The sequence below is a fragment of the Phacochoerus africanus genome, chromosome 10 (genome assembly GCF_016906955.1).
Source record: "Phacochoerus africanus isolate WHEZ1 chromosome 10, ROS_Pafr_v1, whole genome shotgun sequence".
In the NCBI taxonomy this organism is placed as follows: Eukaryota; Metazoa; Chordata; class Mammalia; order Artiodactyla; family Suidae; genus Phacochoerus; species Phacochoerus africanus.
The window spans coordinates 90864737-91008915 of NC_062553.1; positions in this window are offsets into that span (position 1 = coordinate 90864737).

A 144179-nucleotide genomic window follows, 5' to 3' on the forward strand; every position below is an offset into this window, starting at 1 on the left:
TAATGATGGCCACTCTAACTCCTGTGAGATGGTACCTCAATGTGGTTTTGATTTGCATTTCTCTAATAATTAGTGATGTTGACCATTTTTTCATGTGCCTATTGGCCATCTGTTTATCTTTGGACAAATGTCTGTTTAGTTCTTCTGTCCATTTTTCATTTTTTTTTGATGAGTTGTATGAGTTGTTTGTATGTTTTTGAGATTAAACCTTCATTGGTTGGTTCATTTGCGAAAATTTTCTCCCATTCTGTGGGTTGTCTTTTCATTTTTTTTTTATGATTTCTATTTTTTTCCATTATACCTGGTTTACAGTGTTCTGTCAGTTTTCTACTGTACAGCATAGTGACCCAGTTACACATACATGTATACCTTCTTTTTCTCACATTACATGTTCCATCATAAGTGATTAGACATAGTTTCCAGTGATAAACAGTAGGATCTCATTGCTAATCCATTCCAAAGGAAATAGTCTGCATCTGTTAACCCCAAGCACCCATCCATCCCACTCCCTCCCCCTCCCCATTGGCAATCACAAGTCTATTCTCCAAGTCTATGATTTTCTTTTCTGTGGAAAGGCTCACTTGTGCCGTATATTAGATTCCAGGTATAAGTGATATCATATGGTATTTGTCTTTCTCTTTGTGACTTACTTTCCTCAGGATGAGAGTGTGAAGTTCCATTCATGTTGCTGCAAATGGCACTATTTTGTTACTTTTTATGGCTGAGTAGTATTCCATTGTGTGTGTGTGTGTGTGTGTGTGTGTGTGTGTGTGTGTGTGTATGACAATTTCTCATTCAATCATTTGTCCATGGACATCTGGGTTGTTTCCATGTCTCGGCTATTGTGAATAGTGTTGCAATGAACATGCGGGTGCATGTGTCTTTTTTAAGGCAAGTTTTGTCTGGATATATGCCCAAGAGTGGGATTGCTGGGTCATATGGTAGTTCTATGTATAGATTTCTAAGGTACTTCCATACTGTTCTCCACAGTGGTTGTACCAGCTCACATTCCCACCAATAGTGCATGAGGGTTCCCTTTTCTCCACACCCCCTCCAGCACTTGTTATTTGTGGACTTATTAATGATGGCCATTCTGACTGGTGTGAGGTGGTATCTCATGGTAGTTTTGACTTCCATTTCTCTAATAATCAGTGATGTTGAGCATTTTTCATGTGCTTGTGGGCCATCTGAGTATCTTCCTTGGAGAAATGTCTATTCAGGTCTTTTGTCCAATTTTCCATTGGATTGTTGGTTTTTTTTACTGTTGAGTTATATATGTTGTTTGCATATTTTAGAGATTAAGCCCTTGTCAGTTGCATCATTTGAAAATATTTTCTCCCATTCCTTAAGTTGTCTTTTTGTTTTCTTGTTGGTGTCCTTTGCTATGCAAAAGCTTGTCAGTTTTATGAGGTCCCATTGGTTTATTTTTGCTTTTATTTCTGTTGCTTTAGGAGACTGACCTGAGAAAATATTTTTAAGGTTGATGTCAGAGAATGTTCTGCCTATGTTCTCTTCCAGGAGTTTGATGATGTCTTGTCTTATATTTAAGTCTTTTAGCCATTTTGAGTTTATTTTTGTGTATGGTGTGAGGGTGTGTTCTGGTTTCACTAATTTATGTGCAGCTGTCCAGTTTTCCCAGCAATTCCTGCTATAAATAGACTTTCTTTTTCCTATTTTATGCTCTTTCCTCCTTTGTCAAAGATTAATTGACCATAGGTGTCTGGGTTTATTTCTAGATTTTCTACTCTGTTCCATTGGTCTGTCTATCTGTTTTGGTACCAGTACACACTGTCTTGATGGCTTTGTAATATTGCCTGAAGTCTGAGAGAGAGAGATGCCTCCTGCTTGGTTTTTGTTCGTCAGGATTGCTTTGGCAATTCTGGGTCTTTTGTGGTTCCATGTCAATTTTTGGATTGTTTTTTCTAGTTCTGTGAAAAATGTGGTGGGTAATTTGATAGGGAGTCATTGAATCTGAAGATTTCTTTGGGTAGTATGGCCATTTTTGCAATATTAATTTTTCCAACCCAGGAGCATAGAATAGCTTTCCATTTATTTATATCCTCTTTAACGTCCTTGATGAATGTTTCATAATACTCAGCATATAAGTCTTTTACCTCCTTGGTCAGGTTCATTCACAGGTATTTGATTTTTTGGGGGTGCGATTTTAAAAGGTATGTTTGTATTCCTTCTCTAATATTTCATTGTTAGTATACAGAAATGTGACTGATTTCTGAATGTTAATCTTATATCCTGCTACTTTGCTGAATTTGTTGATTAGTTCAAGTAGTTTTTGGGTTGACTCCTTAGGGTTTTCTATATATAGGATCATGTCATCAGTATCCAGTGACAGTTTTACCTCTTCTCTTCCTGTTTGAATGCCTTTTATTTCTTTTGTTTGTCTGATTGCTGTGGCTAGGACTTCCAACACTACGTTGAATAACAATGTTGAACCTGGTCATTCTTGGCTTGTTCCAGATTTTAATGGGAAGGCTTTCAGCTTTTCTCCATTGAGTATTTTATTTGCTGTGGATTTGTCATAAATGGCTTTGATTATATTAAGGTATGTTCCCTCTATACCCACTTTGGTATGAATTTTTATAATGAATATATGTTGGACTTTGTCAAATACTTTTTATGCATCTATTGAGATGATCATGTGGTTTTTGACTTTTGTTAATGTGGTGTATGACATTGATTGATTTGCATATGTTGAACCATCCTTGTGCACCTGGGATGAATCCCACCTGGTCGTGGTGTATGATCTTTTTTATATGTTGTTGGATTCGGTTGGCTAAAATTTTGTTAAGAATTTTTCCGTCTATATTCATCAAAGATACTGGCTTATAGTTTTGTTTTTTGGTGGTATATTTGTCTGGCTTTGGAATTAGGGTGATGGTGGCATCCTAGAATGTCTTTGGGAGTGTTTCTTATTCAAACTTTTGAAAAAATTTAAGGAGAATGGGTATAAATTCCTCTTTGTATGTTTGGTGGAATTCACCTGTGAAGACATCTGGTCCCAGACTTTTATTTGTAGGGAGTGTTTTTATGACATATTCAATCTCATTGCTAGTGATTGGTCTGTTCCATTGATTTATTTCTTCTTGATTCAGTTTTGGCAGGTTGTAAGTCTCTAGAAGGTTGTCCATTTCTTCTAGGCTGTCAAATTTGTTAGCAAACAATTTTTCACAGTATTCTATCATGGTTTTTTGTATTTCTGTAGTACCTGTTGTGACTTTTCCTTTTTCATTTCTTATTTTGTTTATTTGGGGTTTTTTTTCTCCTCTTCTTAGTGAGTCTAGCCAGAGGTTTGTCAATTTTGTTTAGCTTTTCAAAGAATAAGCTCTTGGTTTTATTGATTTTTCCTGTTTTTTTTTTTTTTTAAATCTCTATTTCATTGATTTCCTCTCTGATTTTTTGTCTTTTTGCCTTTTCTAGGGCTGCACCATAGCATATGGAGTTCCCGGGCTAGGGGTCTAATCAGAGCTGTAGCTGCTGGTCTATACCAGAGTCACAGTAGTGCAGGATCCGAGCCACATCTGTGACATACACCACAGCTCACAGAAATGCTGGATCCTGAACCCACTGAGCAAGGCCAGGGATTGAACCTGCAACCTCATGGTTCCTAGTCGGATTTGTTAATCACTGAGCCATAATGGGAACTCCTCTCTGTGATCTTTATGATTTCTTTCCTTCTGTTGACTTTGGGTTTTGTTTTTTCTTCTTTTTCTAATTCATTTAGGTAGTGGGTTAAGTTGTCAATTTGAGATTTTTCTTCTTTTTTAAGGAAGGCCTGTATTGCTATGAATTTCCCTCTGAGCACTGCTTTGCAGCATCCCATAAATGGTTGTGTCTTCATTATCATTCGTTTCAAAGTATTTTTTAATTTCCTTCTTGATTTCCTCATTGACCCATTATTTTTTTAGTAGCGTGTGTTTAGTCTCCATGTAGTCCAGAAGGGAGCGGCAAGATACATTTAAAGTGCTAAAAGGAAAGAATTTGCAATGTAGAATACTCTATCCAGAAAGAATATCATTTAAAATAGAAGGGGAAATAAAGAATTTCTCCAACAATCAAAAGCTAAAAGAGTACAACAATACTAAACCCATTCTAAAAGAAATACTGAAAGGGCTTCTCTAAATTAAAAAAAAAAAAAAAAAGAATTAAATGGAGGAAACCATAATTGGAAAGCAATCAGTTAAATAAGCCAGAATACAGATCTAAACATGAAGATGTTCAACAACAACAACAATAAAAGACATCAAAATCATACAATGTGGGGAAGGAAATTAAGAAAATATGGATTTTTTTTTAAATTTTAATGATGTGTTTGAGCCTATATGGCTCTCAGGCTAAAGCAAGCAGGTATAGGAAGGGGTTAACATACTTAAAAAACAGGGCAACCACAATTTAAAACCAAACATTACATTCACAAAAACTGAAAAGTACTCAAGCATACATCCAACCCAAAAAGGAAAAGAAGAATAGAGAAACAAAGAATCAACTGGAATCAAGGTTTAAAGTGGCAATAAATACATATCTATCAGTAATCACCTTAAATGTCAATGGACTGAATGCTCCAATCAAAAGACACAGAGTGGCAGATTGGATAAAAAATCAAAAACCTTCAATCTTCTGTCTACATGAAACTCACTTTAGGGCAAAGAACACATATAGATTGTCTTTTCATTTTTTGAATGGTTTCCTTTGCTGTGCAGTAGCTTTTATGTTTAATTAGCTCACATTGGTTTGTGCCTTTATTGTCTTAATTCTAGGAGATGGATCAAACAAGATGGTGTTGTGATTCACTTCAAGGACCATTTTGCCTATGCTTTCTTCTAGGAGTTTTATAGTATCTGGCTTTACGTTTAGGTCTTTGATCCACTTTGAGCTTATTTTTTGTATGGTGTTAGAAAATGTTCTAATTTCATTCTCTTACATGCAATTGTCAGTTTTTCCAGCACCATTTATTAAAGAGACATTTTTCCTCCCCTGTAGGTTCTTGTCTCCCTTGCTGTAGATTAATTGGCCATAGGTGTTTGGGTTTATTTCTGCCCTTTCTATCCTGTTCCATTGATCCATATTTCTATTTTTGTGCCAGTACTATACTGTTTTGATGATATAGCTTTATAGTAGAGTCTGAAGTCAGGGAGCTTGATTCATCCAGTTCCATTTTTGTTTTCAATATTGCTTTGGCTACTTAAGGTCTTTTGTGTTTCCATATAAATTTTAAAACATTTGTTCTAGTTCTGGAAAGAATGCCGTTGGTAATTTGATAGGGATTGCATTAAATCTTTAGATTGCCTTGGGTAGTATTGTCACTTTGACTATATAGATTCTTCCAATACAAGAGCATGCTATATTCTTCCATCAAGTTGTGTCTTCTTTGATTTCTTTCATCAGTGTCTTACAGTTTTCAGAGTACAGTCTTTGTCTCTTTAGTTAGGTTTTGTCCTATGTATTTTATTCTTTTTGATGCAATGGTAAATGGGATGGTTTCCCTAATATCTCTTTCTGATCTTTAATTTTTAGTATATTGAAATGCAGTTGATTTCTGTGCATTAATTTTCTATCCTGAGACTTTACTAAATTCATTAATGAGCTCTGATAGTTTTCTGGTAGTGTCTTTAGGATTTTCTAGGTATAGAATCAAGTGATAGTTTTACTTCTTTTTTCATTTTGGATAGTTTTACTTCATTTTCCAATTTGGATTCCGTTTACTTCTTTTTCTGCTCAATTCTCATGGCTAGGACTTCCAAGTCTATGTTGAATAATATTGGTGAATGAGGACATCCTTGTCTTTTTCCTGATCTTAGTGGAAATGCCTTCAGTTTTCCACCATTGAAAATAATGTTAGCTGTGGGTTTTTCATAAATGGATTTTATTACATTGAGGTAGTTCTCTTCTGTGCCCACTATCTGGAGAATTTTTATCAGGAATGGGTGTTGAATATTGTCAAAAGCTTTTCTGCATCTATTGAGATGATTATATGGTTTTTATTTTTCAGTCTATTGATGTGTTGTATCATATTGACAGATTTGCGGATATTGAAGAATTCTTGCTTTCTTGGGATAAATCCCACTTGATCATGGCATATGATCTTAATACATATTTGTATGTGGTTTGCTAATATTTTGTTGAGGATTTTTGCATCTATATTCATCAGTGATATTGGCCTGTAATTTTCTTCTTTTAATTTTTTTTGGTAATTTTCTTTTTTTGTGGTATCTTTGCCTGGTTTTGGTATCAGGGTTATGGTGGCATTATAGAATGAGCTTGGGAGTATTCCTTCCTCTGCAATTTTCTGGAAAAGTTTCAGAATAAGTGGTGTTATCTCTTCTCTGAATGTTTGGTAGAACTTAGCTCTGGAGACATTATGTCCTGGACTTTTGTTTTTTGGAAGTTTTTAAACCACATTTTCAATTTCAGCACTTGTGATTGGTCAATTCATCTTTTCTATTTCTTCCTGGTTCAGTCTTGGTAGGTTGTGCCTTTCTGAGAATCTGTCCATTTCTTCTAGGTTGTCCAATTTATTGGCATACTTTGCTCAGAGCAGTCTCTCATGATCCTTTGTATCTGCAGTGTCAGTTGTAACTTCTCTTTTTCCATTCCTAATTTTATTAATTTAAACCCTCTCCCTTTTTTCTTGGTGAGTTTGGCTAATGGTTGTATTTATTTATTTATTTAATCTTTTCAAAGGACCAACTTTTGGTTTCATTGATCTTCTAGGTTGTTTTCTTTGTTATTAACTTCTGCTCTAATCTTTATTATTTCTTTCCTTCTGTTAATTTTTGTCGTTGTCCTTCCTTCTCTACATTTTTCAGGTGTAAGGTTAGGTTATTTATTTGACTTTTTTCTTCTTTCCCGAGATAAGATTGTATTGCTGTAAACTTCCTTCCCTCTCAGAACTGCTTTTGCTATGTCCCATAGATTTTGGATTGTTTTATCTTCATTGTCATTTGTCTCTATGTATCTTTTAATTTCCTCTTTGATTTCTTCAATGATCCATTGGTTGTTTAGTAGCATATTGTTTACTGTCCATGAATTTATGTTTCTTATAGTTAATTTCTAGTCTCATAGGATTGTGATCAGAGAAAATGCTTGAATTAATTTCAAATTAAAAAAAATTATAAAGTCTTGATCTGTGGCCCAAAATGTGATGTATCCTGGAGAATATTCCGTGTGCACTTGGGAAAAACATATATTATGCTTGTTTGGGGTGAAAAATTGTGTAGATATCAGTTAAGTCTATTTGGTCTAGTGTATCATTTAAGGCATGTATTTCCTTATTGATTTTCTGTCTAGATGATCTGTTCATTGCTATAAGTGGCGTGTTAAAGTCCCCCACTATTACTGTGTTCCTGTCAATTTTTATGGCTATTGGTAGTTGCCTTATATATTGTGCTACTCCTATGTTGGGTGCATATATGTTTAAAATTGTTATTTCTACTTCTTGTATTGATCCTTTGATTATTATGTAATGTTTTTCTTTGTCTCTTGTGACCTTTATTTTAAAATCTATTTTGTCTGATATGAGTATTGCTACTCCTGTTTTTCTATAATTTTCATTTGCATGTAATATTTTCTCCATCCCCTCACTTTAAGTCTGTATTTGTCCTTAAATCTGAAGTGGGTCACCTGTAGGCAGCATATATATGGGTCTTGCTTTTTAATCCATTCAGCTAGTCTTTTTCTTTTAGTTGGAACATTTAATCCATTTGCATTCAATGTAATTGTGGGTAAGTATGTACTTATTGTCATTTACTTAATTTTTTTTTTGGATTGCTATTTTGTATCTTTTTTTTCTTCCTTTCCTCTTTTTGTTGTCTTTTCTTGTGATTTACTGATTATGTTTAGTGTTACATTTCGCTTGGCTTTTCTCTTTTCTTTTTTTTTTTTTGTCTTTTTGCCATTTCTTGGGCCGATCCTGCGGCATATGGAGTTTCCCAGGCTAGGGGTCCAATCGGAGCTGTAGCTGCCAGCCTATGCCAGAGCCACAGCAACTCGGGATCCGAGCCACATCTGCAACCCACACCACAGCTCACGGCAACGCCAGATCGTTAACCCACTAAGCAAGGGCAGGGATCGAACCCGCAACCTCATGGTTCCTAGTCGGATTCGTTAACCACTGCGCCACGACAGGAACTCCTCTCATGGCTTTTCTTTTTCATGTGTGTGACAGTTATAGTTATTTGACTAGTGGTTCCCCTTATATTTTGTTATGTCCATCTACATGGGTACAGAATTATTTCTGCTTGCTGGTCTCTTAATTTCAAGTGCATTTTCAGCGTTCTACATTTGTCCTCTCTTCTCATTCTTGCTAGTTTATATATAATTGTCAATGGGTGATTTCCTACTTTTAAATCATCTTTGCCTTTACCAGAGAGCATTTTCATTTGTAATATTCTTGTTTGGAATTACAGCTTTCCTTTTTCTACTTAGAGAAATTTCCGTAATAGTTGATGTAGAGCTGGTTTGAAGGTGCTGAATCCTCTTAGCTTTTGCTTGTCTGTGAAGCTATTGATCTCTCCATTAAATTTGACTGAGAGCTTTGCTTTGTTGAGTATTCTTGGTTCTAGGTTGATCCTCCTCATCACACCAAATATATTTTACCACTTCCTCTGGCTTGTAGAGTTTCTGCTGAGAGATCTGTTGTTATCCTTTTGAGAATTCCCTTATATGTGATTTGTTGCTTTTCCCTTGTGGCTATTAGTATTTTTTCTTTGAACTTAATTTTTGTCATTTTGATTAGTGTGTGTATTTCTGTATTTATTCTGGGGTTTATTGTGTATGGAATTCCCTGTGCTTCCTCCACTTGAGGGAGTGTTTTCTTTCCCTTATTTGGGAAATTTTCAATTATACTCTCTTCAAATATTTTCTCTGGCCCTTTCCCTCTCTCTTCTCCTTCTGGAATCCCTATTATGTGAATGTTGGTACATTTAATGTTATCTCAGAGATCTCTTAGACTCTCCTCAGCCTTTTTCTTATTCTTTTTTTTCTTTATTCTTTTCTGTAGCAGTGATTTCCACCACTCTTCCACCTCACTTATTCATTCTTCTGTTTCCATTAACCTATTTGTTCCTTCTAGATCACATTTCATTTCATCTATTGAACTATTCATTTTTCTCTATAAATCCTCTAGCTCTTTGTTAAACATTTCTTTTAAGTTCTTGATCTGTGTTTCCATTATTTTTCTATGATCTTGGATTGTCTTTGCTATCATCACTCTTCATTCTTTTCCAGGTAGACTCCTTATCATTTAGAGGGTTTTGTGTGTGTGTGTGTGTGTGTGTGTGTGTGTGTGTGTGTGTGTGTGTGTGTGTGTTTGTCTTGTTCCTTTGTGTGAAAGCTGCTGCTTCTTTGTTGGTTTAACTGCTTCAGACCATATGTTTAGCATTCTTCCTCTGTTTTTGGCTTATCTCTTTGCTGGTTGAGTAACTTCTCGGGGAGCAGGAATTATTCTTCTTTCCTTCTGCCTCTAGGGAGAGCAGATCCCATCCCATTTCCTTTCACTTGTTTTTCCTTGTTCTTCTTTTTCTTATGCTTTATCTGTTTTTGTAATATTTTCCTTGTTCTGTCATAACCTTGAGGTCTTTTGGCAGTTTTTCACAAATTTTCTGTGAGAATAGTCCCACATATAGTTTTATTTTCAATTTATATGTGGTAATAGATGAGCATTACATCCTGCCACTCTGCCATCTTAGACCTCCTCTGCCTAAAGTAAATAAATTGAGGTAAAACACAGATACTCGTAGATACAGGTCAAAGCTATGGTTTGATGCTGAGATGCTGAATGTTGTTCTCAGGCAAAAAGTTTTGTAGTGTCACTCTCACAACACAGGGTGCCAACTGACTCTATAATGACTTGTGTACAACAGGTGTGTCATTAGATGGTGGGCTGAGTTGGGCCTTTTGGGATATGAGGCAAGGGGTAGCTCAGGTGGTCCTATGGCAGCTGGCCAGCTGTTAGTTGTGGCTATGTCCTTGCCCACCTAGTTGTCTGTCCTTGGGCATTCCAGGACTGATATAGACTAGTGTATGGGGCTGAATCCTGACAATAAGAAGCTAGAGGGAGAATATCAAATTGATTCTTACAAGCACCAGTGTCCCAATGGTGGCGTGATCTCCCCAAAATGGTTGCTGCCAAAATCCAAGTCCCCAGAGTGATTTTCAGTTTCTCCTACCTCTCTGTGAGACTCCTCAAGGTCAGCAAGTGGTCCTGATCTAGGCTCCTTTATTTCTATTTTTTCCTCTAATTTTATTTTTATCAAAGTATAGTTGATTTTCAATGTTGTGCCAATTTCTGCTGTACAGCAAAGTGACTTTGTTATAAATTATTTTTTAATATTTTTTCCATTATGGTCTATACCAGGAGATTGGGTCTCTAGTTCCCTGTCTTATACAGTAAGATCTTGTTGTTTATCCATTCTAAATGTAATTACTTGGCTCCTTTCAAATCACTGCTTCTGTCCTTGGTATCAGAGCATGTTCAATGGCATCTGTGCCTTTGAAGGATGGAGCTCTGTATCCCAAAGCCCTCTGGCTCTCTTGAAGTAAGCCCCATTGGCTTTCAAAGCCAAATGTTGTGGGGGCTTGTTTTTCTACTGAATCCTGGACTGGGGAGCACAATATGGTTCTTGGATCCCTTGCTCCTTGGGGAGGATCCTGCAATTGTGATTATTCTCTTTTTTTTTGTGGGTTGTGTACTCACATATATGGGTCTTGACTGTTCTGGGTCTCTGTTCCTCCTCTCTGTCTCATATTGACTCCTTATTTATATCTTTAGATTTAGAAGATTTTTTTGTGTTTTTCTTCAGGGAAATTTCATGGATAGTTGCTCTGTGAATAGTTGCAATTTTGGTATGCCCGTGGGAGGAGGTGAGCTCAGGGTCTTCCTACTCTCCATCTTGGCCGCTCCACATATTTCATTGTCCTTACATAAAGATCATCAATAAGTATGATTGCTGCTAATGAACATCTCAGATTGTAACAAGAACATCAGAGTACATTTAGTGTTAATGCCATATAAGGGTGAAAATAAATTTTGTGAATTTCTATATTTTTAATGTATAATTCGAGAATAGGATATTTAGGGTATTTTTCTGAAATGGAGGGGGAAAAGAAACAGTGGGATCATTGGATCCCACACAGTAAAATACACAATTTATTTTGACTTTCTTCTTAAAAATAATACAACTGTGATGGGATATTTGTGAATTATTTAGATTGTCCTACAAAAATAACAAAATAATCCTTCAAATTTTTACTGACCAAAAAGGATCTTACTAGGTATCATATAAATTAATTGATAAAGAAAATTTGATATGTGAAAATCTGGACCCATTATAATTATTCTTTATTTATGCTTTTTTCCATATGCATTTCTTAAACATAAATAAATTGATATTTATCTTCTATTTTAAAAAAGATAAATATAAGTACCTCTCGGGGCAGTGGAAATAAGAGATTTATATTTTTGCTAAACATATATAATAATTTGACCAAATCCAGCTATTCCTCTTTGTGTCTTATTTTGAATCTTAGTAAATTAAGTAAAAATATATACTAGGAAGTTGTTTACAATTACATAATAAAAATATATTATAACTGTAGACCTAATATATATTCAAATGTTTTGTTTACAGTCTAAACTAATATTACTAATTAACAATTTTTTGGGACACATTTTTCCATATTGCTATATTTTTCCAGAGGAAGTTTTGTATCTCTTTTCTGGAAGTGAGGGTGTGATCAGTCTCTCTTTTGTTGTTGTTATTGCTGATAGGAGAAGAGGCATATGTAGTCTTTAATACATTATTCTGTGTTTGTAGTAATAGCCTTGCATTGTGACATCTACCACCTTACAGTACAAAGAAGGTAATATCATTGTGGGCACAGGAGTAAAAAAAGGTACAAAAAATATCTCTCAATTACCGTCTTCAGAAGGAAAAACAAGGATGAGGCAAATATGATCTTGAAAAGTAAACAGTTCAAAAGGTTTTATTTCTAGTGTGGGGATTAAATGCAAGGACTCTGGAACCAGACTGCCTGAGTTTGTGTTAAGTCCAACTCTTATTTAATGTGTGATCATAGTAAGTCACCATGTCTTTGTCCCTTTCTTTAAATGTAAATAATAATAATAATGCCAGCAGTAATTTAAGCATCTGTTTGTTTGTGGTGCCATGTAGAACCACTTTGAATTTGAAGCCAAAAAAAAAAAAATCTGTGATACTGATTTTTGCCTGTATTTTAAATGCTGATATTTTATTTATCTTGAATTTTGGATTTTTTTTTTGTCTTTTTTTGTCTCTTTGTCTTTTTGTCTTTTTTAGGGCCGCACCTGCGGCATATAGAGGTTCCCAGGCTAGGGATCAAGTCACAGCTGCAGCAACGCAGAATCCATACCATGTCTGTGACCTACACCACAGCTCATGGCAATGCCGGATCCTTTACCTGCTGAGCAAGGCCAGGGATTGAACCTGCCTCCTCATGGATGCCAGATTCTTTTCCACTGAGCCAAGATCGGAACTCCCAAATATTGCTATTTTAAATAATTCATCAGTAAACAAGTTTTTGTTATTTCCCTAGATTTCACACCTATTTGTAGAATTACTTTGATAAATGATTTGGAAGTTTTAAGATCTTTAATATGTATTGGTTTATTGCCCAGCAGAAAATGTAGGTCCCACCAAAAGTTTATAAAGTGTGTTTTTCCTTGGTTCTTTGCAAAATAGTTCTTATATAAAATGTCTTAATTTGTTGGAAAAATATCAATTTCAATTTATGTGTTTACTGTATTTTTCTTTAAGTTTCTTTTCTATTTAATAGATTGGCTTATTTCTATTTTTTTCCTCCCTGTGCTCTTTCATATTTAAACACTTTTAAAAGTCTTAGACCTGTAAAATGCCTTAGTTCAACAAGATAATATTTATTTATTTATTGTGAAATTTTATTTTTTATTGTTTTTACAAAATAAAATACATATATTTAAACACAATTACATTCACACAGATTATTATATCATGGATCTTAAGAAATAGATCAAGTGACTCCTTCTGGAGAAGTGGAATGGAAAATATTCTGAGACAAATAGGAAGTTTATTCTATACTCCATCCCATACTGTATGGCTTTCATCCTTACTATTTAGTATTATCTATTACATTTCAATTTTTCCTTAAAAATTAGCATTATATTAAAATTGTGTATATTATGCAACTAAAATTTATAAAGAAGAAAGCCTTATATATCATTAAATATTTTATATAGCATAATGAAAAGAATAACTTAACTGGTAAGAATAACAAAAATAATACACCCTCTGAAAATAAGTAAAATATAAAATGCATAAATTGGTTAAAAAACAGTGTAACTATATAAATATGTCCTCACAATTTGTTACATCTTATTGATTCTTCAATATAGGCATTACACCATTCTAGGTGATGTGATAAACAAGACATTATAGACCTTACATTGTACCATGGAGAGAAATGGTTATTAATAATACAATTGTAGAACTGTATTATTTAATTGTACAGTTGCATTCTTTAATTATAATTATCATAACTTCTTTGATGGGGAGGAAATAAGAATCAGTTCTAAGAAGACTTCAGCATTCCAAGAATGATGTCAAATGACCCCCTTCATGGTGGATTATGTGCTTATTTACTATGGGATATATTTCTTCTCCAGAGACTCCTTGTTTGTGTATCAATTGTAGATTTTTTAGTTTGCAGTTACTCTGAAGTTTTTATATAAGAGTCTATATGTATATGAGATTGTTTTAAGTTGTTGTTCTCTTAATTGTAAGTTCATCTCCAGGGTCCTGCATTTGTACCCACCTCTTCTCATGATTTCTGAATTTGGTGGTATAATTGTGCATGGATGATTTTGTATCTTTACTGTATATATACCTTTACTGGTGAGCCTTGTCATTTGTGGAATTTTTGTTTCCTGTTGCTGTCTTTTCTTTTCTGCTTAGAGAAGTTCCTTTTGTATTTGTTGTAAGGCTGGTTTAGTGTTGCTGAATTCTCTTAGCTTTTGCTTATCTGAGAAGGTTTTGATTTCTCCTTCAAATCTGAATGAGAGCCCTGCTGGGTAAAGTAATCTTGGTTGGAGGTTTTTTCCTTTCATCATGTTAAGTATATCATGCCACTCCCTACTGGCCTGCAGAGTTTCTGCTGAAAAATCTGTGGATAACCTTATTGGGGTTCTCTTGTATGTTACTTGTTTCTTTTCCCTAGCTACTTTCAAGATTTTCTCTTTGTCTTTAATTTTGGTTAATTTGATTAATATGTGTCTCAGCGTATTTTATATGCTACTGTTGTGATTCCTGGATTTGAATGAGTGGTTCCTTTCCCATGTGAGGGAAGTTTTCAGCTATTATCTATTGGAATATTTTTTCTGTCCCCTTCTCTCTCTCTTCTCCTTCTGGCACCCCTATAATACGGATGTTTGTGCATTTAACATTGTCCCAGAGTTCTCTGAGACTCTCTTCATTTGTTTTCAATCTTTTTTCTCTTTTCTGTTCTGCATCTATAATTTCCACTAATCTGTCCTCCACCACCTCGCTTATTCATTCTTCTGCCTCCTGTATTCTGTTGTTAGCTGCTTCTAAGAATTTTTTATTTCAGTTATTGTATTTTGCATCACTTCTTGTTTAAGTTTTATATCTTGTACCTCTTTGGTCAGTGCTTCCTATAAGTTATCCATCTTTGCCTCCAGTTTATTTCCAATGACTTGCATCATCTTCAGCATCAACAATCTAAAGGCTTTTTCCTGGAGGCTAAGAATCTCTTCCTTGTTTAGCTGATTTTATGGGGTTTTTCCTTTCTCCCTCATCTGAGTTATAGTCCTCTGTCTTTTCATTTTTATAGGTTTTTGGTGTGGTGACCTTTTTACAGATAAGAGAGTTGTAGCCTCTCTTACTTCTGGTGTCTGCCCCTCTTGTGGCTGAAGTCTGTATGGGGGCTTGCTGTAGGCTTCCTGATGGGAGGGGCTGATGCCTGCCCACTGGTAGGTGCAGCTTATTCTAATCCCTCTGGTGGGTGGGGCTTAGTCTCTGGATGGGATTAGGGGCAGCTGTTCACCTGAGGTTCTTTAGGTAGCCTGTTTACTGAGGGGCAGGGCTGTGATCCCACCTGGATTGTTGTTTGCCCTGAGGCTTCTCAGCACTGACTGACCAGATTTTCCCAAAATGGCCACCTCCAGAGAAAGGCAGCTGCTGAATATTCCCAAGAGCTTTGCCTTCAGTGTCCTTCCCTCACAACAAGCCACATTCATCCCTGTTTTCCAAGGATGTTCTCCAAGAACTGCAGTCAGGTTTGACCCAGATTCCTATGGAGACCTCACTCTGCCCTGGAATCCAGTGCATGTGAAAGTCCCTGTGTGCCTTTTAAGAATGGGGTCTCAGTTTCCCCCAGTCCTGTGGAGCTTCTGCGCAAAAGCCCCACTGGCCTTCAATGCCAGATGCTCCAGGGGCTCTTTCTCCTAGTGCCAGATGCCCGCACATGAGGGTTTGATGTGGGGCTCAGAACTTGCACTCCTGTAGGTGAATCTCGGTGAACCAGTTAGTTTTCAGTCTGTGGAGCTTCCCACCCAGGAGGTATGGGGTTGTTTATATTGTGAAATCGCCCCTCCTACCTCTTGATGTGGCCTCCTCTTTTTCTTCTGATGTAGGGTATATTTTTTAAGGTTTCCAGTCCATCTGGGTGGAGATTTCTCAGCTTTTAGTTGTGAATTTTATTGTTTTTAGGAGAGAAGTTGAGCTCCAGTCCTTCTAGTCCGCCATCTTCAAGATAATATTTATTAAGTGCAAAAGCATCAACCTAATAACAAACATCTTTTGAAGCCCCTGAGAATACCTATCCATCAGTCATATGAAGGTGGCAGAGCAGGGGAAGTGCTTTAAGCAGCAGTTGACAGATTATGAGCACATTGACACTATAACCCAAAGAAGTAAAAAATACTGACTCTGTTTTTCAGTATTTCTCAAATTGTGTTGCCAAACTATCAGCCTTAGAATTTACAGACTCATCTGGTACTCATGACCCAAATCAAAAATCAAGGAACTCATCCTAGACTTTGTGAATCAAACATTTGTAAGCACAGCACACATATATTTTAATTTTACAAAATCTCTCAGAAAATCAGATGTGTGTTAAGTTTTAAAAACTACTTTAATAGTAGATACATTTGTAGGCTGAGATGCATCATTAAATAAGTAACTAATGGTAATAGCTAAGTAGTATTTTTGGAATAATTTCAATAGATTCAATATATTAGACCACAATCAAATATGTGATATGGTTTCCTTTTGAATGCGTTTGTAGAAAGAGGCCTTTGATGGTAATGCAACTCAAAAAATTACACAGTGGGAAATTATGTGATTAAAGGAATATTAATTATGCAATCAAATAAGCACCATAAAATGTATCTATATTAAAATGCATAAGGGGATTATTTATGTACAATTATCTTGGTATAATTATACTATTTTTCTATGTGAAATTATCTGCAACGGTTGAGAATCACAGATTTCCTATGATATAAAGAGGCATTATTAGGAGTTCTTATCATGGCCCAATAGAAATGAATTTGACTAGTATCTATGAGGATGCTGATTCGATCCCTGGCCTCGTTCAGTGGTTTAAATATCCTGCGTTGTCATGAGCTGTGATGTAGGTCTCAGATGCAGCTCGGATCTGGAGTTGCTGTGATTGTGGTATAGGCCAGCGGCTGCATCTCTGATTCAGCCCCTATCCTGGGAACTTCCATATGCCACAGGTGTGGCCCTAAAAAAGAGAGAGGAAAAAAAAGAGGAAATATTAGAAAATTCAAAGCAGAAGCATTTAGGAAAGGACTTAGAAAAGTAGGAAAAGACATGGAAATTTTTTTAAAAACAGGAAATATCATGTGAGTAATATCAATATTTTATTCTATATTTTTAGAGCCTCTTAGAGAATTACTATGGACAGTTTGCAGTGATGAGCTTAATTCCCATATGCAAAGGTAGAATGATTATGGTCAGGTTAGCTTTTTATTATAAAGTCAGTAACTACACAAAACTAGAAAATCTTGTTGATCATTTTGTATAAGCAGGTTTTTATAAGACTGTATTTTGACCCCTTGTTTTATGAACGTAGTTTACTGGCTTAGGTCTATTACAAACTATAATAATAGTCATAATGGCATATTGAAATCATCTAAGACAATTTTTTGATAACAGTATTTATGAAAAAGATTAAGAATTAATAAAAATGCTAAAATTATAATTTCAGAGCAAATAAACATTTTACTAAAGTACTAGATTATATTTTGACTCTATTTTATCTTCATTGTCTTAAAATACAATCTGCTACTTTGAGTTCTGATGCCTTGTAGTCTTACTTAGCATTTTGGCATTGTATTTAAGATACAAGTTTTTAAAATTATTACTGTATTGCTCTATGATCCCCAAGTTACAAAATCTCAAATAATTACCACATATGAATGATTTTTTTATCTGAAGTTTAAAAAAATACACTTTTTGCAACTTTCATACTTATTAGTCAATTATTTTATATAGAAAAAATAAAAACAATGACATAGGTATTAATGCTCTGTGCTCTGTGAGTAAAAACTAGGAATATCAATAGAAAGTTGCATTATTAAACATTAAAATATCCATGGCAAAGAAATGTTATCTAAAAAATTTTTTTAATCAGTGAAATAAAATTTTTAATATTTTCTTACACCAGTTCTTACCCAGTGATTCCCTCATATACTAGCATGACCATAGAATCCCCTATGACAAACATACTTATGCTCAGATGGATTTTAAGCACATGTCTTGAGTTGACCAAGAAAGGAGCTTGCCACACTTGTCCAACTATAAACTTCCTCTATTACCATAATTTTAAGAAAACAGTTTTTTTTTGCAGTGATTATGTTAAGAAGGATGGGAATGTCCTAAATTATTATACTCATTTTTTTCTGTATTGTATCTCTATTTGCGACCTCTAAATTAGCCCATATGTTGTTTTTATTTTGTTCTACATCAACAGCAGTTTCTACAGCATTACCATGTTTCTCATTCTATTGTTATCTTCATCATCCTAACATGAAGGGTTTTTAAAAATCTGTTTTCCATCTGCGCCATAAAATCTTTAAAATTTTTCTCATTCTCTGCCCTCCCTGTCCAACTCTGTCTCTCTCTCCCTGTTCCCCCTCTCTCAATTAAACCATCAGTAGCTAGGTTTGGGACATATTGTTTGCTTATCCAGCAAATATTTATTGACTGCTTACCACTGTTTTAGGTGCTAGAAATACATCTATAGAAATATAGACCCATATATTCATGGATTTTATAATGTATAAGGGAGATAAGCAAAAGCATTAAGAAAAATATGTTGCATGTGCTTCAAAGATAAATTCTAAAAGGGAAGAAAAAAAGGGATACTATAGAGGGAAGGGCAGTTTTGGTTTAACTTAGGGAAGGCCTCTTTTATAGGGAGGTAGCTATAATATAAACACAAGTGTTGCAGCATCACACAACTCTAGAGAGCATCATTCACACTGTAATCTACATGAATAATGCCTTCTGAATTGTGCTGGCCACAAGCTCTGCAGCCCTCAGTAGTGCTGGTAAAGACCTAAAGGAGGAGTTCCCGTCGTGGCGCAGTGGTTAACGAATCCGACTAGGAACCATGAGGTTGCGGGTTCGGTCCCTGCCCTTGCTCAGTGGGTTAACGATCCGGCGTTGCCGTGAGCTGTGGTGTAGGTTGCAGACGCGGCTCGGATCCTGCGTTGCTGTGGCTCTGGTGTAGGCCGGTGGCTACAGCTCCGATTCGACCCCTAGCCTGGGAACCTCCATATGCCGTGGGAGCGGCCCAAGAAATAGCTAAAAAAAAAAAAAAAGACCTAAAGGAGTTAAGAGGGGGAAAGACATGCTGGTATCTGGGGAAGAGAATTCTAGGCAGAAGATACACATACCTTTAAGACAGAAGCATGTTTAGGTATTTGCATATCATCAAAGAGATCAGTATGCCTGAGAAGTTTTCAATGAATATTTAGATACAATTTAAATATTATCCACAGTCAATTATGTTGGTTATATATTGTTCCAATTTGACATGTCTAAGGTCCTAAAACACTAAAAAGGAAATTATTCTTAGTTTACCTTTTTTGTATTATATAACTCAAAATTTTTCACAGTTGAATATTTACTGTCACAAAGTTTCATTTTTGAAATAAAATATAACTAGACAAAATAAATACTGATGGTGAACAAATACCATGTATAGATTGGCATTTATATAGTATTCCTTTTGGTACATGAGAACCAAATTCTGCAGATTAATATTTATTGTGTGATCTGTGTGAAGAAGTTGCACAACACATGGTGAATTAGTTTAGGCATGCTGAAATAATAAGAACACACATTTTGTTAATATTAGTGACTTTGGATTTCTTTCTAGATATTTACATTGAGAAGAAACTTATTAAAAATTTTTCCATGTTGTGAAAGAATGCCCATACTCAGAAAAAATCCAAAAGCATCTGCATAGTGATTGAAAAATAGAGCAGTAGTTACTTTTGAGTTGATGCCATGCTTCTTCCCATCTGGGACTCTTAGCTCAATCAAAACAAAAGGGATGTTTTGGAGAGAGAATAAAAGAAGTCATCTGAGCTTTTGCAGATACAGTGTCTGTTTTAACCCTTTTCAAGTTTTTCAAGTTTTAGATCTCTCCTCCCCCAACCTAAGAATGTTCTAGGGAAATTGGAATTCTTTGTTCCAGTCTCAGAATTTTCTGTTTTCCAAAGAATGCTTTAAATGTTAACAACACAAACTAAGCCAGCAATTTTAAAGCAAAAATAACAGCCAGCCTCTCTAGCCTACACTTTGGGATATTAAATTCTAAGTGTATTGTGAGCAACTCATTTCAGCAACCAATTACTGCTTCAAAGACACAAGGAAGACTAAGTAAGAAAGTATCATCCACCTCACATTTCTGAAGTATATGCGCTCTGTGTGAGCCAAGCCCCATGAAGCGTTGAACCAAACAACCCCAGCAGGTTTCTATCCTCTTGGTTATTCAGCATTAATTTCTTAATGCCTGGTTGGGCTTGCTGATGAGTGGCCTCTATCTCTCAGGTATTCTGCAACATTGATTTCCAGCCTTGGAGTGAATTATTTGTTCGTTTTCTCTTTGCATGATTTAACACAGTTGGATTGCTATGAAGAGAAGGGGAGGGAAAGAAAGCTCTTGAATAGATGTGCCCTACTTGAGTCTTCTGTTTAGTAATACTGATGTGAATGTACATGTTTTTTAAAAGACTGCAAACATTTCTTCTCGCTACAGAGTTCTAATATTTTGCATTTACCTACCAAATGCTTATAATTAAACATCTTCATTCCCCCCATATGCAATTTATAGTTAAAATCACTCTAATAAAGTATTTTCAGTGGATATAATAGATCTGTCCAAACAAATACTGTTTTTTAAATTTACTAGCTGAAATGTCTTATTAATGTATTTTTCCAAAATATTTCTGAAGCCAGTTCAAATGTTCTTTTGCATGTTTGCTATTTTATAATTAGTGGAATTGCTTTGAGTGAAATTGTCATCTTTTCAATTTCTTTTGTATTCCTTTTACTAATATAACACTAAGTGAATGCTGTAAATTTTTGGTTACTATATCTGAACAGCATTTATGCATCAATAAGTGTTTTAATATCTGAAAAATTGCCATATATACAATTTTTTAGAAGTGAAAACAGCACACACAAAAAACAGCATCTGTTTGAGTCATTGCCCCTTGTATTATGAATGTTCATATTTTCATCATCCAGTCATCTTATCTTTACCAATGTTACAAAATTTTGCAGCTAAAAATAAAGTTATTCAGAATTTCCCACCATGGTATAGTGCATTAAAAGTCCTACTGGACCCACTGAGATCACTGTGGAGGTGCACTTTCAATCCCATGCCTGATGCACTGGGTTAAAGGATCAGGTCACTGAGGCTAGGGTTCAATCCCTGGCCCAGGACGTCAATATGCTGCAGATACAGCCATTTAATAAATAAATAAATAAATAAATATTCATTATACACTTTAAAAATGATCTGTGCTCAATATTGTACGTAAATTACTGTCTATACTAACATATACAAACATACAAATATATATCTAAAAATCTTAAAGAGATATAGAAAAAAGATTAGTTCTGAAAGAAACTCTTTACTGGAGGATACATGAATTTTTATATCAATATTCAACTAGTTACTTTCCCAACGTCTCTCCAAATATAATTCTACTTTCAAATATGTCAAAAAAAATCATTAAATGGAAAAGTATACTTCTGAGCACCAGAAAGAGTATAGTGAGACTTAGCTTATATTTTAGAGTCAGAGAATATAGAGTCTACAGGTTCAGATAATAAGAGCTTCTAGTTAAACAAAAATTAAATTTTCATAAAGGCTTCAGACATATGTCCCCATATTGGAATATTCATCAAAAAGTACTAATATTTCTTTCAAAAGTCAGTGTCAAAATATTTTTAACTGAATGAGTTTCAAAATATTCCTGATATACCAATTGAAAAAATCCACATGTTGTCATGAAGAGATAGAAATTGAATATAATTGGATATTATGCTGAGAATATCAAATCCATCACATAGTCAATTGGTCAGTGAATTCTTTTGAATTTTCATGCAGTATTGTAGTAGTCAAAAGATGGAAGAAAGACTTTGTCTTCTGGTGAACAGTCTAAAATTAATTCTTAGTCTTAAAGCAGAGAAAAATATTGTGAACTATTAAAAAGACCAACACATATAAGATTAAGATGTCAAAAGCCTCTGCATATTTGACCATTTTAATTAATTTTGCATATTTTATATCACTTAAATGGCATGTATGCAAACATGTTTAAACTAGTATGAATTTTAAATGGCCAATTGACATATTTAGGCAGAGTTCCTTTTTCCTCCAAAATATTGGTCAGTACACTTCTGAATTCATATCACAACACAGGTTTTCTCATAATGATTAGATCATTGACATTAACAACAGCAACAACATTATCAAGAATAAGAAGCCACTAAAACTAGAAGCACCTTTGTGCTTTTCTGTCTGTGAAGGACATGTTTGCATGGGTGCAGAGACGAAAGAGAACGAAGCTCATAAACAAATCCATCATAGCATAGTATCATAATTATAAACTTATTAAAATGAATTTTGTCTTTAATGGTCAGTCAATATGCCAAAGAGTAATTCTAATTATCCTGTAAATTGTTTGCATCTGTGACTAATCCTACTGTAATACATCTTTGCCAGTCAACTCACACCATTTCTAAATACTGCTTATTTATATCTTTGGAATTTTTCAGTGTGATTTTACACTGTGTATATACATATTTCTTCTTTATAATTTTTTAACCTTCCTTACATACATATCTATTGTTTTTCTATTGAGAAATCATACAGGATTTTAAGCATATTTTTATAACCAGTGAAATAAAGTCATGTTCTGCTTTGTTTACTCTTGTTTATAGCTTTGGAAGCATAAGTAGAGACCACTTATACATATCCAAAAATATAATTAAAACATCTATTAAAATGGTAGATATTTGAACATTGTTAAATCAGCATGTCAAGGAACATGCTGATCAACTCATGCTTTGAACAACTCAAAGTTCTGAAATTTATCATCCTCTACAATACTTGGCAATGCTTTTTTGGAAGAGAAAGGCATATTTTAGATTAGCTCTCTAAGGTCCATTGCAAACCTGAAATTCAAAAAAAGGAAAAGCAAATTTCATTATTAATAAAGAAACAAAAACTTCCTGCGGGTACTTCTGCTTTCAAAAGAGGAACAGAAGGATAGTTTTGTACTAGGCAAGACAAATCTCTAAGTGTTCTCCTAGGCCTATAAAGAATAACAGGAAAAGAAGCCACACTCTTCAAACTTGCTATTTGCTAAGATAAAGATACATATTTTAAAATTTCTGCCATTTTTTGGTATTACTAATGTAAAAGTAGAGAAATCATAGTTAAGCTTCCTAATAATTTAATGTTTGGGTTATGTGAAGAAAGGTCCAGAATTATGTGTGACTGAAAGGAAAGAGAGACTAGAATAAATTAGTAAAGCTAGGAAGAACTTTCTACTTCTGACACAACCAAAGTGAAACAGTTGAAAAGAACAAACAAAAGAAATTCCAAGTCAGACATATCCAGTTGGTAGGGCCATGAGACTTTTAAGAACAAGCACATATATAATTCAATTTTACTTTATTTTTTTAAAGTTTATTTATTTATTTTTTAATTTATGGCCATACCTGCAGCATATGGAAGTTCCCAGGCAAGGGATCATATCCAAGCTACAGCAGCCACCTATGCCACAGCTGTGGCAATGCTGTGTATCCTTAATCCACTGCACCAAGCCAGGGACTGAACACGCACCTCCACAGCAACCCAAGTCATTGCAGTTGGATTCATAACCCACTGCACCACAGTGGGAACTCCCATTCAATTTTATACTTTTAAAATCAGTTGTTTATGATAATATAACCCTTTCATTCAGCCAGGGCAAGTCATTAGCAAGGGTTTCTACAGAGAATAAGCATTGGAAGTTATTTTGGAAGAACAGGAAGCTTTCCAATGGCACAAAGGGTGGTTTCCAATGGCACAAAGACATTACAAGATTTAGTACATCTGGAAGTAATCTACAGTAAGCTTGGAATATTTGCTAAAAGTAGAAAATTAAAGTAGCAGTCACTCTGTGAAATAAAATTACTCTGACCATCCTTGAGAAATGAAATATGGACTTTCATTAAAAAAGTAAAGGAAGCAGTCTCAGGACAATGGCAAAAATGAGGGGAGTGATATTGTTTTATAATTTTTAGTTTGCCTTGAGAACAAATAAACATTTTTTGTTTCTATCATGAATAATTTGTGTAAAGATTCACCAAGAAGCTGCTCACAAGCTTTCAAACTTGGGTGTGCTGGTATTTCCCAGTTATATATTCATTGTTACAATATTATGGACTAAGGCTGTAGAATGGCTGTAAAAGAAATTTCAACCCTAGAGAACATTTATAGTTAAGACAGTTGTAACTAGCAATGATCTCAAATAGTAAAGAGTTGTCTTTGAGATCTAATTCTATAACCTCTTCTCTAGCCATGGTCTCCAATGCTACTCTGCTTTTGCCAAACTGACTCTTTTCTTAAATCACAAGAATATGCACACTGCCACTTATGACTGCATGTTGTTGATCAAAGCAAATCACAAGGTCAAGCCAGATAACAATGATGTGAGAAAGAATATCCCTTCTACAGTTGTGCAAATGCATCCTTGGTGAACAACTATTTAATCTACCTTCCAACAGAATATGGGTTTGGGGGTTTCCTTTTAACAGTGTATAGCATATACATCTTATTGGTATATTTGATTCTGTGTATCCCTGAAAGTTGAAATTTCAGGAGGAACTCTCATACCATTAACTTACTCTCAAGACCTATTCAGACTGACCAGGGCTATTTATTTAACTGCTTTTAGGGAGAAAATTTTTGCTTAATTGTTGTATGATAATTTGTATTGTCTATGCTAACAATACAAAATACTTCTAACTACAAATTTTCATGTGAGTATACTTAATATCTATCTCTCTAAATGGTTACTATGACTTTGTTTCCCCTTTTCCTAAAAGAAAGATCCTGTTCATGTTTTTGTAAGAAAATTTTCACTCATAGGCTAATGTTTGCATTCATCTTACTATAAATTAGGGTGATTACAAAGAGCTTTCAGAAATATCTTATTCAGGAGTTCCCATCATGGCTCAGCTGTTAATGAATCTGACTAACATCCATAAGGATGCAGCTTTGATCCCTGGCCTTGCTCAGTGGGTTAAGGATCCGGCATTGCCATGAGCTGTGGTGTAGGTTACAGATGTGGCTCAGATCCTGCATTGCTATGGCTGTGGTGTAGGCCAGAAGCTACAGCTCCAATTCAACCCCTAGCCTGGGAATCTCCATATGCCATGGATGTGGCCCTAAAAAAAAAGAAAAAAAAAAGAAAAAGAAATACCTTATTCAAATAAAAATATACAAATTTAATTGATACCATTAAAGCAAGTTATTACTACAAAAAAATATATATTGTTATATATATATATGCTTAGGATGATAGGGGTTGCCACGGTCAGCAAATCACATGTCTGGATTTACTTCTGTTCCCCAAACTAAATTTTTGACTTTATGTAAGGCAACATAAAATTCTCAACAGTTAGTTGTCTTCATTTACATAATTGTAGCAAAAATACCAATTTTATGTTATTGATATAAAATAGAAAAAAAGATGTAAAGTTCTTAGCGCAGTGCCTGACACAGGTCAATGTTGCTGATGGCTTGCCTGGTCATGGTAATTATAACAATTAGCATTTATTGATTCCTTAATTTTTAGGTACTCTGCTATGCAACTTATGTTAGTTTTATTTATACATCACATCACCTCTCTTTTCAATAAAACAAACAAAAATGCTTTGGTAAGTATTAGTATTATCCCCATATAAAGAAATAGGCACAACAGAGTTAACTGACCAAGTTTACACAGTCATATAGTATTTTAAGTGGGTTCCCTGATAGACCTCATTAGAATTTCTCCAAGGCATAGTGTATGAATATTTAGCTCAGGAACAGCCAGTATGATACTTTGTGTCCTTGCATATATCAGTAAATTAGCCAAGGAGTGCTTATTCATTTAGCCTACAAGTGAAAGTTTTCTCAACCTACACCTCTAGGCAGCCACTACCAATTAATCAGAGTTTGCATTTAATTTGAAGTATGTTTATCATCTGGCTCTAAAGGGTATAATTCTGTTAATTAACACAATTGTATAATGAGTAACTAGCCCACTAGCTCCAGCCAAACCCACTTGCACCCTGCATTTAGTCTAGTTCCAGGTGGGATTTTACAATTAAATTTTGTTTAGAGTGGTAAAAGAAGGAACCAACTTGGTCATGAATAAGTGCAATGGGGATCAGTGCTTTCATATTTTAAAATAATGCTCTCTAGTCATTGATTTTAGGTGGAGCTGATAGACCTCATGATCACCTTTGAATTAGGAAGATTTCTGATGAAAAAAAAAGTTCAAACTTTTTTTTAAAAGTAGATTATTTATGGAATTATTCTGTACTAATTAAAAGGACTAGAAGTAAAAAGTAAGTTAATAATGTCTGTTTCCAAAAAATAAGATTTTTTTTTTGCAGACAATCAGATAATTCTGGGTGGAAAGCGTGACTTGCCAAAGGTTGCAGAGGAAATGAGTCTATGTTATCTATCAAGGCAACTCTGACAACAGCATCCTTTTGGGCAATTTTTTTCCTATTTGTTCCACTTTAGCCCCACTTCTTCGGTTCATTTACCGAATAAGCTACTTACATCTAAACTAGCTGCTCTTTTAGGAGAACGCAAACTAAATCAAAGGGTTGTATATATACTTGAGTAACCAGTGAGTCTTTTCTTTTTTTCATTTTCTGCTCAAGAACAAAATGAAAATGTTTATACCTTATTATCACAATTTTGTTTTCTAGTTTCTATATCAAATTTGTATACCAATAAATACATGTAAATTATTTTTTCTACTAAATATCTTCATTTAAATACATGATATGCTAAAAATGGAACATATTGGGATGCATTTATATATAATCTCATTTCTCCACCTTTTGCCAGCCCTCCATACGCTTACTTGATCTATTGAAGCATCAATAGCTACATGGCCTGTATTTGAACCTTCTTCTGTGCCCTAAAGCACAGAATAATTTCATACAACAGCAAACATGTTTGTGGTGTTCTAAAGATGTTTTTTTCAATAGACATTACAACTTTTCAGAGAAAACACATGTTTGGCTTCCATATGTCTTAGAAGGGAATTGCCATCGGTTGGTCAATTTCCACCATTGGTCATGTATAGTAACAACAAACATGTGCAGAGAACATAGTACATTATTCTATGTCAGTAGTTGCCTGGCTATGGTCCATGGACTATAATCTGGCCCAGGACTATTTTTGGAATAAGTTTTATCGGTATACAGCCCCAGCCATTTGATTATATATTGTCAGTGGCCACTTTCTCATTGCAAGGCCAGAAATGGGTAGCTATGCCAGACAGCGTGGCATGAAAACTAAACATTTATTATCCAGGCTTTTAAAGAAAAAGTTAGCTGACTGCTGTTCTACACTATAACTCTGAAATCTCTTCTGTTACTCATTTTGCTCCTACCAGTCAATTTTTATGTTTTCTTGCAGGGAGTTATGTTTTATCTAGTTGTAAAACATAACATCACCTTATATTTAATAATAACTTTCCAGGATGGAGATGTTTGAAACATGTATGAAACAGAGGATATTCCAAGACAGGTGTAAACTGTGGCTGCTTAAGTATCCTTGCAAGTTTCACTATCCTTGTTTCAGCAGTTCTGTGTGTGTTCTGCGTGTGTTCTGCTGAGATCTCAAAAGAGAACTTGCTTTTCAGAGTATCTAGCTGACCTGCTATATATGCTACATTTTTGGGATCCCACACAGCATGCAAGCCAAGTCTATGTTCTCTTGCGCTTGTTCCCCGTCAGTGACGGAAATCATTTGGGCACTAGAATGGGCTTCCTCTATTGATAATCTTTGCTCTGGGACTCCTCTTCAGGTTGGATGGGTATTCCTAAGAATCTCACTGCAATCTGAGTCTCTTCCTGTCGAGCCCTCTTTACCTCCCTCCACTCTTTTACAGGAGCCAAATGGGCATTGTTTTCTGAAAGCTCTCTGGCCAACTCTGCTCTTTTCCTCCTTTACCTATAAAAGCCTTATCTCCCAGCAAATATCTTGCATGTGTAATTCTATCTTGGCATCTATTTTTGGAGAACCCAGTTTTATATACCTGCTCTGTTCTTGGTTCCATTTGTTATATGTTCTTATTCTACTTGAAACAAACAAATGAAAACAAAAGGAAAGTTAAAAATGATATCAAAGTAAAGTGTATCTGGAGAGTGACAGTTTCTGAAAATTATCAGAGTATAACTTGGAAAATCTGTTGGGAGAGAATTTTTATTAGTGTCTTGTGTTTCTACACGTCTTGTAAGCAGAGATTTAACTCTGCTGTGTTTTTCTGAACTACTTTGCAAGGTTGAAAATATGGATAGTTTCTTCATGTAGGGCAGATAGCAGATTTGATTGCTCTTCAGGGTAGTACAGATAATCTGTCTCTCCCCTCTGGGGCAAACATTAGGCAGATTTTTAGTAGATTCTATAAAAGATTGGGGTTTCCTTAGTTTATATTGCTCAGTTGTAATCCAAACCACTGGTATGGGCAGAATCCACCTGGGTCACTCCTCATTGCCCCACAGGACAGAGAGAACAAGGGGAACTGATCCAGACATGCTGCGCATGTCGTATGCTGTGCCATGCATAATAAAATCTTTTGTCTCTGACCTAGGAGCCTCTTCTGCCTCCCTGAAACTATGACAGACTAACTTGTTAGCACACAAATGGCAAAATCTCAAAACCTTGCCATTTCTTGAAAAAGTCTGATCAAGAAATTTAGTTAAGAGGTTAAAAAAATATTTTGGAAAATTAATGAATGTGAAATAAATAATCATCAGGTCCTTTTGCCAAATAAAAGTTTTGCTAGCTTACTTCTGTGATAAGGTAAATACTATTTTTTTTTTTTTTTGCAAATTAGAATTTAAAGTTGAGTATACTTGTGAAAACCACTTTGGGTCACTACTTGAGAATTCAGGAAGGAAAGAAAAAGCATTTGCCAGCAAACCAATAAAGACATCATTTAGTTGGGATTGCAAAATATTTTTATCAAGCATTATGCCCAGTGATTTAGATAAATAGATCACTTCAGTATTTTTATTCCTTCAAAATCCACACCATTACTTTAGATGGAAGCAGATTTCTGGTCTAAATTATAGCTCCATCAGGCATGGGAGAAATGAATGACAGGACTAAACATCTCCTGCAGAAGTCTCCTCAATTACCCTTCAGCAGTCTAGTTGTCTGTATGTTCAGCTCATGTTCAGCTATGATGATTATTTTATGCTAATAAAGTAATATTATGTAGTTTTTACCAAGACAGGAATAAGCAAAATGAGCCTGGAGAGGACTCTGCAGCTGTGTGGATTGACTGTATATGGTCCTTGGGGGATGTGATTATCAGACAACTGAATCATCATTAGGATAATTAGTGTACTTGGCAACTGCATTAGTGGAATTATTATCATTGCTCACAGTTTGTCAGTGCAGCATTTTTTGATTTGGTCAGATTCATTTTTACAAGTGCAACTGACCACATGAATGAAATCAAGAGAAGAAAATACTTTTTGTTATTACTATTCAGTCAGTTACAGAACTATAAATAAAAAGTGAATATATTTAAGCCTAAAGGATTATATTTTTCTGAAATTAAATGGTTAGTTTGTAGCTGTCCTAGATGTAAACAGATAATTAAAACAAAATATATTACTGTTTAGGAACAGATTATTTAAGTTAATTTTCAGTACTCATTGTGGGTCAGTTCTTAAAATATAAATGCTGAGGCCATTCTTACATATCTGTCTTGGTTGTCATTTTCTCTGATGCTCTTTGGGCCTGCCATGACTATTCACAAGTGGCTTCCACTCTGTAGATTCCATTTGGGAAGAAATCATACTTTGAAAAAGCACAAAAGAAGTATTCACATGTAGTTAGTGCTCGGTGATGCCATATTTATTTGTTTGTTAGATAAGCTGAATTTCTGATTAAGATTAACTGATCTCTGATAATTCTGATGACCCAACCACAAGGGAGCACTGACTGTTCAGGTTTGGCAAAGTTATCTATTCTACCCTAGAGAATGACAGCTTTGGTCCCCATGATGTTTATGATTCTTTTCATTGGAGTGAATCTTGGTCCTATTTATGGAAGTCAGTCTTTTCAAGTTCTCTTTTCACCAAGTTTATCTAACTTTGCTTGATAGGAAAGTGAAGACCCAAGTGTTTAACTTACTTCCAGAGTATGAAACATTGCTGGAAGTCTTACTATTTTTATTGTGTATATTTATTATTATTTTTGTTGTGTACATTTGGGTCTGACGTTGTTTTAGGGACCCCCTTTTCCTCCATTTCATTCATTTCTTTTGTCTCCATAAGAGTAGTCACTCTTGGCAAAAGTCAGAGTTGGAGTTCCCATCAAGGTGCAGCGGAAATGAATCCAACTAGGAACCATGATGTTGCAGGTTCGATCCCTGGCCTTGCTCAGTGGGTTAAGGATCTGGCATACTGTGAGCTGTGGTGTAGGTCATAGATGCAGCTCAGATCTGATATTGTTGTGGCTGTGGCATAGATCAGAAGCTTTAGCTCTGATTCAACCCCTAGCCTAGGAACCTCCATATGCTGTGGGTGTGGCCATAAAAAAAAAAACAACCAAAAGTCATAGAGCTGATTTCTGTTCAAGAATAGAGGAAATGGGAGAGTTCTCCATTGTGGCTCTGTGGTACTGGAACCAACTAGTATCGATGAGGACATGGGCTCAGTCCCTGGCCTTGCTCCGTGAATTAAGGATCTGATGTTACTGTGAGCTGTAGTGTAGGGTGCAAATCCATATCAGATCCTGTGTTGTGCCTGTGGCTTAGGCCATCAGCTGCACCTCTAATTTGACCCCTAGCCTGGGATCTTCCATATGCCCTGGGTGCTACCCTAAAAAGACATAAGTAAGTAAGTAAGTAAATAAATAAATAAAATACAGGGAATGGAAAGAAGCTCCTTGATATTGGTCTTGGCAGTGATTTCTTTGCATATGACACCAAAAGCAAAAGCACTGAAAGCAAAAATCAACAAATGGGACTATATCAAACTTGAAAGTTTCTGCATAGCAAAAGAAACAACGAACAGAATTAGAAAGCAGCCTACAAGATGGGAGAAAGCTTTTGAAAACCATATTTCAGCTAAGGGATTAATAACCAAAATATATAAAACACTATACAATTTAATAACAACAAAAATGCAATTAAAACATGAGCAAAACAACTAAAAAGATATTTCCAAAGAAGACATCCAAATGGCCAACAGTTACATGAAAAAATACTCATCACTAATCATCAAGGAAATGCATTACAAAAACAACAAGATATCACCTTTTACCTGTGAGAATGGCTATCAAGAAGACAAGATATTAAGAATAGGTAAGATGTGGAAAAAAATAATACTTATACGCTGTTGGTATGAATGTAAACTGGTGCAGCCACTGTGGAAAACAGTATAAACAGTATGATGTTTCCTCAAGAATTAAAATAGAACCATCATATGGTCCAGCAATTTCACTTCTGGGTATGCACTCAAAAAAAAAAAAAAAAAAGGAAAATCACATATCTAAGAGATAATGGCATTCCCTTCCCATGTTTATTGCAGTATTTTTTTTACAATACTCAAGATATGGTAACAACTAAATGCCCATCAATAAAGAGATCAAAGGATAAAGATGTGGGTGTGTATATATTTGACCTTTAAACAAAGTGGAGTTAAAGACACCAACCCTCCCAACAGTGGAAAAACAGAATATAACTAACTTTACAGTTCTCTGTTTCCATAGTTCCATATCCTCAGATTCAACCAAACTTGGATTATGTAATATGTACATATTTAGTGAAAGAAGACAGCTTATAAGTTGACCCAGGCAATTAACCCCCTGTATATATATACACATACACATTGGAATATTATTCAGCCATAAGAAAGAAAGACATCCTGCCTTTGCAAATAATATGGATGGACCTTGAATATATAAGTGAGCTAAGTCAGACGGAGAAACAAACGTACTGTATGATATCACTTATATGTATAATCTACAAATGTCAAATTCATAAAAACAGAAAATTGTGGTTACCAGGAGATGGGGGTAAATGCATAGGACAGATGTGGTTTAAGTGTGCAGACTTGGCAATGAGTGATAAATCCTAAATGCACGGTATCATGAATATAGAGAACAATATTGTATTATAATCACCAAACTTGCTAATACTCTAGAACAACGATTTCAACCACTAAAAAGGAATTTAATTATATAATTTAATACAGGTTCTAATGATCACTACAATGGTAATCACATTGCAATATATTAATATATCAAATTAACATGCTGTACATCTTATGTTTATATAATGTTGCATATCAAATATATTTTAAAAAATGAATTAGGGGAATCTTACAATGGGACACAGGAATATCAGAACTCACTCCTCAAACTTGCTGCCCTTTTTATGAAAGAGAAAAAATAATTTATTGGATTTTCTTCTTTAAAAGGCAAGCCAGGATGTGTACTTTGAAAAATACTTAAATTTTATCCACCAAATAAGAATCACAACCCACCAATGTATAAAAGGTAAATATTTGGAGAACAAATTCAGACATGTATAAAAGCTTGTACTAAGAAATTACATTTTTACTTATATTTATTTATTTTTAGAATTTAAATTTCTATTATTTATTATTAAAAGGGAATTTATGTTACTATATATCAATGCAAAATTTCCCTGCTCCATCTTAGCCTGCAACAGACAAACTAAATAACAGGCATAACATATCAATTTTCTATTGTTGCTGTTTCAAATTATCACAAATTTGGTGGCTTGAACAGTACAAATCTGTAGGTTAGAGGTCCAACAAAGTCTACCTGGGTTCAAATCAAGGCTTCTCTGGGCTCCCTTTTGGGTTCTGAAGGAAAGTCATCTTCCTTGCCTTTTCCAGCTTCTAGAAGTATTCATGTTCTTTGGCTCATGATCCTCTTGCTCCATCATCTTTATGCAGCCTTCTCTTTGTCTTCTGGAGTAGGATATCTTTTTGATAGTTTGCAGTCTATTTGGTCGAAAGTTATTCAGCATTTGGTCATACTATTATTGCTTTTGTGAGAGAAGGTGAGCTCCAGTCCTTCTCTTCTGCCATCTTAATGAGAAATTATATTTTTAGATGTAAGAAAAGTTAAAAGCAAATGAAACATTGAAAAAAATATTTAAAATATAATCCACAGATGACAAGTGTCGCAACTCATAATAGAATGGATTTGAAAGTGAACATATAATTCTGTGCTCCCACACACAGCAAAAGTGTACATTCCTAAAGAAGACTTTCCCTGTTTCTTCAGGCATTATTGAAATACAGCACATTTTTACCTTCTCTTTTTAACTTCATCTCCTTAATTATGTCATTCTTTATAAATATCTCTGTGCTAACAGCTTTCATAATACTCAATTTATTGCACACAATAAGAGCTTACTAAAGTGAAAAGAAATTAAAGAGCATTTAATAAACAACTACACAAGTATAAATAACTCTGATTGATTCAGTTCTACATAAATTAATACTAGCTTTGAAAATCTAACTGTAGCTAAAGCCCAGATATTTTCTCAGCACAAACTATTTTAGTAGGCATATCAATATTAAAGGGTAAATGATTTGAAAATTATACTGACCAAGTCACTGCAGGATACTAAATATTCTACTCAGAATATCTACATGTTTCATTCTAAACCTTTCATACTTGTTATCATTAAGAGTCTGCTATTCAAGAAAAGTGTCTTTTCATTAGAGGAATTATTCCTCTTGATAAATTCCTCTTGTACTTCAGATTCTTGGGCACTGTAATTTTTATTTTACCTAATCTTTTCTTTACTGTAACTGTTATGTGTGATGGATGAGGTTAGACTTTTTTCTTTGCCTTTAAGTCCAAATGGATCTAGACACGAGTAGCTTAAATGTACAAGATATATTTCCCTATGTTATATTATATACTGCATTAGAATGCAAGTACAATGAATTTCACAAACTCATTGTTTAATTGTAAAATATAATTTAGGGATAACACATCTATACATTCTATTAGTTTATCTTAATTCAGATCTCATTGATAAATATGCTTGAATTTGTTGCACATTTTTTTTCCATTTTGTTCTTCTAAGAATTCTTTAATATCTGAAAAGGCTCAAAATGCCTTGACATTTCTGCTAATTCCCTTGTCTGTCCTTGAGTGATTGAGCTCTTCATAGTATAGCTCTCCCAAAAGGCAAAACTCTGTCATCACTGAATTCTTCCCACCCATAGACAAAGACAACAATATGCATCTGTATCTGAAACCTAGACTCCTAATTATAGAAACCAAAGCCCTTATTTTTTTTTAAAAAATGCATGTTATTTCTAAAGTGCCATTTTGTTAAATATTTGAACCACATTCAGGTTCACAATTGATATAATTTTAGGCTTACTTTGCAGATAGAGAAAATCTTAGAGTTAATATCATGTAGCATTTATGTTGCTTATCTACTCAGAGCCAGATAGTATATACATTATTTATTTATTCCTCATGTAGTAAAGTGTTATTATATCCCCTTATTCAGCTCAGAGATATAAATTATATAATTTATGGTAATGCCACTAAAATTGATAGAAGTGGAATTTAATCTTATTTCTGAAATCATAGTCTGTTTTGTGTAGATATTTTGATATTAAACACCTACATGCTAATATTTTACAATATGTTTGATATCCAGAAGAATGTACCTGGCAGACCTCAATTACAGGGAGTGTTATTGATCAAGGGTCCCAACCACTGGACCCTGAAACCCACTGAGACATTGTCACCAAGGCATCCCAGTCTAAGAATAAGCATGCCAGGGATACCAAGGGGAATCCATTCCTAGGAGACACAAGTTTTTCTGATGGCTGATCTTGGCTTGAATACTCCTCAGTGCCTTATTTGACCTTTCTTAGACTGCATAGCAACCTAGGACACATTCACCTCATTTTCTCTTCCTTTTCTTTTCACTGAGTGTGTTTGCTTTGCAATCTTGAGGTGGCTCTCACAGGCCTTTTCCCTAGTAAAATTCTTGCACATTAAAAAAAAAAAAAAAAGTAGGAATCCATTTCCATGAAACTTTAAATGTTCTAGTGATCAGGAAAATATGCTAAATCTTGCATACCCCATCATAGAGATTGCCTGGTGGGCCTTTTTATGGTTCTAAAACTCCCAAGTCAAAACTTAAAACTGTTTGACAGTCTAGGAGGATTCTTCCTAAATGTATTCCTCTCTTCCACTTGGTATCATGCTGAGACCAGCTCAGCAGGATGGGGCTGAAGAACGGGTGCTATGGAACTTAAGGAAAAAAAAGTTAACATAAAACAAGACACAGAGACATTAATCTTAAGTGAAAGTGGGGACCCGGGGACTCAAGGTCTCAGGGACCATGAGCCCTGCCTCAAGAAACCACACTGCTTTTATTGTGCTCTTGAGGATTACCTCAAGAGAAAAAGGGGCTGTAGGTGCAGGATAAAGGTATTTTTTTTATTATTTTATAAGTTCTTTTATTATTTTAAAAGTCACTTAGCTGGTAGATGGTTCAACTTTTACTCTAAACTTTCGGCATTTAAGAATCATTAGCATTTGAGTTAGCTATCTATGCATAGCATTTCAGAGAATCCTCACTGTGCCTCTGCAAAGGGCATGCCTATTTTCGGCAACCCTGTGTGCCTAGGTTTGCACCTTGGTTCTCTTTGCTAATGCATATTCTGTTAACGACCACTCATAAACCACTTGGCCATGAGGTTCCTCTTTCTCTTATTCTTTAGAGGACATATCATGCTTGTGCAAATGGCATGCCAATCTGCACAGGTCCCGTGTGCCTAGACCATTGTATTATGTCCTCATTCAGCTGATCCTGTGAATAACCCATGCCTTTAGGTCTTTGTTCTTAAGCTTAAGTCATTTACCATCACTGTGACTGTTTCTCAAGCAGGAAGACAGGACAAAGTAAGGAAGGACAAGATGGTGTTATCAGCAAAGAGGCTAAGAAAATATTATAAAAACATGTCTCGCAACAGTATCACAACTGTGTCTGAGGCTCTCTTAGATTTACCTCTTTCGTAATATGCCTCACATAGGCATTTCTCCAGTTTGAAACCTGTGCATTTTAATCCTGTCTTGGCATCTGCTTCTTAGAAGACCCTGACGTACATATATGTTAATTAAAAACTATTTAAACTGTATGACTTTTACTGATGAAATGACTAGACTAGGCAGTATAGGATTAATTTTACTAATAAAAGCAATTTCCTATTTCATAATGCTGATTACAATTTGTTATGAATTAGTTAAGCCAGATCACTAAATCTTGAAAATGACAGATTAATGGAAATTCTGTTTGCTACAAATATAACTACCAATTAAAAACATTGTTACTAAGTAATCTATATAAAATTAAAATTATGAGAACTATAAACTGTAAAATTTCTAAGTGGAAAAGTAAAGGAAATAGAATTTTTTTTAAATATGGAGGCCAAGTCAACTCACTAGAAATAATTAGAGAATTAATAAAAAGGTCAAGAGACAATTTGTTGGCTAAAAGTTCAATTATTAACTTTCATTCCTGGCTAGTATGCATTGAGATGGACATTCTCATAATATTTATCAGATTGTACTTTCTTGTTAATAACTTTAAAGTATTTATTAAAAACTATAAAGGTTCATATCATTTATCTCACCTGCTTTTTTTCTTTGAAAACCCTTCAAAATTAATTTAAAATGCTTATCTGAGTTTATATACGTAGGTATGTAGCACTAAGTATAATCAAAATATTAAAAACAAAATAGATGTTTCTCAGGTAAATGTATTGTTTGCAACAAATTGTCAAGTGTAAATTCCGTCTGGGCTTCTGGGTATGAGGATCTTATCTATATTTATTTACAATAGAACTAGATTGAGAACTTTGTCTAGATAACTCATGTTGCAACAGAAGAAAGGCTGGGGGAAAAATGTAATTGTAATGTATACATGTAAGGATAACCTGACCCCCTTTCTGTACAGTGGGAAAATAAAAAAAAATAAAAACATAAAAAAAAAGAACTACATAAACTGGCACAGTGCCTGAATTTTTATAAGCATTCAATAAATACTTACAGAATAAATTTACAAATTTATAAATTACAAATTATTAATGACCAATTAATGCACATGTGATAATATAAATGGAAATAAGTAATAGGAAGTGGTATAAACTATGACTGCTTTATATTTAAGCATATATATATATAAATTAAGGAGATAATTTAGGTTCAATTTATATTTAAGCATATATATATACACATACACACACATATATATATACACACACACACATATATATATGTGACATGCAGTAACCAAAAGTCATTACTGCTAAGTTAATAACCTTAGTTTCTAATATATGGATTATTTCTTATAATTTCCTTTGCACTAGTCAGAATTTCTTTTTTTTAAAGCAAAATTGTGTTATCTTAAGTTGGAAAATAAAGTATTAGAAAGGGATAAGTTAAAGAAAAGCTTTGAGACACAACTTTTGGCAGACAATAAGGAACAAAGAAACAGTCTGCTTAGAATACCAACATTGGTTCCTTTGTCAATGACAGAAATTCCTTAACCTAAGCTCCTACAAAAAAACCTTTAATCTTGCCAGAGCCCCAAACATAAATGTCCTAATACCAAGGGCTGTTCACAATATGACTTAAAATCCACTAATTCACTGTATTGATATTCCTTCTGTACTGGTCTTCAAGGTTTGTCATAATAATATATCAGAAGATTGGGTGGCTTAAACAACTGAAATTTATTTTTTTCACAGTTCTGGAGGCTAGAGGTCTAAGATCAACATTACAGAAGATTTTGTTTCTCCAGAGGCCTCTCTCCTTGGCTTGTAAGTAGTCATCATCTCACTGTGTCTTTACATGGCTTTTTATCTCTTCACATGGCTTTTTATCTCTTCACATGGCTTTTTATCTCTGCATCCTCTCTCTTTTATAATGATATCAGTTCTATACACATGACCTCATTGAACCTAAATTATCTCCTTAAAATCTGTATCTCCAAATACAGCAACACTGGGTGTTAGGACTTCAACATAAGAATTTAGAGGGGGACACGAGTCACCCCACGATACTTTCCAACTTCTCTTTTGTGTGATTCTCTATATAATCAAAGTTATTAATTCTTTGATAATGGAGCTTAACAATTATGTGTGAAAGTAGACCTCTTAAAAGTTTTAACCCAAATTTCCTTTCCTAACTTCAGTTCAAACATTACAAAAAGATTTTATCTGTCTATCCATACTTCCAAACTTCAACTTGAGATCTTTGCATATATGACTCACTTTGTTTCTCAGCAATGACTTAATTTTGTATGTAAATTTTGGAGGCCCTGATGGTTTATTTGACCCTAATGTGGTATTTTAGGGCACTGTATCATTTTGTATTTAAAAAAATTTGAGGAGATGTTGGAAAAAACAAACATTATTTCACTTCTAAGAAATTGTTGCCCTTGAGGATGAGAAATTTGAATGAGGGAAAAGCTAAGGAGTTGATCATAGTCTAATACTGTCTGCAAATTCATGTTGGTCTGTATATTCTATTAAAATTCAGAACTTTAGGCTATATCTTACTATAAGGGCAAAACGACCTTCTCAGAGTAATTTAATATTCTGAATTCTAGCATAATGAGCACATATTAATATGCTACTGTGCTATTGATTTCTTCATGTTTTTAGGTCATCTAACAGGATACATCATAAAGAAATAGTCATCAAAATTGCTATGTACATATATATGTATATATAAAGCAAAATAGGTGGGTGATAGAGAAATGGGAAAATTTTTTTTTTAAGCAGGAATTTTGAAAATTAAGAACTCATATGCAAATCATATGTTACCACTAAACAGAAGAACACTCTAGCTGTCATTCTACTCAGTTTAATAGCATGATTCCCCATCCCCACCCCCCACACTGGCCCTTTTATAACCTGTGAGAATAATCAAAAGAACCATTGAATAAATATTTCAAAGTAATATATATATTTGCCTCCTCTATATTATCTCCTGTTCATCCTTACCCAATAAACTAATGAAAACCAAATCCAAGTTAGAAAGCAGCCTAAGTGTATGTTTCAAAAAGAAAGCACATGTATATCCAAAATACTTCAAGTGTGTGCAAAAAGATAATTTTTATATGGCTCTTCAAAATAAGTTAAATATAAAGTATAAAAATTACAGAGTAGCAAGTCCAGCAATGTTATTTCCTCTTTATACAAGAGAAAACTAATAGAATAAAAGGAGAGTATCTCAGAGTTCTCCTCTGGTACAGCAGTTTAAGTCTTCAGCATTTTCACTACAGAGGCTTGGGTTACAGCTGTGGCACAGGTTCAATCCCAGGCTGGGAACTTTCACATGCCACAGGCATGGCAGAAAGAAAAGAAAGGAAGGAAGGAAGGAAAGAAGGAAGGAAAGAAGGAAAAAAAGGAAAGAAGGAAAGAAAAGAAGTAGAAAATTTCTCTAAAGTAATCAAACTCTTAAATACAAGGTAGAAATTTTGGTAGAGATGTTCAGGGAAAATGAACCAAAATGAAAAATGAGAAAAAAGAATGTATACATATATGTTTAACTGGGTCACCATGTTGTACAAGAAAATGTATTGGGGAAATAAAAAAAATAAAAATATAAAAAAAGAGAAAAATAATATTGATTAGAGTAGAATTTTTTTTCAAGGAAAATCTGGAAGTTAAAAGTAGATCAGTTGGACATGTCAAGTGAAACATAATTACTATATAACCAGCTATTTATCTTATAAAAGTAAAAACATGTTCACATAAAAATTGGGCATGAATATAGCTTCATAATCACTGTAAAACTACTCACAAATCTTTTAACTAATGAGTGAGTAGACAAACAAATGATAGCATATCTATACAATGGAATAATAACCAGCAAGAAAAAGGAATAAATTATTGATAAACCCAGTATCAGAGGGGGGTGGGAAGGAATATTGTTGCATGCTAACTTGACAAAAAGTAGAAATACTTCTCTAGTTATTCTAATAACTTCTAAGAGGCACTGGTTTGCTTCATTTACAACATCCAGTGGTTAAAATAATCCAGTCTTCTAAATAAAATAATGACAAAATCTCTGTTTTTACAGTTTATATTTGGTGAGAACTAAGGTATGTTAGCAATTAATCACAATATAAAAATTATGTCTTATTTTATAAAAATAATTTGAAACTGAGACTGATACTCATATAAGCATGATAACAAATAACTTTTTAAAATTACAATCTTTTAATAATTTCCCTGTTTTTATATTATAATCCATATCGTTATAATACTCTTAACATTCTTTTAGTAATTCTCATAAAATATCATCATACTTTTGAAGAGTTAGTTATTTGAATTTCATAATTCAATGTGACACCATTGTATTGAGTATTGATATAAAGTAGTTATTGAGGAGTTACCATTGCGGTGCAGCAGAAATGAATCCGACTAGAAACCATGATGTTGCAGGTTCGATCCCTGGCCTTGCTCAGTGGTTTAAGGATCTGGCATTGTGAGCTGTGGTGTAGGTCACAGACGTGGCTCAGATTTGGGGTTGCTGTGACTGTGGTGTAGGCCGGCAGCTACAGCTCCAATTAGACCCCTAGCCTTGGAACCTACATATGCCATGGGTGCAGTCCTCAAAAGACAAAAGACAAAAAAATAAATAAATAAAATAAAATAGTTACTGAGATTTTAGGCTCAGGAAACAAAAACCCTGATGTGAAACCTGCCTTTGGCTTTACAATATAGTATGATGCCCTAAAAATATAAATTCCTAGAGCTTAGTTCCCTTATAAAACATGAGTTACATATTTTAGAAAAGGAAAAACTATAGGAACAGAGATCATTATGCATTACAGTCATGTGAATTGATCAGGTTGTGAAGTTAAATAGCTCCTATGTGTAAAACAGCACATTTCTTGGCAGATAATAAATTCTCAGTTATTATGATTGTTCACAAACACAGCTATTTTCAATAAATTAAAATATGAATAAATTCCCTAAAATTATTAAAATCTTATTATTTCATCAATAATAATATATCACCTACAATTAAAAACATTCAATAACCTTTTAACTTATACTTAAGTATGCAACTTATGTATGTGACAATTGAATGTGTTTTACCATGTATTTATTTGCATCAATGAGCTGAGAGTAATTATTTCAAATATTACAGTGCTCCATGGAGAAAACATACATGAACTTCATAAGTTTTATTTATTATTAAAAACATTTTTATTATTGTTTTGAAAATGTAAGGATTGGTATTTTGTTCTGTACCACTAGAGGCCATCATACCCTTTCTTAAACAAATAAGTACATATGCAAATCAAAAACCTAATTTGAGAGTGAGTCATTTATAAATAGTCTAGAAGAATTCATATATTATGTAACAGAATGGACCCCCTGCAGATTCATGGTGGATCGCTCTAGTCTACTCCACTACTCAACATAACTTGATTTGATTGATAGGTCTAACTGAAGGCAACTTGATTTTCTAGTAGAAAGACTAACTCTTGTTATTGCAAATTCAAATAAATAAAGTAAAAATAGCATGAGAGTATTTCACAATTAACCAAAATTTTGTAATGTAAATTATTTTTGTTTGCTTTCTCTGTAATTTAACTTTGAAGGATAATATTCTAATCAAATGAATGAAAAACATTAGAATTCTTGAAATATATTACCTAGCATTTGAAGTGATGATAACATATTATGGCATTTATTTCTCTTAGGGAAAAAATGTGTGAGATATTTTTAAAGAAATACATAATAATATCATGCATATGAGAAGGGAAAAAAAGTATGAAAATACTGAAATAATTCCAAAAGTTAGCATGTGGCTTTATCATAAAATTTTCATCTTATTTTTAATTTTAGTGAACTTAGATTTTACGGTTTGCATAATCTCTCAAGCTGTTTTTCTGAATGTAGGATGCAAAATCAAAAAGTTTATTGCTATTATACTTTTATCATTAGGTGATCTTCGAGAGCTAATCTAGAGTTATGTAAATAAATTATTTTCTATTTTTTTTCCTGTGTTTTTGTCTTTTTAGGGCCACACCCACAGCATATGGAGGTTCCCAGGCTAGGGGTCTAATAGGAGCTGTAGTCACCCAGCCTATGCCAGGGCCACAGCAATGCATGATCCAAATCGCCTTAACCCACTGAGCAAGGCCAGGGATCGAACCCGCAATCTCGTGGTTCCTACTCGGATTTGTTAACCACTGAGCCACGACAGGAACTCCTTATTCTCATGACATATTATTTTTTTGTATTATGCAATTAACTCTTCCCAAAAATACTAATGGGAAAATAATACTAAAAGCAATATTCGTATTAACAGAATATGTATAGAGCATGTTTTGAAGATCAGGTTTAAGAATTAAACTATAAAATAACTTTCATAACAATTACAGCTATCTTCTGAGCATTATCTATATTATTCCCAAAATATAAAAATCATTTGGAATCATGCTATTATTTTTAGCAATTAAAGAGTAGTGTTATACCTCAATGACCCCAATAAAGTGATACAGAAAAATTAGTTATCTCCACTGTAATTTTACATCTAATTTTTTGTAGAACCACAGCTGTACAATAGCATTGCAGCACTCTTAGATTATTAAAAAAGAGGTAAGAGATTTTCATAGGCAAAAGGACTTGGTCTTTAATTCAGGAAAATATACCAAACCAATTAAAAACAGAAGCTGAGTCACATGTTTTGGGATACATGACATATCGAAAAAGCCGTATCTGTGCTGATGGGGAAAGCTCAATTATAAGTCATTTTACAGCCCAGATTAACAAGACTAATGTGTTATTTTAGTAGCTTGTAGATAAAACTTTTCTAAATGAAATCAATGATTGTCTATAATGGTGCATCTGTTCATTAAAACTGAAGAAATGTAATTTCTTATGATTTCACTGAGTTTGACAATAAGTCTAAACCCTAGATGTTAGGAAGCACTGTGGTACGTCATGTTGGTTGATTCGCAGATGCTGAACCATGCTTGCATTCCTGAAATAAATCCCACTTTATTATGTTGTTTCATTCTTTTATTATAGTTGAGTTTGGTTTACTAGTATTTTGTTGAGGATTTTTGTATCTATATTTATAAGATTTATTGGACTGTAATTTTCTCTTCTTTTAGTGTCCTATCTTAGTTTTTTCATCAGAATAATACTAACCTCATAAAATAAGCTTGGAAGTCTTCCCTCCTCTTCTATCTTTAGAAGAGTTTGAGAGATTTGGTGTTAAATGTTCTCTTAACATATTGTGGAATTCACGAGTGAAGCCATATAATTCTGAACTTTTCATTTGGGGGAGTCTTCTGTCTTGCTTGCTTGCTTGCTTGCTTTTTAGGGCCACACCTGTGTCATATGGAAGTTCCCAGACTAGGGGGTCAAATTAGAGCTGCAGCTGCTGGCCTATGTTGCACCCATAGCAATGCAAGATCCCAGCTTCATCTATGACCTAGGCTTCTGCTTGTGGCAATGACAGATCACCAACCCACTGAGCAAGGCCAGGGATCAAGCCCGCATCCTCACAAAAACTGGTTAGTAACCTTCTGAGACACAACAGGAACTCTTTTTTTATGGGAGAGAGGTTTCTGATTACTAATTCAATCTTTTTTCTGGTAATTGGTGTTCAGAATTTCTAATTCTTAATGATGAAGTTTGGTAGGTCATTTGTTTCTAGGAATTAATCCATTTCTTCTAGGTTATCTAACTTGTTGGTGTATAATTATTCATGATAGTCAATGTTCTTTTGCATTTCTGTGGTATCAGTTGTAATGTCTCCCTTTTCATTTCTAATATTATTTACCTGAGTTCTCTCCTTTGTTTTCTTAATAAGTCTAGCTAAAGATTTGCCTATTTTGTTTATTTTGTTTAAAAAAAACCCAGGGCTTTGAGTTCCCTCGTGGCTCAGTGGGTTAAGGGTCTGGTATTGTCACTGCTATGGCTCTGGGTAGAGCTGCAGTGCAGATTTGATCCCTAGTGTGGGAACTTCTGCATGATGCAGGCATGGCAAAAGAAACAAACAACAACAATAAAAAACAGGTCTTAGTTACACTGATCTTTTCTATTGGTTTTCTATTTTCTATTTCATTTATTTCTGCTCAGATTTTATTATTTTCATTTTTCTACTAAATTTATTCTTATATTTTTCTTTTTCTAGTTCCTTGAGGGGTAAACTTGGATTTGAGCTCCTTCTTTTTTCTTAATCTAGGCATATATAGCTGGAAATTTCCCTGCCAGAATTTTTTTTGCTGCATTCCATAAGTTCTGGTAGGCTGTATTTCCATTTTCTTTTGTCTCAATATATTTTCTTGATTTCTTTTGATTTCTTCTTTAAATCATTGGTTGTTTAGTAGCATGCTGTTTAGTCCCCATATTTTGTGAATTTTCTAGTTTTCTTCTTGTAATTGATTTCTAGTTTGATACCATTATGCTTACAAAAGAACTTGATATTTCAATTATCTTAACTTTATCAAGACTTACTTTGTAGCTTAACACGTGATCTGTCCTTGAGAATGTTCGATATGTGCTTCAGAAGAATCTATATTCTCATGCTGTTAGGTAGAACGTGCTGTAAATGTGTGTTTTCTTGTTAATTTTCTATCTGAATGATTTATCCATTATTGAAAGTCCCCTACTAATACTGCTGTATTAGTATTGAAGTCCCCTACTAATACTGCTGTGTATTTCTCCCTTCAGATCTGTTAATATTTGCTTTACATATTTCTGTGCTTCTATGTTGAATGCATACATTTTTGCAACTGTTATATCTTGTTGGATTAACATCTTTTTGTACTGACCTCTTTATCATTATATAATTATTATTCCTTCTTTTAATTAAACTTTTATATCAATGATGGCTCCAAATAACAAAATCAACTCCGTGATAGCTCTGAATAGTAAAATCACATTGCATATCTTATAGAATTTGTATGGCTCAAATAAACATCACTTTTTCCTACTCTAATACAATAGTCTTTATTATACAGTACTATATTTTATGTAGCTGTAATGAATTAATTCAATATGTAAGATACTTTGAAGTTATTTAAACTTAAATTATGCTTTAAACATTGTATTTGTAGTACTGAGCCAATCAATTGTAACTATAATGTACTAATTAAATATGTGCAGTAAAGATACCAAGGAATAATTTTAATTTGGAAATTTGTTGAAAATTAGATAAAAAGTAAAATTAAACAAAGCTAATAGTTTTAACACAAAAAAGACCCTTACATATATTAAAAAGCAAACTTTATACCACTAAAACTAGCCCTTGACATAGATATAAACAGGTCGACCATTTCCTCAAATGCTTTTTAAAAACTATCTTCAAGTGTATGCACATATGTTTCTGGTTTGTATCCTGGTGATTTTTTTCTAAAATGATCAATGTAGTACTTCAAAATTGTATTATTTCTTATATACAATCTAATTTAAATCTCTGTGCTTTGAAGTAAGAACTTAAAGTTAGGCATTCCTGTTGTGGCTCAGTGGGTTAAGAACCCACCTAGTATCCATGAGGATGCAGGTTCAATCCCTGGCCTTTCTCAGTGGGTTAAGTACCTAGTGTTGCTGCAAGCTGTGGCTTAGATCTGGTGTTGCTGTGCACCTTTGATTGGACCTCTGTCCTGGGAACTTCCACATGCCACAGGGGTGCCCCTAAAAAAAAAAAAAAATTAACATAACGTTTTTAAATTTTGCTATATATAAATACTCCTTGTTATTACTAAATAAGTACTTATAACTTAGCATAGGGTCTGTGTCAGTACATTTATAATCTAATAACAAAGATATATATCTTAGGAAGTTTTTTTACAACTCTTTTACATGACTAATGAATAGATTTTCACAAATCTAAAGATTTGTGTAGATAGCATTTCGTCATACTTTTAAGCAAATTTTGATCACCACAATTGAACTTTTTTTTTGATTCTGAAGTGAATCTGAGATATCCAAATGGAGAGAGAGAGAGAGAGAAAGTATGAAAAAAACTCATATGTAAACGTGTTTACCTTTACTCATATGTAAATGTGCTTTTTCTATTGAGGTCTATTTATTTTTTCATTGTTCTCTATATTTTACAACACTGTAATTTTTGATACTGTTGTTAAAGTGAAAACACAATTTAGAAAATTTCATGTGATAACATGATGTATTGATGCTTAAGTAATTGCTATTTGCCTTGAATTTTAATTTCAATTGCAAAATATTTCTCATATTTTTAAATGTTATAACACAAAATAGTCTTGTTGGCTAATAAAAATCTAAGATATGTTTATCTTAAAATATTAATACTGTGTAGTGTGCTATAAAGTAAATGCTGTCTTCCTTATTTAGCACCTTTGATTTAGCAAGTAGTTTCCTTATACATTCATATATTCAAGATTATTTTAAAATGCCATTCATGAGGTCACTTTCCTAGCCCTATATTTTCATTATGATAACTTGAAAAAGAGATATAACTCTTGAGGATTTATATGTGATCAGTAGTGTGTACATTTTGGAGTTCCCATTGTGGCACAGTGGAAACAAATCCGACTAGTTACCATGAGGTTGTGGGTTCGATCCCTCATCTCACTCAGTGGGTCAAGGATCTGGAATTGCCCTGAGCTATGGTGTAGGTTGCAGACACGGCTGGGCTGGGATCCTGTTCTCCTGTGGCTATTGCATAGGCAGGCAGCTGTAGCTCTGATTCAACCCCTAGCCTGGGAACCTCTATGTGCTGCAAGTGCAGCCTAAAAAAAAAAAAAAAAAAAATAGTGTGTACATTTTAAGAATAAGGAGATTTTAATTCTTGGAAAATGGGTTATTTCACTTTACATGTCAGTATGATCTTCTTCACATTTTTTTACACACTGATATTTCATTTTCTTGCTAGATAATCTAAATTAGCTTAAAGGGGATTCTACTTGGAAAACTACTAGCTGAAACTTTTAAGATCCAGATCCAACCAGACCAAACAAAGTAACTACAGCAAGAAAGGCAAACAATAAGGCAAGTACTGAAAGATAAAGAGAAGAAAATATACATATATTTAAGCAGTTAAATGAAAAAAAATCAAAGTAAAAGCAAGTTAAATTTTAATTTTAACTATAATTAACATTTTTTAAAACCAGAAAAAAAGAAGCAGAAAGTTGATTCATGAATGCTGTCTATAAAAATTACCAATTAATAACACATATAAACCAACCCATTCAGTCAGCAAATTATTTACTGCATGCTACATTTAAGTCAATAATATTTCAATGATTTTGCATCATAAAATTTGCCTTCAATTACTACATGGAGTATGAATTGTATCCATTTTTCCCTTCACTTTTCCCTTTATTTTAGTGGAAAATGGATATACATAAACACTTTGCTCTGCTGAATTTTTCTGTTCGAATAAATAGTTTAGACTGTTGATCTAGATGATCATGATGTTTACAGAACTCTCACATTTATTCTGTGAGTCAGTTTGCCAATTATCTGTTAAAAATGTCTGAAAGTCTCTTCCCTTCCCACTCTTACACTTTATTTCTCTTCAGAGAACTGGAATAATTGTTCATTTTTGACCTAACTTGATATAAGGCTTCAGGAGATTTTTCTCAATATTAGGAAATAAATCTGATTTCATCAATTGGCCCAACTGAAATATGGTTAAAGTCAATGGTATCTTCCAAAGAAGTAATTAAAAATGTTCAATAGCAATTGTTTGATTTCTGCCAGCATCTTTAGCCATGTATATGACTTTGTGTAGTCATTTCAACATATTTCTCTGAGTTAGGTAGCCCCAAGTATAAAGAATAGATAATATTTTTTAGTAATATTACAGAATTTTCTAATCTAGTCAGGTATGATTCCAGATGGAAAAAGAAATGACCTAGTCACCATCTGTTGCAAGCCTTGTCATTCATTATCTCGGGGGTGGAGTGGTCTATGCTCTTTTATGGATTTGTCTACATGACAGCAAACTAACACTTAGGAAATTAATTAACATGAACATATGGAAGTGGGTGTTAGTTTCATAACATACAAACTGGTTCAGTTTTACAAAGTGTTTCACCCAAATATTTCTTCCAGTGAGGATAAAACAGGCTCCTGGAATCATTTGGAAACTTGAAGGAAAATATGCATTAGTGCTTCAGACTCATTGATTTTGATGGAAAATTATACATCTACTTGGAAATCTTTTCTATTTTAGAGGTTATCTATAATTTTCTATTATAGAGGTTATCTATAATTAGAGGATATCTATAGCTTTCTATTATAGAGGTTATCTATAATTACTCAGATTTACTTTTATAGACCAACTCTCAATTCTTATATTAATACATTTTTTGTGGCAAATAATCTAGTTTAAATTTTGCTTCTATTTATTTTAGAGTCAAAGCTGTTAAACTGTATTAAATAAAACATTTTAAATTAGTGACATAACTATGAGATATGTTTACAGCTGCATGGTGAGATCGATAAATGTGGATATGATAGCATTAAAGTTATAAAACTATTACAGAATATTATTTAACTGGACACTAGTTATGCCTATACAACAGTTCAATTTATTCACAAACCTTCCTTTAAACATATTTGTGGGAGCCAATCAGTACTTTACCTCTGCATGAATATAAGCTATATTCAACCACAATGATCTATGGTCTGTTCACAGCAAGTTTCATGACAAGAACTGCACTAGCATGGTATTATTTTCAGAGAGATTTCAGAGATTTGTATGTAAAATATAACATTTTAAAATAGGATGTAAATTGATAGAGATAAATGCATTTTTTAAAATTTTTTACTATCTTCAAATATCCGTGTATTAGTTCAAATGTACTCTTTTTAATGTATTTTCATTTGAAGATAGAAAAGAGTTTTTCTTAAGTGGCTACTTTGTCTCAGAAATAATATATTTTAACTTCACCATTAGAAAAAATGTTTTATTAAATTCTAAAATCTTTACTTTTTAATGCATTTAAGGAAAGACATAAACAAGCTTTAAAAAAACTTTTTGACACTTGCTTATTTTTATAGAGGCCAGAATCTATGTAATATACAAGAATAGTTTGTTTGCTAGAACTACCAAAAATGTGATTAGTTTAAAATTATTTAACCTGAGTTGTTTTGTAGGGCATGCTGTGTTGTATGTATAACAATACTGTAATTATGCTTACATAATATTTAGTATATCATACAAAATTAATGTTAACTATTTATGCATGACTAGCATAATTATAGCAAATTGCTACCCCAAAAGAATTTTTCAGAAACAAATTCACTCTTGACATAACCAGTGACACAAGGAGCCTTTAACAAAGGTTCAACTCCATAATCATCTTCTGTGAGAAAGAAGATATACATATATATGTAACAAAATGGAAATGGAGGTTCCACTATAAAATTCAAATATCATTTGTATGTTTACCAAGGAAAGAATAAATAAAGTTGTTGAGGAAGCACTTATTGCATATAGAAACCCTCGTGATTATATAGCTATAATGTGATGGACTACAGGGTGCCAAACCCCGGGGCTTCCGCTTGTCCTAGACTGAGCATGTCTGAAGAGACTTGGGGAATCTGCAACTTCAGTCTGCAGTCAGACAGCGTGTACATCAATTTACATTAGAGCTACATGCGTATCTTCTATCTCACTCTCTTCTACCCTCACCTTGTTATATACATATATGGGCATGTATATACCATACTTTATTATTAAGCATATATTTCTGCTGCACTTTTAAAGTCATTTTGTTTGAAATAAATTTTTATTATTTAGCTCCATTTTAGATTTACAGACAAATTGAAAAGATAGTATGGAAAGTTTCCATCTACTTCACAGTTTCCCCTATTGTTAATATCTTATATCAGTATAGCATATTTATTATAATTATGAGCCAATATTGCTATATTATTATTAACTAAAGCCCATACTTTATTCAGATTTCCTTTATTTTTGCCTAATAGCTTTTTTCTTTTCCAAGTTTCCATTCAGGATACCTCATTACTTATAGTTATTCACATCTCTTTGTGTCAGCTATACTTGGCTGTGACAGTTACTCAAATTTCCCTTCCTTTTGATAATGTTGACAGTATTGAGAAATACTAATCTAATATTTTGTAGGATAGCCCTATAGTAGAAATGGCTTGCTATTTTTCTCATATTTAGCCTAGGATTATAGGTCTTTAGGAGAAAAAAATCACAAAAAAATCCCATTTTTTTGCCAATATTTTTTTTATTTTTTTATTTCCCCAATACATTATTTTTTTTTCTACTGTACAGTATGGTGACCCAGTTACACATACATGTATACATTTTTTTCCTCACATTATCATCCTCCGTCATAAGTGACTAGACATAGTTTCCAGTGCTATACAGCAGGATCTCATTATTAATCCATTCCAAAGGCAATTTTTATCACATCATATTAGGAGTAAATACTATCAACATGATTTTCACTACTTATGTTAACTTTGATCACCTGTCTGAGGTAATTTTTGACAGATTTCTCCACTGTGAAGTCAATTTACTCCACATCTTCCACTGGAAAGTTAAATATTCCCTTTCTAAAGAATAATTTTTAGAAGGAAATTACTATGTGTAGCCCACATTTATGAAATGAGAAGTTATGTTCTACTTCCTTAAAGGTAGGTTATCTAGATAAATTATTTAGAATCCTTCCACATGGGAGATTTTGTCTCTTCGCTCTGATTATTTATTCAATCATTTATTTATATCAATGGGAATTCATGGGTATTCATTTTATCTTTGGGTTATAAATGAATACTAATTTATGTCTTTGGTTGGTCAGATCATTCTGGCTGCAGACATCAACAGTTCTATTCAGTTGTCTGTTTTATGACCTTTTGACTTGATCCTGTCTATGTAGAATAATCATGAGTCCATAGTGATATAAGGAAATCAAATTGATAGATGCAAACTATTGCACTAATCACTTTGGATGATTATAATCTGTCAATGATAGTTTATTTATATAAAAAGTGTACCATTTTTTACCATTTTTGTGGATGAGGTTGTTAATGGGAGAGGTTATACATGTGTGGGGGCAGGAAGTGTGCAGAAATTCTTTGTACCTTATACTCAATTTTATTGTAAACCTAAAATTTTTCTTTAAAAGTAAAATCTATATAAAACAATGATGAAATGACTGGAAAGCACACTTTGCTGAGAAAAATCATTTTATTAGAAAGTGCTAAAACTTTCTAGCAATTTTAAAAGTGCAATTTTAGGGACCTTTACCTCCCAAACATAATAGGAAATGCCGGTATTAATTATGTTACTAATGCTCCAGATATTCAATGTCTGACTGAGGTCCTTTGATAAGCAGTAATGATAATAATAGGTGAATGATCTTTTCAATTTTAGAGTCATTAGTGACAGATAAAATGTGAAAAATTAATGATCTATTTCAGTGAGTACCTAATTTATCATGATTATTTAAATTCGTGTTTGATAATGTAATTAGGATATAATAAAAAGTTTATTTTTGTTACGTTTTTAAATTGGTAGTAAGTAGGAATTATAGGAACGAAAGATTATTATTATTTTATCTTTGTTAACTTTACCTTAAAATAGCTGATGCTTTGACTATTTAGATACAATATATACTTATATATTATACATAATATCAACCTATATTATATATTTTTTATTTCCAAAGCCAATGCTAAGAAACACTATCATTTATGAATCGTTTAAAAGTACGTTTGTATTTTCCCAATATCTTAACACCAATGATCGATTGAATTGCTTACCTGAAAGTCATTTTAATAATTTTATTTTCTCAAAAAATTGACACTCCAATATAATGTTATTGAGAATATGAGTACCATGATGAGATAAGTTGTATTGTAAAAGGCTACTACTGATACTGATAAAATATAAAGGTAATCAACCTTACTTTAGCTACCATAGCTCTTCGGAAATTATTCTATCTTTAAAGAAAGATGGCTAAAGCAAAATTTAAAAATATATTTTTCGAGTTTTAGATTATTATAATTTTGTATTTTTTTTCTTTTTACTGATCTTTTAGGCTTAAATTCTTCCTTTAAAATTCATGATGAAAAAAGTAGAAATTAATTTGAAAGAACTTTGATGTCATTTTTAGCTAAAATAATAATTTCCTTGAGCTTAATAAAATTGTTTAAAATGCTCAAAATATTACTAGGCATATCATTTAAAGAACTCAGATGAATCTTTAAAGCGCTAATCTTATGAGATTTGCAAAATTAACTTCGTCACAAAACACAGTGCTGACAGGCATTTTCCAACTGAATGAAGCTCACTTTAAAGCAATGAAAGCTATGCACAGCAGAACATCAGTAAATAATTTTGACATCACCAAAACTTGCTTGTATGAATGCATCAGAAAATAAACATTCAAAATTTCATATAAACTCCATAAAATGTATGTATTTCCTGACTCAGATATTCCACTGAAATATCTATAGTAATTAAATCAAGTTTATTATATGTGCTTTGAATAAAAAAAAATTTCATGTCCTTTTTGAAATTTATTTTATTTGTATTTGAATTATGACATTAAAACTGTCATTAGATACATTTTGTTTATATTGATTAGTGTATTACTTTTTATTTATTAAGCAGATGACACAAATAAGCAATTATAGTTCAGTGAGACTTTGCTTATTACTCTAATAAACTTGAAGCAAGCAAAAGATTATAAGTTGAAAAATGTATACTACATTTTATGATATTAATGTTTTTATTGTTTACTACAAAAGTACCCACTTTTCCTATATCATTTTACAGTACTACTTATCTTAAAAATGTCATAACAGAATAACTATTTTCCTACTTATAATCCTGATTTCAATCTTATATATTAAAATAGGGAATCTAATATCATGACATGAAAATAACATAAATTTTAAAAACTAGTCATGAAATGGGGTTCAGATTGGGTTATTGAAGTGAAATCAAGTGATTCAACATTATTCTGCAGACTCAACTTATTTTACCCTGTTGGATTTTTGATGTTTTGAAATAAACTATAATTCTGCCACATAATTTTTTCACTGTCCATTTCATTCCTAATCAACAAGTTTGACTTTACATTTTAGTAATGGTTATTAGCATATATAATATCTTTAAAATAACCTTTAGTTAAAGTTCTGATATGAGCTCTGTAGATGCTTTATGTGATCCTGAAAAGTATGATTAATATCAGGGGATTCAAATAAGACTCTGATGGGTAATTACCATGAGAACACCTTAAATAAGTTATTCTATCCTGACTCACATCAGAAAAATCCAAGTATACCCCATCTTTCACTAAACGCTCAGGACATTTGTGGAATGTGCCTGTTGAATTTAAAATGACTTAAAATATTTTGAATAAAACTTAAATTCCTCAGACTTTTCCATTACTCTTTGGAATTTACAGACCTAAACTTTCATAATTGGTATAACAATGATTAGAGGTATGTGGTTGAAAACTGAGGCAGCACAGGGTTAGTGTGGGCACATAATATGATCTTTCACGAATTAAAAAATAATTATAATTTCTTATGTAAAAATGATTGCTAAAACATCATGTTGTTCTTAAGTCCAGAACCTGCAAATTCAAAAAAAGCATGTGGGAACAGTTATATTTTTAAAGGGAGGGGAAAAGCCAGATGAACATTGTTTTTTTTAACGTTGTGATCATATATGCATCCTCTCAGTGTGTGGTTCTCCCTACATTTTATAAAATGAAGTTCATTTTGACATATGCCTTCCGCTAGGCAATAATTACCTCTAGGCATGTTTTGTTTAGAAGAAACAGCTACACAATGAATAGAATGAACTCTAGAATTAACTAATTTTAAAATATTCTTCTGTTGTAATTCTTCTCTTTTCTAAAATCCTTCTATTTTTTGAATAAGTGCTAACAGATGCAAAGTTGCAAAGAAATGTTCTTCAAATAGATTTATGCAAAATTTCTGCGACAGAAACAGTAATTCATCTACTTAGAGAAACTTTTTTATTAGTTAGGATTTAAAATGTGTTGTTTGGAGTGAGCCCTTTCAGGAACGAGAAAGGGAGCAAGAAATCAGGAAGACTTCTACAAAGTCAGAAAACATGACTTAAGGAATAGGACTTAATGAGATAGGAGAAAAATTGCAGGTGCCGAATCAGTAGACAAAAAAAATCATGTAGTTTCTCCATCTCCACAACATCCGATGAAGTGATGTGCTGGGGCCACAGTCTCAGCTGCTCTTGGCTGTGGAGGAACTCCATGTGAGTCTGTGGGTGTCTTTTTTTTTTTTTTTCTTTTTTCTTTTTTTTAGGAGTGCACTTGTGGCATTTGGAAGTTTCCAGGCTAGGGGTTGAATGGGAGCTGCAGCTACCAGCCTCCACCACAGCCAAAGCAAAGTGGGATCCAAGCCTTGTCTGCAAGGCTACACCACAGCTCCTATAGTACTGGATCCCCAGTCCACTGTGTGAGGCCAGGGATCAAACCCACATCCTCATGGATACTAGTTGGATTTGTTTCTGCTACACCACAATGGGAACTCCCTGTGGGTCTCTTTCTTGGTGAAAAGTGGCCTGCATGACAGCTTTGTGCCTTGTGTAAGTGTTGTGAGCTACATCTGGGAAGATGGGGAAGATACATTGACTCTTCAGGCACTACCTGGGCTGCAGGGGAGCTGATGCACACCAAAGCAAATTAGGCAGCCTTTAGGTCTAGTCATATTAATCCATGCTAGAGCTACCTGGAATCAACCTTCTCAGAAGTCTCCCACCAGAGACCCAAGTTAGGAGTGGGCCAGGAACTTCTTTGCAGAATCTCCTCTTTGCTTTTGCTGAGAAATACACTAAGCACTATGTCTTTTTAGCTTTCCCAAATCTCTCTCTGTGCCTTTCATGTCCCCCTGTCTTGAAAAGTCTTTTTTTTTCCAAAAATTTTGACAAAATGCTAACATTTCACATGTACTTAATAGAAAAAGAAAAAAAAAGGAAGCAAATCCCAAAGTTGAATTATTTTTCCTCTGATAGAATAAGTCAATATACTTGCTATGTTAGAGAAGTAAGAGAAGTCAGAGAAAATCTAGTCTGGTCTAATGACTAAGTTAAAAAGAAATGAAGACCTCATGCATCACCTTCCTCAGAAAAGTAAGAGATAGTCCTGAAATCCATATCGTTTTTATTACAGGCCCAGTATTTCCCCCTGACTCTCAAAAAGTTCTAGGATAACATTATAAAGAACTATTAGCAGTTTCCAATGGGGAGTGCCAGGAAGGGAGAAGGAAAAATAGAGGGATAGGGAATAAGAGGTACAAATTATTTAGTATAAAATAAGTTATAAGGATACATTGTGCAACACAGGAAATACCTAATATTTTTTAATAACTAAAAGTGGAGGATAAACTTTAAAAATTCTGGATCACTATATTAATACTTATAGTATAAAATACTTTATATCAACTATACATCCATAAGAAATGTTTGACAGAGTATGCTAATAAAATATTTTTATATATATATTTTTAATTTAAGTATAGTTTATTTGCAGTGTTTCAGGTGTACAACAAAGTGATTTAGTTTTATATATATATGTATTTATAAATGTATGTATGTATATATATATACTTTTCCAGACTCTTTTCCGTTATACATATTATAAGATATTGAATACAGTTCCCTGTGCTATACAGTAGAACCTTGTTGTTTATATATATAGTAGTTTGTATCTGTTTATTCCAAATTCCTAATTTATCCCTTCTCTCTTTCCCCTTTGGTAACCATGTGTTTATTTTCTATTTCTGTGGGTCTGTTTGTTTTATAAATAAGTTCTTTTGAGTCTTTTTTTTTTTTTTGCTTTTTTAGGGCTGCACCTGTAGCATAGGGAAGCTTCCAAGCTTGGGGTTAAATTGGACATGCGACGAACAGCCTACACCACAGCCACAGCAGTGTCAGATCCAAGCTGCGTCTATGGCCTACACCATAGCTCATGGCAACTCCAGATCTTTAACCCACTGAGCAAGTTCGGGAATTGAACCCACAACCTCATGGATGCTAGTCAGGTTCATTACCACTGAGCCACAATGGGGACTCCTCAGTCATTTTTAGATTTGACATATATCATATGATATTTGTCTTTATCTGACACACTTCACTTAGTATGTAACCTCTAGGTCCCTCTATGTTGTTGCAAATGGCATCATTTCATTCTTTTTATGGTTGGGTAGTATTCCACTATGTATATGTACCACATCTTCTTTAGCCAGTCATCTATCAGTGGACATTTATGTTGCTTCCATGTCTTGGCTATTGTAAATAGTGTTGTGGTGAATATTGATTGGGGTGCATGTATCTTTTTGCCTTTTCTGGATATGTGCTCATGAGTGGGATCACAGGATCATACGGTAACTCAATTTTTAGTTTTTAAAGGAACCATCATATTCTTATCCATAATGGCTGCACAAATTTACATTCCTACCAATAGCATGAGAGGGTTCCCTTTTCTCCACATGTTCTCCAGCATTTGTTATTTGTAGACTTAAATTTTTAAAAAAGTTCTAGGGTCCTATAGACTATACAGATCCTCAGGTTGTAAATCTTTGAAAACATTTACATATGAATTTTCAGCTAAATATATTCCACAGGTGAGTATACTTAAAAAACACTTGAGGAATGCAATTCAAAGTTATGTATAGCATTCTGCAGTTAATCTCAGAAAATGGCAACAGAATCCTATGCAACATGACCAAAACAATGGAAAAAATGGAAAAATCATAGTCATCAAGGGAAATACTTTTTCCTCTTTTGAGAAATCAAAAGTCTAAAGCATCCATTGGCATGGGAGTCTTGAATGTGTTCACCCTGTTATTAATAGTAAATAATGAAAAATCCATTCTTACCTATAAAATCACAAATGTATGAACCTTAGCATTAAGTACAAAATACTAAAATTACAAAGAGAACAAGATTAACTCACAATACATGTTTTCTCACACTATCTTTAAAATCTCATGATATATTTGATTTTCCATATTTGAGAAATGACCTATCAAATATTTTTTTATTTTAATAAAATAAAAACTAAAATATATAAATATATTAGCAGTAAAATACACACTTCACATTTTCACTCCTTGGAAATACTTTTTGGTTTCACTGTTCAACATATTCATAATTTTCTTATTACTACTAAAATCCACTTAAATCCATAATTGTCTCATTTGAACTCAGCATGGTTACCATTTAAGGGCTTTTTAAAGGTGTCCATACTGCTCTAGTGCATAATAAGCTGTTTGCAATTTTGTGATAACATGATGAGACACTCACTTGAGCCTAGAATGATTAAATCTTAGCTCAGTATGAATGTTGTATTGGTGCTTTGTATTTCACGCTTTGAAAAGAAGAAACAATAAATTAAAATAGCACTTGAAACCTAATATATCATTTCAGATTTCAAAGCACAGGTGCTCTGTGTGCCTTAAATATGAAGCGCTAACTGAAAGTTTATTTCATCTCAAGAAAGTCATGTGATTAAAACATGTCATTCATTAGGACATTATAACTGTTACTTGGTTTAATCTTAAATAATTTATTGGTTATTCAGTTAAGTATATTTGAAATGTTAGGTGTAGTACCAGAGTACTTTAAATTAGTTTTTTCATGGAGTTTCAAAGGAAATATATTATTAAAACATAATGTAGTTAATGAAATGTAATAGTAAATAAAGCAAGAATTTTGAGTTAACATATCTGACTAACTATAGCTACATATTGGCATCATTTTATTATTCTACATTTTAAAGTAATTTTAATTTTTCACTACAATGTGATTTTCAAGTCAAATTTTAAAATCGATTTTATTTAATCAATGACTAAAATAAATTCTTTCTTCATACAATAACTATTTAGAGGATAGAAAAGATGGGGAATGGGAAAAAACATATTCCACTACCACTACTTGTTTGACAACTTTTAGTTTGTAGTTGGCTTATGCTTCTTGAGTAAATACTTTTACGGAATGTCAATATCTAAAAAAAACCCAAATAACATTATTTTAGTACTGTGTAAAGTTGTCATACAAAGGAAAAATTGGAGTTCATTATTTAATATTTTTCTTTTAGATCATTAAAATGGAAAGTAAATGGAAAAATCTATTTAGGCTACTTCCTTTATCTGGACCTTGTTCATGGTGTGACTCAGTGTATAACTTAAAAAAGATAAAAATCACCTCAGGAGGCTTACTTAACCCAAAAGATTGTTTTAGAAGCACTGAATATGAAAAGACACTTTCAAGATAATAAATTTTATGCAATATACATGTAAAAAATTTCAGCCTGTCAAAACAAAAGTGTAATCTTCTGTTTTAAGATAGTCAGCATATCAGTTATTTGGCATAATTTTATTCTGCATAATACATCTTTTTTCTCCTTTAATTGCCTTATGTTTATATTTTCATAACTCATAATTTGCTCCTCCTCCCCTTATCAGTTTTTAGTACATATAACTGTACATTTCTTACTTATGAGACATATAAAGTGGTAAAATTAGTCAGCAGGGGAATCTTACTATATAGATAGTTAATACTTGTGCTTCTAAACTATACGTAATCAAGTGATATTTTATGATACACGTACAAATAGTATAGGGATATGATTTAAAGTAATCTATAATCTAAAATTTCTGAAGGTTAAGGATGTTTAAATAGAAGGAATACCCATATATTTTAATGGAAAAAATTTAGATATTGGAGTTCCTGTTGTGGCACAGTGGAAACAAATCCAACTAGGAACCATGAGGTTGCAGGTTTGAACCCTGGCCTTGCTCAGTAGTTTAAGGATCCGGCATTGCCGTGAGCTGTGGTGTAGGTCACAGATGTGGCTCAGGTCTGGGGTTGCTGTGGCTCTGGCATAGGCTGGCAGCAACAGCTCAGATTAGACCCCTAGCCTGGGAACCTCCATATGCAGGGGGTGTGGCCCTAAAAGGACAAAAGACAAAAAAAAAATTAAGATAAATAGCGGTAACTAACTCATTCTTCCTTTTCCTTCTGTTAAATGCAACATTAAAATACTTTTGAAAATTATTGAATGAGACTATGTACATTTCATTCAATGTGTGAATAAAAGATGCTTCACTTAAATTTCCTTTGCAGTTTCAAAAATGTTTATAATGGTCTTCATTCTAAACTAGAGATCATATTTATTAAGTAGCTGTTTGATATTAATACTAGAACTATAAAAGTTTTAATCTTTAAAATACATAATTTGTACCATAACTTAAAAGCCAAAAGGAAAAGAAAGTTTAGCTAACATTCTTTCAAAATAGATTAGTAGCAAAAATGAGATGTTTTATTATGGAATTGATTATATTTTATCAGGGTGTTTTGCAATCTTGCTTTCATTAAAATCTGTTGACAGTATGAAACAAACAAACATGTCATTATTTCTGAAAACACTAACCCCAACAAATCCATCAATATGTTCCAAGCACAAAGAGCCTTTGCAGGTATCACTTAAAAATTTTTTTAAAGGAAAGTAAAATTAAAAACAAAACCAACATTTCAGGTGCCCTAACACATTTCTTGTTTAAGTATATTGTATGTAGAATGATTGTTATTTTCATGAGAGAACACTTCTTATGGTATATGAATAATATTTAAAGTGAAATATATTATGAAATTACTTCAGACTCATAAAAAGTTAAAGCTTTTTTCATATGTTTGAAAACGATTTATATTTGTAAAAGATTTATATACAGCAATTTAGATCTGATATGTTCCAGTGACATCACAAATAAAGTAAGATCATTTTTAACTACATGCCTCATTATTCTGTTTAATTTTAATTCATGGTTAGTATGAGTTTCTTAATGTGTAGCATAAAGAATTAAACCTTATACAACATATCAGATGTAAAACAGTATTTTTCCTCATTACATTATAGTTTATATGCACATTTTATTTCCTGATTAATAGAGTACCAAAATTCCTATGCATAATTTCTGCATACTATCTATAATTGTAATATTAAAAACCAACTTAATTCTATTTTATGGCTAAAGTAAAATATAATTCGGTCATACCAATGGGAATGAATATAACTATAGATATATTTTCAGGTGATTTTGGAAGGGATAGAATTACATAAGTCATACTAAAATAGAACTATTTCTAAATTTCTATTAAGAAATACATTCTTTTTGTTATACTTAAATATGTATAAATATATCAATAAGCCAACTTTTCCATCAAAAATGAGATGCCTCCTCCAGTCAAGTTTTAATGGTTGGTTTCAAAATTGTGTTTTCCTTTTTGATATTCTACAGTTCCTGAAATTAAAAGGAGTGAAAACAGAAATGGGAGACTAAAAAGTTAAAAGATGACCTTTAATTTTTTTTGTAAAATAGGAGACATAAAACATTAAAAAGAAGGAGTTAAGGGGGAAGGTGAAGTAGGAAATAATGTTGTTGCAGAAATGAAAATAATTAAGAAGTTCAAGCTGGAGAAAATGGTCATCAGTGCCAAACACTAAAGAGAGATGAAGTAACATGCGACTCAAAATGTGACACTGGGAGTTCCCGTTGTGGCGCAGTGGTTAATGAATCCGACTAGGAGCTATGAGGTTGCGGGTTCCATCCCTGCCCTTGCTCAGTGGGTTAAGGATCCAGTGTTGCTGTGAGCTGTAGTGTAGGTTGCAGACGCGGCTCAGATCCTGCGTTGCTGTGGCTGTGGCTCCGATTCCACCCCTAGCCTGGGAACCTCCATATGCTGCAGGAGCGGCCCTAGTAAAGGCAAAAAAAAAAAAAAAATAGTGACATTGTATTTATTTTGAAAGTAATCAGTACCAATTGTAAGATAAATCAGGTTATTATTTGGCTTTATTATTCTTAGAAAAATGGGATCTAAAACCAGAAAGAAACCAGTTTTAATCTGCCACCTCACTTCAGTTTAATTTTATTCTCTTATCAGGAAGCAGAAGGCATTTAATAGTTTTCTTACATATGTACATAATTTTAAATTAGCATTTATCCAGTTTTTCAAAATGCAATTCCACTTAATGTAAGAAAGCACAGACAAAGATATTTTCCAAAATCTGTCATCATACATGTTACTGTTAATAATAACTTATCATTTGTATGTTGTCTATACATTAAAAAATAGATGCAATTTATTTTTTTTTTGTCTTTTGCCATTTCTTGGGCCGCTCCCGCGGCATATGGAGGTTCCCAGGCTAGGGGTCTAAAAGAAGCTGTAGCCAACGGCCTACGCCAGAGCCACAGCATCGCGGGATCCGAACCGTGTCTGCAACCTATACCACAGCTCACGGCAATGCCGGTTCATTAACTCACTGAGCAAGGCCAGGGATCGAACCCAAACTTCATGGTTCCTAGTCAGATTCATTAACTACTGAGCCACGATGGGAACTCCAAACTAGCAGTATTTTAGAATGAGACTCCTTGCAGTTACTGTACTTCCCATATTTCAATCATCTAATAATCTCAATTCATGAAAACTAAGCTCTCTAGGTATAAGATTCAGAAGTAGTAAGCTGAGTGGCCCTACCCATAATACAATGAATATGTTAAATCCCTCTTCTGACAGGTTTCCTTACTGTGCTTACTCATGGTCTACCTTACTTCATTGTTGATTTCACCTTAGTTCTAAAATGACCTTATTTTGAATTTGCAAAATGATTTATTCTTGTCAGTGATGATCACATTGGCTTGTTCCTTCCCCAGTAAATTTCTAAAACTTCATGATTTCAGCCCACAAAGTACAAAGATAGTTTCTTCCTAAATATATATCCTCATTTGTAATACTACTTGAATTGGCAGTTTTATATACTAAATGGCTTAAGTTTTATGAAATCCTGAACTAAGAGTCAAGATCTTGATGAAAATAAATGAATGTATTTATGAATAGATAAATGAATGTAAAAATGCAAATTTCTGTGCATTAAATAGATATTATTATGATATTATTTATGTGCTCAATTTCCATGCATTAAATAGAAACCCATTTTTTCCAATTAGGTTATAGTATTAATGTTTCATCTCTATCATGTCGAGTATTTAGAGAATTAATGTTGATGGGAACCTATTTTATAACAGGCTATACATATAAATACATATTAAATTTTTTTAAATGAACAAAGATATTTGGATATTGTATTAAACTACTTTTACTGTTTAACTAGAGTGCAGGTTTGAAGGACTAAGGCAATTCATTTTATTATTCCATTAATTTTATAGTTTGGATGTAGTATTATAATACTTATCTACAAAATCAAATGAGTTTTTGCTTCCTTATTGTTTTGGTTATTAATTGTTATGTAGCAAACTATCCACAAAATTTTTGAATTAAAATAACAGTCACTCTATTATATTTCATAATTTTATGTATCAGGAAATTGAGCAGAGCTCAGCTGGACAATTTTGCTCCTCATAGGAAAAGCTAGATTCACCTCATGGTAATCAGCTGGTGCCTGGTGTGGTCTGGAGAGTTGAAGACAAATTAATTCTCATGTCCAGTGTCTTGGTGGAAACAATTGAATGGTTAGGCTCAGTAGGGACCCTCTCTCTCTCGTGTGATCTCAGGGCCTCTATGTACATTTTCTCCAGGGTACTCAGACCTCTAATAAAGCTTCTCAGGGATACATGAGTGAGCTTTCCAAGAGGGCTATGGAGAGATAGCAAGATTCTGATGACCTAAGCCCGAAGTCCCCAAATATCTTACCTACCATATTCAGTTGACCAAGCAAATCCCTACTCAAACTCTGATTCAAGAGAAAGAAATAGATCCTGCTTCTTGATGGAGAAATGACGTATATGTTTAAGAAGGGAAAGGTCTGATGGCAGTCTTTTTGGAAACATTGCCGTAATCAGTTACCCACAGCAAAAAACCTGTAATAGCCACAGTCCAATTAGTCTAAGATTCCATGAAGATTATCCTAAAACCTTATTTTATTTTCATGTCTAAAACTATGCACATATTTTAACAGTTTTGTTATATATGCATATACATATTATATTCAGCAAATCTATTAATAGAAAATTTCCCATAAACACATTATTGCAATTTTCTCCTAAAGAACAGACTTAAAATTTAGCCCACATAAAATAAATGATATTATTTACGTGCTCAATTTCTACTTGCAGCCAAAACTCATTCTTTGTTATCTGTACTTCTGTTCTCCATCTCTTTGGGACACAGATGGCTCAAGTTTCAGGGACAAAAATTTTAATTTTTTTTCATAAACAAATGTGAGCAAATTTGGAATTAAGTCTGGAACAGCAAAAAGTTATTTTTTTTCCATCTTTTCAAGTATAAGTCCAAAAATATTTTTGGCCACTGAAAATATGTCGAGGATGGTTAGAACATGACTGGAGTGCCTTCCTAAAACTCCTCTCTCTGTTTGCTTTTCAAAGTTTATCACATTCCCCATAGTGTTAGCTTTCACTTGCTGTGTTCTTCAGTATTTTCAGCTAAGGGTCTTAGAATTTCTTTTATTGATACTGTTTCAAGCAGACCTCATTTTACAGTTAATATAATTTTCATTTTTTTTTCAGGTGAAGCAAAATATTGGGTAATTCTAGAGTATTTCTCCATCAATAAATTGCATGTGAGGAAAAATCATACCATAAACAATTATTTTAGAGTGCATTGATCTTGGACCCTTGATTAAATCAGAGATCTACCACTTAGTAACATTGCAAATTTTAGTTTAAATACTAGGGTCCTTATTTGTGTGGAAAAAAAAATGATTACTTTAATAAAAATATTTTAATATATTTCCATTGTATCATTGTACTACTTGGATAAATCCACCTTGATCAATATGATTTCTTTTTTTTTAACTTTAAGAGTGAATTCAATATGCAACATTTTAAAAAAATTTTTACCCATGCATCTGAGTGAGATTTAGCCCCCCCCATAAGAATTAAATTTTATTCTTACTGATTTATATATTCTCCTAAATATTCTGGGTTACAGTCCTTCTTTTCCAGGCATTATTATCTTCTCTGTGTTTGTGGTTTGTCTTTTAGTCTTTTTATGAAATATTGGATAAACTGAGAAAACTATTATAAATTTTAACAAGGTAAAATGTATTTATATGTGTCAGCTTGCACATGTATTGCAGCAGAAAGATAATCTCTGTTGTAAAGTAATAAAATTATTCTTAAATAAATTTTCCTAAAAGATTTACAATTTATTTCACACTTAACACATTCATCTATCTGGATATGTGTGATTTTTATGAAGCAGGGATCAACTCCCACCTCTTGGAGTTCCCACTGTGGCTCAGCAGAAACGAATCCTGCTAGGAACCATGACGTTGCGGACTCAATCCCTGGACTCTATCTCAAGGAAAATTCCTATTGGAATTTATGTATTTTAGTAAACTTGATGTACTTACAATACTGGGCCTCTCTTTCCGTAAGCACAGTTTGTCTTTTCTAAATAAAAAGTGTTAAGTATTTTAATGAAATTATACTTTCCTAACTCCTAAATTATTTTTGTGAAATATGGTTTTAACATTTTAAAATCACAGATGCTATTTTTATTGTATTCAGTAATTTAAGAAATGTACTAGGTGCTCAAAGGTTTATTTCATCACTATTTCCTCATACATCTCAGAACTTTCTTCTTAGATCATTTTCTCTTTGTAAAGTATATCCTAGTAGTTAATTTAGTTAAATGTTGTTGGAATATTCTCTGCACTCTGATCTATTTTTGAATGATAATGTACCAGAATTAAGTTCTGTTTCATGAAGCATTTTGAAGTTACTTCACTGTCTTGTGTGTTTCAGTGCTGCTGCTTATTTGACTGCGGCCAGTTGAGCTGATACTTCTTTGCAAATCAATGGTCCTTTCTACCTGAGTGCTTTTAAAATGCTCTTTCTCTTTTGTATTTAGCAATTTTCCTATATTGAATGAAGTTATGGCTTTCTCAGTGGTATACTGGTAAACTAACTCTCCAGATAAAAACCTTTGACCTGTAATGTTAGTCGATTTCCATTGTGTAAATCATTCCACCATGGCCAATTCAAGTTACCAATCTTTCAAAGATCAGCTGGAGCATCCCTGAGTATTTAACAAATGATTCTTGTAGGATAATATGGACTACTTCCAGCACCTGTAATGTGGCAATTTACTCACTTAATCTGAGGCTTCATGAATTTAATCAATTTTGGAAAATCCTCTACATCTATCTGTTTTTAATCTGTCGAATCCTGAAAGTTGGATTAGGTGTATATTATACCTTTTCATTCTGTCCTTCACATCTCCAATACTCCTCCCCTTTAACAATTTTCTATGTTGCATTTTGAATGATATATTTGGATTTATCCTCCCATAAATACATTTTTAAATTTATCTTTTTATTTCATTTTCAGTCCCTGAAAATCTTATCCCAATTTTTATTTGCTTTTCTTAGATGACTTTCCATAATAAACAATTATATATTTTAATTCACAATTTAGTGTACAGTGTACAACTTAGTGGCATTTAGTGCTTTTGCAGTGTTGTGGAACCATCACTTCTTATTTAGTTTCAAAATTTTTCACTATTGTAGAAAAACACCCTGTCAGTTAATCAGTTCATTCTTTATCCTCCTCCCCATACTCTGCTAATCACTAATCTACTTTGTAAATCCATGAATTTGCCAATTCTGAATATTTAATATAAAAGTAATCATGCAATACATGGACCTTTCATGTCTGGCTTCCTTCGCTTTGCATCATGTTTATGAGGTTCATCCAAGTTGTACAATGTATCAGTATGTTATACATTTTCATGGCTGCATAATACTCCATTGTATGAGTACCCATAATTTTTTTATCCATTTATCTCTTGTTGGAAAATTTTTTTGCAACCAATATCTGGCTATTGTGAATAATGTTGCATGAATATTTCTTTTCTTTTTTTTTTTTTTTGGCTGCACCTGTGGCATGCAGAAGTTCCCAGGCCAGGGACTGAATACATGCCACAGCTGTAACCAGAGCTACAGCATGGACAACACTGGATCCTTAATCCACTGTGCCATGAGGGAACTCTGATATGAACATTTCTGAATATCCATCTGAGTATCTGTTTTCATTTCTATTGGGCATATACCGAGGAATGGAATTGCTGGATCATTTGGTAATTCTTGCTGTAATTTTCCAGAAACCACCAAATTGTTTTCCATAATAGTAGCACCATTTTACATTCTTACCATCAAGTCAAGAAGGTTTCTGTTTATCCCCATTCTTACAAATTGCCATATTAATAATATTAAAGTCTTCCTATTGGAGTGAAGTGGAATCTCATCCTGGTCTTGATTTAGATTTCTTTAATGGTCTTTTTTTTTTATTTCTTTTAATGGATACACATATGGCATATGGAAGTTCCCAGACCAGGGCTTGTATCAGAACTACAGCTGAGACCTATAACACAGCCCTGGCAACACCAGATCCAAGCCACATCTGTGACCTCTCTGCAGCTTGTGTCAATGCAGGATCCTTAACCCACATCCTTATACCAATGATCAGACCTGCATCCTCAGAGATAATGTCACGTGACTCACTGAGCCACAACAGGAACTCTATATTTTTTTTATTTAAATGGCCACACCTATGTATATCTTGGGCCAGGGATTGGATCCAAACCACAGTTGCAGCAACACCAGATCCTTTAACCCACTGGACTGAACCAGGATTTGAACCCCAGTGTCCTCAGGGACCCAAGATGCTGCAGTTAGATACCTAATCTACTGTGCCATGTTGGAAACTCCCCTTAAAGATCATCTTTTCATGGGTTTGTTGGCCATTGGCATATCTTCTTTGGAGAAATATCAAAGTCATTTGCTCATTTTAAAAATTAGATTGTCTTCTTTACTGACAAGTTTTAAGAATTTTTTAAATATCCTGGATACTGAACTCATCAGATTTATAATTGCAAATGTATATATTTTTTCCATTCTGTAGGTTTTATTTTCACTTTCTTGATAATGTCTACTTTAGGCTGAATGTTTGTGTCCCCCCCAAAATTCATACATTAAAGGTTAGTCTCTAGTGTATTGGTATTTGTAGGTGGGGCCCTTGGGAAGGAATTTGGTCATGAGAGAAGAAGCTAATGAATAATACTAATGCCTTTATAAAAGACAGTCCATAGAGTTTCTCTTCCTCATTCAGCCTTCAGCTGTGTGGACACAGCAAGAAGATGAATGCCTGTGAATAAGGAAACAGTGTTTCATCAGAAAACCAATCCGTTGGTGCTTTTATCTTAGACTCCTCAACGTCTAGAACTGTAATAAATTTCTGATGTTTATAAGCTATGCAGTATTCTGTTTTGGGGTTTTTTTGTTTGTTTGTTTTTTTGTCTTTTTTTGCCTTTTTAAGGCCTCTCCCACGGCATATGGAGGTTCCCAGGCTGGGAGTCTAATCAGAGCTGTAGCTGCTAGCCTATGCCAGAGCCACAGCAACTGGGGATATGAGCCACGTCTGCGACCTACACAACAGCTCACAGCAACGCCGGATCCTTAACCCACTGAGCGAGGCTAGGGATTGAACCCACAACTTCATGGTTCCTAGTTGGATTTGTTAACCACTGTGCAACAACAGGAACTCCTCTGGTTTTCTTTTAATTTTTAAAAATATTATTTGAGTATACTTGACGTACAAAGTTTTCTTTCAGGTGTACAGCAAAGTGAATCAGTTTCACATACACATCTATCCATTCCTTTTTGGATTCTTTTCCCACATAGGTTCTCACACAGTATCTAGTAGATTTCCCTGTGAGATTCTGTATGTCCAAGTTACCTGTTTACTATTTATTTTATGTATAGTAGTGTGTATATGTAAATCCCAATTTCCTAATTTATTCCTTCTTGCCCATGTTTCCCTTTTGGTAACCATAAATTTAATTTTAAACTCTTGTAGACTGTTTCTGTTTTGCAAGTTCTTTTTTGTATCATTTTTATTAGGTTCCACATAAGAGTGATTTAACATGATGTTTGTATTTCTCCATCTGACTTACTTCTCTCAGTATGCTAATTTCTACATCCATCCATGTTCCTGCAAATGGCATTTTTTTTTATGGCTGAGTAATATTTTGTGGTATATATATATTATATATTAATATATATGTTATATATTAATATATATATATTACATCTTCTTTATCCATTCCTCTGTTGATGGACATTTTGGTTGCCCCCATGTCTTGGCTATTGCAAATAGTGCTGCAGTGACCATTAGGGTGCATGTATCTTTTTGAATTATGATTTTCCCTGGATGTGTTTCCAGGAGTGAGATTGCTGGCTCATATGGTAGTTCTATTTTTAGTTTCTAAGGCATCTCCATACTCTTCTCCATAGTGGTTGTACCAGCTTAAATTTCTACCAAAAGTATAGGAGGGTTCCCCTTCTCCAGCATTTATTTTTAATAGACTCTTTGATGATGGCCATTCTACCTATTTGAGTTGATACTTCATTTTAGCTTTGATTTGCATTGCTCTAAAAATTAGTGATGTCTCCGTATGTCTTCATTGGAGAAATGTCTACTTAGATCTTCTGACCATTTTTTTAATTGGGTTGTTTTTTTTTTTTTGATATAAAGCTGTATGGGATATTTGTGTATTTTGGAGATTAATCTCTTGTCAGTTACTTAATTTGCGAAGTTTTTTTTCCTATCTGTGGGTTGTCTTTTCATTCTGTTTATGGTTTTCTTTGCTATACAAAAGCTTTTAATTTAATTAGATCCCACTGGTTTATTTTTGTTTTTATTTTCATCATTCCAGGAGGTAGATAGAAAAAGATATAGCTGTGATTTATGTCAAAGAATGCTCTGTCTATGTTTTCCTCTAGTTTTATAGTATCTGGCCTTACATTTAGGTCCTTAATCAATTTTGAGTTTATTTTTGTGTATGTTAAGAGAATGTTCTTTTTTTTTTTTTTTTTTTTATCTTTTTGCTTTTTCTACAGCCACTCCCGCGGCACCCCAGGCTAGGGGTCAAATCTGAGTTGTAGCCACTGGCTTACGCCAGAGCCACAGCAACTCAGGATCCAAGCCGTGTCTGCGAACTACACCATAGCTCACGGCAACGCTGGATCCTTAACCCACTGAGCGAGGCCATGGATCGAACCTGCGACCTCATGGTTCCTAGTTGGATTTTTTAACCATTGAGCCACGATGGGAACTCCCAATGAATGTTCTAATTTTGTTCTTTTACAGGTAGCTGTCCAGTTTTCCCAGCACCACTTATTGTAGAGATTATCTTTCTTCCATTGTATGTTTGTGCCTTCTTTTTCATAGATTAATTGATCATAGGTGTGTGGATGTATTTCTGGGCTTTCTATGCATTTCACTGATCTGTATTTCTATTTGTGTACCAGTACCAACTTTACCAAATTCATTGATGAGCTCTAACATTTTTCTGGTAGCATCTGTAGGATTTTCTATATATAGTATCACATTGTCTGCAAATAATGAGTTTTACTTCTGCTTTTCCAAGTTGGATTCCTTTTATTTATTTATTTTTCCTTCTCTGATTTCCATGGCTAAGGCTTTCAAAACTATGTTGAATAACAGTGGTGAGAGTGGACATCACTGTCTTGTTCCAGATTTAGAATGAAGTTAGCTGTGAGAATGAATGAAGTTAGCTGTGAGTTTGTCATATATGACCTTTATCATGCTAAGCTAAGTTCCTTCTATGTCCACTTTCTGGACAGTTTTTATCAGAAGTGTCTGCTGGTTTTTGTTAAAAGCTTTTTCTGTACCTATTGAGATGATCATATGGTTTTTATTTTTCAGTTTGTTGTATGATGTTTCACATTGATTGATTGTGGATATTGAAAAACCCCTGCATCTATGATAAATCCCACTTGATCATGGTGTATGATCTTTTTAATATACTGTTGGATTCAGTTTGTTCATACTTTGCTGAGGATTTTTGTGTCTATGTTCACCAGTGATAACTGGCCTGTAATCTTCCTTTTTTGTGGTGTCTTTGTCTCATTTGTGTATCAGAGATATGGTGGCCTCTTAGAATGAGCTTGGGAGTGTCCTTCCTCTGAAATTTTTTGGAAGATTTTCAGAGGAATAGGTATAAACTCTTCTCTGAGGGTTTGATAGAATTTGACAGTGAAGTCATCTGGTCCTGGACTTTTTTTTTTTTTTTTTTTGGAAGTTTTTAAATCAGTTTCATGGATTCCTGTTATTTCTTTCTCATGCCTAACTGCTCTTACTAGAACTTCTAAAACAATGTTGGAAAGCAGATATTTTTGTCTATTCTTGATCTTAGAGGGGAAGCTGTCAGTATTTCACAATTGAGTTTGATGTTAAATGTGAGTTTTTCATAAGTGCCATAATTATGTTAAGGAAATTCCATCCATCCCTGGTTTTCTGAGTGTTTTTATCATTAAAGGTGTTGAATTTTGTCAGATGCTTTTTCTGCATCTATTGAGATACTCATGTACTTTTTTTCTCCTTCATTCTATTAGTGTATTTTATCAATTTGATTGATTTTATTTTATTGAGCCATTATTTCACATCTGGGATTAAACCTCCCGTGATTAAAAGGTATATCTCTTTCAATGTATTATTAAAATTGGCATGCTAATCTTTTGCAACTATATTCATAAGAGATATTAGCCTGTAGTTTTCTTCTCCTGTCTTTCTTTCGGTGGCTTTGATATCAAGGTAATTCATACAATGGATTAGGAAGTGTCTCTCCATCTTCAGTTTTTTTTTGAAAGAATTCAAGCAGGATTGATTTAATTCTTGTTATGTGTTTGAAGGAACTCACCAGTGAAGCTAACTGATACTATGCTTTTATTTATTGGGAGGTTTTTGCTTACTGATTCAATTTCTTACTAAAGGTCTGTTGAGATTTTGTACTTATTTTGATTCAGTTTTGATAATTTTGGGTTTCTAGGAATTTGTCCATTTCTTCTAGATTATCCAAATTGTTATCACACAGTTTTTTGTAACAGTGTCCTATTATTCATGTTATTTGTATAACATCACTATTTTTTCCAGTTTTACTCATGATTTTTGTTTTTTAGTTTTCAACTATATTTTTCCTTAGTTTAACTAATATTTGATAATTAGGAATTAATTAATATTTGATAATAACTAATATTTGATAATTAGGAATTAATTAGTATTTGATAATTACTAATTAAAGAGTAACTATATTAAACATGCTCAAAGAGCTGTGGTAATAATGGAAAATGAACTGAAAAAACAGGAAAATTATATGGATTATTAATAAATTAATTATGATGAAATTAATTTGCTATAGACAACTATTTAAATGTTAATGTGTCAAATTTTTTGCAGTTATAAGGCAAGTATGCAATTTAGTCAAATGAACATTTATTATTTATATTACATGTGAAATAACCAATAGCAAAGTAATTTTCCGAATATATATGGATCAGTAGCAAAAGTTGTTTTAACAAATTTTATGTCTATTTTAAAGTATCTACTAATAAATAACATTTCAGAACTTCTTTTTAATTATCCACTATGTAATATGCTTTTATTACTGTAGTTATGTTAAGAATATTTAGAATAACAGTAAAAAATGGTAATACAGAGCCAGAGATAAGTTTACCTAGAAATCAGTTAATGAGAAACAGAATTTAGGATTTAACTTGTAATCTTTTTACTCTGTTTATTAATAGCCTAGATAACAACTGCTCGATATTGAGATTGGCATTGCATTGAAACTGTTTCCACTGCAGCAACTGATAAGAGCCCTAACTCAGACTGGCTTAGAAGAAAAAGCATATGTGTTGTCTTACATAAAACATAATGTTGCCTGTGTTCAAGGAATAGCACAGCATCAGAAGATTAGGAACTTCTCCTTTTCTCTCTCTCTCTCTCTCTCCCTCTCACATCTTGGTCAGGTTTTCCTCTGGGTTCACATCACTGCTAGGCAGGCTCTCAACCTGATAGCTGTTTCCTAACTCAAGCTTAAATTTTTCTGGATTAAAAACTGTGCATTTCCTTCTCTAATTAATTAAATTTTTCCACGTAGAGTTTCATTAATGTGGATTAGGTCATATGACCATCTCTGAACAAAAAAATTATGGTCAGTGAATAAAATAAAACACTCATAAATACTTATGAGAGCTAAGTCATATGCCTATTCCCAGTGATCTCTGAAAAACCTTAAATTAAAAAAAACACACAAAAAGGACAAAATGAAAAAGGAAAGAAGAGGAGAAAAAGCAACATGTAAAATATCTCCTGCCAATCATAAAACCAAATTATTTATTTCCTTCTGTATTACATCTTTTGTCCCATGTATTAATTGGTTTATAACTCACATTGTAAACATGAATACCAATCAAGAAGTGTGTTCAGGAATATTTTAAACACTTTTTCCAGAAAAAAGAAAAGATTCTGGGCAAGCAAAAACCACAGATATCCACTATTAGAACAGATCTCTCCTAGGCATTTCTAAAGCCATAATCCAGGAGAAAGAAAACTCAGCTCTAAATTGAAACAATATAGAAATACCCCATAGACTAATAAGACTCAGTTGCAGGCAGAAAACACTGTGCCACCTGGCAGTTTGTGATTGTGTCATAAAAGTTGTAGGAGAAAAGCATATATAAATATATACTTTATTTTTTTCTTATAGTGGAGAAATAGACTTCTAGACATCTAAATATCACAATGAAATAAATTAAACCAAAGAATACCTATTAATAGGGGAAATGTTTCGTAAAATGTTGGTATAAATAGTAGGTAGAATACTGCTAAGAGATCTGGATTGTATTATATCCATTCCAGACAGATATCCTCAAAATTATTTGTCAAAATTAAAGCAAGGTACAGAAAACTTACAACTAAATAACATTTGCATGAAACAAAACATAAGCATATGATATAATTTGTATAGTGATGCAACTGGTTAGAAGATTTGTTGCCTCTGGGAGGAAAACAAAAGAGGAGACTAGGACAAATGGAAGTGATCAGATAACATCTGTACCATGTGGAATATTCTACTTTTTCAGAACAAGTTTTTTTCTTCTTCTTTTTATGGCTGCACCTGTGGCATATGGAAGTTCCCGGGCTAGGAGTTGAATTGGAGCTGCAGCTGCCAGCCTATGCCATAGCCATAGCAGTGCCAGATCCAAGCCACATCTGCAAACTATGCTGCACCTTGTGACAAGCCAGATCCTTAACCCACTGAACAAAGCCAAAGATTGGAACTGCTTGCAGGTCACTACGGTTGCATGGTTTGATCCCTGGCCGGGGAACTTCCACATCCCCTGGGAACTACCAAAAAGAAAAAAAAAAAAAAAGAATAAAATAAAACCTTAGGGAAACTCAGACTATATGAAAGTGAAAGTGGTGGGAAGAGGACACAGAAAAGGTAAGAGATCAAGGTACAGAGGTAGAGGGTCAGGAAGAAGTGGATACAAAAGATGCAAGGAGTAAGATCCAAGAAAGTGGTCCACAGTGACTTACATTCTAGAGGAGGAAATCCGTGAGAACTGAAGATCCAGGACACCAAGGCAAGAAATTGAAGTAACCATGATGTGACAAGTCACATTACTGGCATTTTAATTAGAAAGGCGGAAAGTGAGATAGTTTAATATTAAGATAATTTTAATTTCCTATACAATACTTCACATATGCCAGTTATTGCCCTTTGACTTATATATATTTAATCCTTCCACAGTGAACATTGGGAAGTTGGCATTATTATTATCACTGTTTTTAAACATGTTTTAGACAAAGATACAGCAAGACCAAGTAACTTTCATAAGGTCTTGGAGATAGCACTGGTGCCACATAAGATCAGTGTTTATCACTATGTTATACTGGAAGATGTCAAATGCTAATTGAGATAACTCTTTAATTGGAGTCGGAGGAACGTAAATTCTAATTACAGACAAAAGAATTTTGTCTTAGTTTTATTTGTTTTTGTGAAGGAGAATTTGGTTTTGGTCATGGTAGGCTAAAGAAATGATTCAAAGGAAAAAAAGGGGATCCAGAACATTTGAGTAAAATCTGGGATGTAGGATAAGAGAAGAAATAAAGGGTGTAAGTAGTGCTGTAGTGCTATTGGTTTTCTAGAAGTGGAAGAATAAGTTTTGAGGTAAGACAAGGGAGTAGGAGATTCATGTAATCATGAGCCCTAGAAAGAGGAACTTAAGGTTTTCACTGCTACCTTCTTCACAAAACGGAGCGCAAATTTGTCAGCAGTGAATGAGGGGAAAAGGTTGAGGTGAATGGTTCATATTTAAAATTTGAAAAATATCTATGGGAGCCAATTAGAGATTATTGTCATTTGTTAAGAATAAAACCTTTGGATTGAATAGCAATGAATGTATAATGAAATCAATCAGCCTGCTTTTGTTATTTTTGCCAGTATCCATCCAGAATACTACAGTGTTAATCTTATAAGAATATTCAGTGAGAAACAAAAAATAGACTGTATTAAACAAAAAGGATGTCATTTTCAGTAATTTGTAGGTTTTTATGCAAATGATATTATTTTCATCTTATATTGTATCTCTTGTTTTACTGCATTATTCAGTCTTTGCATTCTGCCATATTATTTAAACTAAACACATCTTAGTTTCTTAATGCTCTGTAATGTATTTTAACAAGATAGAATTAAAAATTAACCTTGCAAATAAAACAGTTGAAGTTTTATCTTTATAATAATGTGTTTCGATGTAGTAAGGAAATAGATTTACATTTTAATATATATTTTTGGAAATATTAAAAAGAAAGATATTATTAAAATTGATTTTTCTTATAAATTTCTTTTTGAAATAATTTAGTTACGTTGAAAGTTAAATAATATTTTTATACTGCTATATTTTTCAAAATCCTTCAGGAAAGCTTCACTAATACATGCAACCCTAAAGCAAATTTATATCTAGGAAATTGAAGATATTACATGCATATGATAGTTCAAAGTAAGAATACTTATCATTAATTAAGGATTATTATAACTTTAAAAATGTGTATCAGAAAACAAGATATAGAATATCAGGTTATAAGCTATCTGTAGGATTGCATTAAACCTCATTTCACAAATTTATTATTATGCATCACATACAAATTATACTAAAAATGGCCAACAATGTAATATATTGACATATGGATTGATACATAATTTTTTGATAAAGTATCAAATTGAGGAAATAGAAATTTTATAAGTATACAAATACTTAAGCACTTTATCTGAGAAATAATATTAATTAGATAAACATTTGTACATTTTAGCCATTAAACAAAATATTTAACTCTGAACTCTCTGTTCATATAATATGCTTGCCAGTGAAGTTCTGTCCATCTCCATGGCAGAGAAATTGTACAAATATTTATCTTCAAATAAACTTAAATACACACACACACACACACACACACACACGCACATACACGCATGCTGCTTCCCGACTGCTTTCATGCCACAACCAGATTACATTAAACTGGGCAAGCCAAGTTATTGGCTACTCTCTTATTCTTGCCATCCCAGCCATCTCCTGCTAATACTGTGTGTACCTGACATTTCATTTATTTACTTATTTATTCTCTTAGCAATCATTTCCATGTTAAAACTAGATGCTAGGTGCTATTAATTCAATACTAAGTAAAAATACAGAGACTCTGACTGAAAACCAGAGTCTATGATAAAATAACTCTAGCCAGCAATTAGAAAATGGCAGGCTTTGTGTAAATGCTTTGCATACAATAATTTAGGTATCATCATAGCAAGCCTCTGAGTTGTATTCTATTATCATTGTTTTACACTTGAGATAAAATAAGTACAGTAACTTGCTAGCCTTACAGTACCAGGAGGTGGTAAAGAGGGAAAGTGGGTTGAGGCAGCACAAATTTTCAATGGTTCCACAAAAATATACTTTTCACCATTTTTTTAATGTCTTCCTTCTGCCTAGGTTGATCTCTTACATCCTCATACAGTCATTCTCAGCCTTTATATTGTAGGCTCAATACATATTAGTAAAATGAATGAAATATGTTTCTTTTGATGTTATATCTGCATATAAACATGAAATGAATTACCTATTCTAGGCAGTGCCTCAGGCTCCCTCTAAGATTGCATTTCCTTTCTGTCCCAAAAGACCCTAATAATTTGGGTCCAAACACGTAATCCTCCAATGCATGGGTCTTGGAACTTCTTTAAACATTTTTCCTATCAGTACAATAAACTTTGAACTTACCCATCTGTGTGTACATATAAATTGCATGCATGTTAAAACTGTAATGTAAATGCAATAATTTTTAAAGGCTGAGATAAAGTTGAAATTCTTAAAAAACATACATTTAAATGATTTGAGGATTGTGAAGTTTGATGTCATCATAAACTAATTCTCAAAGGCAAAGTGCACTTGGAATGAGGTTCATTAACAATAGTGGACATGTTTCATATCAAAAAGTTTTCTGAATTCTTTGAGTTTCAGATCCCAATAGATCACCAGTGCTTTCACCTTATAGAAAAGACTGATTATGAACCCATTGTCTTCTTTTCTTAGATATTATTATCTTCAACCCAGAGTTTTAAGATTTAAAGTTTTTTTTGTTTGTTTGTTTGTTTGTCTTTTTGCCTTTCTTGAGCCACTCTGGCAGCACACGGAGGTTCCCAGGCTAGGGGTCTAATCAGAGCCACAGCAACTCAGGATCTGAGCCTAATCTGCAACCTACACCACAGCTCACAGCAATGCCGGATCCTTAACCCACTAAGCAAAGGTAGGGATCGAACCCGCAACCTCATGGTTCCTAGTCAGATTCGTTAACCACTGAGCCATGAGGGGAACTCCAAAGGTTTAAAGTTTTATAAAAATCTTTAAAATCACCTTTGCCTTTTATGGAGTTTGCTTTCATCTAATTGAAAATAGATAGTTGGGAGCTCCCCTTGTGATTTAGTGGAAATAAATCTGAGTAGTATCCATAAGGTTCAATCCCTGGCCTTGCTCAGTGGTTTAAGGATCCAGCATTGCCATGAGCTGTGCTATGGGTCACAGACATGGAAGATCCGAAGTTGCTATGACTGTGGTGTAGGCTGGGCAGCTATAGCTCTGATTTGACACCTAGCCCAGGAACTTCCATATGCTGCAGGTGTGACCCAACAAAGCAAAGCAAAAAAAAAAAAAAAAAAGGCGTAGTGTATGCTGTACACTAGTATGCTTGTATGGGTGATGCCATTGTGCCATTGTCAAATCCTCACTGAGGAATTCTCATTCTTCTCTCAAATTAGCCTGAGTATCTCCTGAAACATGATTATTTGAAATTCAGGTCATTTTCAGAAATCTATGTATTAAACTTTGAAAAGTTTAGTTTATTTTTTATTTGAAAATTACTAGAAATACAAATTGTTTTCTTTTGCATCCTAAAGGCTCAGCTTGCACATCCCCTGGTGTGCACATGCTGCTTTGAAGTCCAAAACATCAGGAAAGCACACTTAGAGGTCTGTAGTCATGGAATGTTAGGCCCATTTCTACATTTTCTGGGCAGCATTTTCATTTTGCCAGTGAAGGAAACAAGGGAGATTAATTGACCTAGTCTGTGTTAAAAATAAAACTCTTTGCTTACGGTGTTCATGTTCTGTACTTTTGGGGTCTGTGGGCTACATTCTGACAAAAGCTTTTATCATGACTATCTGTCCTCATCCCTTGGGTCTGAATTTATTAACTTGTCTGTTTTACTACTTAACTTTTTGAGTTCCTGACCCTGGCACACCTGTTGGTCTGTGTGGAAATCCAAATACTCAGGTGGAGGGTATGGTGCTAGACTAGCTCTCTACCACTGTAACTCATGAAATATTTCACCCTTTTTTTTAACAGCCATTTTTGTGCTTTTCTTTTGTACCTATGGTTTAAAAAGATTAATAGTTTTAAAAACTCTCTTTATATATTGTCACAGAAAAAATTCTAAAATGTTTATAAGCTGGCTTAAATCCTTGGAGAATTTACAGGGTGTTACACTGACATAACTCATTCCATTCAGGGCAATACAATTTAGACTTGGGGAGCTATACAAAGAATTTAATGATATCATAATTGCATTACCAAGAAGTATTCCTTCATAAAAACTAAAGCTAGAGTTATTTTTTATTAAATAATCAAAGTATAATTAAATGTAAAATTTCTAAATATTAGCAACAAATTGTTTGACCTATTTACTTAGCATATTTGTGTGTATAGTTTGTATATATACTCATAAAATACTAATGTCTGTGTAAATAAATCAAGTTAAGTAATACAATTTAAATCATACGTATATACATGTATGCATATGTATACATACATAGTTATATGAATAGATATATATGAAATATATAAGAAATATGAATATATAGAGAGTGTATTTTCATATTTTAGGTTAATATGGCTTTTCAATAATTATTCTGCTCAACACCTCATGATCAGGTCTCTTGTTAGTATATCTAATATAGCAAAGGTGTACTCATCTTTTACCTGGACTGGATCCTACTTGTCTGAATTCGGTAAGCCAGATAGTTTATCCTGGCCTTCAAGAAATGAATATAATCCAAAAATGAGTAGAAGAAGAAAAGATGTAAGATAAAAAGCAAGGTATAGATCTGAGCTGTATTTTTTTTTGGGGGGGGGGACCAGAAAATATGTTTTGTGTATTTATGTGGGGTGGAGATATGACTTTCAGGGTGGATTAGCCTGTTAAAATAATGGAGTCAGGGAAGAAGGCCTTTTCTAAAATACAGCATGGCTATAAGCAAAGCCTCTTTCAGGGACTTCTTTTCCTGCTACCTGCCTCTTTATCCACTGCTTTTCGTTTTGTTGGTTGTATCTCCTATGAGCTTTCTTAATTGAATCATTTCACTGTTCTCTGTCTCTAAATCTTAAATATCCATGGTGACAACAGATTCTATTCTATCAAGCTCATGTTTATGAACAACTTCCACTCTTTCCATAAGTACTTTTTGAAAGTCTATATATCTCAGGAATGTACTGTAAATATTTTATGTATTTTATTTTCTTCAAGAGGGAAAATCCTACTGAATCCATTGTTAAAAGTAAAAGGATGCCCACTCTCACCACTATTATTCAACATAGTATTGGAAGTCTCTAGCCACAGTAATAGGACAAACAAAGGAAATAAAAGGCATCCAAATAGGAAGAGAAGAGGTAAAACTGTCACTGGATGCAGATGACATGATTCTATATATAGAAAACCCTAAAGACTCAACCCAAAAACTACTTGAACTAATCAACAAATTCAGCAAAGTAGCAGGATATAAGATTAACATTCAGAAATCAGTCACATTTCTGTATACCAACAATGAAATATTAGAAAAGGAGTACAAACATGCAATACCTTTTAAAATTACACCCCCAAAAGTCAAATACCTGGGAATACGCCTGACCAAGGAGGTAAAAGATTTTATGTGCTGAGAACTATAAGACTTTATCAAGGAAATCATAGAGGATCAAAGAAATGTAAAGCTATTCTATGCTCCTGGGTTGGAAAAATTAATATTATAAAAATGGCCATACTACCCAAAGCAATCTTCAGATTCAGTGCAATCCCTATCAAATTACCCACCACATTTTTCACAGAACTAGAACAAACAATCCAAAAATTGATATGGAACCACAAAAGACCCAGAATTGCCAAAGCAATCCTGACGAACAAAAACCAAGCAGGAGGCATAACTCTCCCAGACTTCAGGCAGAATTACAAAGCCACAGTCATCAAGACAGTATGGTACTGGTACCGAAACAGACAGACAGACCAATGGAACAGAGTAGAGAATCCAGAAATAAACCCAGACACCTATGGTCAATTAATCTTTGACAAAGGAGGCAGGAACATAAAATGGGAAAATGACAGTTTATTCAGTAAGAATTGCTGGGAAAACTGGACAGCTGCACATAAATCAGTGAAACCAGAACACACCCTCACACCATGCACAAAAATAAACTCAAAATGGCTAAAAGACTTAAATATAAGACAAGACACCATCAAACTCCTGGAAGAGAACATAGGCAAAACACTCTTACATCAACCTTACAAATGTTTTCTCAGGTGAGTCTCCCAAAACAGAAATAAAAGCAAAAATAAACCAATGGGACCTAAGCAAACTGACAAGCTTTCGCACAGCAAAGGAAACCAACAAGAAAACAAAAAGACATCTTACAGAATGGGAGAAAATAGTTTCAGATGATGCAACTGACAAGGGCCTAATCGCTAAAATATACGAACAACTTATACAACTCAACAGCAAAAAACCAACAACCCAATTGAAAAATGGGCAAAGGACCTGAAGAGACATTCTTCAAGGAAGATATACAGATGGCCAACAAGTACTTGAAACAATGCTTAACATCACTGATAATTAGAGAAATGCAAGTCAAAACTACCATGAGAAACCACCTCACACCAGTCAGAATGGCCATCATTAATAAGTCCACAAATAACAAGTGCTGGAGGGGGTGTGGATAAATGGGAACCCTCCTGCACTGTTGGTGGCAATGTAAGCTGGTACAACCACTATGGAGAACAGTATGGAGGTATCTTAGAGAACTACACATAGGACTCCCGTGTGGTCCTGCAATCCCACTCTTGGGCATATATCCAGACAAAACCTTACTTAAAAAAGACACATGCACCCACATATTCATTGCAGCACTATTCACAATAGCCAAGACATGGAATCAACCCAAATGTACACTGATAGATGATTGGATTAGGAAGATGTGGTATATATATACAATGCAATACTACTTGGCTATAAAAATGAACAAAACAATGCCATTTGCAGCAACATGGATGGAACCAGAGACTCTCAGCCTGAGTGAAGTAAGTCAGAAAGAGAAAGACAAATACAAATACTCATCCAGAGTGAAGTAAGTCAGAAAGAGAAAGACAAATACTTTTATCTGGAATCTAATATATGGCATAAAGAAACCTTTCCACAGAAAAGAAAATCATGGACTTGGAGAATAGACTTGTGGTTGCCAAGGGGGAAGGGGACGAAGTGGGAGGAACTGGGAGCTTGGGGGAGATAGATACAGAATGTAGCCTTCGGGATGGATTAGCAATGGGATCATACTGTGTAGCGTTGGAAATTCTGTCTAGTCACTTATGATGAAACACTTAATGTGAGAAAAAAGAATGTATACATATATGTGTAACTGGGTCACCATGCTGTACAGTAGAAAAAATATATATAAATAAATGATAAAAAAGTAAAATGAGCCATATGTTTTTTTTTTTATGTTGGAAAACAAAAAAACATTGTGGTTTCACAACTATGATTTTACCTTCATAATATTCTTCAATGGAAATTTTTACTTCTACAAATCAATCTCACAACTTAGAGTTTTGGTTGCAATAGACAGTGCTGGCAAGTAATTCCTATGCTGGGGGATTTTATTTTGAAAGAGCTAAAAGATGTGTGTGTGGGGGGGGGGTAAAATCATAAAGCTGTACAGGAAGCTATGAAATATGGAAACAGATCATAAAATATGGGGAAAAAAAAGAAGCTGAAAAGAAGGAAATGGAGAACTTACCCAAGCATATTGAAGCAGCTGAAATGGAGGAAGTCTCCATTGGCCTTAAAGTGTGGATGGTTTGTGCATAAGAGCTGTGTTTCTGAGACCAGGGGACTAGGTCTCAAAGGGTGAATGTCAAGTAATCAAAACCTCAGACAAGATTCAAATATTTGGTTTAAGGGAGAAACAGATAAACATAAGGCCTGAACAGAGGTAAGACAACTTTATTAGAAAATCAGTGAAACTCAAAGGAATATAGACCTTAAAACAATTTTTAGTGAACAATAAATTACAAATCTAATTACAGATTCAAGATGCCAATTTGCTCACTCTTTGATTATACTACAGTAGCTTAAAGATCACTTATATAGTATTACCATAACTTTATGAAAATAATCTCATTCCTTCAACAGGATCTTTTTAAAGATCTTTTTAAATTTAAAAAAACCCTTCATACTACTTAGATTCATATGTCTAATTCACCAGGACCTCTAGACACATACCTAGAAAAGGAATGGAATATGGACTATAATTACTTTATATCTAGTCATTCTTAATTGTAAGATTGAAGAGAAATTTTTATTATAAAGATTTTATCACCAATATATTTCATGAGATCAATAATTCTTGCATCCAATGCATGTTTCACATATAAGTTTGAAGTGTTTCTCTGTGCCCTGAAACTTTCATGGATTTAGAATCCATTTAGTAAACAAAAACTTGTTTTGGTGAGCTCTGGGTCATGTACTGGGAATTTCTATGTTGAACATGCTAGACGTGCTGCCTGCCATAAAGGAACTTAGAAACTACTGGGGGAATTGCTTCTATTTCTGAAGTAAAAAGGCACTTATAATACAGGACACTGCCAGGGCTCATAGCTCCCAGGAAGCCCATTTGGTGGTTAATAATGTCATCTGGCAGGAAGTAGTGTCTAAAATAAGATTAATCTAAGATGAGTAAGTTAGGAGGAGATGATAGGTTAGGAGAAGATGAGAATATTCCTAGTAGAAGTAAGAGTCAGAGCAATATTGCTTATATGTGGAATCTAAAAAATATGACAAACTAGTGAATATAACAAAAAAAGGAAGCAGGCTCTAGATACAGAGCACAAACTAGTGGTTACCAGGGGAGAGAGGAAAGAAGAGAGGGAAAATACAGGGGGAGGGAATTAAGAGGTACAAATTTATTACGTATAAAATAAACTATAAGGATATATTGTAGCACAGGGAATATAGCCAACATTTTTCATAACTATACTTGGAGTATAAACTTTAAAAATTGTGAATCACTGTATTATACACCTGTAACTTATAAAATATTGTACAGCAACTAAGCTCAATTAAAAAAAAAAGTTTGTAGCAAAAGAAAAGTTTACAAAGGAACTTAAAGTTTTGCCTGGGTGAAGTAGAAAGAATGTAATGAAGGATTTTCTAATCATACATATTGAGATATCTTGTAGGTACTTCGGTATTTCTTCCTGGAAAAAACTGAACTGGAAGGAAACATTTGTCACTCATCAGCAAATAGATGGTAACTGAGTAATGTGTGTAGGTATATTTTTGCATGGGTGCTATAGAGAATAAGACTTAGGATGAAATATACACAATACCAATTTTACATTTGATTTTCCTGTACAATTTGTTTGAAATTTAATTTTGATAATGAGACTATATTGCTAAAATTCAAGTATGAATTCAAACATTTTCTTTTATGCTACTATTGATAGGTCCATAGTCCCACAATTTAATAAAGATAACTTTACCTCATTATGCTAAAAATATAGTGGGCTTAGCAAATAGGCATGAATTCTAAATAAATTTTGTTTGATACTGTATATATATATATATATTTTTTTTGTCTTTTGTCTTTTGTTGTTGTTGTTGTTGTTGCTATTTCTTGGGCCGCTCCCGAGGCATATGGAGGTTCCCAGGCTAGGGGTTGAATCGGAGCTGTAGCCACCGGCCTACGCCAGAGCCACAGCAACTTGGGATCTGAGCCGCATCTGCAACCTACACCACAGCTCACGGCAACGCCGGATCATTAACCCACTGAGCAAGGGCAGGGACTGAACCCGCAACCTCATGGTTCCTAGTCGGATTCGTTAACCACTGCGCCACGACGGGAACTCTCTGATACTGTATATTTTTCACTAAGGATTTTTTTTTTTGTCTTTTTGCTATTTCTTTTGGGCCGCTCCTGCGGCATATGTAGGTTCCCAGGCTAGGGGTCAAATAGGAGCTGTAGCCCCTGGCCTATGCCAGAGCCACAGCAACTTGGGATCTGAGCCGCATCTGCAACCTACACCACAGCTCACGGCAACGCCGGATCCTTAACCCACTGATCAAGGGCAGGGACTGAACCCGCAACCTCTTGGCTCCTAGTCAGATTCATTAACCACTGCGCCACGATGGGAACTCCAGGATGTTTTAATATTAAACAAAAGTTGTTTTAGTTTAGCAAGATATTAGTAGTTTTGATAAAAGTAAATAATAGGAATATCTAAATTTCGGCTTCAAACTCATCTTGCAAAATGACAGGGTAATTTCTTTAGCCTGAATCATTCATGTGATTGCTTCATCTCTTCAATTTACCTGTGTAGAAATAGCTCTAGTTTCTCTGTGTGCTAGAGATCTAAGGATTAAGCCAAAGCCTCTTTCCAATTCCAGAAATCTCTAGATACAAATACAGTTTCATTGTATCTATTAGTTTAGTGAAACAGTTTGATTGTTATAAATGTATCAAATATATTATTGTGAAAAAAGTGCACCCCACTGCAATAAAGCTAAGGAATAATATTAAATCTTCAAATCCACAAAGCTTTGTGTCCAGCATATTAAAAGTATGTTTCATCTGTACTCTTGTTTTTTTTTTTGGAAATGAAAAATATTATGACACAACTAAAATTAGATGCATTCAATTATAAAGATTCAAAACCTAATAAAGGCCAAATAATATGGTGAAGAATCAAAGAACATTTTTTTTTCTACTCCAAATAAAAAAGGTAGACAAAATAAGCAGCAAGTAATAATTTAGGTTTTTAAAAAATAGTATGGTTAATAACATAGAGGTTAAGGCATATGCATCTAAAATAATATACTTGTTCAGGCTTTATTCTATAAAGAAGAATATAGAATAGATACATATATATATATGTGTGTATATTTTTTTAGGGCCACACTTGCAACATATGGAGGTCCCCAGGCTAGGGGATGAATTGGAGCTACAGTTGCTGGCCACAGCCACAGCAGTAGGATCTGAACCACATATGTGACCTACATCACAGATCATGGCAATGCTGGATCCTCAGCCCACTTAGCGAGGCCAGGGATTGAACCTGCAACTTCATGGTTACTAGACAGATTCCTTTATGCACGTGCCATAATGGGAACTCCCCAGAATATATATTTTTAAATTTAAGATCTTTAAAAATTTTTATTGGAATATAGTTGATTTTATTTGAGTATAGTATAGTAATATTGTTTTACTCTCAGGTGTACATCAGAGTGAATCTGTTATACATATACATATATCCATTCTTTTTTCCTATAAAAATTATTACAAACTCTTGAGTAGATTTCACTATGTTATACAGTAGGTTCTTATTAATTATCTGCTTTATATAGTGGTGTGTATATGTTTTTCCTATTCTCCTAATTCCTCCCTCCCCATATAGTTTCTCCCCTATGGTAACCATATGTTTAATTTTGAAATATCTGTGTTTGTTTCTGTTTTATAATTAGGTATTTTTGTATTATTTTTTTACAAAATTCCACATATAAGTGATATCATATGATATTTATCTCTCTCTAACTTACTTAACTTAAATTTAGACTAAGCTTAGGTTGCTCCAGAAATACCCAGGTGTATATTTATAACAACCTGAGTATATTAGTAAATATCATAACATGATGTAGGATAGATTTTAATTTTCTATGTAATTATATAGGAGTAAATAGAGAAGTGCCATTTCTTTATGTGTAAATTTTAAAATTCATATAATTGGAGAATATTTGAGTAAAAATAGTTTTCATTATTTTGTGCCCATACCTTGTACTATACTGGAATTAAATTTTTTAATATTATTTTTAGGAAGTTATACATCTAAGTATTAATAATACATTTTTCTTAGATAACATTATCTTGAGCATTTTATTAGTGAAATAAATACATGGCAGTTCTAAAATGTATTTTAATTTCATATCATAGTGGCACATTAGGGAAAAAAGCTTCATGTAATTAATCAAACAATCAAGTTTGATTCATTGAATACAATTTAAAGAGTCCCTAATTTTAAAAACAAATTGTGTAACTAGACTCTTGAAAGAAATGCCTTTTTTAAATTCCTAAGGGAAGTTGTACACTGAGCAAGTGTATTTCCCATTTTTCCTATGTATTTTATTGATCAAATAATAAAAGAGTACATAAATTTGGTTTTAGTATAGGTTTCCTCAAAGTTATAAAGTTTATCACTGGATTTAGTAATAAACTTCAAAGTACTAGAGGTATAGAGAGATATCATACACAAACTCTAAAAGAGTCTAAAGTTCAAACTTTTATTTTACTCTTTATTTATGGTTGTCACAGAAATAAGTATAGTCGTTCTGGTGATATCTAAAAGTGTCATGGAGAAATATCGAAAATAAGTTATTTATACTTTCAAAAATATTCACGCTGCAACATACTTATGTATGAAACTTTAAGTAATATTGTAGATATAATAGTTAAGACTGTTGGCGGCAGAGGACTCTAATGTGTATATGTATGTGTGTGTGTATATATATATGTATATATACACACATAAAGCAAAGTCCTTTATCATGACAAAATGTATAAGAATGCAGTTTTATAAGTTTCAGAATTCTTTAAAGTAAAAAGGATACTTCTGAGGTCTCTTTCACAATGGTTTAACAAAATAGGTATTATTTATGGTTGAGTATTTAAACCAAATTATCATATTTTCATTAACCTGCATTTATAATTTCCTCAACAATAGATTTAGGTTAATTTATTGAGTTTCCCCTTTCTTCAGATTTCACAGTTAGCACCACTGAAGGCAAAACTGAGACTAGGGAAGAAGTACAGGGATTTCATATAGGGTATGTTACATGCCAAAATTTTCATAAATTAATTGCTTTTCAGTCATTTTGCTCTTATCTCTTCCATAAAAAATGGAAACTTAATTTCACTTTTGTCTTTCACATAAGCCACCCAGGTCTTTATAGTCTAGATTTAATATTTTGTTATTTTATTTTACATGGAAATGTATGCATTGTATCAAATAATTTTTTAAAATTTATTGTTTACATTTTAAACTGTGCATTAAATATTTAACATAGATAGTTTCATTCAATCTCCACTATAGCCTAATATCATACTTTCCCCATTCAAAATGAGAAAAATCAGACTTATAAATTTTATAAGATTTAACTATAATTATTCTCCGAAGAAGATATACAGATAACCAACAATCACGTGAAAAAAATTCTCAACATCACTAATTATTACAGAAATTCAAATCAAAACTACTATGAGGTACCACCCCACACCTGTCAGAATAGCCATCGTTAATAAGCCAACAAATAACAAATGCTGGAGAGGGTTTTGAGAAAAGAGATTACTCCACTGTCGGTGGGAAAGTAAATTGGTACAGCCACTTTGGAAAACAGTATGGAGGTACCTCAGATAACTAAATATAGAACTACCATATGACCCAGCAATCCCACTCTTGGGCATATATCTGGACAAAAACTTTCATTTGAAAAAGATACATGCACCTGTATGTTCTTTGCGGCTCTATTCACAATAGCCAAGACGTGGAAACAATCTAAATGTCTATCGACAGATGAATGAATTAAGATGTGGTGTATATACACAATGAAATACTACTCACCCTAAAAAAGAACAAAGTAATGCTATTTACAGCAACATGGATGGAACTAGAGACTCTCATACTAAGTAAAGTAAGTCAGAAAGAGAACGACAAATACCATATGATATCACATATCTAGAATTTAATATATGGGACAAATGAACCTTTCCACAGAAAAGAAACTCATGGATATGGAGAACAGACTTTTGATTGCTAAGGGAGAGGGAATGGGATGGAGTGGGATTTGGGGGTTAATAGATGCAAACTATTGCATTTGGAGTGGAAAAACAATGAGATCTGCTGTATAGCCATGGGAACTATATCTAGTCACTTGTGATGGAACATGATGGAGGATAATGTGAAAAAAAGAAGATACACACACACACACACACACACACACACATATGGCTGGGCCACCTTGCTATATAGTAGAAATTGACAGAACACTGTAAAACAACTATAATATAAAAAATAAAAATCATATATATGTATACATATATATGTAAACATTTTTCTTAAAACAGTATATTCAAAAGCAAAAAATAAAACAAAAACAGTTATACTTCTTCCTTCTTATTAACTGCATCATTTTATTTATCTTCATCATTTTGATGAAAGAAATTAGATAATATATTTGTTTTCATGATGCAGTGAAGTGTATTTTTAAATAAAATGCATGCTTATTCCTGCAAATGGCTAAATTTAGAATTTTGGAAATAGATTAGTTTTTTTGACATCTTTCTTGTTTTTAAAAGAAACACTGATAAAGTACTATGAGAGAGAAACTTCCATTGTGAAAATAAGATAACTTCTTGAAAAACAGAGTATTTGGACTGAGTCTAAAAGATGGTAATGAAAGAGAAGAGGGTTGTATATAAGTGTATGTCTAAATATGAGAGTTAAACAACTGTGAGGACTGAGAGAATCCAGCTGAGTGACAGACTTGGGTCCAGAGTTTTCATTAATCTTCATTGCAATTCAAGAACATGATGTTGTGGTTGAAGGGAAAGTGTCAGGATATATAAACCAGGGAGAATACTGGTAAGTAATGGGAAAGTCACAGTCAGGAGGTTCCTAGCAGTCTGTTCCAGTGTTCCATCAACTGGGCTGCATTGTAGCGGATTCCTTACACAGAGGACAGCCAAACCAAACAGAGCTCATTTCAACATAGAATAATCATGTGTCTATAATAGGAATTTAGTAATAGGGTTAAATCTTAAGGCAACAGTGAATGAAATACCAAAGACACATGAAGCTAAATTCATCTTTGAAAGAGTTTCCTTTGAGCCTTCAAATGCCTTCTGCTCACATCTCCTTCACCAGAATTGACTACTGCCAGCTGCAAGAGGGTGAAAATGAGTATTTCAACTGGACAAATTACTACCTTAAAAGATATTAGATTTCTTTTATAAGAAAGAAGGATCAAAAAAGACACAAGCAGTTCCTCCTACATTGGGATATGAAGGACCTTAACAGTTCGGAAGAGGAATGAGAAAAGAAATATAATTCATAATATTAGAAAAACTCTGAAGTGTGGCAAGTCAGCCATCCTCATTTAAATGCTCCAGTAGCATTTAAAGCTAATAAAACCTAAGTTTCAGGTTCCTCACTTATATAGTAACTTCCAAGGCCTTAGGGAGCTTAGCATTGTTTTCTCATGATCAAATATTTTTATAAAATTTGCAAAAGTACAAATATTTTGTAATTTATATAATTGGTTGAAAATATTTAATCTTTCTATCATAATTTTTTTCTCTTAAACTTCCTTTTGTAAAGGGTGGCATTTTTAGTATTAAGCAAAGGAAAATTTTTGTAAAAAACATGCCATAGCAAAAATGTTTTGGTACATCTTAATAAAACACTAGGAAATTATACACTCCTAAGTGTTTGTTATAAAAGAATACTTATTTAGTCCCTTTTGAAATTATTATATGATCAAATCAGGAGAAAATAATTATTTAAAGTGGAATAAGGAGTAATAAAGAAAAGCAATGGCATCAATAGATATTTGGAAATCTGGTAAATTGGTATGTATAAAATAGTTAAGAAGCAGCAATTTACTAGGTGGAAGAGAAAATTATTTAAAAGATGTTAACAAGAAAACTCTTGAATTATTTGATAAACTAACTGTAAAAGAAATTCATCAATAAAAATCTGGAAAAGCAGATTTAACTTTCTTGCTGACTTTATAGAAATTCAAAATTGATGAAGTTTACATGAAGCTGTAAAACATTGTAATGAAAACACTGACAACAAACTGGTTATTAAAACTAAAACAGTAAGACTTGCCATTAAATAAGAAAACTCAAAATGCCTGAAATCTTCTGCCTGACATGTGAAAGGAGCTTGATTTTTCCTAAATTTCACAACATTACTAAACATTTACCAATTATGACTTACAAAGACAATAAAGAATGTGAATACACTCATTTAATAAAAATCAAGTTTTGAATAGAATAGTAGAGGCAAAAGAGTTGTGATTTTTTTATTGAAAAAATCAGGAAATATTTGTCTTATTAGGAAACTTTCAGAGAGTATGTAGCTAAAAATAAATGTTGAAAAAAAAGAAAAGGATATTAGATAATGTATCAACTGTGAATGTTGGTTCTGCTCCTAATTCCTGCAGAGTGATGGGTATTATATGTAATATTTCTGAGCCTCAGTTTGAGTGAGACAGTATTTGTTTTAATTAGCCTTCAATTGCTGTCATTGCTGCGGGTGTATTGTTCTGTGACAATTGTATAAGGGAATATATATGCACAAATATTAATTATAATATAGATAAATATATATTAAAAAACATAGCTCAGTGGTATCTATCATGAGCAGTGGTATTCTAAATGACAGTATATTACATATGTGTATTAAAAGTAGGACCTCTAATCTTATGCTCAATGCCATTTCTCATTTCACTGACTGTTGTACAGTGCCTGGGACTTGTGTACCTTTTTGAGCGCATCAGCTACTAAGTCCTCGATGGGGATCACAGCTCACTGATGGCAGGTATTCAAGTTCATACTGATTCCTATTTTCATAATGTACCTTTGAGGGCACTGGTTCAGGAGGGTGGCCATTCACTCCTGACTTATGCTATGTGTAGGTCAAGTTCAAGACTGTGTTGCTATAAGAACTTCATAGACTCTCATATCATGTTCAGCAACTGAAGAACAATAGGTCATTGCTAACAGCTGAGGAGACATAGTTGTTGTTCATTAAAACCTTAGAAACAGAGGCTCTGTGATATTTTAAGGACATTGTTAGGTATTTTATCTAAAGAAATCTAAATAAGGGGAGTTTTCATAATTTGTTAAATATAAATAAAAATATAATAAATATGATAAGCCCAACTATACATCCTTGCTATGAGGGGCAGGATGAAGGAGAAAAGATCTGAATTAGCCAGGTGCTGAGCTCTGTGGTATTTTTGGCACTTACTCTACATTAAGTAGGAGTAACAACATGACTGATTGTACTTTATTTTTCCACAAGTGTTTGTAAAATATTTGTTTGCATAAAAATTAATTTCAGTTATCAGTAAGACATTATTAATATTTATTGATCAATTTGAAAAAGAATTGCAATTTTCACTGTAGGTGACTAAATAATGTAAAACATTTATTTATTTAACTAACATTAAATAATTAATCTATGCCATAAACCATAGTATATTCAGAGGATACAAAACAGATTAAATAGGAATTCATCTTCCATTAATGTATTATTTGGTATGTTGTGATCATTTTAAAGCATACCAAAAACAGATGTAGTCTACTTTGCACTCCTTTTTGTACTTTTTGTATTCCTTTTTTTTTTTCTTAATGACTGTACCCATGCACCTGAGGTATATGGAAATTCCTGGGGTAGGGATTAAATCCAAGCCATAGCTTCAGCAATGCTGACCCTTTAACCCACTGCACTGGGCCAGGGAATCAAACCTGCACCTCCACAGTGACCTGAGCTGCTGCAGTCAGATTCTTATCTTAACCCACTGTGCCATACCAGGAACTCCAACTTTGTATTCTTTTAACGAGCAGTTATTTCCTAAAGGTAATTTTTTGATCTCTAAATTCTATTACAATTGTCAGATTTTATCCAGATTTTTTTGTACAATACATACAAAATTTTAAGGTAAGTCCATCTTTAGTGAAAGAAAACGATAAAAAAAAAAAGTGACAGCTAAGAGACATGAATACAAAGAAAAATGAAACTATGCCCGGAATCTGTTTTTGTGTGCTTGATATATTTACCTGCTTGTGATTTCAAACTCTTGCCAGTGTTTCCAATTTCATTCATTTGAGATTTGGTACAAGCAGAAATTTGAAATTGTCTGAAGTAAAAGTTTCTTCAAATGTTGAGTAACAAAGCCCAAATGAAGGAGTGATTTCTTTTGCACTTCCTGGTGACTTTCACATGGGTGGAACATTTTACGATCTTAGGAGGGAAAGAGATATGTGTAAATCTCAAGAAGACCAGTGACCTTAAAGTAGTTAGAGATCCAGTGTCAGTAGCATTATGTTAAGGTTGTCGTAGTTAGTAAGTAATATACAGGACATTCTATTAAACTTGAGTTGAAAATAAACAACAGATAACTTTAAGCATTAGGATGTCCCAGACAATGTTGGGGCATCCTTATACTAAAACAGGATTTGTTGTTCGGTAAAATTCAAATATATCTGGATGTCTTATGTTTTATCTGGCAACCTAATCATGTTTCATTTAGAAATTTCAGATCCTGGACTCCCAAAAGTTCTTTCACCAAAGAATTACATATTCCAAAATTGGTAATAACATTAATGAAAATACAACACTGTTACCCCATGATGCATTTTTAAGTCACATGTTCATTATATCCTTCTATGAATATTGCTATCACTTTCCACTGTATGGTGAGGAAACCATGAAAAAAAGAGCTATGGAATTTACCAAAAGTCTTAGTGCAATCAATATTGTAGGGGCACTCAATATATTCAGTATCTTTGAACAAGGGAGGGATTCAGAGAACTAATCAGGAAATCTGACCCCAGAGGCTACTCATATGAGGCACTGCTTAAGCATGGAGGACCTGTGAGTTGAGCAAAAGGCCAATTCAAACACCTAAGTGATGAGAGAGGACCCTTCCCTAAAGCTTAGAACTTCCTGTCATCCTAACATTAGGACATAGCTGAAGAACTCATCCATAAATGCTAGAAATTTAGTACTATGAACTATTTACCTAGTTTTGGAGGATGCACTTTCTGAAGTCATCATCAGTTCCTTGTCAATGAATTGTCTCCAGATAACATATGATTGTGGAATCTCAGCAGGCGCTCTTGATGTTAGATATCTCAGTGAGTTGTGAAAATAATTAATTTAAAATGACTGCAGACACTGGAATGCTGGACAAATGGAAGACAGTCAACAGAAGAAAGTGGAAAGTATAGCATTGTTTGAATCTAACAAGTGTCATTTCTCTGAGATTCCTAAAGGATTATTAGAATCATCTATCACATTTCCCCCCTGGATGGTGTTCGGACTGTAGTTATCTTATGTGAGAACTTTCTGTATTACCTCATATTGAATTGGAACTTTTGTCACCAAATAAGAATCAAAGAATGAACAGTTGAGGGAGAGAAAATACATGGCTCTAAATACATACATACACCAATGAAAACCCTTGTTAGTTTAAATCTATTTAGGCTTATAAGAATGTAAAAATATTAAAATCTCTGGATTTAAAATATATACCTCTAGAGTAAATTGATGTAGGATAATATTTAGGAAGATTTTTTTAAGAGGATCAAAAATGGGCAGTTAGAGAAATGAATGATTGCAATGTAACAACAATTGTGATGTAATATACATAATAAACCCATGACATTAAAATATTTACCCTTTAGGGGAGTTCCTGCCATAGCGCAGTGGTTAACGAATCCGACTAGGAACCATGAGGTTGCGGGTTCGGTCCCTGCCCTTGCTCAGTGGGTTAACGATCCGGCGTTGCCGTGAGCTGTGGTGTAGGTTGCAGACGCGGCTCGGATCCTGCGTTGCTGTGGCTCTGGCGTAGGCCAGTGGCTACAGCTCGGATTCGACCCTTAGCCTGGGAACCTCCATATGCTGTGGGAGCGGCCCAAAGAAATAGCAAAAAGACAAAAAAAAAAAAAAATTTACCCTTTAGATTCAAATTCAATTTAAAACATTTTAATGTATATGATATGGTTTACAAAAGAGAGCAGAAGCATGGAAACATTATCTTAGAATTTTCATGAAGGCGCTGGTTTAGAATATCCTTTGTTTAATAATCTCTGATATTGTTTCTCAACTTTTTACTAAAGTATTAATAAAGTATTAATAAAAGCAGACAAAAGATGTCAGTCTGTAGAAATATTTAACATTTTAGTCTATGTGGAGATAGTTCTCACAGCCTAAAATAAATGAACAAAAGTCTTCAATAAGTGATTTGCTTATGGTTCGATGACTTTTTTCCAGACATAATATAATGAGAGTTAATTCTCTCTCTATTGGCCACATGGCTACCAAAAATGTAGACCCTATTTTATTTCTAATCTCCTCAGTTTGGACTGCATTATTGTATATCACTCTCTCCCCACACTCAACCAGTGCTACTATTTTTATATCTATTCAGAATTCAAAGAAAGCAGTGATTTAAAATAGTGTGGAAAAATCAACTCTGGAAATGAAATTTCTATTAGTAAACTTTTAAGAAAAAGAGCCCTGAGCCCACAGAGGAATGAATCTTAGAGTTATAGATTCATATGTGTTTGACTAGTTCAGAGGGTCAGCCATTAAAAAACTTTAGACATAGAAAAAAAAATCCAAACATGAGTTCTAAAGGAATTTACTGAATAAATTCTTGCTAAGTATTGGAAATTAGTCTAGAACTTATTCACTACAAATTTCCTTTCAGCTATAGATGAGAAAATCACATTTAAACAGTACTAAAATATAAAGTGAGCATAGCAAATATCTGAAAGGTTTTAAAGCACAGTAATAATTATATACAGTTGTTTTTGTATTCTGGAGATTAAGCCCTATCAGTTGCATCTCTTGAAAACTATATTCTTGGAGTTCCCATCATGGTTCAGTGGTTAACGAATCTGACTAGGAACCATGAGGTTGCAGGTTTGATCCCTGGCCTTGCTCAGTGGGTTAAAGGATCCGGCGTTGCTGTGAGCTGTGGTGTAGGTTGCAGACGCGGCTCGGATCCCAAGTTGCTGTGGCTCTGGCGTAGGCCAGTGGCTATGGCTCCATTTCGACCCCTAGCCTGGGAACCTCCATATGCTGTAGGAGTGGCCAAAGAAATGGCAAAAAAAGACAGAAGAAAAAAAAAAGAAAGAAAACTATATTCTCCCATTTGTAGGTTGTCTTAGGTTATGGGGTTTTTTGTTTGTTTGTTTGTTTTTTAATGGTTTCCTTTGCTGTGCAAAAGCTTGTCAGTTTGATTAGGTCCCATTGGTTTATTTTTGCTTTTATTTCTGTTGTTCTGGGAGACTGACCTGAGAAAACATTTGTAAGGTTGATGTCAGAGAATGTTTTGCCTGTGTTCTCTTCCAGGAGTTTTATGGTGTCTTGTCTTATGTTTAAGTCTTTAAGCCATTTGAGTTCATTGTTGTACATGGTGTGAAAGTGTGCTCTAGCTTCACTGATTTACACACAACTCTCCAGTTTTCTCAGTACCACAGGTTGAAAACACTGTCTTTCCAATTTTATATCCTTGCTTCATTTCGTAAAGATTAACTGAACAGTGTCTGGGATTATTTCTGGGTTTTCTGTTCTGTTCATTTGGTCTGTATGTCTGTTTTGGTACCAGTACCACACTATCTTGATTACTGTAGCTTTGTAATATTGTCTGAAGTCATGTTGTTGTTGTTTTTTTTTTCCTGCCTCAGGATTGCTGTGGCAATTCTGTGTCTTTTATGGTTCCATATAAATTTTTGGATTATTTGTTCTAGTTCTGTGAAAAATGTTATAGGCAATTTGAAAGGGATGGCATTGAATCTTTAGATTGCTTTTGGTAATATGGCCATTTTAATGATATTAATTCTTCCAGTCCAGGCATGTGGGCTATCTTTCCATTTCTTTGAATCCTTTTTAATTTCCTTGATTAATGTTTTATAGTTCTCAACATGTTAAGTCTTTCACCTCCTTGGTCAGGTTTATTCCTAGGTATTTAATTTTTGGGGGTATGATTTTTAAAAATGTATTATATTTTTATATTCCTTTCCTAATATTTCATTATTAGTATACAAAAATGCAATCAATTTCTGAATATTAATCTTGTATCCTACTACTTTGTTGAGTTCATTGATCAGTTAGAGTAGTTTTTGTGTGGAGTCCTTAGGGTTTTCTATATATAGTATCATGTCATCTGCATAAAGTGCCAATTTCACCTCTTCTCTTAAAATTTGAATACCTTTTATTTCTTTTGTTTGTTTTATTGCTGTGGCTAGGACTTTCAATACTATGTTGAATAAAAGTACTGAGAGTGGGCATCCTTGTCTTGTTCCAGATTTTAGTTGGAAGGCTTTTTGTTTCTCTTCATTTAGTATTATATTGGCTGTGGGTTTGTCATAAATGGCTCATACAACTCAACAGCAAAAAAAATAAACAACTCAATTGAAAAATGGGCAGAAGACCCGAATAGACATTTCTCTAAAGAAGACATATGGATGGCTAACAGGCACATGAAAAAATGCTCATCGCTAATTATTAGAGAAATGTGAATAAAAACTACAAAGAGGTACCAATTCACACCAGTCAGAATGGCCACCATTAATAAGTCCACCAATAACAAATGCTGGAGAGGGTGTGGGGAAAAGGGAACCTTCCTGTCTGTGGGAATATAAATTGGTACAACCACTATGTAAAACAATATGGTGGTACTTCAGAAAACTAAATATGGAACTACTACATGACCCAGCAATCCCACTCCTGGGCATATATCCACACAAATCTTTCACTGAAAAATATACATGCACCTCTATGTTCATTCCAGAACTATTCATAATAACCAAGACATGGAGACATCCTCAATGTCCACCAATAGATGAATGGATTAAGAAGATGTGTGTATATATACACAATGGTATACTTTCTCAGCTATAAAAAAGAACAAAATAATGCCATTTGCAGCAGCATGGATGGAACTAGAGACTCTCATACTAAGTGAAGTAAGAAAGAGAAAGACAAACACCATATGATATCATTTATATCTGGAATCTAAAATAGGACACAAATGAACCTGTCTATAGAAAAGAAACAAACTCATGGACATGGAGAATAGACTTGTGGTTTTCAAGGGGGAGGGCGAGGGAGTGGAATGGACTGGGAGTTTGGGGTTAGTAGATGCAAACTTTTGTATTTGGAGTGAATAAGCAATGAGATCCTGCTATGTAGCACAGGAAATATACATCTAATCACTTGTGATGGAACATGATGGAGGATAATGTGAAAAAAAGAATGTATATAAATGTATAACTAGGTTACTTTGTTGTACAACAGAAATTGAAGGAACATTGTAAATATAGTATGATAAAAAAATTAAAAATAATAAATGAGAACCCAGGTCAAGCAATATAGTATTACTCCTTAGAAGCCCCTGATACATTGTTTTTCGCCTGGATCTCTTGAGATAGCTTAGTCTTTGCACTTTCATAATATATTTACCTTGGAAAATTTGTGATTTTCTTTGAAATTATTTCCATTTATAGGTCAAATTGAGAAGAAAAAGCTAATATAATAATGATATTATTCTTCCTAGAAATATGTTTCTATTTATTTCTGTTTATAAAAGTCATTTTTAATGGCTTTTAATGAGGGAAAATATGTACTCATTATATTCATTATAAAGGTTGTGCATTTCATTTTCTTATTTTTTCTATATTGTATAGATTTTATTATTTTAAAAATATTCAGGATTCTAGAAGTTCCCATGTAGTGCAGCAGATTAAGGTCACAGCTTTGCTGCAGATGTGGCACAGCTTGCATTCAATCCCTGGCCTGAGAATTTCCACATGCTGTGAGTATAGCCAAAAAAAAGAAAAAAAAAGATGACAATTGCACAAACCCATTTGCTGTCTATAAATATGGAGCTGATTCAACTTACTATAGCACATCATGGAATAATATAAAATTATAAAAGAAATTTCAAACTATCTTGGTATACTGTTGAAGAAAGATGTCTAAAATAACTTATTACTTGAAAAAATGAAGAGCAGATTTAATGATATGCTATTATTTTGTGAAAATATTTATGTAATTTTTTTCCTTTTTTATGTAAAATATTCCTATGTTACCTCCAGAGAGAGAAACTGAGTGACTTTAAAACAGGGTTGAGAGAGAGTCTTTTCACTATACTTTTTCCGTGCTTCCTAATTTTTGAACATATGGATATTTTCCCTATACAAAGTATGTTTTTGTCCAATTAAGCTTCTGTTGAAATTATTTTTTAAAAATTCAAAGATGAGTAAATAATAAGCTGAAATAAAGGAGAACATAATGATATAAAACATCTGCATCAAGAAAAGAAAAATATTTATGGAAAAATTGAAACCCTACTGGAGCAGCAGAGAACAGAATTAATAGTGTAAAATAATATAGGAGGGATATAAAGGACACACTTTTTGTACTGTTTTAAAAATCTGAAAGGGCAAAGTGATAGAAAAGGTAAAACATAACAACAGTTGAAGGTAGAAACTAGAAATATAAACTAAAATTTGTGGACATTCACAATTGTAACCAGTTATTATCCAAATTTTTTCATATTCTCCTAAAATTGACAATGAGGATTCAAAGCTGAGGAAAAATACTCACTGCTTATCCCATATCTATGAGAAAGCTGCCAAGAAGCCATTAAGAAGCAGATACAGCGGGCTCTGTCAGGGTCTATCACAATGTCTTCCATTGACATCCTAAGCCATCACTCCTATCTTTTATATACATAGGACACTCCTATCTTCTATATACATAGGACACTACATATCCTAAGCCATCACTCCTATCTTCTATATACATGTGGCTATCTGTGCTTGTTGAAGAACATTTTTGGAATTGTGTCACTGGCCCAGTTGGAAAGGTTATTGAGCTAACTTTTCAGACATGTGAGCATGGCTACTTTCCAAGAGAAACATGTGAAGAGATTAAAGTTGACTTGAAGAATGAAGCCCAGCAGTTCATTTCACAGTTGGAAGTCTACTTACTCAACAGCATTGATTAGCTGCTCTATACCTATTGGACAGGCTGGAGAGATAACTGAAGAGAGATAACAGGATAAAAGGATAATTTGCATTGGAATGTCCTGCTTTCTCACTTATTGTCATAGCAAAGATGCAAATTTCCTCATGGGTTTAGAGATACTGCAGAAGATGACCTAACTGAGTTATCTTGCTGGTTACCCAATTCAGGAAGATGGCCTCCTTTGTGAAAGGGGAGAATAAGCAGGAGAATTAGGCCTAGATTTTTCTATTTCAGGGAATTGTGCTGTTTTACGACCCTGTGGTGTCACCTGAGAGAGAATTTGAATACCTGCTGCTCAGAAGACATTGACTGACAAGTGTTAGCTAGGAATACAAGAATAACAATCAAGAATATAACAAAATCCAAGTTAAGTGAAATAGAATTTGATTTTGTAATTGAGACCTTGAGAAAGGAGGGCATATAGGTTTTCCTGAGGCAGTCTGTACACATCTCCCTCCGACACATAAAAGAATTGGACAAGGTGGACTGAAAGGTGGAAATAAAGCCCCATTCATATCTCCAAGTCCCCAAGATTATACATGTAGCTGGAGCTTTGTAGGAGACAGGAGGGACTGATTTTGAATAGAACATGAATTTGGCATTTTAAAGTATTTCATCATTGAATGTAATCAAAAAGTGTGCCATCTGCCTAAAATAGCTCTGGGGTCAGCAATTAACATTCTGGAGAGCATGCTTGAAAGCAGTCATTAGAGAAATATAAAACTATTTCAAGTGTGTATTCCAATAAGTTTAGACTGCTAAATAAATTAGCTACCCAAGGAGGCAATAGGAACAATTGGAGCAGAAAGGGTAATACAACCATGCCTGAAGAGAATAATTCAGACTTGAAAAAATCAAATCACAATTTTAGTTTGTTGCAAAGGTCTGGGATTTCCTAAAAAACAGTGTACAGTGGTAGAGATGTGCCTTTGGGTTGTCATAAGCCATGGATATGGATATGAAGCCACCTAAGAGAAACTTCAGGTGAGAAGCAAAAAGTTAGAGAAGGTGGATTAAACACAGAAAATATTTGGTAGAGACCATCTCTGGGTAGTCGAATCTATGAAACTGACAAAACTTTACCTTGTGGTATGTAAGCAAACTGTTAAAACTAAAGTTTTGTTATCCGAAATTTTTAAAGCCCCACAGCTAAAAATCTTGAAAGCTAAATATCTTGCATTCCAGATGTCACCTGAGGGAACAAATCTGCTTATATTATCTTGTGTGAAGATGCTCAGTCAGTGTATTTGAAGAAATAGAGTGACAGTTACGGAAGTTTGAAGGCTCTTTCACAATTGTTAGGAAGGGACTCTGCTCTGCCTTTTGACTTCCTTCTTCATCCTATCCCCCTGTTGTAGATACCACATTAAGGAAGGCTCTCAGAGAATCAACTGCAGAGAGGAAGTTTTCTTCAGGAAGAAGAAACTATCACGACCAGACTTATGTGGCTATCTGTGTGAGGAATATCCACTTGATGATTTTCTCTCTATTCCTATGTAGGGACAGGAAAGAAACCTTTTAAGAAATTTCAGGGCATAGAAAAGAGGCAGCAGGGCAGAGGAAACTGTCCCAGGCAAAAGGACAGTATGAGATAAATGTTAAATGAACAAGGTTACGGTTAGAAGCTAATATGTAAATGATGGGGAGGTGCACAAAAAGATTCAAAACAGCTCTTTCATATCAGACAACCATGCAGTGAGGATCCCCTGAACCCGCTCTGGGTGTTTTGTTGGGAAGGACATAGGCCTAGAAGAACTGCAGCCATTTTGTACCTTAAGAAAAGACAGTTTGAGAATGAAACGAAAACTTAGAAAAAGTATAAGAGCATTAAAAAAAAAAAAAAAAAAAGAAAAAAGAAAAAAGAAAGAAAGAAGGAAAGTAGAGGCCCTGCAAAACAAATAAATGAAACAAAACAAAACAAACAACAACAAACATCACACAAGAACCTTTCTAAAGCCAATGAAGTACTGGTCAGAGTGGAAGGAAAAATGTCCTGGTTTGCAGCTTTTACCATTATCCTAAGTGTAAGTACTCTTATTGCTAATTTCAAGATACCAACTTGATGTTCCAGAATATGGAGTTGGAAAGAGATGAGAACAAAGCTGTCTCACTAGCTGATAAGAGCTGCTTCCAACACATCACTACTTCATGATAATTAAAAAATATATGAAAAATACCACTCAAAACTGAGAAAGTTCTGAGAATGACAGTGATGCTATTGCTGATTTTGATGAGATGCAAGGCCTAAATTTGGGCTTTCCAGGCAAAATGAGATATTTTACTATCTGAAGGAGGACAGTTTGAGTTGTGTGCTGTGATGATAATTACAGAAAATATCTTCATTGATATTTATAATTATGTAAGCTAAATGCAGCTATATTTCATCTGGTATGTCTGTAAATACAATGTAGTAAAGATAAGAGTTGAGAACTTAGATGTGAATCTCTTAATAGGAGATCTCAAAAATTACTTTTCTTTTGCACTGAAATATTTTCTAAAGTAAAGATCATACACTGGTAGTCCTGTAGATCACTTACCAAATAGAGACATGTTCCCTATGGTCAATAAAGTGTTAAAAAATTTCTCAAAGATCAGATACTACTGCTTGTTATATTTGCTAATTTTCTCTTTCCGTAGATTTGATTTCTTGAATGTTTTATAATTTTGGATTATAAACTAATCTTACCTATGGAAAACCTGAGACCCAAGAGATGTTTAAGACTGAGATGATATGGGACACCAAAGGACACCCCCTCTCACCACCCATTACCAAGCTAGCAAGCATTGCGTAAAGAGCAAGAAAATATAACTGTGGCAGGGACGAATGTGTGGAGAGGGACTCACTCTAAGGAAAAGATAGACGGCAAGGTGTAAAACTGTGGGAGGAGCAGATATTGAAAAAAAAAAAAAATTGGAAAACCAGTCTTCGGCCTGAGCACAAGGAAACACTAGAGGGATTTTAATCAGAAGTATTAAAATTTACAACATCCGGAGTTCCCGTCGTGGCGCAGTGGTTAACGAATCCGACTAGGAACCATGAGGTTGCGGGTTCGGTCCCTGCCCTTGCTCAGTGGGTTAACGATCCGGCGTTGCCGTGAGCTGTGGTGTAGGTTGCAGACGCGGCTCGGATCCCGCGTTGCTGTGGCTCTGTCGTAGGCCGGTGGCTACAGCTCCGATTCGACCCCTAGCCTGGGAACCTCCATATGCCTCGGGAGCGGCCCAAGAAATAGCAACAACAACAACAAAAGACAAAAGACAAAAAAAAAAGTTACAACATCCACAATAAAATAGAAGCACAATTGGACTCCCACAAACTAAGGCTTAGCAGAGAAGAGTTATAACAGTTTGCAGGAAAAACATATTTGTCTCGTGTCCTACATGTGATGTCTGCATCTCAACTAAACATTAAGAAATAAAAATGCACATATACACCCAAAAGACAAAAACATGGAGTTCCTGTTGTGACTCAGCGGGTTAGGAACCCAACTAGTATTCATGAGAATGCAGTTCCATCCCTGCTCTTGCTCTGTGGGTTGAGATCCAGTGTTGTCACAAGCTGCAGTGTAGGTCTCAGAGGTGGCTAAGATCCTGTGTTGCTGTGGCTATGGTATAGGCCAGCAGCTGCAGCTCTGATTTCGCCCCTAGCTTGGGAAATTCCATATGCCACAGGTGTGGCCCTAAAACGAAAAGAACAAACAAACAAAAAAGACAAAAACTCTGTCCAGAGAGATAAAACAATCCACAGAATCAAAGCCAATATAGCCCAGGTGTTGGAGATAACTGAGAGAAATTTTAAAACTATGATTTATATGTTAAAGGCACTGCATGATCTGATAGTGAATTTCAAGCAGAGATGTAACATTTAAGAAAAAGTCAAATTGAAATGTTAAAAAAATGTGCTAACAGAGAAGAGTAACTTTGATGTATTCATGAGTAGACCTTAACCAAAGAAAGAATTACTGAATTTAAATATAGGTCAATATAAATTACCAAAACTGAAAACCAAAGAGAAATAAGAGTCAAATGACTGAAAAAAACACAAATTGCAAAGGATGATGGGCTTCAGGACAAATCCTAATGACTTAACAAATGTGTGTTTGGAATCCAAGAAGGGCAGAAGAAATCCAAGAAAAAGAGACACAGAATGGGCAGAAAAATTTTGAAGAGATAAAGATGGAAAAATTTCCAAAAAACAAAATAGAAAAATGTCAGCCACACAAATTCAAAAAGAGAATATCAGGCTTGATAGATAACAAACACATCTCCATGTATAATATACAAAGTACTTAAAATCTAAATTAGTTATTTACATATATATATGTATATACACACACACACACATTGAAAGAGGCTAGAGAGAAAAGCAACATCTTAGAGGAAAAGAATAACAATTACAAAAATTATAACCAAAGTGAAAGAAAAGTTTATGTCTCTTATCTAACACATAACCTCAGTGAAACGAATCTTACAGTTTTTCTTTAAAAACATAAATTGCTCAAAAGAGAGATTTATAATCATTTTTTTCTGAAATTATGTTATCTTCAGTGATTTTACTAGCTAGTTGAGATTGAGCCTATGCTAGAGAGGAGATAAAATACCTAGAAAAAAATAATAAATCTACAAAATTCTGATATATTTTCCTATAACCTTAGACCAATTTTTAGTGTGTACTCTCTGACATGTATATGAAGCAATTATACATATAATCACAAGAACTCCTGTAAAACAGCAGATTAAGTTGATACCATAATTTCTATTCTATAAAGACTAAACTCAGAGAAATAAAACAAGGACACAGCCCCAAACCATAAGTGGCAAAGGAAGGATTTATTTCCTGGCTTTACCTGTAACATAATCTTGCTCCCCTTCTGCTTGTGAAAACTTCTACAAAAAAAATATATTGTTATGGGTTTTTTATTTAAATGTATATCTTCAGATAAATACATTATTATAATAGGCAATTTTAAGGAATATTTTCCCTTTTTTGAATTATTTTTTAAATTGAAGCATAGTTGATTTATAATATTATATTAGTTTCAGGTATATAGCATAGTGCTTCAGTATTTTTGCAGATTACATGCCATTATAAGTTATTACAAGATAATGGCTACAATACTCTGTGCTATACAATATATCCAGTATTGCTGGTTATCTATTTTACACGTACTTGTTTGTATCTGTTAATTCCATACCCCCGATTTGTTCCTCCTCCCTTCCCCCTCCCCTTTGGTACTATCAATATATAATTTGGACTATGTTTCCCACTGATGCTCTTATAAATCTGTGCAATTAACAACTGTGAAAACAAGTTACAAAAATAATTTTCAAAAACACAAACCATCCTAAATTCATACCGCTTTGGATCACTTCCCATCTGGATGTTGTGGAAGTGGCTGTCTATCGGGCACTAGTCCTTTCTGAGTTTAGGATGGCCTCTACGTGTGTATGTCAGATAACATATGCTCTGCAGCACATGAAGGTTCTGCAGAATTATAAAGAGTGCCTTAGAGGTGGCATAACTTACTTTGTTTGTTCCTATTACTTGGTTAAAATTTTGGGGTTCACAATTACCATCCTAGAATCAGCAAACCAAATAAATTAAAAGAAAAATCTTGTCACAGATATTTGCATTTAAAAATGTTCCATTAGTGATACTTTTTTATTACATAATGAAACACAGTGGCAATTTTAATTATAATATTTAGATATTCCCCCAAATAATGGAACATTAATTATAATTTGAAATGAAGTAAAGAAATAAGAGTTATATTTAGAAACAGTGGAAACTGCTGAGTGATGCATCTAAAATTTCAGCATTATATGTAGATGAAAGTATTTCCCACTTTTTTAAAACTTAACTTCTCATTATCTTTGCAAATGTAATAGAACATTAAATTATATTAAGAGCGAATAGAGTATGAAACAGATTTTCATAAGGATATGAAATGTTGCCAGTTGTGTACATGATAGGTTACTTATCATTTCAAAAAGTGGAAAATAGCATATCTTTCAAATATATAATTAAGAAATAAAGTTAGTATATAATATTGGATATAATATATATGCAATTAATATTTTAAAACATTTATTTAATACTCTGTGCCAGTTACTAGAAAACCATTACTTAGGTATTAGTTGAAATCCTCCTGAGACCCTGAGGGGTAGAAATTACTATACCCATTTTATTGATAAAGGAACTGAAGATGCTATGAAACCTGTAAACTTTTCCAATACACTCAGGATGTAAAGGAGTTACATGTATAATCCTAAATCCTTTAAACATGTATATGTATTGGAAAGATATCTAGGAACATGGAAATATCACACTAGCATACAAATTACTAAATTTTATAAAAGCATATATTTTTATATAATAGGTGTGTGTATATACATATAGTTAGGAGAGCAGCCGCTTATGTTGTAGATTCAATAACATCTTTCCTCTGATACCTATTTCATCCCATGCTAATTATATCTTAATATGTTGGGTTTACAGATGATTTTCCTTATCCATTTGTACACCCTTAGAGTATTTTTTAAAACTCTGTGATGATGAGCATGTGTTACTATATAATCATTAAAATAAGCATGTTTACAATGAGATCCCATGCATCATGATTTAATTGTCTCTATAATTTATCATAATTATCAGACTTGGATTATTATTCATTTTAGAATCACTTTTTTAGCCTTCAAATTGAAAAAAAAAAAAAATCCTTAAGCGTAGCATTGCTCTGAATACAATTAAGTGACAGCCAGTTAGAAAATCATGAGAACATATGGGACCAAAGGGCTGAATTTCAGTGAACTCTTTTCATTAACTTTTAGGCTTAAACTGTGGCATTGGCTAATTATGCCATGCAATTCAATTGCAAATATGCCTGGAAGAAGAGACCTTGAGGCCTCAGTCCTCAAAAACACTACCGAAAAGCTTACTCTAAGCTTTAGCCTTATCTATGAGTTAGTAATAGAATATCAATCTGAAAGACAGGAAGTGCTCTAATTTAGATAGATTTCACATTTCATTATAAAAATACTTTTAAAATTGTATTTGTACTTCTTTTCTTAAAGAAAATCTTTGAAGTTTTAAGAGATGCTGCACTTTACATCATCATTACCATTGTTATTATTTACTGTACATGAATTCCGGTGAAATATAAAAGAGAAGATACCCAGAATCTCAGTGGAGAATCTTTCAGCCAGAAGCAGGAAAAACTGTCTGCCGTTTTCACAAGATTATTTCACATAAGTTTCATGGTAGGTATAAATTCAAACAGTAACATGAAAATATGGTAGTTTTGTTATTCCAGACTGTCTGTCATCCCTTCCTTAGGGATTTGCCTTTGCCTTATTCTTGTCCCAAACACAGTGGAAGCAGCCAAGTAAAGCTGAAGCTATTATACTATATGTACTATAATTTGAATCTTATCCGAAGAGGCAAAGAGACCCAAAGGAATTGGCCTTAACAATCAAATGAAAGTCCTCTCCTACTTAAGATTCTCAGGAAGTACCCTGACTTCTGTTTGTCCTTAAATTGCTTATTTTTTCTCTTCCATTGATTCTGAGCTAAATGTGCCCTCCTTTTTTATCTTACCAGATTAGTCTATGTTTGCTTCTATTTTGCAAATACATTGTCTGAATTATTTCATATTCAACTGTATATATAATATAAACTCACACACACACACACACACACACACACACACACAAAACAAACACACAGGGCAGGATTTTTCTCTAGGGTACATGAAAAATCGAATTATTACAAAGCAACAATTAATTGACAGTATATAGTATAGATTATAACAATCACCTTGCCCTGTGCTAAAATAGAGATTGAGTTGGACATCTAGTAGAAAATCCATCAGAGTGTAGGTCACAAAGAACTGCTCCAAAGAAAAGAGTGATATACACTAATAATTAAACTCTATCAAATTTTATCCATTGTTATGTTGTAATTATTGACCAGTTAGCTAGTGTTTATATAAATTCTTCATTTTTGGAAAATGCCAATGACATGATTATACTTGTGAATGTAATAAAATTTAGACAAAATATAGAACAAGTCTGTGAAAACATTGCTCTTTCAGCAATTCAGGCTCTCCCTGTTTTTAGTTTTTCTCTGACAAACTCCCTTTGACGTTTGGCTTTTAAGAACTGCTTGTCTTGACTAAACACACTGGCATACCAGATATTTCTAATAAATCCTCAACAATAATATGTCTGATTTAATTACACTTTTAGCATTCCACAAGCGAGTTTTTAATTCTTATAAAATAAGTCAAGACTTTACTATTGTGCCATTTTCAACTCATTTGGATTTCATCTGCAACAGTAAAAGACTTTTTTCAATAAAAGTCATTGCCATTTTCCTTATTCAGTTTATAATTCTAGCTTAAAAAGATATTTCTCTTGGATTATTCTACTTGATAAAAATAGAAGATTTATAATTAGTCTGTTTCAGAGAAAAAACACATCTATAATAAATTAACAATTTATGTAAATTTGATTTTGCCACTTTCATAAAATAAAATTCAGTATTTTAAAAAAATTCGGTATTTTTAAAAGATGACAAAAATGTTATTTTCACTTATCTTTTTCAGAAAATTGACAAATACTACAAACATTTTATCAACAATATTGTACACATACTAAATTGTATTACTAAATTGCAGGCTTATTAAATTACTAATTTTAATACTTTAAGCACAAACATGTAGGAAAATAGGATATTTTAGATCATAAATCCTATCTATGAAATGATTTCTTATAGAAGAGGTATTCCATATAACGATTGAAATACATGGATTTTTAGATATTTGGAAATTTTATTTTTTTTCTTAAAAGTGCTTTTGATAAAACATCTCAGTTAAAGGGATAAATATTTTAAAATATTGCAAATAAATACTGATTATAAAAAACATTTTTGTTTTTAATTTTGAATATTATTAAAATGAAAACATTATATCAAATAATTTAAAAATAAGAAAAATTATGTATTAAAACAAACTTCTTTCAAGGTGTTTTCAAGAAAGCATACATGTAGATCTAGATTGTGCATTTTTATTTTTCATTTTTTATTTTTATTTTTTCTTTTAATGATTTTAATTTTTTCAATTATATTTGGTTTACAGTATTCTGTTAATTTTCTACCATACAGCAAAATGGATTACATTGTTATGTCAATTTTCTACTGTACAGCAAAGTGACCCAGCCACACACACACACACACACACACACACACACACACACATACATATATACACACATTCTTAGATATATATATATACCTTCTTTTATATATATATATATATATATATACATACATACATATATACATTATTTTTCTCACATTATCCTCTACTATATCCCATCACAAGTGGCTAGATATGGTTCCCTGTGCTATATAGCAGAATCTCATTGCTTATCCATTCCAAATGGAATAGTTTGCATCTACTAACCCCAGATTCCCTGTCCATCCTATTCCCACCCCCTCCCCCTTGGCAACCACAAGTCTGTTCTCCATGTCTGTGAGTTTCTTTTCTGTGGAAAGGTTCATTGCGCCATGTATTAGATTCAGATGTAAGTGATATCATGTGGTATTTTTCTCTTTCTGACCCACTTCACTTAGTATGAGAGTCTCTAGTTCTACTTATGTTGCTGCAGATGGGATTATTTTGTTCTTTTTTATGGCTCAGTAGTATTCCATTGTGTATATATACCACATATTCTTAATCCATTCATCTGTCTATGGACATTTAGGTTGTTTCCATGTCTTGGCTGTAGTGAATAGTGCTGCAGTGAACATATGGGTGCATATGAAAAAGACAAATACCTTTATTTTTTAAAACAAGTGGTCATAAACAATTCGCATGTGGGTGCATGTGTGTGTGTGTTTTGGGGTGGGGTAATTAAATACCGTATGAAAGAAAATTTATGGTCCTATAAGAAAATAAATAATACAATTGATGAGGCAAATATGCATTAAATGCCTAATGGCAGCAGCAGATTAATATGTCATTGAATATACTATTTAACATACTTATCTCAGAAACATACAAATTAATCAATACTTGATTCATGATATGTTATTGTCGTCATACTTTGCATAGCTGGATTTTAGCTTTTATATGTGATTAATTAATATATTCATTCATTTTTAATTATGTGATGAAGACTTCTGAACCCAAGGCCTGCAGCATTACTAATAGCTTATATTAGCCTGTGCTTTCCACCATCTGTCCTAAATTATCTATTATTTGTTTCCTTGATTTATGTGTAATATTTGAGTATCTACCTAGCTATCTATCAATCATCTAATTATTGAATTATTTAGTTTTGCTAGCTATTGGACATTATTCAGATAATTTCATATTATATATAATCATTTGTGATTTACTTTTTATATTCAATGTTATGTTACAAAGATCCATCTGTCTATCTATTTATCTATCTATCTAACTTTATTTTGTTGTGGTAAGAATTCTTAACTTGATACCCTTCCTCTTAACAAATGTTTAAGTGTATAACACATTATTGTTGACCATAGGTACAAAGTTGTACAACAGAGATCTCTAGGACTTATTCGTCTTGCTTAACTCATCCATATATTTTACATGGTGTCAGCTTATAAACATCATTTCTGTATATCATTCACTGCATGAATATATTACTTTGTATTTGTTCTTTCTCCTATCAATGATACTTTGGTTTCAATTTTTTTTTTTCAAATACAAACTGTGTCGATAAAACATAGTCACATACTTTATAATGCACCTGTGTAAAATTATGTCTCTAGGTGTCCATAAGCAGATACTGTTGAGTCCTGCAGCTGGAAATATTTCAACGGTACAATGACAGTAACACTGTTTTCCAAAATGATTCTAGAAAGAGATCTTATTCACATTCTCTCCAATATTGAGTATTTTCAGCTTTCTGAACTTTTACGAAGTGAATGAATATTAAATATTTTATTGTTAAACAATATTCAGTTCTCATTTTCCTAATTTGAAAATATGAAGCTAGAGAATTTATTCTCGGTGGTTTATTTTCTCTTCTTTGTGATGGCAGTTTCTGTTTTTGCCCATTGTTCTGTTGGTGAACAGTAATATAGGAGCCCTTCCAATATTCTTAATACAAATTCTTTGTCAATTATATATTTGAAAAATATGCATGAGTAGTTTCAAACTTTGATGTGCAACATGTTTCTTAAATAAACGCAGACATTAACCGTGCAGGAGATAAATTGAAGTGCAGGAGAAAAAAGAAATTCTATTTACCAAGACACTTTAAAAAGGTAAAATGTAGGAGTTCCCATTGTGGCGCAGTGGATAACGAATCTGACTAGGAACCATGAGGTTGCGGGTTCGGTCCCTGCCCTTGCTCAGTGAGTTAAAGATCCGGCGTTGCCGTGAGCTGTGGTGTAGGTTGCAGACACGGTTCGGATCCCTTGTTGCTGTGGCTCTGGTGTAGGCTGGTGGCTACAGCTCCAATTAGACCCCTAGCCTGGGAACTCCACATGCCGTGGGAGCGGCCCTAGAAAAGGCAAAAAGACAAAAAAAATATATATATAAAATGTAGAGAGAGTTTTGGGGGGCTTAGTGGTTAAGGACCCAGCGTTGTCACTGCTGTGGCTCGAGTTTGATCTCTGGCCAAGGAACTTTCAGATGCTGTGAGTGTGGCCAAAATAAATTAATAAAATAAATAAAATGTAAAAGTGAAAAGGTAAGCTTTATACTGTGATATAGTATTTTCCATGTATGTGATTAACAAACCAAGTGTATCAAGACTATTAGAAAGACTTCCTGAACTATCTTGAGAAGTGGTAGGAAAGTTAAACATAAGTCCCTGTGAGAAAAGCAGAACTGATGTGACACATTGAAATCCTTCATTGAATCCTTTGGATTCATGGCATATTTATGGGGAAAAAGGCTCAAATCTTTATTATTGTATATGGAAAGTAAAACAAAAAAAAGAGTGGAGTTTCTGCCTGTCGATGGAACTCACAAATAATGCCAATAAAAGGAAGAGAAGATGGTTTTAAAGGGATGATAATAAGTTCAGTTTTAGACATATTGATTTTTCTATACACTAGAGGGCATTCAAGGGAAGATGCAGGATAATATTTGGATAAGATTGAAGTTATTATTGATTTGTGGGCTGGTGGAGAGATACAGCTAAATTTATAGCAGTTGTAGAGTTTGCCTAGGCCAACTAGGGTGAATGTTTATGGTAAAAGCAGAAAGACACAAACATGAGAAAGAATGCTGAGGAACAAAAACACTTCTCAGCAAAAAAAAAAAATTTAGTAGAACTCATGAGAACATTTGAAGAGAGAGCAGGAGAGTTGCAATGTTAGAAAAGCCAGAGGGAGGATAAATGTCATAAGCATATATCCAGCAGTATCACCAGTGCAAAAAAACCCTGTATGTTTCTACTAGTTTAGCCATGAGTAGGGGGTCTGTATCCTTAATAAATCACCCGCAATTTCAGTTGGTTAAGAATATGCTCATGCTCAGAGGTGAAGGGATTGTAATTGTTTCACTTGTTAAAGTCTTTAAAAGAGTAAATATGCATAGTATATTAAGTCTTTTTTCAGAGAAATGTGAAAAAATAGGATTCTCTGACTTTCAACTTTTCCTGAATTTTTCAAATTATTAATTCTGATTCTGAAAAGGTATTTTAATATAGGTAAGTATGATGATGGTGATTTTAAAAGCATATAACTTTATTTTAATAATATACACATAAATAATTAATGCAGTGTAAATATCTTAGCTGAATTATTTTCTCTGCTTACTTAGAACTCTTTATGTAGTTAGGTAGCAAACAGAAAGAATAGACAATCTATTTATTATTAACAAATTGTGCAGTCCCAGCATTTTGAGATTCTAATTTAAATTCATAGGAATAAATAACAGCTATTTATAGTTTCAAATAGGAGAAGTAATAACTTCATAGGTTCAGCTGAATATTTGTTTGGATTATTCTGCAACCCTACTTATTACTTGAGAATTAGTATAGAATAATGATAGTGGAATTTATTTTTTCATTTAACAAATATTTACTAAGCACCCACTTGTGTTCTAGGCACTGTCCTACTTCCAGGGTTAAAATTATGAACAAGGAAAAAATCCTTCCTGGCATTTATAATCTTATGTTGGATATAGATAAGAGAGAAACACACTTATACATGCATATATTCACACTCACATCTGAACACGTACATGTGCTCATAGACTTACATATACATGTTCTTGACACATGCCATAAAGAAAATAAAGTAAGACAAAAGAAAAATGAATGATGTGAGTTCATGGTGAGACTGAGATTGCCTTTGTGAAGATAGAGCATTTGAGTAGAATATTGAGGAAGTGAGAAGAATGTTTGAAGGAATGGAGATAGACTTTCAAAAGTCTCAAGACGGAAACAAACTTTACCTGTTTGAGAACTGCCAAAGCAATCAAAATTTTTAAAGCACAATGAACAAGAGCAGGAGCCGAAGGAGATGACATCATTATGGTAGGTGGGAGGATGTTACTAGAGACAACCATGGAAGGATTGTAAAGGATGTGATTATATTTTTATTGTGAAGTACTTTATAGCATAGTATGAGAATTAAATTTAGAGAAGGTGATTACTGGGAAGGTTTGCAAACCTCTAGGCAAAGTTTTATGGCTTAAATGAGTGTGGCTGTGGTGTCAGTAGCAAAAAGTGGTAAGGTTTAGAAAATATTGAAGTTAGAATAATAGCATCTTCTAATAGACTAGAGGTAGGTGTGGTGAAGGATTCCTAGATATTTGGGTAAGGATGATGCCATTTACAATTATGTGGTAATTTAGATAATAAATGTTTTTAAGAGAACTATCAAGTGTCTGTTTTAGACATATTAATTCTTAGATATTATATTCCTAGGGATATGTTGTTACATTTCAGTGGTTAATTGAACAGCCTCAATCTTAATATTTTCACACTATGTTAAATTTTTCTCACGTGTTAGACGATCAGTACAGAGCTTTGCCCACACAGGTTGAAGCAGACACCATCTTTTACACTCACAGAATTTTTAAAATTTACATTATTGTATTCGTTTCAGATGTACAGCAAAGTGAATCAGTCATACATATAAATGTATCCATTTTTTATTCCCATATATGTTGTTACAAACTATTGAGTAGATTTTCCTGTGCTACATAGTAGGTTCTCGTTAATCATCTATTTTATACAGTAGTGTGGATGTGTTATTCCCATCCTACCGATTCTTCCTTCCCCAGGTGCTTTCACCTGTGTTAACCATAATATTGGTTTTGAAATCTGTGAGTTTGTGTTTGTTTTTTAAATAAGTTCTTTTCTATCACTCTTATTAGGTTCCATGTATAAGTTATATCATGGGATATTTGTCTTTCTCTGTATGACTTACTTCACTTAGTATGATAATCTCTAGTTCCATTCACATTGCTGCAAATGGCATTACTTCATTCTTTTTTATGGCTGAGTATATATGTACCACATCTACTCCACTGTATATACATACCACATCTTCTTTATCCATTCCTGTGTTGGTGGACATTTAGGTTGCTTCCATGTCTTGGCTATTATAAATAGTGCTGCAATGAACAGTGGGGTGCATGTATCTTTTCTCTGTATATATGCCCAGGAGTGAGAATTGCTGGATTGTACAGTAGTTTTATACTTAGTTTTTTAAAGGACTCTCCCTACTATTTTCCGTAGTTGTTGTACCAATTTACATTCCAACCAATAGTGTAGAAGGGTTTCCCTTTCTCCACACCTTCTCTAGCATTTATTGTTCTCTGAGCAGAGGAAATAAATACATGGAGATTTTATTCTTTCTTCTGTGCTTAGTCTTTAAAAGTCACATGCAAATCTTCTCTCTGACCATTGGCTGAAAGTACTCATATAGGCTTGCCAAAATGCAAATGGATAGGGAGTATAGTCTTCCATGTGTTCAGGCGATAGACACTAGGGATTCATTAGTAATATTTACTACAGTTGCCTTTTAAGTATACACACAGAGGAATTGAAATGAACTCGATTAGTATCCATGAGGATGTAGGTTTAATCCCTGGCCCCACTCAATCGATGAAGGATCTGGCATTGCTGTGGCTGTGGCATAGGCTGGCAGCTGCAGCTCTGATTCAAACCCTAAACTGGGAACTTCCATATGACGCAGGTGCAGCCCTAAAAAGCAAAAAAAAAAAAAAAAGTTTACACATGGAATTATATAGTAGGAAATTGGATGAAAAAGTTTTGAGCAAGGGTGTGGTTAAAGCTAGAGATATGAAGTGTAAAATAATAGCGTATAAATATTTTTTCCTTGATAACTTTAGCACATGTTCATTTATTATTTTTTTATTTTTGCATGTACACATTCTATTTTCTCACATTATCATACTCCATCATAAGTGGCTATACATAGTCCCCAGTGCCACACAGCAGGATCTCATTGCTAATCCATTCCAAAGGAAATAGTTTGCATCCATTAACCCCAAGATCCCCATCCATCCCACTCCCTTCTCCTCCCCCATGGCAACTACAAGTCTATTCTCCAAGTCCATGATTTTCTTTTCTGTGAATATTATTAAATATAGGGTGTTAGGAAACTATCCAAGGGTAGCAAATGTAGATAGAAAAGAGGAGCAAAGACTCATTTCCAGGTACTCTCTCCTTTAAAGCTGGAAAAAGAAAAACAAATTCCCAAATTAGACAGAAACTCAGCTGGTGAGGAGCTGGTGAAATATAAGGAAAACTAGAAGTCTCTGGAACCCCAGAAACTATGTGAATAGAGAATATCACAGAGGAGAACATAATTAATAGCATCAACTACTGCCTGCGTTCAAAAATTGAAGATATGTTACAGCAAGTTGGAGATAACTAAGGGCAGTGATAATGGGCAGTTCAGTAGAGGGTTTGGGAAGAAAGACAGATATAGTGTGTTCAAAAGAGAATGTGAGGTAAAGAAGTGAAAGAACCAGTAGGGACAAATGTGTCAGAGGATGTAAAGTAATAAAAATTGCCTGGAATCTGCTATAAAGACTCAAAAAATGTAGGTGTTTTTATTATTAATAGTGTTATTTAAGTGTGTTATTTTAAAGGTTAGGGAGAATCACAGCAGTAGCTAAAAAGGGATATGAAGTATAGGATATTTTATCATTTTTTTTGGTAGGAAAATTCTAAGCATATTTGTGTCCTAATAGAAAAGGCCAATAAAGTATAAAAATAGATTGTTATGATAGATATGAGATAATTGCAGTAAAAAATAAATTTAAATAAGTGAGGGAGGATAAGTATCATCAGTACACAATTGGAGGGACTAACTTTAGGAGGAAACAGAAAATTCATCAGTTTAATAAGAAGGTATGTGAAATATACCGATAAAGTTGTAGTGGGTTATAAGATGTTTTAGATTATATTCATTTAAGTGAAAGTTTTTAAAGGTATGTTAACAAATTTAAAATGTAGGAAAATGTGATTTTTTTAGTTTAAATTAGTATTTTTTTGTTCTACTCATATTTAACCATACTAGGCCAAAAGTAAAATAAGAAGAACTTGGAATCTAAACAGCACTCAAATTTACTAAGAACACTGATTGAAAGAGGGAAGGAGAAAAGAGTCTAGAATGCTGCAAGTGGGCAACTATAGAGGTAGACAGTGGTTTCTTGGGTAAATATAGAAAGTCAATCATGGGGAGATAAAGGAAAAAGAAAAATGGCAGCATCAATGAATTTATGGTTATTAGTAGCAACTGTGTCTGGAATATAAAATATCCAATTTTATGGAAGCATAGAAAAGGCATTTAGAATTTAAAAGTTCAAGAAACTGAGAGGCCAGTGTTGAATATTTTTTTAAATTGATAGGATGGTGAAGTCACTTATTGTTAGATAGCATATTTTAAAATGTTAATAGTTGCTATAGTCTGAATGTTTGCATCTGCTCAAAAGTTCATACCTTGAAATTCTAAGTCCCAACAGTGCTGATATTAATAGGTGGGCCTTTTGGGTGATGATTAATCCCCAAAACAGTTAGATTAGTGCTTTAATCTCATTATAAAAAAGATCCCACAGATCTCCTTAGTCCTTTCCTTCACCGGAGGATATAAAGAGAAGCCTGAAACCCAGAAGAGAGCCCTGATTCATCTGTGCTGACACCAACATCTTGGAACTTCTTGCCCCTAGAACTGTGAGAAATTCATTTCTGTTGTTTATAAGCCACACAGTCTGTGGTATTTTGTTGTAGCCGCTTGAACTGCAGTTTGAATTAAGGCAGTAGAGGTGGAGAATAAGGCATAGAACGAACAGGAGTGGAACCCTAACTAATGATAAATACCCTGTGGATTGGTAGATAGCAACAGAATGTGGGTGAATCATGTACTCTGATGGCTTGTCTTTCAGTGCAACTGGGTTTTATTTTGATGGCGGGAGGAAAAAATGGATCATGCTACTATGAGCAATGAGATGTCTACTTTCATTCCAGGTCTTGTGTTAATTTACCTTAAGGGAAGTTAAAAGAGGTAATTCCAAAGGGAAGTTCAGGAGAGAGCCAAGCTCACCAAGGATGAGAAAGAAAATAAACCATTATGAGAAGTAAAAGGTGATTTTGTTAATGAGATACTGTAAATTAAAAAATGCATGTGTGAAATATTTTTGGTGACAACTTGAATTGGCTAATGATTTATAAAGAGTTGTGTAATACTAAGATTATAGATAATGAGTACTCACCTGAAAGACTTGGGCTTCTAATTTCAAATAAAGAAAATGGAATGAGGATTAAGAGTGAATTACAACTTACATGCTTTGTGGAATTTTGTGGTAAAAATTCTGAGGGTGTCCTCTTTTTTAGACAGGTGAAGTCTGACTAGTGATAAAGCAGAGGAAGCTGGGGTCTGTTGGGGAAATATATAGAGGTTTTATTCGGCCTTGCTATGGGAACAGTGCTCATAATCCTGCCAACACCCTGTCTCCTTCCAGGGTTGTAGAAGATTTCCCAAATTTTAAATCCAACTGCTTCCATCTCCTACCTTTAAGCTTATGCATCTTATGCTCTTTTTCTGGTACAGCCTTGCATATTCTCTGAAGTGTGCATTTGTACTGGCTTCTTAACATGATTATTCAAGAAAGAAAATGAATTATGTTAGCCAATCAATGTTTATCTCTTCCCAAATCACCCTGTTGCATGTACCTGTGCGTGAACTTTGTATCTCCTTTGTCCTGAAGTAACTTGTTTATAACTGCTTTTTAATAAATATCTATTAAATGTTTGAATGCTTCTTTTCCCTAATCACTTAACATTTGTACAGCAAGCCAGAATATCTGAGTTGTGAACATGAATAATAAAATGGGCTACATGGTAGCCAAGGGAATTAAAACATGTGATGTGGAAAGTCATTGCCAAGACAGAAAGACCATCATATGTCAAAAAAATATAGATTTTTTCTTATGTAAGCAAAAAAGTAATGTCAGGTTGGAAGTGGCAGCTTTATGCTCCTTTGGGTATAACACAAGTTCTCTAAAGAATTTTGAATCGTCTTTAGAAATATCTCCTAGTTTATTGCCTTCCCCAAGGAGTAAGGCTTATGTAGCATTTTGGTAATAAAAGATATTTTATAATTGAATGTGTTTTAATGAATATAAAATTGCGGTTTAGAAAATAATGAAGAACAGCCCCCACAAATGCTAATGATGCTTAGTTGTATTCTTCCCAGGGGCTCAGAAGATTTCAATCTTTTTTTTAATAATTAGTTTGTTCTTTACTCGTGTCATATAAATTAAAGTAGATATAGTACATATTTTCACTCATAACTTTTGATACTTGCAGCTATTATTTTAAACTCACATACTAATGTATTATAGAATAAAAATAGAGTTTAAATTTTAAAATATCACCCAAATATTTTAATTGACAAAAAAATTTTCATGAGACCACTCACACACAACTTAGTATAGTAATTTGAAGTGTCCTTTTTCACACAAAATATACAAGTGTACATTTTCTTTCCAAAAACTAATTGGCAATGTATAAAATGTTAGCTGAAGGACTGAATGACATAGAAAAGTAGGAACGAAGAATCTTAGTTGTTACTGTATTGAGTTTATGGTTAGCCAGTAGGCTTTGGCACACCTCTGTCAATTGACACAGTACCGAAATAGTTTAGTAGAGGAGAGAAATAGTCACTCACAGGGCTGAGTCCTCATCCCTCCTTCCAAAGAGGCCCCAACCACCCCAAATCCTACCAAAGGATACCCCAACTTTCGAACAAACTTGCCCTGTTAGGTCACTCATTCATGTGCTCTAGGGTTAGGCTAGCTTTGATTCCTATTGGTTAGTCTCATGAAAACTTTTGAATATCAACATTAAATATACGGAACATGTATCAGAGAAAAGAAAAATGACATTTAATTGAATCCCATGATCACTGTTGTTTTCCTATAGATTCTAATAGCACTATTAAAATTTCTCTATTAGGTCCAGAAGAGACTCTTCATTAACTTGATGTTATTGACGTCAAGGCTTTGTACTGTATATCATATCTAACACTCCTTTCTAATGAGTACAATGTCACAGAGTTTATAGAATCAGGAAGCAGATGGAAAATTCTGTGATTAAGATAATGGAATGAAGAGATCCCTTTTCTTTGTTTTCTCAGAGTTTATGAGAAAAAGCTGCCAAGTGCAAGATCAAATCAGAGTGTAGAAAGAAACCTATGAGAATGTCTCATGGTGTAGTTGTCTGCTTCCAAGTGGATATCCTCAAACGTTTGCCTAGAACAGTATATTTTTGTGTGTATGGTGTGGGGACAGAAGCTTTTTTCACCCATTTTGTATCCTAGTAAACAGGGAGATGGGGGAAAAATACATAACTCATGTCACTTTGTAAACATTTTATTATTTCATTGCTTGATATTTCTACTGTTAACCAAAAGAAATTCAAACAGATGTCCCTATAGGACATTGTGTTTTAGGATTAGAAAAGCTTACTCTAAAATTTGTAAGAAGTTTATGAATAAAATATTTAAGAAAAAGTTGGAAAGTTATGAAAAAGTAAGGGTAATTAATTTATTAAGGATTATTTGTCCTTTCAATTATTAAAACATGTAAATTAGTTGTAAGACTATCTGATATCTCATGTGCCAGTTTAAGTGCCAAGTTCTTTTTATGGCAACTGTCCTTAAGGGTTATCTCTGTTTGAATGGATGATTTGGGATCATGTAATAACTCCAGGTCCAGTTAGTGAGCCACTAGTAAAAATAAAAGAGAGATGCTGTTTTCTGAGTAGATGTTGTATTGTTTGAGTACGGTATTTTACCAGAAAAGAATTTGAGATATCAGCTCACAATTTTGCTATGTTATTGTTCAGTAAATATTATTTTGCATTCTAAATAAGAGGAATTATATGTCAAAATATCCATGCATACACTACTGAACTTAAAATTCAAAATCTGTGTTCTCTTCCCAATTCAGAATTCCTATTGCCATTTTTTTTTTCCTCAAGCAGAGGAAAAAGGCAATCTTTAATTGAGGTATATCATTTAAACATTTTTTTTTTTACATTTTAAACCCTATATAGATATATCTTAAGAAATACATTAAACATTTAGTGAAACCTTATGTAACTGGAACAGGGCTCTGGAAATTCTTTTGGAAATTGTGTTTTTCTCCCCTCTAAAATTATTTGAGCTATATACATATTGATATGTGTGCCTCTATTTCATTAATTTTGCTGTTATATTTCATTGTATCCATTCCTCTGTTGCTGAAGACTTGTAAGAATTTCCCTAATATTCACTCTTAGGAGTAAAAAAAAATTATTTTAGTAGTAATAAAATCAATGATGCTTTCAAATTCAATAGATCTTGTCTAAAAGTTGTCAAAACTGTCTATACTAAATCACATTCATATTAGCAGTTTATGAGTATTCCCATTATTGTAGAAACAAACTGTGCCACAAACACTATTTTCAGGTTTTTAAAGAACCATCCATGTCTTGGGTGTAAAATTTTATCTCTATAGTTTCAAATTTTATTTTCCTCATTTGATATCATGATTCATTTCACACATTTATTGATTAGTTTTTCCCTATATGTATCTTTGTCATATCTTTTATCTGTTTTTCTATCATATTTAACCTATTGATTTATAGATGTTCTTTATATATTTTATGTGAATTAAATATATATATATTTATCATTATTAGCACCAATCTTCTGCAATATATTTTTCCTAAATGTAACTATCTTTAGTCTTCTATGGTGTCTTTTGATACCCATGGTTTATAATTTAATGTTACCAAAGTTTAGATATCTTTCTATATTATTAATACTTTTTATAAAGATATTCCCTAATAATTTACTTGTATAATATATATAATGCTTTTTATATTAAGGCATATGTCCAATAGAAACTGATTTTTCTGTATGGTGTGATATAGGGATTTTTTTTCACATGAATAATTAAACATTTCTAAATTGTTGACTAGGTATCCCTTACCCATTGCTGTGCAATACTACTTCACTTGCATGTTAAGCCCCTGTTGGGGCCTGGCTTTATGGGCTTTCTGTTCTGTTCTGCTGATCTACTTGTTTATAAGTAAAGCAGCACCACATGCCCGTTATTGCTGTGGCTCTTAAGAATAATTAGGATCCTCTTTTGGACTTTACAGTTTGTGTTGAAGGAGGCAATTCTTAACCAATCAGCTTAGTTTGGGTTTCTGGGTATGTTTGCTGGTAATGTCCTTGGGAAAGTAGAGCCTGCTATTATGGCCTATTTTGCAGCAAGGCAACTGTTCAATCTCTGACGATGGGAATGTGGAGGGCATGGTCATTGGCTGAGAACATTTGGATAGGACTGCTGGCTTGGTTACCTCCTCAAGTGAGGCTAAAGAAGGGGCTGTATAGCTGCTTGAGTTCTCTAGTCAGGCTTACTAGGTGATTGGGACTGGGTACTACTACCACTAGTAGATGGGGCTATGAATTAACTTCTCTACCCTCACTAGGCAGCAGGATGAGGTCCACACCCCATACAGCTCATTGTTTGGGGACCCATGTTAGTCCAGACTATGCACTGTATTTCCTGGTCAGATGAGGCTAGCAGTTTTGCTCTGCAGATGGGGCACTCTCTGTTCAAGTGCCACTGCATATAGGGCTGTTGATTGGAAAATGCAGCTTCCTATGTTCTCTGGGTAGTTTCCTTGATCAGATAGGCTGAAGGCTGTATTCAGCAATGAATAACACTGTGAATTAAATTCCCTACCTGGGCATAGCAAAAGAAGCAAGTGGTAAAGCCAGTAAAATTTTTTGTTGTCTTAACTCAAGCTGACCTGAACCTAAAGTTTCCCAACTGAACAGGCCCTTTGGCTTTGCACCACAAACTCAGATCTGCCGACCTCTGTTTGCTGTGTCTTGGCCTAAGCACCACTGGGCCGCACAGCTTTCAGAGGTCATCATCAGCCCTTCTAGGAAAATGGGACTGAAGACACTCTCCATATAGGGTGGGCAGTAATTCAGCTCTTTGTCTGGGCATGGCCAAATCCTTCATTTGAAGATCCTAATAAGGCAGATCTACACCCCACTAAGTTCCTTGGTTAGAGTGTACCCCTAGCTTGGTTCTGCAGATGAGCAAAACCTCTGATTGGGATTACCCCTTGGGCACTGCAGGTGTGGACTCAGTCTTGCTGGTTTTTACAAGCCCCTCTTCCCCCTTCACCACAATCAGATGAAGAGAGCACAATTAGCATGATATGTGCAAAAGATACTGACCTTGGCAGTGTAGTTTGGATGTGAGATTGCAGGAGAATGTGGCAAATACTAAGCAGGGAGAGGAAGGCAGGGGTCAGATCATGTATAGGTTTAAGGTGGGCTGTCCACATAATTCACAGCTCCCATGGGTAATTCTGAACAAGAGGCATAAGCCATGGCTGTCTTAGGTTGTCCAGGTCAAATTGCTGCACTAACTACAGACAAGATATAGAGTTTGTATTTTACCCTAAGTGTGATTGAAAAGCTTCTGAATATTCTCTGTGGAGGGTTTATGTGAATTTATTTAGTATCTAAAAGACCACTCTGGTGGTGTTCCATTCATTTATTTTATACTCTGGAACTGAATATGTAGAAAAAGACCTGAGGAAATAGAAGAGGAAACACCAAGGCCAATCGAGAAGCCCAGGAGGCCATTCAAGAGGGAGAAGATGACTATTCAGGTAAAGAGGATCACTGCTGATTACTTGCAGATTTGGAAGTGTTAAGAATCTTTAGGAGTAGCAAGTAGTAAATTTATTTTAGTAATGAAATAAATATTTTCATGTGTGTTTTTTTCAATTATAGATAATATTTACCAAGCTAAATTATTATAGCAGGTTATATACTCAAGGTTAATAAAGTTAATTTTTTTAAGATACAATAATTTTTCTTCAGATTAAAATTATAATCTTTGCAAATTAAGTCATATATTAACTATGACCTTTATATGGTATAATATAATTTTTATTTTTTTTTGTATGAACTCATAAGAAGTTAAGGATACTGATACACTGCAAATAGTGTGAATTCTGGAGTTAAGATAAACTATTTAAATTGTGTGTCTGGTCACTTGCAGCTATGTAATTTTACATAGTCTCTAACATTTTTGACCTCAGTTTATTGTATTTAATCTATAGCTATATAAACTGGAATGTGGTTAAGAGGATTTAAAGAGCTAACAGATTTAAAGAACAAAATATAGAGATTGTTTCATCCTAAACACCCCAGAAAATGGTAACTTTATCATCATCTTCATCATTATCTTCATCATCATCATTACTATTCATTGAGATCTGGACCATGATATTTATGTCAGCACCAAATTTTGAAAATTGCATGGTTTATTCACCCAAGTAAATGAATGGGATTCTTATACAAGTATCTACCAACTCAGCTTCTTGAAGGCTCCTAAAAATAAAATTTAGTAATTTTAAAATTTAAATCAGAGCTGTAAATGTAGAAGAAAATTCCAAACAAAAATTTTCTTTAAGATATTTTTAAAGGAAAAAAGTATGTGACCAGAATGGTCTTGCCTATTTTTCTTTTATATTTCTAAGTGCTAGTAGAGAGAGTGAGGAGAGTGGGCACAAAAGAAAAAATGGTGATGAGCAATATTATTGTTTCTGTTATTATTACTAACATTATAAATAGATTGTTTAAAAATGTTTCCATATTTCTTATTGTAGTGAATATTAAATTCAGTAAAGCAGTATTTATATTGTTTTGATTATTTCAATTAATTATTATTTATTTATTTAATTAAATAAGATTTATTAACATTAAATAATATCAATAAATAGTATTTATTAATATAAACAATATTAACTAATTAATAATTAGTTATTTATTATTTACTTTCATAAATATAATAATTAATATTATATTTAATAATAATTCAACTATTTTATTGGACAGAATATGTAATCATAGAGATTATTTGATTTGCTCAGGATTTTGCAGTAAATTAATGGTAGAAATTGATAACAGTGTATATTATACAGTCTCACTCAAATTCTTTGAGCTGTTAAGTCACAAATAAAAGCCATCCATGTAATAAGGGTTGGCTTCTTTATAAAATTTTGCATATTTAAAAAAATACTTCATCAACTCCCTTTATATATATTTTCTTATTTTATACCATCATACTTCTATTTCTACTGTATTTAAATAATAGTACTTTCTTTTCATCTCACTTTTGTCCCCCTGTCTGTAATACTTCAAAGCATATCAAGAATTAGGCCTGATAGGAATGTTCTAATGCCTGTATGACTGAAAACCTGGTGATGTAGCTTTCTTGTGAAATTATTTTTAATCTTAAAAAATAATTGGGTTTCTTAATTTTTCATCTTAATATGGAAACTGCAAAGTAATATGTTAAAGTATTTACACAAATATATAGGGAGATATGCAAATATATGTCAGATTACATAAGGCACATAGATTACTAGTTAATAACATAGACATCATTTATATTAATATTCATTTTAAAAGATAGTTACATTTGACCACTATATGTCTAGCTTTAATTTACTCATTGAAAAATAATAAACAGATCACTGTTTCTGTGGACCATTCAGATTTTATGGGACAAATACATATAAATACATACACTCTGTGCTCTTTTATTCCCATATTTGTCATCGAGTATGTACTCAGGAATCAATTTATATTTTTGAAAATCCTAATTTTTTTTTTTCTTTTTAGCGCCGCACTTGCAGCATATTGAGGTTCCCAGGCTAGGGGTCTAATCAGAGCTACAGTTGAAGGCCTATCTCACAGCCATAGCAATGCCAGATTCGAGCCGCATCTGCAACCTACACCACAGCTCACAGCAACGCTGGATCCTTAACCCACTGAGTGGGACCAGAGAGCGAACCCGTAACCTTATGGTTCCTAGTTGGATTCGTTTCTATTGTGCCATGAAGGGAATTCCGAAAATCCCTAATATTCTGAATGTACATGTTCAAATAGCCTCCACCTCATCTCATTTTTTGATATTTTAAGTTCACTGTGATTGTATTTGTAAAATCAATGATCATGTATGATTTCATCATGGAAACTTAAATTGATATGTTTCATAGTTTTTAATACATTTCAAATGTTAAACAGAAAAAATAAAATCTAAATAACCATTTTTAGAAATATCATGGTTATCATTATCAGAAAAAGAGTTGCTCTGGAAAAAAAAAATATAGCATATATTTACACTAGAAAATATGTAATTGAAATTCCATATTGTAATTAAAATATTGATTAAATTTGTGAACTACTAGAGCATTAAAATACTGAAATGTACTGTGTTTAAAACTATTAATAATACTCTATTTTTAAATTCTGTGGCATTATGCAAAAAAGCATTTTAATTCAAAGTTAGGATATTGCTTTTTCAAGATCGAACTGGTCAAGACCTTATCCTCGTGGAGATAATGTATTAATAGAGCATGACTTAAAGAGCACATAGTACAGATTCTTTCATGGTTCTGAATAGCCTCATTTAAAATTTTTTTTTTCAAATTTAACTGTCTTCTATTATATATACATTGAGATTTTTTCTCAAATTGAGGGTTAAAATTGGTTTATAATAATGATATCTCTTTTAACCTTAAAACAATATTAAAGTAATTTTTAACACATCACTTAGGCATCTGTCATGATAATAATATTATTTTTTCTCTCACACTGATAAAAGTTAACTTTAACTTTCATATCTCAATTTTTATTATTTTTAAAATGGAAAAGGGCAAGGGATAAACTGTATAAGTGAAAAGATACCTTTTGGAAGTTCTGAAAAATAATATGAATTTAAAATGTTTGGCAAATCTTTCTCTGAATAAAATTAAAAAATTATTTTAAAGTGCAAACTATCATAAACAAAATGCTAACTAAAACACAAAATGTAACACAATTCAGTTGCATTTATATAATTAATTCAATGGCAAGTTATATGACCTAGTTTCATGTATGCAATTAGCAGTTCAACTAAATCTCTTTCTCTGAATTCTGGAAATATGTTGGTGCCCATGAGAACCAGCGGGGTACTGTCTATTTTAAGTTTGCCTTAATAGCAGGTTATGATCAGCTTTAGGGTATTTTTATTCATTTAGTAATTTATCAATTTTTGAGAACAGTAAAACTGGGTCTAATACATAGCATAAATCACAACCTCATTTCAAATTTGTAGTAAATAATAGGCAAGGGACAAAAATGATTTTTTTTCTTTTCTCTTAAATTCCTAAGTTAAACTTAACTGGTGAAGAAGCATAGACTAAATGACCTGTTTTCTATAAATGAAAAATAATCACTTTCTTTTAATTTATTTTTATGATAGAAGGGTTATGTAGTTTTCTGCTGTAGCAGTATGAGGTTAAGGGAGAAGATTTATACCAATACCCAGTCCTTTGTATCATATATTAAGTATCTCAGTTGGATACTTAAAGAGAAAGTAGGTGAGATTTTAAATTTTGGTCTTAAGTGTTTAATAACTTAGAAATATTCAAAACATCTGAATTGGTCACAGTATTTAAACAAGGAAATTGGAAAATAGATAGGGTAAAGCATATTTCTCAACTCTCTTTGTTACTACAATTCTATTTAGTAGGTTTTTATCAAAAATGTTAATGTAGTTTTCAGGATTTTTGTAAACCAGATCCACATCTTTCTGTAGTAAAACAAATTGGCAACAATGTTACATTTTAATAGTATGTTTTCAAATCTTAAACATTTTGCATCTGATATTTTCCTCCTAACACATAAAACAGGTATTTTTACACAAAGTGCAGTTGATTTATATTAAAGAAACTTTATAATTATTTAAATATAAGTTATTTGTTACAGTCATAAATGCACTCAAATAGTTTACTTATGTTTTACCTTAATAACTAAGTTATTCCATACTTTTTCTTCATAAATGAAATAATGAATATGTTTCTTCTGTGGCATTAAACACTATCAGAGTGCTGGCTAAAATTATTTATTTTTAGAAATTTTGCTACCTCATAAAACTAATTGATGGTTTGTTTGTATTTATTAAGGCTAATTAAGTAGACAAATGTTAATTCATTCAGTAGTGAATCATTTCTCCCTCAATGGTTTATAATCGTTTTAGTACTTTACAACTGGAGGGTAGTTTTTTTTTTCCATTTTTCAAAGGCCATTGTGATCATCAAAAGTACACTTATTGAATAGTTTGATTTAGCTCCTCAGAAACATACATTGTCTTCTCAGCCACTCAACATTTTAAGACATAAAACAAATTCAAGCACAGATGTTGCATTTAAGCTTCCCTCTTATTCTCTGAAATTTTGTAGTTTCCTAGTTTGATATTTTGTGGATGTCAGGCATCTAACATTCCCACCCCTACCCTAAGACTTAACTTTTCTATACATGTCTTCTTGAAGGGAGGGTGTGTCTACTATCCACAGCATAATGGACCAGATACAGTCGCACAGCCCTGCTTCTACTACCTGAGGGCCAGATACGTTATTGTGCTCAGCCATCTGAGCACACATCTTTCTCCCACATACCAACACATATGTCAGGAGTTACTGAAGAGAGGATGCGTGGATGTTATAGGCTGTGAGCAAATGTTTCTGTGACTGGTGTTTGATATAGTTCCTGCTGCCCAGACTTTAGAGCATTCTTAACTTCTATATTTTTACCAAGCCCACACCTCAAAACAATTATCCATCTGGGACTCTGTGTTAAATCCCAAGTGAATTCTACTTTTCCTAAGGAGCCTGAGTTACTTAATGTTATATTTTACTAGTTTACCAATAAGTGCCTTTTTGACTTGTATTTTTCCCATATTTTATGTTTAATACTGAGACATAATTTTTCTCTTATGCCGTTTTATCTCTTTGGAATTTGCATTTTTAGGAAAAAATATAGTCCTGATTCTGCAAAGTTTTGAGGAACAAAAAAACTTCTGTAGCTAACATTATATTGAAAGGAAAAAATGTAATTATTTCCCCTAAGTTCTGAAACAAGAAAACAATGTCCATTTCATGACTTCTATTCAACATTGTGCTGAGATCTAGTCATTGCAATCAGGCAATAAAATGAAATACATAAAGTCAACTAGTTTGGAAACAAATAAGTAAAACTTTTTATCTGTAGACATGATCAGCTATGCAAATAATCTTCCCTTCATGATATTCTGCCTTATAAATTTCTGAGTTGCATAGCCAGTCCCACAACTGCATAAGGCATTTTCTTGTAATAAATCTACATACAGTTGAATCTTGAACAACTTGAATTTAAACTGTGCAAGTCCACTTATTTGTGGATTTACTTTCACAGATACTGCAATACTACAGGATCTCTAAATAGGTTGAATTTACAGATGCAGAACCACAGATAAAATTTTACTGGCTCTGATTCTCTGGATGAACACTGACTGATATAGACAAAACTCCTTTGACATCTGTATTACTACTTTATTGTAATATGTTCTAATTAAATAGGATTCCTATGATAGTCAACAGCAGTTCCAAAGATTACTTTGTATTATACTCTCTCATAATCTACTGATACATTAATGAATTTCCTCATTTAATGCATATTTTCTAGGATTTAGTAGACTACCAAGAACTCAGACTTCATCTGGAATTGGGGTAAAACTGAAAAGTTTTGAGTATTTTAAACACTGGTAATTCTACTTTTCTAATTATACTCAGATTCCACAGTGATATGATTAGCATAGGTGCCAACTTTTATCAAAGAATCTGACAGAAGGTGGCATGCAAACGTCTTGATTTGATCAAGGGCAGAGAAGAATGTATCAAGGAATTTCAAAATAAGAGTACATGTAATTAGAAATCTCGACAATGATGACTGGATTATTACTTATTTTATTTTATTTTCTGGCCACACCCACAGCATGTGGAAGTTCCTGGGTCAGGGATTAAACTTTCAACATCAGTGACCCAAGTTGCTACAGTGACAGTTCCAGACCATTAACCCACTGCACCACAAAAAACTCCTAGTCATTTTAAGATCAGTTCCTTTTTATTTATTTTTTATCATTTATATATATATATATATATTTTTCTCCTGTACAGTATGGTGACCCAGTTACACATACATGTATACATTCTTTTTTCTCACATTATGTGTTCCATCATAAGTGACTAGACCGAGTTCTCAGTGCTACACAGCAGGATCCCATGCTAAACCATCCCGAAGGCAACATTCTGCATCTATTTACCCCAAGCTCCCAGTCCCTCCCACTCCCTCCCTTTTCCCCTTGGTAACCACAGGTCTATTCTTCAAGTCCATGATTTTCTTTTCTGTGGAAAGTTTCCTTTGTGCCATATATTCGATTCCAGATATAAGTGATATCATATGTATTTGTCTATCTCTTTCTGGCTTACTTCACTCAGGATGAGATTCTCTAGTTCCATCCATGTTGCTGCAAATGGCATTATTTTGGATTAGGAATATGTGGTATATATACACAATGGAATACTACTCGGCCATAAAAAAAGATCAGTTCCTTTTTAAAGGTAATTCTTTGTCTCCTCTAAAATGAACAAAAGGCTTATATATTTTGTTCTGAAAAAATCCTTAGATAACTTTTTTAAAATGATATATGAGGAAGATATATCATTTTTCTTAGATAACTTTTTAAAAATGATATATGAGGAAGATATATCATTTTTCTTAGATGACTTTAAAAATGATATATGAGGAATATAATACGATTCTCCAGATTGGACCAAACTTTTGGGGTCCCCGTTCTGTTCTGTAATAAATATTGTGAAGATATCAAAATATATTTATAATGCAAGTTATAGTATAAAGTGATTGTTTTCTCAGAAAGTAGTTTTCTGTTTTAATGTAGTTGTTATTACTGAGGTGTATAATCAGTTATACATTCATGAATGTCCACACTCGTGAATATTAACTGCCAAAATCTCTATTACTTTTTACATCGGATGTGGATTTAAAGTCTATATGCAATAAATTTAATAAAATCTCTACAGAACTTAAATCATCATCCACTAATTCACACAAAATTATACACTGTACATATAAACTTTCTAATCAGACATATAGATTAAATCCAAGTCAGCATTTTGCAAATTCTACTTTATAAACTAAATAATAAATGTCATTATCTATATCATATTAATATAAACTTAAATCACACTGAAAAATGTATAAACTTCAAATGAGTCAAATGATCACAAAAAAGCTAGTGATTTTCAAAGCTTCTAACAGCATCATTAAAATGGATAAGATGTAGTACAAAGCAAACTTTTAAAATGTTTTCACAATTATGTATAATACAATGCCTGGGTAATTATGAAATGTCACAATCTAAATGTTTAGTTTTTCATACAACATTAATAATTACAAAAAGCCTAAATTAGGCTGGATACAACTTGTTATTTTGAATAACTTATTAAGAAACAAGCAATACATGGAAAGAAGCAGGAGTAAGAAGTATTTAAGCATCTGTCCTAATCACATTTTACCAGTTTTCTTTTACTTCATAGAGTTATATGTCCTGATAAAACCTATGTTGGAATTATGACAACAAGGAAGTAAATTACCTATGTGATGTTATCTGAAGAAGCATTAAATACTCTATCAGATCTAAGCCTTACCCATTACCAGCCTCCCCAGCAGCCTTTTTTTTTTTTTTAAGCATTTAAAAAAATTTTTAAATGGAAAAGACAAATACAGAAACTTACTTTTAAAATCATAAAATTAACTAGGGGAGGAAAGGATACTGAACTAATCTTCTTCCATTTAACAGGGCACCTCAGATTAACTTATTAAATTGGGAAATTGCTAGTTTTGAAAGTTAGGAGAAGGTGTGACAGTTAATGTCTTGAGGAAGGTAAACAAATAAGGTGAGTTTGATCATGAGGCAGAACAAGTGTCAAAACTTTGTACTGCTTGAAGTATGCTGATGGGAAAATTAAATGGAAGCAAACTGGATAGGAGACACTTACTGTGTTTTATATACTCCGCCAGCCTATTGATGCCCTAAGTTCCACAGTGGACTCAGACCTTACTCTGACATCTATCACTAAAGAACAAATGTCAGGCAAAAGGCATGAATATATGAAAGTCCAAATTCTGACAATTTCTCAAATACAATAAATAAATGATAAATATTTCATTTTATATATTACTTTTTAATACTAATCTTTCTTCCTGGAGCAACATTAATTTAATTTATGAAAAAAAATTTAAGCCATCTACTTCTTCTGGTAAAGGTTAAACAGTTTCTTGTCAAATAAAAGCATGCTGTTTCTTAAATAAAAGGGCAGATTTGTTAATATAACTTGGATTTATTTGCACATATGTCTTAAGTCTTACTACATGATTAGATGAGATGACCTTTATGTCCATCAAATTCTGATTTTATGATTTATGATTAAGTAGCTTTCATTTATTTCTATACAATAGGAAATATGATATATCACCAAAAATTTTAATTAAGTAGTTCTTGTCTAATCATAGAGATTTCCATGCAAAGGACACACTCATAAATAAGAATAACAGGCTTTTTTGTGATCATGTTAATGGGTAGCATGGTTGGTACTTTAGGTACCAGGGTCAGAAGTTTGCAAACTAATTGGAAGAATAGGTGAAAGACTCAAGACAGGCATGTTGAGATGGAGCAAGAATTCATCATTCTTTTCCTTTTGTTAGTTCTGTAACTTATGGCATATCTTCTTATAGAAAAGGACTTTATAAATATTAAAGAAAATATTTTAGGAGTTCCCATTGTGGCTCTGCAATGACAAACCCCACTAGTATCCATGAAGATATGGGTTTGATCCCTGGCCTCACTTTGTGTTAAGCTCACTGGTGTTGCCATGAGCTGTGGTGTAGGTCACAGGCACAGCTCAGAACCGTGTTGCTATGACTGTGGTGTAGGCCAATTCTGATTCAACCCCTGGACTGGGAACTTCCATATGCCACAAGTGCTGCCTTAAAAAGCAAGAAAAAAAATTATATGGCTCATCACTTCCTCAATTATAAGTTTTGGAAAAATTTGAACATTTTTACTCTTAAAGATTTTAATCATTTTATGCTTGCATTCATGTTCTAGAAGTTATGTATAAATAATTTTTCTATACTTCTGTTCCCTTTTAGCTCCTGTCCATGCAATACCATAGGGGGAAAAAGGCCTTTTCTAGAAAAAAAATATGGTAGAGGACATGAAAGAAACATCCTTTCCTGGGTTTCTAGACTTCTAATATTCTTGACCATATGCAGTTGATGTGCGAATCTTTCAGCTTTCTACCTTGTGCCTTGTTTAAAGTTTTCAATCAAAGTAATCATATACTTGTATAAGATCTAGAGAAAGAAACTCTGGAAATTGCAAATACATACTTAGTGTTTAGTTGATAGAAGTTAATGGAGAAATGGAATCAGTGTTCATTTAAAGGATTTTTTTAAAAAAAAAAACCTGTCTTCAATTCTTCAGTTAATCTTCCTATCATTTTAGTGGCCTGTCCATCTCTGTCTCTTTTTCTTTGTATTTAGTAATTAAATGTACAGGAATATTTCTTATAAAAATGATTATCTAGAATCAAGTTTTACACTTAATATTTAGTAGCTTCCCTTGTGAACTCCATTGTTTTTGTGAGGTTTGGTCCCTTTCAAATTATATTGCATTAATTAATAGAACCTTCAAGATAACCAAAAGGAGCTTCTAAAAGCTAGGACTTAAAGAGGAACACTTTTTACAGTTGGTGCAAGGAATTTTCAAAATTTAATTTATGCAATACAGTGCTGTTTATATACAGCTCAGACTGAATGATATTAAAATAGTGTATTGACTTTTTTAGACAGTCCATAATATTTCAATCTGATTACTAAATAGGCCACTTAGAAGATGATAGCTACTTGTTGATCATCATGTAGCAAATTTTTAAACATATTTGTCACGTTTAATGTGAATTTTAAAAATATTTTTCTGGAGTTCCCATCGTGGCGCAGTGGTTAACGAATCTGACTAGGAACCATGAGGTTGCAGGTTCGGTCCGTGCCCTTGCTCAGTGAGTTAAAGATCCGGCCTTGCTGTGAGCTGTGGTGTAGGTTGCAGACGCGGCTCGGATCTTGCTTTGCTGTGGCTCTGGCGTAGGCCGGTGGCTGCAGCTCCGATTAGACCCCTAGCCTGGGAACCTCCATATGCTGCGGGAGTGGCCCAAGAAATAGCAAAAAAAAAAAAAAAAATCTTTCATAGGGGAATAAAGGCCAAGGCAGAAGGAATTTTGCTCTTTTCAAGGACAGAAAGGACGGTTTGGCTGGAGAGTGTTAATTCCAGCAGGAGAATGGTAGAAGGTGAAGTGGGAGAGAAGGCAGGGACAAATTCTTATAAAGCGTGCTGAGTGTTGTCTAAAAAAGATACCCAAGGGCTACACAGAACTTCTTGTCCCTAATCTCACTATAGCACTTCCATAATCAACAAATTACATTGATATTTTTCTCTAAAGTACAAATATATTGACTTTTAATTGTAGCTGACCTCATAAAATTATATACTATATGGATACTAAATATATGCTATATACATATAAAACATATAGATAGGTGTCATATTATTTCATCAAAATTATTTCCAGTGATTTAAAAAATAGCAGGTTTTCCACATCTCAGAGTAATAATGCTGTTCACTGCACATTCTAAGTTAACAGCAACACTGGCTATGGTTTTAGATATCACAATGTCTGAATTTCTAAAGGGCTTTATATTGGTGGACTGTAAATGGCAATCCACATAAACTTGTCTGTGTAAGAAAACAAAGATTCAGAGGTGGATAGGAGTCAGTTACACAAAAAGAATTAGTGAGTACCTCTCCCTCTCCACCCCCTCCCCTCCACCACCCTGCACCCTGACCTTCCCCATCATAATCTTGGAATTGGCTTTAAAAGTAGGGAGGATACATGTGTCCTTGAGAATTCAGAGTTTCATCTAAAAAGGAGAAAAAAAATGGGTAGTGCTTATTTCTTCTCACATAAACATGTTTCAAGATGCAAAACTTACTGGAATATCCAACATCCAACATACACACAAACCAAATGGCCACCACAGGCACTCAGAGAAGTAAAGGATGCACCCTGTCTTTCCTGAGACTCTTTGAAGACTCTGGTAGTCAATGGTGGACTGAAATGGCAGCAGTATCTGCGACAGGGGAATGGTCAGTTGTGGTTGGTGTGATGCAGGTGAGAGACAAAGGAACATATGGCTGCTCCTTTGTAGTCCTCAGCAATAAAGAGCCAGCTGCATGAGAGTACTGCGAGAAAAAGCCAAATATATCTCACACACTGTGCACAGGCAGGCCTCGGTGTAAATACCACCCAACTGGCTCTAAATCAGGCTGGAACCCCAGGCTGGCACTGCCCTATTTCCGTTAATGAGCCCTAAATTGTGTAATCAGAATCCTGCTTTTAGTACCTACTCCCAGGCAGAGTCACACCCTTTGAAAAGAAGCAGGACAGATGACCAGTTTAAGAGAGAGCTTAATACACTTGAAGAAAAGCCTTGATATTGAAATAATTGGGCAATTGGAACAGTTGACAGCAACTGGAATTTTAATACAAGGTTAGGCTTTGCAGTCATTGGTCAGGATTGAGAAAATCAGGTTTTCTCCAGAAGTGTTCCCCAAGATTAAATTCAGTGCAAGGAATTTATTTGAGAGGTGAAATGAGAGGAATGGAGAAGTGAGAAGGGTACATTATCCTGCCAGCTGCCAGTGGGAACGACTGGAGGCCACTGGAGACATTGAGGAAACACATGGCAGAATTATTTCATATGATGGATGAAAGAGCTGGACCAGCCCTGTCAGTTCTGTCTGAGTGTGAGAGAGGGGGTGTTTATTCTACAGAATGTATAGTCTGCTGCATGGGTGTTAAAGTTGGAACTAGGGGCAATAGAGCCCAGATACAAAGCAATGCTGCTGGCATTTGGAAGTCAAGCTAGTGTCCCTCAAGTGCTGAGGCTGTGGTTGGGGCGCTGCCAGTGCATTGGACCAGAAATGGCATAGGAAAAGTTTTGGTCCAATACTGAGACAGACATATGTAACCAAAAATAAAATAATTTCAGGTATGCACTATTAAACGGTAACTGCCTAATCATACTTGTTGTACGTATTGTTGTGACTAATTAGATTCTAGTTTTAAGTGGGGAAACTGTGGTTTATTATGAGCCAAATATGTGCCTGGCATGATACTGAAAAAATTACTCCATTTATTTCCACTATAATTCTTAGGACATTATTGTCCATATTCAAAAAAAGAATTCAGGTTCAGAAAAGCTAACTTTAAAAAAAAAAACAAACTATTGGAACATGGGTGATTTACAGTGTTGTATTTGTTAGTTTCAGGTGTACTGTAAAGTGAATTTCACTTTACATAAAGTGAAATATATATATATATATATATATATATATATATATATATATATATATATATAATCTCCAGTCTTTTTCAGATTCTTTTCCCACATAGGTTATTACAGAATATTGAGTAGAGTTACCTATGTTATATAGTAGGTCCTTCTTACATATCTATTTCATATATAGTCATGTGTATATGTCAATCTCAAACTCCTAATTTATCCCTTTCCCCTAGGTTTCCTCTTTGGTAACCATAAGTTTGATTTTGAGATTCATGAGTCTGTTTCTGTTTTGTAAATACATTCATTTGTATCATTTTAAAATTAGATTCCACATATAAGTGATATTGTATGATATATATCTTTCTCTGTCTGACATACTTCACTTAGTATGATAATCTCTAGGTCCATCCATTTGCTGCAAATGGCATTATTTCATTCTTTTTAGGGCTGAATTATATTCCATTCAATATATGTACCACATCTTCTTTGTTTATTCCTCTGTTGATGGACATTTTGGTTGCTTTCTTGTCTTGGCTATTGTAAATAGTGCTGCAATGAACGTTGGGGTACATGAATCTTTTCAAATTAAGGTTTGTTTCAGGATATCTTCCCAGTGGTGGGATTGCTGTATCATATGATGGTTTTCTATTTTTAGTTTTTTAAGGAATCTCCACAGTGTTCTCCATAGCAGTTCTACCAATTTATATTTCCTCCAACAGTGTAGGAGAGTTCCCTTTTCTCCACACCCTCTCTAGCATTTATTGTTTATAGACATTTTGATGATGGCCATTCTGACTTGTGTGAGGTGATAACTCATTGTAGTTTTGATTTGCATTTCCTTAATAATTAGTGATATTGAGCTTCTTTTCACAGGCTTCTCGGCCATCTGCATGTCTTTGGAAAAATGTCTACTTAGATCTTTTTCCCATTTTTGAGTGTTCTGTTTTGGTTTTCTTCTCAGAGTTATATAACGTTATATAAAAGTTATAAAAAGCATCTTGTCTTAGATTTAGGACTTTAATCTATTTTGAATTTATTTTCATGTATGGTATTAGAGAATGTTTTAATTTCATTCTTTTACAGGCAGCTGTTCAGTTTTCCCAACACCACTTATTGAAGTGACTGTCTTTTCAAATTTCATGTATCTAGTACATGATAAATATGGGATTCTTTTTAGTGTGCAATGCTATATTTGGCACCTAGCTAATAAGTAAAGATATAACAAAATGATCAACAAGAATGAGTGAAAAACAGAAAAAAGGTGTTTTAAAATATGGACATTGCACAGCGTTCAATCTTACTGCATGGAGTTCCTGTTGTGGTTCAATGTTTTAAGACTCCTATATATTGTCCCTGAGGATACAGGTGTGATCCCTGGCCTCGCTCATTGGGTTAAAGAATCCAGCATTGCTATAGCAGCAGTGTAGTTTGCAGCTGGGGCTAGGATTCAATCTCTGCCCCAGGAATTTCTGTGTGCCACAGGTACAGTCTTAAAAAGTTAAAAAATATATGAACATTGCAATTAAAATACTTTAAATAGATATAATATTTTTGAAATGTTCTCATTTATGTGAAATAACATTAAATTCCCCAAGCCATAGTGATTTTAGATGTTACATTTTAACCATGTTTGTATCCAAATATGCTGGCTAGAATAGCCTATTCTCCAGTAAATCTCATTTGGGGGATTTTTTTTTTTTTAGTGAGTAATTTCTTTACTTTTTTGTCTTTTTAGGGCCACACCTGCAGCATATGGAGGTTCCCAGGCTAGGGGTCTAACTAGAGCTACAGCAGCCAACCACAGCCACAGCTACAACCACAACAATGCGGGATCCAAGCCTTGTCTGTGACCTACACCACAGCTCACAGCGACGCCAGATCCTTAACCCACTGAGCCAGGCCAGGGATCGAATCTGCATCCTCATGGATACTAGTCAGATTCATTTCCACTGAGCCATGATGGGAACCCTGGATTTTTTGTTTTAATATCTGCACGCTGCTCAGTGGAAGCCTATCTCTCTCCGATGTGAAAACTTTGCTTCTCTCTGAATACCTACCCCAAAGGCTACCTTCATCTCCAGCTCCATTGAGCAGCAAAACTCTGCTCAGGATGTCATTTTGTCATGAGCCAAACATGGAAACAAGAGAAAGGAACTCTAGTTGTCTGCATGTAAGGAGTACATCTACTGTTTTCATCCCATACCTCTCCTGACTTAACTGTCTCTTCTCTCTATCCCATTCTTTTATTTTTCTCTTGATTTTTTAAGAGGAATATCTGCACTTTAAATATTGACTGTGCCTTTTTTGTGTTGATTTTTTTCATATTTCTTCCTTTATATACTTACAACACTTCATAATGTCAGAGCATGAAAAAGGATTTATTATACTATATTTAGTAATGTTTTACATCTCAGAAGCCTGACCAAAGATGTGATAAAACAACACTTTCAATAATTAAATGATAATAAAAATCTTACTGTACTTAATAGTCTTAAGTACTGGAGTTTCCATCATGGTGCAGTGGAATAAAATCCAACTAAAAACCATGAGGTTGTGGATTCGATCCCTGGCCTCACTCACTGGGTTAAGGATACAGCATTGTGGCGAGCTGTGCTGTAGGTCGCATACGCAGCTCCTATCTGGCATTGCTGTGGCAGTGGTGTAGGCCAACGGCCAGAGCTCCGATTAGACCCTTTGCCTGGCAACCTCCACGTGCTGCAGGTGCGGCCCTAAAAAGACAAAAGGCAAAAAATTTTAAAAATTAAAAAAAAAATTCAAGTACTGAGTACTATGTGTTTATGCACAAAGTAGCTGGTATAATTTAATAATTTCATAATTTGTTATTATTCTTATGAAAGATCAATGGTATATCATAATCCTATTTCCTGTACATGGCCTTATCATCCTGAACAGTAGAGAGGAATATTGAAACGATTTGAAGTGTAAAACAGCTTTAGCATACAAATATTCTAATCCTATATGCCATTTAAAAAACAATATCCATAACTCTGTTAATCATAAAATACATACATTGATTTAAAAAAAAGAAATGGGGATAAAAGAAATGTAATTGGCTAATTATCACATTTCAGGCGATAAACATAGGCACAACTACCTGCTATCTCAGTCATTATAATAATTCTATAACATAGGTATAATTATGCCTATATTAGAGAGAAGAATCTGAACTTCTGAAGGTTAAATTAACGAAGAAATAGGAATTATGCAAAGATTTCTTTGTAACTCTGGAAAATAGAAGGAGATTTATAAATATCTTCAGAGATCTCAGTGATACTTCTTAATACTAAATGTCAATCTGTTTTTTCCAAACGTGGGTAACAAAACTAGAGGATGACAATTAGAAGATCACACCTGATACATACAATTACTGAATGAATAAAAGCTGGAATCAAGAAAACTAGAAAACCTATTCTATCTTAAAAGAGAGTGAAAGGACAAATTAATGAAGAGAGGGAGGAATGAATGGACAAAGAGGGAGGGAAAAATAAAGAAATTTTGCCAAATGGGATATATGAAATGCCATGATGGGAGTAAAAATGTCTTAACTCGTTAGTAGCCAATATGCTTGAGATTAAAACAAAGTGCTATATGCTGTTTAAAAGAGCCACATCTTGGGGTTCATCATGGCTCAGTGGTTAATGAACCCAACTAGTATCCATGAAGATGCGAGTTCGATCCCTGGCCTTACTCGGTGGGTTAAGTATCCAGTGTTGCTGTGAGCTGTGGTATAGGCCACAGATGCAGCTTGGATCTGGTGTTGCTGTGGCATAGGGTGGCAGCTGTAGCTCTGATTTGATCCCTAGTTGGAAATTTCCATACGCCACAGGCGAGGCCCTAAAAAGACAAAAGACCAAAAAAAAAAAAAAGAATGGCATCTCAAAGTAAAAATGTTAAAATGATAAATGATAAAATTTTGATAAAATAAATTGTTGTTCAGAATGTAGGAAAATTTTAATATATCCAACATCATGGTGGTTTATATTTTAAGCCACCTCAAAAATGTTTTGTAAATTGAAAATGAATAGAACATAAAATATATGAATAATTTAAAATCTGTGTTCATAATTAACAAGGCCAACCACATATATTATGTATTACTCAGCAAATTAAAAATACACATTTTCAAGTATTTAAAATTGATTAATTTTAATTAATGCCCCAAATTTTCAATATGAAGTCTAAATTATATTCTAATAATACTATAAATTAAGATTTAAAGGAAAATATTTCAAAATATATATGTGGCGTTGAGCAACTTTGAGTTTTGTTTCTAAGTACTAAGTAAGATTCCTTAAATAATTTATTGCACTTGTGTCTAAAAATTAGGTATAAATATGCTCAGTGCAACAGTGAAAACAACCCAGATATTTTTCATATGTGAGAGTTTGAATAAATTATATGCTATTTAGGCTATAGATATAAAATCTAATGTATAGAATACTATTTTACAATTTAAAACAATTTTAGAGAGATAGAAACAGTTTTAGAGAGATCTGCAAAGCGAATATTAAAAATATCACAGATACATATGTTTATTTCCTCTTATGTAAACCTTGTATAAATGACATTGATATATTTTGGGGTTATCTATAATAAACATATTGAAACAGGATGAAGATATACAGATACCAGAGTTCAGGGTACTTTTCCCTGGGGGACAGAGGAGGTAGTGGAAAGGAGACTTTCACATTTATCTGTATTTCCACGTCTGTAGAATCTCTTACAACAAAATGATTTGTGTATTATTTAGTAATTAAAAATCTAAAACACATATACATGCACCACATAGATGTATAATTGCCAGCTACTTGGTAAAGACTGACAACACTAGAGTTACTTAATGGTACTCATCAACTCATTTGGATATCACATTATTTATTTACTTATTTTCTTTTTAGAGTGGCACCTGTGGCGTATGAAGTTCCCTGGCTATGGGTTGAATCAGAGCTGTATCAGCAGGCGTATGCCAGAGTCACAACCACAGCAACACCAGATCCAAGCCACTTTTGCGACCTACACCATCACTCACAGCAATGCTGGATCCTTATCCAACTGAGTGAGGCCAAGGATCAAATCCACATCCTCATGGATACTAGTCAGGTTAACTACTGCCATGCCACAACAGGAACTTCTCACATAATTTATTATAACAAAATTGTTTCTTTGGGAGAGTATTTTTATTTTTATAATCACTTTTACCGCTCCTTTTTTTCTATTTTCATTTCAAATTCAAAAGAAAAGCAGATCTAAATATGCTGCTTATTATTGCTGGAAAAGATAATAGAAATCTTAAGCTTCATGTGATCAAAATGGGCCATTATTTTAGCTTCAGGGATGATTGGCAGGGGCAGAAATGTGGTCATCAATAAAGGAGTTAAGTGTGAACTGGGTGGTGAGAGAACTAGGAAGAAATACTCTTTCGTTTGAAGCAGTGGAGAGGAGAAACTCAGATATAGAAATGGTCCTCGAGATTCTCTTGTGGCACAGCAGGTTAAGGATTCTGGCTTTGTCACTGCAGTAGCTTGTATCACTGCTGTGGTATAAGTTTGATTCCTGGCTCAGGAACTTTCATATGCTGCAGGCATGGACAAAACCAAACCAAACCAAACCAAAACAAACAGACAAACAAAAAACAAAACAAAAAGAACTGGTTCTAAAACTAGATCATTTCGGCCTTTGAAGGTTGATGGATACAGCATTTTTACCTTCTATACCACAGATTCTAGACAAGGCTTCTGTAACATAATGGAGTTCTTATGAGTATTATCTCTACGTGTTGAGAATCATTGTGAAAAATGTTCATAGCCCATGAGGTACAGTGAGGTAAGAATTATACTACTGCCTAAATGAATGACCAGACCCTTCATTACCCTGGAAATTACCTGCAGAACAGCTCATGACCCAATCCCTGCTTTATGAATTATTTCACATAGAACATCATTTTTACCTCTTCTAAATCTTCCACTGTATGTTCTTACACCACAGAGACACCTATATTAACTATAGCCTCACAGAAAAAAAACAATTTTATATGTGTTAATTTACTCTTGTTTTCTAAAGCCAGGTTAGGAAGTTCTCATTACAATTTAAATTTTAGGAATTCACCTAAATCAATGGTTACCATCATGAACAAATAATTTCACTTGACTATTTCCAAGAGTTTGATAAACATCTTAGAATAAGACTATTGGTCTATATTTTGTTTACAGTAAGTTGGACGTTAAGATTTCTTTACTTTTTAAAATTTAGTTCCACATTTTCACTCTCATACATGTATACTTCTAAAAGATATATCAGTTTTTTATAGAATTTTAATGAACTGTAAAATAGGTCACATATGTTCCCTTTCAATCAAATATATTTAACCTAATTTCATGGCAAATATTTATCCAAAATAATACATACTGACTTATTAAATATAATCAAGATTTATAATATGTCAATGAATATTGAATTTTTAAGCCTAGAGTGTTTTCTGCCCAGTGGGTTTAGTTCTTGTTGAGGACAGTCATAAATAACTTTAAAATATTCCAGTGTGATAAGAAGGAACTGTAGATTAGGTCATTGTGGAATTATAGTTCCCTTGCTTAATGATTGTAGAAAATTGCCTGGCAATTGAACAAAGAGAAAGAGGGTGATGTGGAGAATGCTGGCTAATTAAACCAATAATTGCTTCTTGTTGTGTACCCAGATAATGTGCCCCTGATAATTTTAAGTGAAGTCTTGAAGCAGTCTTCTTGAATGAAATGCTGTGCTGGTTAAAGCTCTACTATATGTAATTCTCCTTGTGCTTAGATGGTGGCCTACTTCTCAGAGTTCTTTTCACGGCTTGATTAAAAGAAAGAAAAAAAACAAACAATGGCATGGAAGACTCTTGTATTAGAAATGTTTATGTCAGATAAAATCTTTGTATTGATATTTTCATTCCTTACAATGTATTCATGTCATGCAATATATACAAATTTGGCAATTAATTGCTCTAAAGATGCCACATTCATGTAATTTTCTGGGAAGAATTCTAGACATTAAAATGTGTTGATCTCCAAAATCCTACTGTATTAAGCACAACACATTTTATATACTTGACCCTATATAATAAAAAATTAGCAACAAAATATTAAGACTTTCATTTCATAAATATCTTTAATTAATTTGTTTATCATGTAAGATCATTAATACTGATTCTAAGCCTATATCATTCAACAATTCTGGGTTAGATATAGTACATTAGTGTCCTCAGGAAACTAAATTCAATTTTTTTACAAAATATTATTATTTAATATGTATATTTTTATAGCAAACTTTTTGATTTCCTATAATAACCACATTTTTACCATCTATGGAACTAAAATAGAACCAAAATTACTTTTTAAAATGTTTCATATAAGGGAAAGTAAAATGATGTGGGATTCATTTGATACTATATATAGTAATTCTTAGCTTTTTGATATTTCACTATGGATTGTAAACCTTTACTATTATCTACTTGGTTACCATGTCATTTTATTTCTTAATAGTTCATTTCCTGCCACCTTTCAAGAATGAACAGTAACACTGAGGTTTCAGCATTCATACTTATCAATATTTACTTGTTTTTTGGATTTTATAAAGATAAGTGCTTACATGAGTAAAGTGAGATGTTCTAAATGTAATTATTTGTACATAAAAATCAAATTTTTTATACAAAATTAATATATCTGTAGGTTTTAGGGGCTTCCCAAAATAAGGAGTGTCCCATATTTGGTAATGTAATTTTGTTAAAAATCAGAGTTACTTCAGAATATACCATATTTAGATAGTAAACATTTAAATGCTATATGTACTCCAGCATCAATAAATGTCACATGGGAATACTAATAGTGAATATTTCTAAACTATCCATATTTTTATTCTTTCTTCTCTAAACAATTCTGAAAATCCAAATATTTAATCTTTATCCATAAATGAATTACAATATGTTTTTTTCAGTCATTTGAGAACTTTTCTGGAAAAACATGTAGAAGTAATCATATCATCTTTGTTTAGTACCTTGCTTGACATAGTTTCATGAATATAAATACTTACTAAATGGTTTGGGGGCATATTGCATAAGATGATCTATAAGTTTATGTCATTCCATGTTTTATTCAGCTATATGTGGACAATATCAAAAAAGAATTTTTAAAGGGATAAACTGGAAACTATAACAATTTATATATTAAATCTAAATTCTTAAAACTTTTCATCAATTGGATGTTAAATAGAACATTAAATAAATGATATTAGAACAATTCATTTTAGAACTATAGGAAATATTAGATGATTTAATAATATCCTTGGTGTCAAATTAAAATCATAAAAACAGGGAACCCTGTCTCATTCTGAGGGCTTACTTTTGATCCTTGTTTTGCCATTGTTTTTCATACACAAAGGCATCTCCTGAATCCTACTGCTTTTAACACAAAAAATAATCTTCCTTGTTACAATAAGTTGGCCTATAATACAATACTATGCTCATCCATTTTGCTCCAATGCTATCTAAGAGGGACAAATAAATATAGTTTCATTCTATCTACCAGTTATTTGATAGGCTTTTGAATTTATTGAAGAAACCATTCTAATTTGAAAGACATGCTGTACCTGTTAGAATTAAAATACACACACACACACACACACACACACACACACACACACATGCACATACACATTTGTTTGCTTCCAATTGCTTATTAGTAGAAATTAAACGAATTTAACATAAAGCCTGCATAAATGATTTTTCATGTTTGTGGTGGTGTTTTTAATGTTTTTACCAGGTTAATGTATCAAAAAAAAAAAAAAAACATGTAGGAGTTCCTATTGTGGCTCAGCGAATTAAGAATAAAACAATGTCCAATGAGGATGTGAGTTCAGTCCCTGGCCTCACACAGCAGATTAAGGATCCGGCATTGCCACAAGCTGCAGTGTGGGTCACAGATGCAGCTAGGATCTGGTGTTGCCGTAGCTGTGGTATAGGCTTGCAGCTGCAGCTCCAATTCAACCCCTAGCCTGGAAATTTCCATATACCACAGATACACCTCTAAAATAAAGTAGATAAATAAATAAATAAATAAATAAATAAATAAATAAGCAAGCTTGTAATACTGGATAAGTGACAGAAATCTAAAACATTTCCTACAATATACTATTTGTTCCTTTTATTTTTATGCAGATATTGCCTAAAAGCTGTGCAGTTTTTATTATTTACTCTCTACCTTTTTATGACAGAAAGCCTTTCATCATTATGCTTCAATTATGCTTACATGAGACCAATATTTCTAAGCATGTTTTTCAAAACATTCTATCACCACCTACTTTTTTTTTGATAAAGCATTTTACAAGCAAGGTCGGTGCTTCCTAAGAAGTGAATAGGTTTCCCTATAAACGTATTAATTCTTTAGGAATCGTAGGATATTATAACCAGAGAATAATTTAATATCATTTAAGCTCAATTCTTAAATTTTAGAGATTCATAAGATTGTAACTTTGTAAAGCTTTTGTTTAACTGTAACATAGATATGGATTTAACTTTCCTAGTTCACTTATATAGTAGGTTATTATACTATGTTCCTTTATCAATATGCAAATTTTCCCTTTTTAAAAATTTTTTTGGGGGGCTGCAACTGGTGGCATATGGAAGTTCCCAGGCTAGGGGTCCAATTACAGGTACAGCTGCCAGCTTACGCCATAGCAACATGGGATCCTAGCCATATCTTTGACCTACACAACAGCTCATGGCAATGCCAGATCCTTGACCCACC